The sequence below is a fragment of the Magnolia sinica genome, chromosome 1 (assembly GCF_029962835.1).
Source record: "Magnolia sinica isolate HGM2019 chromosome 1, MsV1, whole genome shotgun sequence".
In the NCBI taxonomy this organism is placed as follows: Eukaryota; Viridiplantae; Streptophyta; class Magnoliopsida; order Magnoliales; family Magnoliaceae; genus Magnolia; species Magnolia sinica.
Genome location: NC_080573.1, coordinates 98,681,810 through 98,825,988, shown reverse-complemented (window position 1 = coordinate 98,825,988; position 144,179 = coordinate 98,681,810). Strand labels below are relative to the sequence as shown.

At 39.5% G+C, this 144,179-nt stretch overlaps 2 protein-coding genes across 4 annotated transcripts; one reads left to right on the top strand and one right to left on the bottom strand.

The window, feature by feature from the left end:
• Positions 1-35,118: 35,118 nt before the first annotated feature.
• On the top strand, positions 35,119-56,937 carry LOC131252135 (small RNA-binding protein 11, chloroplastic-like). Of its 2 annotated transcripts, none has more exons than XM_058253023.1 (5): positions 35,119-35,293; positions 55,366-55,434; positions 55,529-55,635; positions 55,724-55,844; positions 56,513-56,937. In XM_058253023.1, the coding sequence occupies exons 1-4, from the start codon at positions 35,164-35,166 to the stop codon at positions 55,835-55,837; spliced, it is 420 nt and encodes a 139-aa protein (XP_058109006.1). In that variant the 5' UTR covers positions 35,119-35,163; the 3' UTR covers positions 55,838-55,844; positions 56,513-56,937. The 2 variants fall into 2 exon arrangements, with proteins under 2 accessions (XP_058109006.1, XP_058108999.1); XM_058253016.1 differs by having other exon boundaries at positions 56,494-56,937.
• Positions 56,938-60,377: 3,440 nt separating this feature from the next.
• Positions 60,378-135,686, bottom strand: LOC131252116 (uncharacterized). Of its 2 annotated transcripts, none has more exons than XM_058253008.1 (14): positions 135,163-135,686; positions 121,662-121,831; positions 105,505-105,650; positions 96,790-96,856; positions 92,246-92,338; positions 92,005-92,169; positions 91,755-91,895; positions 91,603-91,680; positions 89,747-89,859; positions 89,599-89,659; positions 73,790-73,957; positions 61,304-61,405; positions 60,727-60,816; positions 60,378-60,637 (listed from the first exon to the last, which is right to left on the bottom strand). In XM_058253008.1, the coding sequence occupies exons 1-14, from the start codon at positions 135,443-135,445 to the stop codon at positions 60,575-60,577; spliced, it is 1,740 nt and encodes a 579-aa protein (XP_058108991.1). In that variant the 5' UTR covers positions 135,446-135,686; the 3' UTR covers positions 60,378-60,574. The 2 variants fall into 2 exon arrangements, with proteins under 2 accessions (XP_058108991.1, XP_058108994.1); XM_058253011.1 differs by having other exon boundaries at positions 105,505-105,608; positions 135,163-135,685.
• Positions 135,687-144,179: the final 8,493 nt, after the last annotated feature.

Sequence of the window (144,179 nt, the reverse complement as noted above, 5' to 3'; positions counted from 1 at the left end):
ATTATTCTTTTGCGCATCATTGTCACACACCTTCACCACCCTCTAAGCTTCTATGAGCTTATGCATGATTAATGCGTGTAGGAGATCCTAGGTCGGCGTCGTAGCAGCTGAGCTTGGATAGGAGTTGAGCTGAGGACTGTAGTGTTGCAGATTTCCTTCCTTATTTTGTTACTAGATGTATTTCCTTTCAGCCTTGTATCTAAAGTTCAAATTTATAGTGGATTTTGTGATGTGTGCCTTTGTTATTTCTGAGATTTACTTACTGTGATCTTGGGTATGCTCGCATTGAAATGAATATACGGTTATGGAAATTCTCCTTGTAGGATCACAGGATCGGAACCTACCTCAGGGGCCGAGAATGGGGTACTACGAAGGTTGTTGCAGCCAGAACTGGCTATTAGGTTCCCTGTGAGCCCGGTTACCAAGTCTGGGGCGTGACAGTAACCATATCATCTTCGTTTTCTTTAAAATCAGAATTTACATTAGATTCTTTTGAATTAGATTTAGAAGATTTAAGAGCAATGGACTTGATTTTAGGGGCTTTGAAATTCAGCTCATAAGTTTGAAGAAAACCAACAAAGTCCTCAACTTTCATAGTATATATATCTCTTAATTCCTATATAGCAGTAACCTTTAAATTAAACCTATTGGGAAGTGATCGCAATATTTTTTTGCAAACCTTACTTTCAGGGATTTTATCTCCAAAACCCCACATGGAATTTACTGTAATGCCCTCCATTTTTGTTAATAAAATTTAATTTAAAATTTTTAAATTTTAAATTTTGAGTGGAAAGAAATCCACCGATCTCGTCATCCTTCCTCTTATCTCTTTTTATTTAAAATGTTCCTTGTATCTCGTAGTTACCCAACGAACCCTATTTCTTAAAAAGGAAATGTAAGAGAGTCAGAGTCCTATCAAAACTAAAAGAACTAAAGAAAAACTCGTAGAAAAATAAAATAAAATAAAAAGATGAAAAGGAAAGCGGGAATGAGGATTTTGAAATTCATTATTCCGATTAGTATTTTATTTTTCTTTCTTTGTTTTATTTATACAATAGTTAATTTGGCATAATCAACACATTGGATGGATTAGATCAATCAAACACCTATTGTGTAGGTTTGATTCATTCATGTAAAAAGGTATGCACATGACTTTAAGGATAATGTGAAGAATGTGAGATTTTAAGGTATGAGCATGACTTTAAGGCCAATGTGTACAATATGAAAATTTTTCATGATGAACAGCGATCAGTATGATTTGTACTGTTCATGGGTGTTATAAGACTTAATTATGTAATATTTTTTAAGAATCAGACCAATTCGACCCCTCGATGGACCATACTGATCATAAATCTACCAATTTTCTTCTTTAATCTAACAAAATTGAATAAATACTTGAAGAATAATTCTATACGCAAGATACAACTTGGTATAGAGAATTATACAAAATAATCTGAAATGTGTGATTAAATCATCACCATTCATTAGTTCCTAAAGATTAAAATAAATTAAAATCTTAAATTTTAGACCGATCGGACCGTTGGATGGGCAACATTGATCTGAAGAAGATGATAGATAATGAATCATATGTTTTATTCATTATATGTAATCGTAAGATTAAAGATAATTCTTATTTTTATGGTTTTAGGAAGTCCTAATTCAATTCAAACCGTTGGTTCATGAAATCACCTCCACCGCATCAAGGTGAGTGATCCCAATGTGTTTCTCATCCATCAAGTTAAAATAGATGGATTGTTTAATATGTTGTATGCTCACCCTGATATAATTGACATGTACTCTTAATTAATTTAGATGAATGTGTAGTGATTTCTATATTAATAATGATATGATTTTATTAATGTTTTAGACCATGTTGATTCAAATGTGATAATTGAAATAATTTATGTAATACATGATTCATGATTACTTGGTGCATCTATCAATTACATGTACAACACATGCTGAATTTCTGGGAGACCTCCCTAAATGGTATATCCTGATAGAATCGTTACCAGAAACCCGCTATACTAGTGGAAGCCTACTAAGGAGTAGATGCGGGCCTTGCCTATGCCTATTAAATGGTAGAAGCCTGCCAAGGGGCAAATGCGGGTTGATGGGTTTCCAACTCAATCAAGTGGACGAATTCCCATTTGATGCGTTGATGCATTGCATTTGCATTTTGTTTAAAATTTTATTGTGTATAATTATTGGCATTCTATTATAATTTGATTTAAAAAATCATGTCAGGAATTCTCACTAGGCCTGTCCAGTTTACCCTTTTTATTGATGGAAAAACCGTACAAATGTGAATAAGGGTGAGCAGGTGGCTCAAGAACAGGAATACATACAGTCGAGCCGGAAAAGGACTTAAGGGATACGTGGGCCTACTTGATAAAGGAAGAAGTTGCTGCCTTAGACTAGTCATGATAGTTTTACTTTAATTATATTTGATTTTCTTATATTGTTAATCAATTCTTTTAAGTTGTTGGACATACTTATTTCATGCATTAGATCCTGAATGGGAGGATCCTTAACTATGTTCATAATTGATTATTGGAATGGATGGTGGTTTCTTAATTACGAGATATTGATGAGTATGGATGGAATTTAGATCTACGGTAGAGCCACTAGGTAGATGAATAATTGTATAATGGAATAAAATTAGTACCCTTTGTGTACGAATTACGACTTAAAACTTGGGTCTGAGGGTGCACACACTGTGCACGAATTTCGGGGCATGACACTTACTATGTCATTCAGTTTCCTATAAAAGTTCATAAAAGACTCATTTTCTTCCATCCGAATTTCCTCAAATTTGGTTGTGAGGATTTGAATTTTAGATTTTTTGACAATAGTTGTTCCTTCATGTGTCATTTTAAGAATATCTCATTCTTGTTTAGTTGTATCGTACAAAATGGTACTTTTGAATTCATCCGGTGATAGAGCACAAGTTATTTCATTTAAGGCTTTTGCATTTGCACTGCTTTCACATTTCTGAATAGTAGTCCAAAAATTGTATGTGGTTTCTTTCATTGATATGGTTTCATCATCGGCTACTATTTCCATCATAGGAGGGATCCATTTAGTTACAGTAGCTTGTCACACACTTTCATCAATGGATTTGAGGAAAATCCTCATTTTGGCTTTCCAATATGAATAATTAGATCCATCAAAGGGAGGTGGCCTGGTAATGGATAAGTTTTTAAAATTTGACATCTTGTAGCTCTAGATCTAACTCAAGGAGGTAAATCCAAAAAAAAAAAAAAAAGCAACCCGCTTTGATACCACTTGAAATGGAGAGCTGGCGATGTCCTAGAGAGGGGTTGAATAAGACAATGCCAAATAATCAAAATAAATGTGGTAAATGTAAATATTACTAAATTTTCAATCGCTTGAGTATTGAAACCTTGATTCTAAATAATTCACAGGATAACCTTCACTTAAAATTTTAGGTAAGATAATCTTATTTCATGAATGTCTTTAAAATTAATCTTTTAAACTAGCAAGAGAATGTAAAAAGATTACAACATTCACCACAAGAATAAAATAATAAATAACATCCAATCACTAAAAAAAATAAAGCATTCACCACATGGCTCAATGAGTTATAGTAGTTCAGTGCTTAAAACAACCACACCTTGTCCACTCCCAAAATTACTACCCTCGTAATTTTGGCTTTCACTATAAAAAGGTTTTCACAAGATCACATTAACAACCCGATACAATTCCTTGTGATTTTCACTGGCTATCACAATAAAAATCCTACTGAGATTTTCACAGGCTATCTCAGACAAAACCTTACTGAGATTTTCACAGGCTATCTCAAATAAAACCTTGCTGAGATTTTCACAGGCTATATCAAACAAAACCTTAAAAAGAATTTCAGAAAGTATATTTATCTTCAAATATAGAAGACGTAGCAGAAGCTTGTAGTAGAAGGACTTCTTTCTTGAACGTAGATGTTGTAGTGTTTAATTAGATAGAAAAAGTCTAAGGTTCTATAGATTTTAAAAATGGAAAACCCAAATGCTACTTAATTCAATTCTCTTAGATCTCAAAGAGGAGTGTAAATTACTCTCTTAGATTAAGACTAAAATGATCTTGAGAAAAAGAGAATTGAATAAGCTATAAAACAAAATGTATAAATACCAATAGATAGCTTTATCGAGGACTTGAGCTTCTCTCTCTCTCTCTCTCTCTTGTAGAAGGGTTACAATGATTTTTCGTTGTACTTTAGAATCAGTGAAAGACTCAATTTATAGGCAAAGAAGTTAGAACTTTGGTTAGCATAAGACTGGCTTCGGTTGGCCGAAGTTCACTAGATTTGGTTCAATGGCTATCGGATTACGCGAGATAAGATTTATCAAAAATTTGGCTGGCCCGAGTACAAATTCAGCTGGCCAAATTTTTCACTCAGCTAGTCGAATTCCTGCGAATTCCAAAAGATAGCATTGTTGGAATTTCACCTGAACTTTCTCGAACTAGCCGAATTTCAAGCTTAGGTTAGCCGAACCAAAACTTAGGCTAGCCGAATTTTCAACATAAGTTGTTATTTTGCTTGGGCTTGAAATTGGGCTGGCTGAGGAAGTTAGGTTGGCCAAATCCCAGGGTAAAAACACTTATAAAAATCCAATATAATGAATTTTTGAAAGCATCTATTTCTAAGGTCTTTCTAGGGTTATACCACCTGAGATATAACAAATGTCTAAGTCACCTTGTCTTGAACTTTGTCTTAAACTTTATCTTGAACTATGGGTAATGATTTCTTTGAGAAGATGTGTCGTTCTTGACTTGATCATAAGCCGATCTTGAGTTGATTTTCAAGTTCTACCTTGAAGCACTTTTGTCTTACGAAATTTGACGATTTATGTGTGCTTAACATAATAGCACTTACAGATAATATGCCTGTGGTTGTTTTAGATGTCTTTAGGAGTGCCCTGATAAGTCCTATTTTACTCCCGACACGTAGTAGACTCACGAGTTGTGGTTTGCTCATATAAATGATTTACACTTTTTCAAGATATGTTTAGTAGCATGGTGCATATAGGAGCTATAGGGGATTTGTTATCTCTTCTCCCTTATTGTTGAGCTGGTGCACCATCATATGTATGACATGTCGAAAAGGTTCGTTTCTTAGATATGGGTTGATACTATGTATAAAATGTGTAATCGCCTAATCAAATTAACCATTCTAAAAATAAAAACTCCCCCGCCATGAGCTGGGTTTGGCATTTGGGAAGTTCATTAACCGTTCACCAAGTTCGATGAGTGGTGAGGAAGCTATCGCGACTCAAGTTCGGGACTTGGGAAGTAGTAGGGCCTAGGTTCTGGATTTGGGGTGTGACACTTTGCCACTTCCAGTTTAGCACATAAATATTTGAAATAATCCATCTAAAACCTTCTCATGGAATCTCAGTCCTTAAATCACATATTCTCAAATTTGAATGGATGCATGCCCAATAAGACTCTCGCAATCCCTAACAAAATTCAACATGAAATGAGTATGATGCGAGATGGATGACTGAGAAGCTCCCATAAACTGAGAGTTCTACTCTTTGGAGACTATGAATATTTTAGGGCAGCACACAAATGGTTGCTCTAGATTATTGGATCATTGATGTAAAGCAGGTCACAGACAGTTTCATGGCAAAGATGGACAAGAGAAGGTCTGATTAGAGGCAAAATTGATCCGGATCGTCAGAACCTTAAAACATTCGTATCTTGCAAACTGGAAGTTCCCATAAACTGAGAGTTCTAAGAGTCATGCCCACTATAAAAAGGGCTTAGAAAAAAAAAAGAGAATAATATGTTTAGGCCAAATTAGACACTTACTATTTTTAGCCAAAAACCATGAAGTCTATTAGGAATGATGACCTTCTATAAACTAATTTTAATTTATTTGGTGAATAAATATTTATCTATAATGATTTAGATATGAGTTCTTTTTTAAGAATTTCTTAGAAACATACCATTAACTATGTAGAATCATTAGATTTCCTAAAACTCTCATATCAGCAATAATTATGAAAATGCCATTAACCTAAATGCTTAAATTCTAGATCACATGGTTTTTATGATCCGTTTAATGTGAAATTTTATAAAATACTTATTTAAAATAAATTAACCATATATGTTGAATTTCAGCCCTTAGATCATTATAAAAGTGGCTCCATTGATTAATTAGCCCATTAACCATTGATTTTGGTGTCCATCGAGTGAGGAAAACCTATGAATAGTTGTAGTAGGATATTTCCCTTTATATGAATGACTTGGATTGCCTATCATATGGACTGAGTGTGAAATGTGAGAGCTTTAAATTGGTAGGTTTTTCTTTAGGCGCAAAGTTAGTTGTTTTAGGCTTATCAAATCTTTCTAAATCTAAACCTTCTAATTGACTCACTTTACACTATCATTCACAACTCAAAATTGGACCACACTTTGTCCTCGTATAAATAAGAGATTATATAAAATTTAAACCCCGATTTATAATTCTATACCGTTGAATGTTAATCGCCTTAAAGCCAATTCCTTCATTTTGACACAGTAGGTGAAATTTCATATTTATGCATTTTTCACCATTGATCAACTACTGAATTTTGCCCAATCATTTTCCTATCCTGACTACACATTTCTTCCAAAATGAGGCCCAAATCATCAAGCTTGGACCATTAATTGAGTTCAAGCCCATTTTGGCACCCGTTAAGAGAATTTTCAAGATAGGTCAATCTAAATTTTGGATCACCAAAAAATCATGTGTCCAGAATCTATTAAAAAAATCTGACAACATGGATGAATTATATTTAAAGAAAGATTGCCATAAAAGATAAATTTAAGAAATCTAATTCAAGTGAGATGCAAAACACTCCATCACACGCCCACTCCTTCACAAAAGGGGGCGTGCATCCCTTCTCCACTCAGAAACCCATGCATGCCCACTTTCCTAAATGTCTAAGGAAGAGAGCGAAAGAGAGAGAGAGAGAGAGAGAGAGAGAGAGAGAGAGAGAGAGAGATGTCTAAGCCTAGATGCTCATCCCTTCTCTTTCTTCTCCACACGTGTGGTGTCTCCCTCTTGCTCGAGCGATATCATGGTTCATATAGAAGCCCTCATACATCGATATTTACCTAAAGTTTATATCTAAGGCTAAGATGAGGGATTCCTAAGTTTACACTAATTGAAGTTCAATTTATACATAGTTCTCTTATTTTCGCATTAAAATTGTTTATATTTTAATTTTTTTTCTATAATTTTCATGCTAATAAGTTACAAGAATATTATGAATTATTAATGTATGTTGGAATTATGTTTATTTTATGCTTTTAATATGGTGGAGATAATTTGTGGGTTGGATCACAAAACTATGCTTTAAATCGTGAAACAACACACGTTCAGGTTCCGAACAATGTATAATTTACTCATCCAATGGACTCACTTTTGGAGTAATTTGGACTTATCGGGTGACCCATCTAACCCGAAATCACATTGCTATGCATATGGATTCACTTTGAAGTGTATTGACTATTTTCTACCCTATTGGGGTTTATTTTATTGTAATTTTAGATTAGTTAGTTCATAAAAAGACACCTGGACTTTTTATGAATTCATGATGTGTGATGGATACAAGCCTTATCATTCGCCAACTTTGACAGCGAAGCATGTTTCCACGCTGTATTGAGTTGGCTTTTGCTCCTCTCTTTTATTTTGCTGAGTTAGCCTATTTGTTACTCTTCTTTTTTATGAAGTTGGCTTATTGCTACTTTGTTTCCTTTTATTGGGTTAGGCTTGTGCTACTTTTCTTATTTTATGGCTTGGGCATGTGTCTTGAAATTTCAAAACCCTCATGGTTTGACATATTTCTCATGGTTTGACTTATTTCTCTATTGATGCAAGTGATGTATTGAAAAACTCACAACTAGTGACTTCTATATATATCGTGGACATAATGCACTCTAGGTAGTGACCCTCTTGGTCGATGCATAAATCCTTGAATATAGGTAGTGGTGCACAAATCAATGTAAGTAATCCACAATGTGTATTATATAACCTTTCTGGGATTGGATGTCGTAATTAATCACTCCATGAACAAATTGTATTACGTAATTATTTAATCCATAAGTTGTGTCATCTCAAGGTGTTCATGTAAATCCAGGGTAGTATTGGACACGTCAACGAATCTCCGTAGTTATGGGATGCAGAGTAGCTGGATCGTTATGAATTATATTCCATAATATGATGGTCACTATGTCTGATGAGTTACACATACTATGGTAGGCATGCATTCATGTAGATTGATTACGCATATCAATACCATTCATAGTGGTAGAGTACGAGATGTATCGGATCATTTATGTTATCTTAATTTGAGAAATTACTTGAATTGTTCTAATCTTAAAGGATAACTATCACTATGAGTAGGGCATTGACCCTCTCCAACCATATAAATGATGTAGGTGATGCATAGGTTGGAGATATGGGTGATCCATAATCTCCCTATGAACAACTACGAGTGACATGAGATTATGTTATCAATGCTATCATTTTAGTTTAGTTTTATTTACATTTCATGCTGCGAATTTGGATCTTGGTATTAAGCTCTCACCTAAGTGAGCATTAAATGATTAGTTGAACTTTTATATTTAATTTAGAATAAGATTTATAATATGGTTGGTTTTATTCTTGTTATTGGGTAGCTTTGTGAATGTAAGTGAATGTGATCTAAAAAAAAAAATTTAAGTATTCAATTATTACATTATTAACACTCAGAATTCTCGGGCATGAGTGTAAACTCGGGGCCATGAAAATTAGGGGCATTACAGTTGGTATCAAAGTATGAGAATGAGATTAACTAGGCCTGAGGGCAGGGACCATCATAATATTTACATGACTAGGATATGATCACGAATTAGATACATGTACTTAGGTGAATTTTCAAAGGAAATAGGAAGTTAAAGGATTAGAAACCCACATTCAGGTCTCCCCTCGAAATTATTAAGATAGACATGGAATTTAGAGATCGTAGACCTAGGTAACTTGAGTTCGAATTCTCAAAACCCAAAAGAACTACCCTAGATTAAAATTTTTACTTAAAATGGATTTCTAAATAAGAAAAACAAGTTCCACAAATTAGAATTGGAGTTGGACATTTCGGTGAAAACTAACATGTTAGGAAACCTTCATTGGTTTCAATATGTGGACTTATTGGAAAATTTTAAAACTTTTCTAATATCTCGCTTAGGTCTCTAGAAACCTCCCTTTAAATTTTTATGTCAAATGAATCTACAAAAAATTCTAGAAAAATCCAGCAGTGGAAATATTTTGTAAAACTTATTGCTAGATAACAAGCTTTTTTGCATCTTACAGGGATAAAACACTCACCAAACTATGAAATCTTATTTAAAAAATTAAAAATTTAAAAAAAAATTGTAGTTTTAAGAAAGAGTTAGGAACTGAAATTTTAAATTTCATATCATTCTGATATATGGTTTAGAAATTAAAATTGTATGAGTAATAGGTTGTCAATATAAAATGATTTTGGAAATTTACAGCTTTTCATATAAATGATAACATTAAAGCTTAGGTTCAGTAAGGGATGGACCATTTGGGCATATTCTTTATAAAACCTAAGGTACTTTTATGGTGGAATGAAAAAGTTCATGATATTCCCCAAGGAAATAAAATGATCGGGATCACGAACTTACGGAACCATATTTAATTAGAGTATAAGCGGTTTAATCCAAATACCGAATCATGGACGCTTGCCAACGAACTCAATGCCTTCATCAAGCAGAAGTTCAAAACTCACCCAGAATAGATGATGATACCAAAGAACTCATCGCCCTAGCTAGGCAAGAGTTCAATGTATTAGCCATACTATAATCATTTTCCCCTGTTACTCCGAACAAATTAAATATATAAATAAATAAAATAAATATACACATAAAAGCCATAGCACTAACATTAGAATCCTCCCTTATATGTTAATCATCACCTGAACAAATTTTCACTATTTTGAATTGTAGACTAAACTGAAACATCTCGTAGAACTTATTCATGGAAAAATTATGAGGAATTAAAAGCTTAAGCCTTTAAGATCCTTCCTAAGCATGGAAAGACGTTTTCACCAAGCACCTGCATGTGGAATGGTTGAAAATAAAACTACCCAATTTATCCATGAGTTTTCACTAGTAGGGCTGAACATCAAAGATAGATTAGTGTTCATGATTTAAACCAACAAAATAAAAGTTCAAATAGTTTTTAAATTTTTCTGGAGGTTACATACATACCCTTGGACAACTCCACAAAATTTAAGAGAAATATGATGTTGAATGGATATCGAAATAGAATTTTCAAACTAGCAAGTATTCACAGATATAAACTTAGAATTATGAAAATATATGAGAACTATTAATGATTTTTGGTGGGCTTCCAATTTTATTGGATTATGTTGAGTGTCAAATATTGCATATTTTCCCCTAATTATATCTTGGTTTTATGACATGATACTGCTTAAAGGTATATTCTATACATGTTTGTGTTGCAAGGTGAATCTGAGAGCTTGAAATGTAAAGAATGTTAAAAGCATAAATTTGATGCTCAAGAATCACCAAGGCAAAAGATGGATCTTAGAATGCTAAGATTGAAGAATTCACATGCCAAAGATCTAAGGAAATCAAGTGAAGAATGAAGAGAATTGAAGATTTGAAGTGAAGAAAAGGAAGACGCGTGAAGTTCGACTAGCCCAAGCTCTGCTTCGACTAGCCCAAGTTCTACTTTGACCAGCCCAAGAAACTTCGGCTCGAACTCCAGCAACATTATCTGTCGAATTCATGTGACCTTCGATTAGTCGAAGATTTCACTCGACTAGTCGAAGGTTACACAGATTTTGCGCGGACTGCGTAAATATAAGGTGGTTTCCGGACTTTTCCAACTCGGTACGAAAGTTGAAGTTCCCTAACTATAAATAGGAGTTCTTAAGATGCTCCAAATCATCTTTTAAGGTTTAAGGAGTGGAGCAAAAGGGTGGAGCTACCGCTTTGGAGTTTTTCTTCTTCTACCTTAGTTGGTCTTTATGTTTTGTTTGAGAGTTTTTAGTTCAATCATGTCTATGGTTAGCTAAACCTCTTAGCTAGGGCTAAGAGGTGCCACTTGGGAGTTTGATTGGGATGTTTACTTTATTTTGATTCATGTTTATGTTGAGCTTTATTGAATTCTAGTTGATTTTAAGGAATATTTTCAGTTTTCAATGGCTTATTGTGACTCAAATTACAGTAGACCCTGCGATAGCTTTAAATTTCTTCTTTTCTTATTTGAGATTGTGGGATTGGTAAATCCTATTATTTGCTATCATTTCCTAGGCATGGTTTAGTGATGGAATCCCTTCCAAATCTTCACAATCCTCTTTCATTGAGGCTAGATCAATGAGAAGTTCAAAGATATGAACATCTCTCTTTCCAATTGGATCTCTTGAATCAAGTAAGGTAGCATCTTAATAGCTACAAGTGGATCCTTGTCACCCTAGTTCCCACATTTAAATTCACAAGTTTTAATTTCTTTATTCAAAATCACTCTCTCAAATATTTCAGATTTAGATTTACATCTTTTTCTAGTTCTATTTCTAGTTACTTTAAAAAAACGTATGAGTTTAGTCCTTATGGATTCGACCCTGGTCTTACCGAGTTATTACTATATCGCAACCCTACACTTGGGGTTGTGAACAAGTTTTTGGCTTTGTTGCCGAGCACTATAGCTACGTTTTTCTGAATTTAATTATTATTAGAATTAGGTTAAGATTAGGGTTTTTAGGATTCTTTAGTTTTTAGATTTTGTTTATCGGATTCATCTTATTTTTTTCTTTTCTCTTTCTTCTTCTAACATTGCTAAAATTATTTTCTATTTTGTAGGGTCCTAACATAGAACTCCGATCCAGTAACTTCCTTCTAACTTCTTCCCTCAACTTATTTTCCATATTGTTGTAAGATCTTCTTTTATTTTAGGAATAAAATTAGGATTAAGGTTTCACCATGAGCGAACAAGAGTGGCTAGAGTGGGCACATGAGTATGATAATCTATTTCTAGAAAACGAGAGATTCCGTGAAGAAGTGTTAGATGCTTATGCTTGGAAACAACCTATGTTTCAAAAAAATTCTGAAACCATGATTGAGAATTGACCAGAATATAATGCTTCACCGATTAAGAAGTCTATATGCGATCATATGAGGGAGAATAATTACACCCCACCGATTATGAGAACAATACGTGATTATTGGGGTCATCGTGATTATTGGGGTGATAATGTGTACCAACAACCATCAAACTCTCCCACCTATGACCCGTATGACTATGATCAGTGGAAACATCGAAATTGGAGGGATGAACCAATAATGGATTATAGTAACTATTCTCTTAGATCCCCTATCTTTGAAATCAAAACAGAAACAATTCAAGAGAATTCACTTCAGAATTCCACATGAACTCTAGAGCTCATCCAAGCATTCTAAGAAGTTTCAAAAGCTATGCAAGAGATAAGTGCACGCTCTGTGAGTAGGGAGAATACTGAAATTGAGAATGATAAGTTGGATCTTGTTAATGAGCATACGGTTCAATTTTTCGATGAGTCAATCTCAATGATTGTCCAAAGGAATGATCAAGAGACATGGGTATCTTTCAAATATAATGATGCTGACACACTCCATTCACATGACACATTTGATCTCAATGAGGAAGAGGCTAGTTTATTCGAGCCTCAACCCAATATAGAAACACAATGTGAGGAAAGTGATCCCAACTCACTTGTAAACTGTACTGAATTAGACAATGATGAGAGTGGGATGACAACCATGAGTTTACAGCACAAATTTTTCAAGAATCAATCTCAACTATGGTCCAGGTAAATGATTAAGAAGTACAAGGAATTGTTGACCATAATGATCTACTCCACCTATCTAACATCTTTAATTTAAATGTAGAGGGCAAGTTCCTTCCTAATGAACTGCATGACCCTTTTGAGGTGTGCTCGGCCCACTCCCTGATTTAAATGATGATTTCATTAGGGAGATGAACGACTTGCTAGACATGACTCTGGTATTTGAAACTACCCAATGGAGGCTATCATTGGAACAATCATCCCTTGATGATACAATGCCTCTACTGACCAGTATTAATGAACCAAGTCTTCACATTAAATCTTCACATTCTGATTCTCAATCTGTCGGTGCAGGGCAAGGCGAGATGTATCCGGTGATGATCGACTCTCACCAGATGAAGAGCAAGAGAGCATACTTCACTCTATTTTCAAAGACGATGAAGGAATTCTTGGGCATATCATCACAAACCTCAATGTGGAAAACAGGCCCCTCTCAACTGAATCTCTCAAATCTCTGGATGAATGCTTGACACACTTTGCAGATCCTAATGATAATATAGTGGACACCTTGCACGACAAGACCTCGGTTATTGATATTAACCGAGGGAATCAATTTTTTGAAGAGCTTCCTTCCACAAATCTTGAATGTTTACCATTAGAAGTGGAGGAGCTAGAAATTGAACCGAAGTCTGAAACTTTGGAATGTGTTGAGACTACACCATATACTAAGAGTTTTTTTGAATTTCATCTACTTGTAGTCTTTGATTCACCATGTTATGCTAACATTGAACTTTTTCTATCACATGTGAATCATATATACTTTGTACATCTCATAATATTTAAAAAAATAAAAATCTTTATGCTGAGGTCCATAAATTTCTTTAGACATTCATGTTCCAGGGCATCCAAGCCTATTGCAAAAATGGTATTTAGATGATCTTGTTGAGAAACCTATTGAGAAATTTATCAAGATACTGGCCAAAGGAAGAATCTTGTTGCATGATTGAGTAGATTTCCCTTGCTTTCCTAATTTAAGATTAGAATTTATTACTTTTATACGATTAGGGTAGTTTGCTTCAATTTGTCTACTCTTTATGTTAACCCATCTTCACACTGAGATCCTTAGAATAGTGTAGATTCCAGTTCTTCAAGTACTATCTTTCCATCACTACTCCATTTCTTTTTGTTGCCTCATGTATTGCATGCTTACTTCTTTTATATTGAGGACAATGTAGATTTTAGGTTGGGGGTGTGGATTAGGTAAACTAATCAGTGTTTTCTTAGTCGTTGAGCAAAAAAGTCTGAAAATTTTCAATTTTTCAAAGTAAAAGCCTATTTGGAGATCGATAGTTTGTGCTCTTAAGAATGTTTTGAGTATAATAATAAGATAAAGATTAAATTTTAAATTGTTGGAGTTTGATCAACTAAGTAGTCTATCACTTATAGTTCTTGCACTCAATTGATTTAAAGGAAATTTGAATATCATGTTGATCTAAATCACAAGACACATCCAATTTGCCTTCCGTGATTACGCTAGAATTTCTAATGGTTAGTACATAAATCATTGATAGATGTTGAGAATTGAGTCTGGAGAATTTTATCCACCTTAAAAGATGAAAAAAAACCAGTTAAAAAATAGTGAGATCGACAAAAAAAAGTCATGAATGAGGAAAAGACTGGAAAAAGTTTGAAAAAGAATGAAAATTTATGAAAAGAATGAATAATAATAATATAAAAAAATTGTTGATATAAAATATAAAACTGAAAAAAGAAGGACAAAGGGATAAGTTCAGAATCAATACTTGAGTTTTCAACTAATCTTGATTGGTGAGCATGGTTAACATTGTGAAATGATAATATTCTTATGAGAAGTAAATTGATTTTCACGGAGCACATTGAAAAACTTGATATATGAATTAATGCTCTGATTTAATTGATAAAGAACCTATTTGGTGGATTGCTTATATGATTCAGCTCTAGGTTTTCAAAATCTCACTTTCTCGTCTTAATTCTACTCGTTCATACTTGATTGCACAAAAGATAGTTTTCTGAAAAAGGCTTGAACATTGAAAATTAAGGTTTACTTCATGCATGTTTTGCTTGGGACTAGCAAAATGTTGGTTGTAGAGTGTGTTGAGTGTCAAATATTGCATATTCTCCCCTATTTATATCTTGCTTTTATGAACATGATACTGCTTAAAGGTATATTTTATACATATTTGTGTTGCAAGGTGAATTTGAGAGCTTGGAATGTAAAGAATGCTAAAAGCATGGATTTGATGCTCAAGAATCACCAAGGCAAAAGATGGATCTCAGAAGGCCAATATTGAAGAATTCATATGCCAAAGATCCAAGGAAATCAAGTGAGGAATGAAGAGAATTGAATATTTGAAGTGAAGAAAAGGAATACGTGTGAAGTTCGACTAGCCTAAGCTCTGCCTCGACTAGCCTAAGTTCTGCTTCGACCAACCCAAGAAACTTCAGCTCGAACTCCAGCAACATTATCTATCGAATTCATGTGACCTTCGACCAGTCGAAGGTTATGTAGATTTTGTGCGGGCCGCGTAAATTTAAGGCAGCTTTTGGACTTTTCCAACTCCGTGCAAAAGTTGGAGTTCCTTAACTATAAATAGGAGTTCCTAGGATGCTCTAAAGCATCTTATTGGGTTTAAGGAGTGGAGCAAGAGGATGGAGCCGTTGCTTGAGAGTTTTTCTTCTTCTTCCTTAGTTGGTCTTTATGTTTTGTTTGAGAGTTTTTAGTTCAATCATGTCTATAGTTGGATAAACCTTTTAACTAGGGCTAAGAGGTAAAGCTTGTAGCGTAATTAGGATGTTTACTTTATTTTGATTCATGTTTATGTTGAACTTCATTGAATTCTAGTTGATTTTAAGGAATATTTTTAGTTTTCAATGGCTTATTGCGACTCAAATTATAGTAGACACTGTGATAGCTTTAATATCTTCTTTTCTTATTTGAGATTTTGGGATTGGTAAATCATGTTGTTTGTCATTGTCTCCTGGGCATGGTTTGGTGACAGAATCCTTTCCAAATCTTCACAATCTTCTTCTATTGAGGCTAGATCGATGAGAAGTTTAAAAATTTGATCATCTCTCTTTCCAATTGGATAAGATGGGACTCTAATTCCAATTGGATCTCTTGAATCAAGTAAGGTAGCATCTTAATAGCTACAAGTGCATCCTTCGCACCCTAGTTCCCACCTTTAAATTCACAAGTTTCAATTACCTTATTCAAAATCACTCTCTCAAATATTTTAGATTTAAATTTACATCTTCTTCTAGTTCTATTTCTAGTTACTTTAAAAAATGTACGAGTTTAGTCCCTGTGGATTCGATCTCGGTCTTACCGAGTTATTACTACATTGCAACCCTACACTTGGGGTTGTGAACTGATTACTAAAATAAACTAGAACTAGAATTAGGATTTATTAATTAAAATCTAGAATAGAAGATATCAATGGTGAATAACCATCAATGATAAAGGGAAACTAGAGCACTAAGGATCCACTTGCAGGCATCTTAATGTCATCTTACTTGATTCAATATGGATTACTTAACTGGAATAGAAGTCATAATCTACCAAGTCGGAAGATTTAGCAATTAAATTATAATAAGCATTTAAACTGAATTTAAACATTTATGATATCGGTTACCACATAATCGTCTAATTAAATTGATTGTAGGGAATTCAAAGAATCTACCATGCCCTTAGTCAATGGTAGATTAGAGAATTTTACAGATTAACCAATCACAAAATAGATAAGAACACATTCAAGAAGTTCCCAAGCATCCACCATGCCCGGAGTCAATGATAGATCAAAATAAATTCAAAAATACATATATATTAAAACCATAAAATATGAATTGTTTAACATGAAAATCATAAACTTAAATCAAAGTAAGAAAGACATTAAAATAAACTATAAACTTCACCTCTTAGCTCTAACTAAGAGATTAGCTGTCACGCCCCAAACTCGGAAACCGGGCTCACAAAATTCTCAATCGCCGAATCTGGTGCTGACAACCTCTATAGTACCCCATTCTCGGCTCCTAGCGTGCATGCACCAGATTCTGATCCTGGGATCCTACAAGGAGGATTTTCTAACTTATATTTATCTCATAAGAAGCATAACCACAAGTATACCCAAATCACAAGAACAACATCATCATCACATATCCACTAATATAAAATTTTGAATACAGTGCTGAAAGGTAAATACATATATCAAAAATCACAGCTCCAAAAGTCCACTGCACGCTCCAAGCTCAACGTTGTTGTGACCTAACGCCACCTGCACGCATCTATCGTGCACAAGCTTATAGAAAGCTTAGAGGATGGTGAAAGTGTGTGCACAAGGCAAGTGCCAAGTATGCAACACAGTGCTATAAATCATACAATATCGGAACAAGCAGAAATACTGACAAGTCCATAAAAAAATCATCAACCTCATCCAAGATGTACAATGAAAAGATATAGCAAGCCAATGTCATATACTGAGAAAGTAATGTAAATCGGCTGTGTAATGTGTGAACATAATGAACCAGATATCATATATCGAGGATGCAATGTAATATGCAATTCGAAAAAGCTACGAATACCATTAACCTCATCTAGGTCATATAAATGCAGAAACATAGCAACCCAGAATGTTATATGCCGAGGATATAATGCAATATGCAATATGTGGTGCGAATGAAATGACTAAGCTGTAGTGTGAATTCGGGATGATAGTACATAGTATCACTGGCTATGGGGTCTATCACAAGAGACTTCTATCCAAACTAGTCTCATCTTAATTTGGACAGTCAGACTCAATGTGATAAACTCCTGATCTCAGGTTAGTAGCGCGCCCCAACCGAAATCCTGGCCATTGCGAATGTACACGTAACAAATAGTTGCGCACCACCAGCCCGAGTGGATAGTGAATGAATGAATGAATGAGTATACAACTCCTGCTCCACAAATCAGTACTGTACATCTCTGGAATCATCACCAGGGTCTAGTATACTCCACACCAGCTTGCTGCCCCATCAAGCACACAACTGGGTAAGTGGAAGAGACCTCACTATCGCATACCAATACTGGCTCGGCTCATCGATAGCGAACCCATTCACGAGCTGGTCCGACTCAGCCTAGTTATGCCTACTCCCTCATACGGGTAAGGCCACACCCCTTTCCAACTGACCACGACACAGTGAGAGACATGACCTACTAGTATACGGCCCTCATGCGCTCATATATATTCACTCAATCTCGGCGTTTAGGCGTCCTCTGGTACCAAGAGGGTTTAGGGATTTTCACCCGGGGCCATCTATGGCAACCCGATGCTTAAACCAAATACTTTCGGTGTCCCATCTGGCCATCCATGATATGCCTATGGAGGCTACGGTCCTGATGTCGCTAGGGCGTACAGTAATCATAAAACACAATGTAAGATGCATGAGTCATACAATCCAATCATGCATCAATCCTGCGCATACCGTGCACTCATTTGAGATAACCTCCGCCTATCAAGGAGTCTCATAACAACCTGCCCAATAACATATGCAATGGTCAACCACATCTCATAACAAACATGCAGATGATGTGCATGGGCGTATCATGATGCTATGTTGTTACATGCTCATAATCGGTATGAATAATCGACATCAACATCGGCCTTGACAATGTGGACATTTAACCAACATTGCCCCAAGGAATGGCCCACATAAAGCCTAACATATAGTGGACCCCTCGTTTCGCACAAGGGCTTAATATACAACACCATGGGCCTTACTCAAGAGCTCAATGCACATGATGATGGGCCTCTCACATGGGTCTAAGATACATCACAATGGGCTCCATCGCCTGGCCCTCAAATGCACCACAATGGGCCTCATCACATAGGCTTAATATACATCACATTAGGCCTCAAACAGGGGCTAAATACACATTACAATGGGCCTCAAATACGGACCGCATATACATCGCATTAAGCTTTAACAATCGAAATCGGCCTCAATAATCAGCCTATACAATCGGCCTCGACAATCGGCCTCAACAATCGGAATCGACCTGGATAATCGGCCTCGACTAAAAGAATCGGCCTCGTCAATCGGACTCGGCCTTAAGAATCGAAATTGGCCTTGATAATCGACCTCAATAAACGGAATTGACCTTGTCAATCGAACTCAGTCTCGATAATCGGAATCGGCCTCAACATACGGAATTGGCCTCATCAATCGGACTCGGCCTCGACAATTGGAATCGGCCTCGTCAATCGAATTCAGCCTCAACAACAGGAATCGGCCTCAACATACGGAATCGGCCTTGACATACGGAATTGGCCTCGTCGATCGGACTTGGCCTCAACAATCGCAATCGACGATCGGAATCGACAATCGGAATCAGCCTCGACAAACGGAATCGGCCTCATCGACGAACTCGGCCTCGACAATCGGCCTCAACATATGGAATCAGCCTCGTCAATCAAACTTGACCTTGACAATCAGAATCGATGATCGGAATCGACAATTGGAATCGGCCTCGACATACGGAATCGGTCTCGTCGATCGAACTCAGCCTCGACAATCAGAATTGGCCTCGATATATGAAATCGGTCTTGTCGATTGAACTCAGCCTTGACATTTGGAATCAGCCTCGACAATCAGAATCAGCCTCGTCAATCGGACTCGGCCTTGACAATCGGAATCGACGATCGAAATCCACAATCAAAATTAACCTCGACATACGAAATTGTCTCATCGATCGGACTCGGCCTCGACAATCGGAATCGGCCTCGACGCAAGGCAGGATCCCTGGATGGACAGCCAATGATGGACCAAGTAATATCAATGGGGCCCAATCGTTTGGGGTAACCCACTAGAGAATGACGAGAATGGGCCTAACTAGGCCTAATGAAAGGTCACAATGTGTACATTCAACCATCATTGCCCATCAATGTGGACCTTTAACCAACATTGCTCCCAAGTAGTGGCCCATATAGAGCCAAAAATAAAGTGGGCCCATGGCCTCCCACAAGGGCTGTTATACATCATTATGAGTGTAACGTCTTGAAAAAAATCCATATAAAGACCCGAGTACCACCTCAGGTAGAAATCACACAGGACCAAAACCTTTAGAAATTAGGCGAGAAATAACTAGTGTTAAACTAGATTATCTGTGAAATTAGTACTAATCACTTTTAATACAATCTGCAAGACCTAAAACTCATAGAATCATTGACGCTACCTTACTCTGAAATCTAAAATCAATCTCTAAACCCGGGTGCTCTCGGGAGCACATTAAAAATTTCGTATCGGACCTAGACCGCACGTCGAAAGTCCAATTACCCTGAAACCATACCGAATATTGCCGCCTCATTGGACTCGACAACCATCCCGAAAATCAAGTCCTAATTGTATCTAGAAACGTACAAATTGAGCCCAGAGCGAAGTATGTAAGAAACGTGAATACCTTTAAGAGATAAATCCAAACTTAAGTAAACTGAGTCGTTCACTTGCAGGTCCAAATATAAGGATTCAGACCGTTAGAATCTGACCCAATTACACCCTCGAATCAGGAGAAATGTCCAACACATATCAGTACACTAGTGACTCGATCGAGTACCGGTGACCGTCGAACTAAAACTGGACTGCCACGATCGATCTGTAAATCCGATCAGACCGAAAACTCAGCTTGACCTATATCCAATGTCAGGGAGCTTAGGTCTGACCACACGTAGAAAAGGGGCCTCCAAAAGTACTCCGTTGGACTAAAACAGACGCCCTTTGGATATAACCTAAGTATACCTTGGCCCTAGGGCCATTTCCATCAGACCTGGGCCTATATAAAGGCCTAAACCCACTTCTCTCTCACCACATACGAATTTCCAAACCTTAGGAAGAAAAGAGAGAGAAAAGAGAAGGAGAAAGTGAGGAGAAATGAGTGAGAGTGGGAATTAGTTGTCAGGATCTTTCCCTAACGCTCCACGTGCTTAACCACGATTTCCGTATCGCTATTCCAGCGATTCCGATGCCGTTCTTAGGTAAGAAAAACCTAACCCTAACCTGTTTTAGGGTTTCAAATCGTGTTAGTGATGAAATAGCTAACCTATTTCGTACTGTGGGTTGTCATTGTGCCGTAGACAAAGACTCGGTATACAAACTGAGTTCGATACTTGTTTACCGGCGTAAGGTGCGGACTATAAATGTTTAGGTTATGGTTTTCAAGGCTTTCAATGTCAGTAATGATTTATGACTGGCTTAATTGCTATCACATGTGCTTAGATATAAGGGTTTCCATATAATACACATATATGTGAACTATGTTGATTTTAAATGCATCACATGTGTTTGTTGAAATGTCTGAATAAGTATGGAATTATGATTTATGCTTGCCATGATTTCTGGTTGGGAATACTTGATTGTTGTACGTATGGCAACCCCTATATGAAAGGATTTGCTATAATATGTGTTATAACTAATATATTACATATATGTAATATGTGTAGTTTAAGTGTTTGATAAAATGCCTGAATGAGAAAATGCTTGATGTAATGTATCTAATGAGGGTGTTGAGATAGGATTTTTGATCCCCTTATATGTAGTTATAGTTTCCTGTGTGAAGCATATCTTACTACTATATGATTATAGATGAAATAGTTATGCGTGATAACATGTGTATGATGTGGTTGTTTAAATGCTTAAGTAAGATTTATATTTACACTGGTTTTCACATACTGTTTTAGATTATTATATGTCCGTGTGATTGTTTGGAATGTGAGTGGGGCTACGATGTAGTCCAGGCAATCGGTAACAGATCCTGGGTTGGTGGCTAAGGTTGTTTCACCACACCGGATGTGTTCGACGAATCCGAGTCGTACATCGTTTGATGACAGTAGTTAGGCCACGGGGAATGCTTATGCACTCCATGTTGATCAACTCAACGTGCGCTTGTACCGGTCGAGCTCATCAAGTAACCCGATTGACCCAATGTATGTTCACCATGTATGGACGCTACTGCTTGAATCTAAGGTACCAAACTCACCAGTGAAAACTCATTAAACCGTGGTACCTCGATCCGCTAAGACTCATGAGCCGGGCATGGTGTTATGGGACACCGTAGTCGATTTGTCGGCCTATGCTGGGGTGACGAGCCTCCCCATAGTGACCAGTGAGCAACCCAAACTCGTGAACTGAATACGGTGGTATGGGATACTATATTCGAGCTATTGGCCTACGTCTAGGTGACGAGTCATTCGTAGTGACCTTGAGCATACTCTAAGACTGCGCAGAGACGACGAGTCTTTCCGTAGCAACTAGAGTATAAACTAGGCTTACACTGATCAGGTGACGAGCCTTTTATAGTGACCTAGAACCGAAACATCGTATGAGATTTGTTAGGATTGATGACCCTAGAATGGATCATCATTTGGAAAATAATATAAGGGAGGTACCTTAGCTTCCCAATCCTGCTGTATGAATAAACCTAAGTAAGTAACTTGGCTAATCACGCTCATGCACCGCATTACGTGTGCGTTTGGCGTAGCAAGTCAAGCACTGAGGAAGTGTTTCATGTCACGATCGTGAGATGAAGTCACTGAGGGAGCACAGGCGAGGGCATACATCATTATTTCATATCATTCTTACATTAATAAGAGTACTTAGGACCTGATTGTTGTATTGCGTTATCATTGCTGCTTGACTGAATTAATAACATGTTAACCTTTGCTTTATTATTCCACTGAGTTGATCACTCACTCCCACGTTACGGGACGGTGTTTTAAACACCAAACAGACCCTGTTTAGTTTCAGATGATGGCATAGCCTGCGAGACAGAGCCGGACTTTGAGGATGATGAGGAGGCATTCTCATATATGCAGTATTCAGGCGGGTTTCTATAGACCGTTCTGGTCGACGGGGCTTCAGGGCTTATACTTGTAGTGGACCATCACTTTTAATATTTTGTATTTTGAAACAATACTTGTAACTATTTGACCTGGCAATGCGCTCATACTTTGGGGACCTACAATGATTTATATATTTTATACACTAATCACAGTCTTCCGCTTGCATAAGTTCAACTATCCCTGGAGTATGATTTGTTGATTTAGCTTAATCTCATTCATGTTTTATGTACTTACATGGACAACATCAAATCATCATTATTTATATTGCATAAGTGATGCGTTGGAACTCGGGAGTTGGGTACCTATTCGACCACTGATTTTCAGGGTGTTACAATGAGCCTCACTCAAAGGCTTAATATACATCACAATGGGCCTAATACAAGGGCTACATACATAGCAGGTGGGCCCTACACATGGGCCTCAAATACACAGCAGCGAGCCCTACACATGGGTCTCATATACATCGAATGGGTCACGTATCTGGGCCTCGAATACATCAAGTGGGCCACACATCATGGGCCCAATACATATCACAATGGGCCTTGCCCATAGGCTAGGCGACGAATACATCACAATGGGCCTAATATACATAACAGGTGGGCCGCATCCATGGGCCACATCAATGGACCGCACCAATGGGCCACCATATACATCAAGTGGGCGGCATCAATGGGCCGCACCAATGGTCCATCGTATACATCAAGTGAGCCACATCAATGGGCCGCACCAATGGATCTCATATACAACGCATCGAGCCTCACTCATGGGCCACATATAGATCACATTGGCAAGACCGTGAAGGTGCATGCAATACACTCACATGAATGGCTAAGCTCCTGTGCAGGCATTCAAATAATATTACCAAACCTCAAGCCTCAAATGTGCCTCCCCACCATGGTTTAGCTCATGCGTGGATCAGGTGTGCATCCCATATATGTCACATATGCATTCAATGTAACCCATCACTCATGCATGTATTACTTGCATCCATGCATGTATCACACATAACGTGGTGTCATGCACCTTACTACACACTCATCATACATGTACGCATGCATATAATTATTACAGGTACTAAATAGACATGCATCACATGCGTGCATATACACATGTCATGGATTCAAGTCATACAATGTGCCATGCATGCATGCAATCTTTCACCCATAAATAGCATGGGCCCACTCCACTAATAGATGGGTGCTCTATGGACCCACGCATGTATCTCATCTAAGCGGACGGTGTGGATATAATACATATTTCACAGTAGGTCCCACCTTCTGATGGAAGGCGCACCAAATGATCAGGCCCAACAGCTACTACTACTGGTGGGATGCAAATGTGGATGGTCTGGATGCGACACAGATGGACGGTGGAGAACACATACGTCATGCTGGTCCACAGAACTTGCTAATGTTAAAAGACAGCAGCTATATTGCCCGTGTGGGGTCCACACGTGGGACGATGTAGATACAGCACCTCCATCAAGGTGCGTCCCACGTGTGTGGATGGCACGTACATCACAGTAATCCCCACCGTCCCAAGCATCTGGACGGTGGAGGATATACAATGCATACGACATGGTGCATCCCACGCTGCACCGTCCAGCGATGGACGGTGTGGATACAAAATTCATACATCAAGGTGGGCCCCATCCCACACGTGCTGCACATGTGGGGTGGGTCCCACACCCCAAAAAAATGGACGGTACTGGATATAACTCACATACTGCATGATCAGACCCCTGACGTCAGTACAGCTATATAGCTGGTGAATGTACTCCAGCCAATCGACTTCTATGGCAGTTGGGTCCCACGTGGGTGGAGGCAGCACTTGGACCAGGTGTAGATGGTGGGACCCACCACCACTTGCTGACGTCAGTGGGACCCACAGAGCTTGCTGGCGTCAATACCCAGCTATATAACTAGTGTGAAGTACCCAACCAATCCGTTTCAAGGTGGGGTCCATCTCATGGACGGCATAGATTAAGTGGGCCATACAATCATGATCATCATAAAGAGCGAGAGAGAGAGAGAGAGAGACGGTGAGGAGGGGAGGGACCCCGCCACTATGGGCCCTCCCTATATAATGCATACATCAAGATGGGTCCCACATATGTGGGCCCTAAATCAAAGACCAAAGTGATGAACAACCACCGTTAGATCTCATCTTCCTTCTTCCGCTTATAGGTTCTGGAGCTCCAAGGAAACAATTCTAACGGTTGAGATGGTCTTTGGATGGTGGAGATGGGAGGTAAGAAGGTGGGCCACACTAGCTTCTCCATGAAAGCCATGGACGTTGGGTGCTTGGGTTGTTTGGGATAATGAGAGAGAAATGAGAGAAAGAGGGGTGATGTATGGAGAGAGGGATGGGTGTGTAAGAAGAGGGATGGGTTAAGTTGAATTTTGGGTGAGAGAGGGATGGGTGAAGAGAGAGAGAGAGAGAGAGAGAGTTCACTTTAGGTAAGGGTGGTGTAAGAGGGGGATGGTTGCTTGTACTTGATTTGATTGATGGATTGATGTGACATGTTATAAAGATTCTCTCAAAATTCGCAACGCACAGCGTTTTTCTCGAACTGAACGCGGGCCCAAATCTCCTGGCCTGGGTATCGCCTCAGCGCACAAGGCGAGGCGACGGCGCGGTCGCACTAGTACAAGTCTCGGGCCGAGCCGACTCAGATCGACAGGATGCGACTTAGGGTCACGCGCAAACGCCGATTACAGATCGCGGGTTGCCAGAATTTGACCGGGAGGACTGCGGAGGCATATGGAATGGTACAGGCTAGGATACGGGTCTCACAACTCTCTCCTCCTAATAAAAATTTCATCCTTGAAATTTATAGAACAGACATGGGAAGAGGAAACATCATCAAGTATATAAGTCAAGGTACAATCAATCTACCAAAGGATTAAGATAACGTTATCTAATCTCAACCTTGCCTTCCCAAGACGCATCATCAATACTATAGTGACCCTACTAATCTTCGGATCCCGGATCAGAAATGATCGTAAATGGAATACTATGCAGCCTCACAATTTCAACGGTCGGGAGCTATATCAGAAAATCTCTAAGTTATTCGAACTCAGGGACCTAATCATTATAAGTTCTCAACAATCATAGAGTGAAGGGTAATTATCAGCAGATATGTGATGTTATCCTCAGGTATTCCCAAATTATGCTCTAATACTAACTTTTATCACGCCCTAAACTCGAAAACCGGGCTCACAAAATTCCCGATCGCCGAATCTGGTGCCGACAACCTCTGTAGTACCCCATTCTCGACTCCCAGCGCGCATGCACCAGATTCTGATCCTGAGATCCTACAAGGAGGATTTTCCAATGTATATTTATCTCATAAGAAGTATAACCACAAGTATACCCAAATCACAAGAACAACATCATCATCACATATCCACTAATATAAAATTTTGAATACAGTGCTAAAAGGAAAATACATATATCAAAAATCAAAGCTCCAAAAGTCCGTTACACGCTCCAAGCTCAACGCTATTGCTACCTAACGCCACTTGCACGCATCTATCATGCATAAGCTTATAGAAAGCTTAGAGGGTGGTGAAAGTGTGTGCACAAGGTAAGTGCCAAGTATGTAACACAGTGCTATAAATCATACAATATCGGAATAAGCAAAAATACTGACAAGTCCATAAAAATATCATTAACCTCATCCAGTATGTATGATGAAAAGATATAGCAAGCTAATGTCATATACTGAGAAAGTAATGTAAATCGGTTGTGTAATGCGGAAACATAATGAACCAGATATCAAAAATCGAGGATGCAATGCAATATGCAATTCAAAAAAGCTACGAACACCATCAACCTCATCTGCGATTATGTTTTTGAAATTCGTGGATGCATCAACCAATTTCCACACATTGATTATTTGTTTAAATTGTTTAATAGTGTAGTTGAGAAAATAAGAGAATATTATGTTATCCAAGTTATCATGAACAACACGGCTTCTTATATAACTGTTAATCACCTTCTTATAGAGAAGGGGAATCATTTATTTTAGACCACATGTACAACAAATTGTATATATATAATGTTAGAAGATATATGTAGATTATATCTTAAATTAATTGTTAGGGGTAGATGAATCAATATCTTTATGTACAAACATGTCATTCTTCTCCAACACATGAGAATGCACATTGGGTATAATTTACTTCATCCTGTTATTACCCAATTTACAATAGCTTTTTTAACACTCAAAATGTTGCATTCAAAGAAATCTAAGCTTAGAATCTTTAAAATATTAGACAATTAGAATAATGGGCTTTAATTAAAGAAGTCTTAAAAGGAAGTTAGTCTAGCAAATCATCATTCACAATGATTTGGACAGAAGTGCTAAAGGCACTAAAATCATTGGAGCCCTTAGTAACTGTGTTGCGATTGGTGGATGGTGATGAGAGGCCACCCATGGGCTATATTTACAGTTTGATAAAGAGAGTTAGAACAAAATCATGAACCACTACAGATAGTTGAGCGAGCTTAACATACAACTACGGATAATTGAGCAAAAAGTACATACAACTATGGATAATTGAGCCCTTAGTAACTATGTTGTCATTGCTTATGTAGTGAAAAGTACATACAATTACGGATAATTGAGAGAGGCAAACATGAAATTCAATGAACCTCAAAGGAAATTGAGCGAGGCTAACATGAAATTCAATGAGCCTCAAGGGAAATTGAGCGAGGCAAACATGAAATTCAATGAGCCTCAAAGGAAACTGAGCGAGGCTAACATGAAATTCAACGAGCCTCAAGGAAAATTGAGCAAGGCAAACATAAGATTGATCAAGGCTAACATAAAATTCAACAACCCTTAAAGAAAATTGAGTGAGGCTAACATGAAATTTAACCAGCCTCAAGGGAAATTGAGCAAGGGAAACATGAAATTCAACTAGGCAAACATGAAATTGAGCGAGGCAAACATGAAATTCACCGAGCTTCAAAGGAAATTGAGTGAGGCAAACATGAAATTCAACGAACCTCAAAGGAAACTGAGCAAGGCTAACATGAAATTCAACGAGCCTTAAAGGAAATTGAGCAAGGCTAACATGAAATTCAACGAGCCTAAAAGGAAATTGAACAAGGCTAACATGAAATTCAACAAGCCTCAAGGGAAATTGAGTGAGGAAAACATGAAATTGAGCGAGGCTAACATGAAATTGTGTGGGATCCCAGTCTTTTGCAACACTTCTCGTATGCACATGTGTCCCAATTCACACCGTTAATAGATCATACACTGCACCCTAGTGCACCTAGAAAACTCACCAAAGTGATTTGTTCTGGATGATCTTGAGACTTATATCATGTGGACCATGTCGTCGTTGCGGTCGCAATGGTGAAAACCACACATCAATTTGACGTTCCATTAGTGAGATATGACCCATCGAATGTAAGGCCCAAATTATGTATCTAGTAACACAGGCAACCTTTATTAGGCTAGGCCCATTGGGCTTGAGCCCATGTGGGCCTAAAGCCCACTTTTAGAACATGAAAATTACCAACAAATAGAATAATTACTACATGACAAAATAAGAAGCTAGCAAATATAAGACAAGCACTATAAGATAAAATTAGATTCTCTCCCAAAACCCATCATTAGCTCTCTCCCCTTGCCTTAGAAGCTAACCATGACCCATGTCTACGTCATCTTATACATGCATCCAATGCATGTCTTGATTTGTGTCACATCATTTCAAATAACCAATTGCAACACTCCACTTTATCATCCACTATGCATCACCTACAACCCATAATCCTTATCCATCCATTAGCCAATACATGTCTAGATCTCTTCCACCTTTGCCAATGCATGCTTAGCACCATCCACCTCATCCATCCACTACCCATACCATACATGACATTCCACCTCACTTTTAGCACTAATAAGATCCCATAAACTTGTCATATCATCTTGCCACCTCAACCCCCAATTCCTTATATAAGAGTAGGATCTCTCTTGCACTTACTCTTTTCCTATACTTAGAAAAATTCTGAGATTCCTAAAGAGAGTGAGAGAGAGTGCCAAGGTATGGCCCACCATTGATCAAGAGGGAGTGAACCACACATCATCATCCAACCATCCATCCATTGAGGTGAGTCTACACCTGCCCTTCCATCTTCCTTATCCTCCTCTTTGTTCCTCTTTTTATTTTATTGATATGTGTGGGCCCCACTAGTGTGGAGCATGTCTTTATATTTATCGTGGTTAGCAAAGTGGCCCATGTCAATATGGTCCACCATGATGAGCATCATATCCACACCCTTCATATGTAATCCTGTTTTTTTTCTTGACAGCAAGTTCTAAAAATTATATAAAATCAATCATGCTAAGATCGGAGTTGAAACTTAGGAATTATATGAACCACAATATGATTAACTCTGGGCCAAATTTTGTATCCATCCAACAGTCCAATCATCCGCAACATCAAGTTTACTTGGCTGCTATCCAACAGCGCATATAGGATTTCGATTTGCCTAAAGTAGACCCATTTGAACTCTTTTAATGAATGAATTAAAAATATATTTTTCATTGGATTCGTAGAAAATTGAACTAGCTTTCCGACGGTATACAATAAGCCCCAATCGAAGTTTGGACGGCTGAGATCTTGGCCTTATACGATAGATGTATTTTGGGAGCTTGTTATGACTATTCTTGTTTGGGCCATATCCGTGATTCCAATGGTTAGATGTATTTGATATTTTCTCTTAACTTACTTGAGATAGTTAATAATTATATGTATAATCCCTATGGTTAGATTCTTTCATGATAAGATTTAGAAAATTTTGGACTGATAGATACCTCTGTAAGGACAAATCTTGAATTTCTATGTATGGTCCAGATGGATCCAAGACTCTGTATGGTTGTAAACTTATAAACGGCCTGAATGACTTGTTCTCAAACCATCCATTAGATCAGATCTTCCAACAAAGAATCTAATCATAGAGATTTCATCTATACATATTTCATGTGTTACTAGATGAATATGTTGGATCTATGTTATACATAACAATTATCCTCTCATTGACCCACTTGGGTGTGGGATCACTTGTGATTTATGCATTTTATTAGTTCATCCAATCTGGAAACCCATATATATTTTTGTCTGTCTCTTATCTATGGTTTGCTAGCATGTGGGCCCCACTTGCCATTGGATCTATTTCATTCCCTTTATACTTTCTGTTTGCTAAAAATTTTTCAAGTACTTGACTATATTGTATGTAGGCCTCTTTGACGCCTTGTAGTGGACCCCACACTCTGTAGTTAAGGGTCCCACTTTGGGGGATGTTTAATCTTTATATAAGTTAACTGGGATGTCTCACCTTTTCGTCAGGAATGATCCCTAAGTGTTTGGAAATTTGGCCCTAAGTTGTGACAGACCCCATTTCTGAAAACTGTCTGATTATTTGTGTTTTTGTACCAACTTTGGGCCTTTGTAGTGAACCACATGCTGAAGGTTTGAGTAGGCCACTACTTGGAACCTCTAACCTATACTAATGAATAGATACATAATATTTTAATTGGGCCAAATCAGACCTCACATGATTAGGGAGTGGATCCCAAAATGGGGCCAGGTATGGTTGTGCAGAAAATTAAAGTGCCTATGTTTGGCCCTATACTAAATATTTTGTGTGCACAACCAGTTGGTCCCAACTTATAATTTTTGAAGTGCATTTATAGTACAACCAAGGGCACTTGATGGCACACTGAAAAGTGGTCCCCTGTGATCATGGGACGTACTCAAGATTGAGACAAAACTAATTTTGTACTATGTTTCCTACACAGTTTCTCCAAGTACCAATGAGGCCTGTTTTATAAATTGTAAAGCCCATATATAGAACTACTACGTAGTTATTTTCTTTCACCATATGTAGGCCCCACATGATCATGAATCTGACTCTCAAATGACCCAGAACCAACATTGCACCAAAAATCTGTTTGATGTAAAATTTATGTGGGGCCACGTCGATGGGGTCCACCACCATCCCAAAACATTTAATGTAGCATCTAAACTCTTAAAAATAACTCTCAGATATTGTTGGGCTTGAAAACCTTCTGTACGTCATCTAGTATGGGCTATCTTGTATGGGCCTTACCTTTCATGTAATGAGGTTCACCTGGCATGTTTTGTAAATGGGTGTTGTATAACTTGTAAAATATTTAGTGGACAGATCTTACTGTCCAAATATTCTATTAAGAGATAGGTGGCCTTGGGCCCATCTAAATGATGTAACCCTAAGGCCCAAGTAGGCCCAACACTAGGAGAAATCGTTGGGGAATAAGAAACCCACAAATGTAACCTTCCTTGAGCCCGTTGGGCAGGTCCATTGCTTACTGGGCAACATGTCTTATATACTACCTCTAGTCAAGTAGACCATGCTTAGAGAGACCTATCTTATAATGCATAAACTGGATAATTGGGCTTTTTCTTAGTTTATTATGTATGTGGCTAGTAGGCCCAATATGATATATGACATGAGAGATGTTAGCATGTTATCCTTTGTGTTTGAGATTGTGCATTGTTTCTAGTTGGTGGAATGTGTGGAGCCCACTTACTTATGGAATTAGATCCACACCATTGAAAGCGTTGTGGTTGGACATTTATGCCCTTGGGTTATTGATTTACCAGGTGGGACTTACACTTGACCTATTCGACTTCATGTCTTGCATGTAGTTCAAGTCCAGTGTGGAAGTCACACTAGGTAGGACGCACCTAGTGATGGGTGAGATGATGATACATATATGGTAACATGATAATGATGATTGTGAGTTGTTGGTTGAAATGATAGATATGATTTAATGGATAGTGAATTATAGCATATGCATTGATGATGATGAGTAATTATTTATAATGCTTATGACATTGTTTATGTTAATCGTGAAGTGAAAATGATCCTCATGGTAATGATAATGATATTTTATATATATACCAGGGTAAAAGTCCCCAAACCCTTATGGTACCATGGAAGATGCTCTAATGCCTAAACCGAGTGGATGTATGAGCGCATGAGGGCTGAATACTAAGAGGCCGCGTCTCCCACTGTGTCGTGGTCGGTTAGAAGGGGGTGTGGCCTTACCCGCCTGAGGGTAGGGGTAATTGCTAGGCTGAGTCTGACTAGCACGTAAATGGGTCTACTATCGACGTACCATGTAGATATTGGCAGACTACTAGTCAGGTGAGTAGTGAGGTCTTTTCCACTTGTATGGTTGTACATCCAGTGTAGGGCGGCAATGTGGTGTATAGTGTATTAGACCCCGGTGATTATCCAGAGAGAACTGTACTGATATATGATGCTCCAGAGATGAGCTGGATTGGTATGTTTGAGTTGCATCTTGCATATGACATTGGCTATGTAGGCCTTGCATCGCATCGTATGACCTTGGTGTGACCGATAGTATTCATGCCTTGCATCGCATAGCCTTGGCACGGCAGGTAACATTCATATCTTGCATCGCATAGCCTTGATACGACAGATAACATTCATGTCTAGCATCGCATAGCCTTGGTATAGTTAACAACATTGTACTAGACCCCGGTGATGATCCCGGTGATGTACAGTATTGATATGATGACATCCCGTCACTGTTGCTCACGTGGGCGGGCACACATGGGCGGACACTGATGTGGGCGGGGCCTAAGGGCCTGGGTGAGCTACCAGTGGTTAGCAGATAACTATGCTGATAAGCTACTGTGCAGCAGTTGCATACTCAGTACTTGACTCATTCATTCACTCATCCACTATCCACTCGGGCTGGTGGTGCACAACAAAATCATTGTGTATATTCGTAATGGTCAGAATTTTGGTTGGGGCGTGCGACTAACCTGAGATCAAGAGTTTGCCACATTGAGTCTAGTTATCTAAATTTAGGTATGAGACTGGTTTGGATAGAAGTCCCTTGTGATGAACCCCACATCTTACGATACCACGTACTATCATCCTGACTACATACTACAGCTTGTTAGTTCTTTTGAATTGCATATTGCATTGCATCCTCAGCATATGACATTTGGCTTACCATGACTCCACATGCCAGCTCTGCCATTGCCTTTCCATCGTACGTCATAGAGTAGAAAATGGAATTTGATTATCTTGTTCATAATGATTGGCTATTTTAATGATTCATGGTCTCTTGTTGAGTGACATGTATATTATTGATGTCATGTTCATGATAAATTGTGTAGTTATACGACATGCTTAATTGATAACTTGCTCACATATGATAATATGCTCGGTTGATAACATGCCTATGGTTGTTTTGGATGTCTTTACGGGAGAGCCCTGATAAGACGTGTTTTACTTCCAGCACACAGTAGCCTCACGAGTTGTGGTTTGCTCATACGTATAACTTACTTTTTTAGGATGCATATAAGAGTTGTTGGAGTTTGCTATTGTTTCCTTCGTTACTGTTGAGTTGGTGCACCATATTATGTGTAACATGTTGAACAGGTTCGTCTCTTCGATATGCATTGATACCATGTACAAAATGTGTAATCGCCTAAATAGATTAATCATTAAAAAAATCATAATAAAAATCCTCCTTGTACGATCTCAGGATCGGAATCTAGCATATGGGTGTCGGGAGCCAAGAATGGGATAATACGGAGGCTGTTAACGCTGGATTCGGTGATCGAAAATTCTGTGAGTCTGGTTTCCGAGTTTGGGGCGTGACAAATTGAGTGATGCTAATTTGAAATTGAGCGAGACAAACATGAAATTCAATGAGCCTCAAAGGAAATCGAGCGAGGCTAAAATGAAATTCAACGAACCTCAAGGGAAATTGAGGGAGCCTCAAAGGAAATTGAGTGAGGCTAGCATGAAATTTAATGACCCTCAATGAAAATTGAGCAAGAGAAACATGAAATTCAACTGGCAAACGTGAAATTGAGTGAGGCAAACTTGAAATTCAATAAGCCTCAAAGGAAATTGAGCAAGGCTAGCATGAAATTCAACGAGCCTCAAAGGAAATTGAGCGAGCCAAACATGAAATTGAGCGAGCTTCAAATGAAATTTCATGTTTGCCTCACTGAATTTCTCTTGAGGCTCGTTAAATTTCATGTTAGCCTCGCTCAATTTCCTTTGAGGCTCGTTGAATTTCATGTTAGCCACGCTCAATTTCCTTTAATGCTCATTGAATCTCATGTTTGCCTTGCTTAATTTCCCTTGAGGCTCGTTGAATTTCATGTTAGCCTCACTCATTTTCCGTTGAGGCTCGTTGAATTTCATGTTTGCCTCGCTCAATTTCCCTTGAGGCCCATTGAATTTCATGTTAGCTTCGCTCAATTTCCTTTGAGGCTCGTTAAATTTCATGTTTGCCTTGCTCAATTTTCATTGAGGCTCGTTAAATTTCATGTTTGCCTTACTCAATTTCCCTCGAGGCTCGTTGAATTTCATGTTAGTCTCATTTCCTTTGAGTCTTGTAGAATTTCATGCTTGCCTTGCTCAATTTATCTGTAGTTGTATGTACTTTTCGCTATAGAAGCAATGGCTACGGTTTAGATTTGTAGCCATAGAAATAATGGCTACAATCTACTATGGTACCAATGGCTGCGGTTATAATCCATAGCCATATCTCTTTAACTATGGCCATTGACTCCTTTTCTGGTATTGGACAGTGACACAGTGACATTGTGAACGCAAGGGTATTTTCATTTGCAAATAGTGTGTCCATGCAGAATGGTTTAGCTTTGGAAAGTAAAGTTTGGGAGCGTTCAGAAAAGACGGTGGGTAAAAGGTGGGATTTACGGTCAGAAAAAACTCTCTCTCTTTAATATAGCCCACTAGAGTTTTGGATCCATCTGAAAATTGGGTCATAGAGAGGGGTGCCGCATCACATGGACTGTTCAAATTATATGCCCATGACACATGTGAAAAGGCACTGATGCTCACGTGGCAATGTGGGCAGGTGAGTATTCCTAGATTTATTAGATTACAAAATTAAGTCTCCAACTTAACTATAGTAGAAATATTCCACAGTAGAGATGGTTGATGAACAGGTGCTAAGAACCTGCCATGGGGGGCATAAGTGTAACTAAAATCAAACTGTCCAAATCAGATAGATGGAAGCCTAACTTACATCAAACTATCCAATTTAGATAGATAGGAGTCAACAAACAGATTCCGATTAATCGGATGCGAGGATAGTTTGATGAATCTGATTTCTTGGCTACAATATATCCATTGCGGGTCCTTCAATATGGTCGGTTTAATATGAGTTATATACAGTTTTGGAAAGCCCGAGTATTGACCATCACACTCAGCCAGAGCATTAAATACCTCCCCCTCCTCTCTCTCATGTATAAATCAAAATCATATTTTCAACCCGCAGACGGGAATCAGTTTAAGCTCTCTCACTCTCTCTCATGGCGGCATTTAAAGCAATCTCTCGTCTCGTGTTGGGATGCCGCAACGAAAGCCGTAGCCCTAAAATCCAATCCCTTTCTCACCATCTCATCTTTTCAAGAGGAATCGCTTCCAAGCTCTTCGTTGGAGGTAAAACCCAAAAAAATAAAAATAATCCTTGTGCATTTCTGTCCATAGAAGTTCTATGCAGTTCCCTCCTCGTGGCACGCTTGGCAAACATGGCTCGTGATCGGGTCTGTTGGTCCGGTGGGCCGCTGTGTCGATTGAGTATAGGCTGAAAATTTCAGTGATCGGAAACTCTGACCATCCGGTTTCTGTGATTTTTTGCTGGTTGAATGCGGAAAACTGCAGTAGCCACGCCTTTCGCGGGCTGCTGTTCAGACGGTTGATGCCCCTTGGGTTTTTGGGGTATATGACCTATCCATGTGGGGGCCGGCTGGAAGATCACCAGGCCTGTTTGCTATGCTTACGTGCATATTTTCATGCTTCAATGTTGTAGTTTCTAGAATTTTGGTAACAAGAACAGAACTTGTTGTTGACATTAGGCATATAGTTTGCACAAGCGGGACCCACAATTCAGTGATCCGGACCATTGATATGATGGGCCTTAGTATAGATTGCTCGCTTATGAAAAATCTTCCATGTTGGAAAATCTAACCCGTCAATTCATTGTCAGCAAACAGATGGTTAAGTAACTAGAACAATGGTTTATATTCAATAGAAGAAAAGGCCTAAGATTCCGTTGCTGAAGTTTTCCAATCTTGGAGTTTGTTGGTGCATGGACCATCCATATGCCCATAGTATCAATCATTTGGATCATTGAACCATGGGTGCTGCTTTTATAAACTGAAAATCTGATGATAAATGTCCAATCGATTTGGGTAGGCTACTATAGTAAGTAGGCGGACAGCTATTTGTAGTGACTTCTTCAGTTTTAGGAGAATGGATAGCACCTTTGTTCTATTAGCAGATGAATTCGTTATGGGGAGTCTTCTGGTCTGCAGAAGCGAGGAGTAAAAAACAGGGCCTTGATATGTGTCACGGCCCACGATCCTTCTATCAAGGTGCCACTCCTTCATTGCATCGCTCTTCATACTCCCACCCCCACTCCCACTCCCACTTCCTAGCTTATTTAATACTTGCTAACATTTTAAAACAGTCGATCTCGCACCAGAATTTGTTGTTGCTTCGCTTCATGCTTTGTGCAACCACAGGCTGGATGAAGGCCTAGAAGAAGACGACGAAAAAAAAAAGAAGAAAAAAGAAAGATGAAAACAAGCTTAAACTTTACAATTCTAAACAACAGATCCGCAGATAGACATATGAAGTAGATGTTGTGTGCATATACATCAATTGAGACCTGATAGGTACGTTGAGACAAGGTATTCAATAATGGTAATGGTGGTTGTAGGTACTTGGAGACAAGGTATTCAATAGTGGTAATGTTGGTCGTAACAGCCACCCTTATGAACGTTACGATATGGGCCTTAACGGCCGTTATAGGGGCTGTAACAACCGTTACTGCCCTGTAACAGTCAATTTTTTATTTTATTTTATTTTTTTAAAAGGAAGAAAATGTATTGGCCCCGTATTGGCCTATTATGGACCCTTTTAGAACGGGCGTTACAGCTGTGTTTTTTTTTTTTTTTTTAAAATAAATTGAGAATTAACTGTGATTTTCATTAAAGAACAAAAGAAAACAAGAAGGGGGAAAACCCGCTTAGATAGCAGGCCCACACCTATCAAAAAAGAGAAAAATTACAAGAAGACAGATTAATGACATTCGAGTAGGAGTGTACATGGGTCGGGCCGAGTCGAATTGGGCGCAACCCGACCAGGCCCGTTCAACAGCCGCACCAAGCCCGAACCCGGCCCGGCCCGGTCACCGGGCCAACATCTCCAGCCCGAACCCGGCCCGGCAGCAATCGAGCGAGTTCGGGCCAGTTTTGAACCTTCGAGTTTGGGCCAGTTTCGAAGTTAAGGGTCATGTTTATGTTCTATTTGTAGGGTCAGGTTGTATTTGTTTTTTAGAGTTGTAGAAATCATGCTTATTTGATCAGCTGACATCAGATGGTAGACATCCATTGAGATTTCAAAGAAAACTAACACAAAAGTGAATGTATTATGTTGAAAGAAGATGTAGGTCAAGTGTAATTTCATCTAATGAGATTTCAAAGAAAACTAACACAAAACTCCTAACATCCACTAGTCACAAGATTCATAAACAAAACTAACTATAATGTGATGGCCCTTGCACAAAAAATCTAATAAATGAAAATTTTTAATCATTCATTTATTTGGCTAGCGGATGGACAAGCCTGGTTTTATCTTCATAGTTAAAGCCTATTGTCTAAAGACTTGATGACCTATGGTCTAATTGAAGTTATGGCCTTTGATAGAGTGGAGTGGCAAGAAAGGATTCATGTACCCAAACCCAAGTCGTTGGGATAAGGCTTAGATGATGATGAGTTCAGCCCATTGTCTTCCTGTTTAGGAGAGTTTGATCTGAATTTTGAAATGGTCTGAATTTTGGGGTTCCATTTTCTTGATGGGTACATCTTCTAATAGATTGGATGGTAGATACAAAACATGGTGGTCCCCACACGCAATCAGAAAGGTTTTAGTGATGGTCCTCCCCATCCCAAATGCTCCTATGTTTGGCCCGTTAGATTTTAGATTCACAAAAAAATAGAAATAAAAATAAAAATCTTAATTTCTAGTTGGGACTGTTATATGCAGGATGAAGAATGCTAATACACAGGTTGCACCATAGAAGTGTTAGGCAGCTTCCCCTCCAAATGATACACATTGCAAAACATGTAGTGAATGGGAGTGTTGATCTGGTGGGCCTACATCTGTACATGCTATATCACAAAAATGGAGATCAGACCATGTTAGCCATCCAATCAGTGGCCTGCAAAGGAATGGTCAGAGCAACAATCCACCTTCAACCAACAAAACTAAACAATTTGTTGGCCTAAAGACATCTAAGTGGTGGCCCACCTCATCAACGGTCCTTATCATGATTCATGACTCATGATTGCCACATTTACTGTGAGGAGGGAGCTGTATAGAAGTTCCATGATGCAAGCTGCAATGCATAAAACATTTCTCATGCTGGATTTCTATGTGCACCATGTCATGGAACTGTGTAAGAGAAAACCACGTGCATACAGTTAAAACCATGCCATCTCATGGATTTGTTCTTTTAATAGATGAAAATCAAATAAATGGTCATGATTTTGTCAAGTCTATTGTGAGGAGGGATTTGCATAGATCTCTGAGGACGAGATCTGCATGTTAGCATTTGTGATGACCTCTGGATAATCTCTATGGCAGATAAATAAAAAGATTTAAGAAAAAAAGGAAAAAGATAAATCATTCATTAATTAGGCTTCACCTTGGATTGGTACTCCGGTGGTTGCACGGACGGACGAGCAGAGAGAGGCGGACGGCCTCTGGTGGTTGCACGGACAGACAAGCAGAGAGAGGCGGATGACCTCTGGTGGTTGCACGGACGGACGAGCAGAGAGAGGCGGACGGCCTCTGGTGGTCGCACGGACAGACGAGCAGAGAGAGGCGGACGACCTCTGCTGGTCGGACAAGAGAGAGAGGGTTGTTGGTCGTATGAGAGAGAGACAGATTAGAGAGAGAGAGAGAGAGAGAGAGAGAGAGAGAGAGAGATTTGATGGGGTCGGGTAGGGAGGGAGCGAGTAGGGGAGGAGAGGGTTTGGTGGGGACGGTGGGGTCGGGCGTTTTCAGCAAAAGGGGAAAGTGGAAAGGGACATGGTTTTTTTTTTTAACAGGTTTATATACCTAAAGGCGGGTTGGGCCAAGTCGGGTCGGGTCGAGTCGGGTTTCGGACCGAGTCGGGCCGAACTGGGGCATATCCGAACTCGGCCTGAACTCAGTTTCGGGCTGAGAAAATTGGCCCATCCTGACCCGAACTCAGTTCCGGGTCAGGCCGAGTCGAGCTTTTTCGGGTTGAGTCGAGCGAGCTAACCGGGCTAGCCCGGTTTGTGTACACCCCTACATTTGAGGCCCATTCGAATATAAATTGGTGAACCCTTTTAACTATGACCTCCACCGAATTTGAAACATCTCTAAAACATCTGTTGTTTCTTTCTTCCCAGACTACCCACCAAACGACTAAAAGGGACATTCTCCAAACCACCATAATATCTTTATCTAGGGACACGCCATGCCAGGCTGTGAGCAGACGATCCGTAGAATGCGGAAAGGACCAAGAGACCGCAAACGAAGATAACAGGACTGACCAAACCTGATGGAAGAACGGACGGTGAATGAATAGGTGGTCTGTCGTTTCTTCATTTGTCATGCAACAAAGACAAATGTTTGATATTATCATTCCTCTTTTCCTTAGATTGTCAACAGTAAGGACTTTCCTTCTCCTCACTAACCAACCAAAAATTGAAATCTTGGGAGGCACTTTGTATTTCCACACTTTAGCTGTAATAACCTCATCAGATAACACTGATTTTCTGCCTATGCAAAGATATAGGGATTTCACTGAAAATAGGCCCTTCTTATCCGGGCACCAAACCAACCTATCATTTTAAAGAATATTAGGATGCCAATTGCTGATGCGTTGGAGAAGAGCCGCAAATTCTTCAACTTCCCAATCATGGAAATTCCTTCTACATGGGGGATGCCAAACCACTTCATTGCCATGAAATGAGTCGCAATCAGCAATCGTGATGGAGCAGTTGGGAGCCAAACGATATCTGGAGGGAAAGTCCTCCTTCAGGGCCGAAGCACCAACCCAAATATCTTCCCAAAATCTGGTCTTGTCTCCTTTGCCTATAGAGTGCCCGATCCTATTGCGAACTTCCTTACTAGAGCTTAGCACCCCTCTCCATAGAGAAGAAGCTCTATAGGAGGACTCCTTGGACCACCAGCCATCGGGTGAGCGCCCATATTTACATTTGATTAGCTTGTTCCAAAGTGCCCCTTCTTCAGTCCCAAGTCTCGACCACCACTTGCCTAATAAGGCCCGATTCATATCTTTAAGATTTCTAACACCAGCCCCACCTTCCTGATATTGCTGACACACCTCCTTCCAATCAAGTAAATGAAATTTCTTCTTATCCTCCATCCCGTGCCAAAGAAAGTCCTGTCGTAATCTTTCCAAGGTCACAAGAATCTTAGCCGGACACTTGAAGAGAGACATGAAATATAGGGAAAGGTTAGAAAGAGCCGCTTTTATCAAAGTAAGACGCCTGCCTAAAGATAAGTATCTGCACTTCCACCTACGCCTGCCTAAAGATAAGTATCTGCACTTCCACCTTGCTAAGTAAGATTCAAACCTATCAATAACTTTGTCCCATAAAGCCAACGGGGGTTTACCTACGCATAACAGAAGACCAACGAAGGTTGTCGGAAGCGATCCTATAGCACAACCGAAAAAATTAGCAAACACTTTAGATTCAGCAACATCCAAGTTGACACCAATCATCCTAGACTTTGTCAGATTCACTTTAAGGCCCGAAACCGCTTCGAAACAACGGATAGAGGTGCGAAGATTACTGACTTTATTGAGATCTACCTCACAAAATAAAAGGGTGTCGTCTGCAAATTGGATATGGGAAATGGGGGAATCCATGCCTTTCACCTTGAACCCACCAATAATACCTTCTACCTGACCTTTGCCTAACATGCTTGAGAGGGCCTCACCCACCATAAGGAATAAGAAGGGAGTGAGAGGATCTCCTTGCCGCAAGCACCTTGAACTCTTAAAAAAACCTTTAGGAGACCCGTTTAGAATTATTGAGAAAAAAGCTGACCCAATGCATTCCTTCATCCAAGATATCCACTTGGTCTCGAACCCCAACCTACGAAGCATATATAGGAGAAACTGCCAATCAACGTGATCATAGGCCTTCTCTAAATCAAGTTTGCATAAGAGGCCCTTAGCTCCAGATATATGACTTTAGTGCAGACATTCGGCAGCAATGAGGGCGCTGTCAATGATTTGCCTTCCAGGAATAAACGCACTCTGATTATGGGAGATAATCTTGTCTAACACCCCCTTCAATCGAGAAGCCAAGACTTTGGCCAGAATTTTATAGGGCCCTCCAAGGAGACTAATCGGCTTATAGTCTTACAACGATTCCGCTCCACGAATCTTAGGAATAAGCACAATAAAAGAAGCCCCCATCGATCGGGATAGCCTACCGTTGATGAAGAACTCCTTGAAGAAAGCCATAAGGTCATCCTTTAAAACATCCCAAAAATACTGATAAAATGTAATCGGGAAACCATCAGGCCCGGGAGCCTTATCGCCTCCCAGCGCTTGGACCGCCACCTTAACCTCCTCTATTGTAAAGTCCGATTCAAGAAATGACGCTTCCAACTTAGAGATACGCTGGAACGAAAGAAAATCCAGTGTCAGTCTACACTAACCTTCTGCCTGAAGAAGGTTTCTGAAGAAAGGAATGGCCTTCTCTATAATACGGTTTTTCTCTTCAATCCGCTCACCATTCACCAGCAGACTACTGATCTTATTCTTTCTTGCTCGCGCACTGGCCAAAGAATGAACATATTTAGTATTTTTGTCTCCTTCCTTGATCCACTTACTCCTGGATTTTTGCCTCCACGACATCTCGTCTTCGGACACCCTAGCTGAGAAATCTTGAATTAGCTTGGCTCGTCTAGCCCAAATTGTACTGTCGGTAGGCCTGTCTTCGATCGCAACATCTATGGACTGAATCTCGAGCAGAATGGCCTCAGTTTCTTCCTGCCTTCTACGCAGATCCACCTTCCAAGCTTTTATCTTCTCCTTCAACATATTCAATTTTTTGGTAAATCTGTACCTTGCAAAGCCATCTATCTTGAACCCTTTCCACCACTCCGAGATAATCTACGTGAAGCCCTCAATCTGCAACCAAGAAACATCAAACCTAAATGGTTTCGGACCCCAGTTGTCTTCCTCCATAGAGAGGATAATTGGACTGTTATCTGAAGTCGGACGAGGCAGCGTGGATTGCGAAAACAGAGGGAACTCTTCAATCCATTCCCCTGACAGAAGAAATCTATCCAGGCGCGCCAGAGTTGGGACCGATCTCTGATTAGACCAAGTGAATCTCGAGCAGATCAGAGGAGGATCCACCAAAGCATGAAGCTCGATCCACCGGGAAAAAGCACGCATGGCAGAAGAGACTCTTCCATCCTTTGATTTCTCTTCTGCATATCGCGTGATATTGAAGTCTCCTCCAATGCAACAGGGACCATCAAAGCTTTGCCTAAAAACATTCAATTCATCCCAAAAGGCAGCTCTATGATCTTCTTGGTTAGGGCCATACACCGAGCAAATTAGACAGGAGAGGTCAGAACTGACCTGTTTGAGGATAACCGAAACCGAGACAGAGCCAACCCAACTACGCTCCAAGGACCACTGGGACGACTTCCAAGCTACTAGGACACCACCCGAGCTTCCTATCGCATTTAACGGCACCCACTTCGCATCTGATTCCTTCCATAGAGAACCCATTAGATAACTGTTGAAGGCCTGGACTTTGGTTTCCTGAAGGTAGGTAATTTCTACTCTACTCCTGCCAATGATGTCTTTTATCAGACTTCGCTTCTTCTTTGAACCCACCCCCCTCTAACATTCCAAGAGAGAATTATCATCTAGGAAATAGATCTTCCCCGTCGCCATCCTCCAGACCTGCCCAACGTAATCTCGTTACAGCTAAAAGAGCTGGATAGGAGACTCTATAGTTCTCTATTTCTTCCTGATTTGGGGAATTGAATTCTTGGAGATTTAGAACCTTGAATGGGACGCCCGCAAGTCTCAATACAATGGAACAGGGCAACAAAGTCTTCAGGGTGGTCTCCAAATGAGAGCCCTAAAGATCTCCCAACATGGCCCAAAGCTTCCCTTATCCACCTTTTGTCCTGAATTGATTCAGTGAGCTTCGCCCTCTGCGCTTCCGAAAGAATATCTTCCCCAGAGACTTGTATCGGGGTCCCCATCCTGATCTGAAGTGGCTCTGCTTCGATGATACCTTCCCCATCATGTTCCTGAAAAAGAGCTAGCAGGGCTGAGTTGGATAATATCTCTGATTGGGAGTCCGAGCAGGGCGAAGAGCTGCTCAGCATCTCGACCTACTCTTGGAAGGAAGATTCGGTGTTGTTAGTAGTACTATTTCCGCCCTCCAGCGCTACCAGATGAGAAGAGGAGAAGTCGGGAACGTTGGAGACGTTCGCAATTAGATCTTCATCTCCGTGACGATTAGAAAGAAGTTGCAGCGGGAGCTTACTAAGGAGAAGATTAGCTGCCGAAGGGATGAAGTCCGGACGCGTAGGATCAGATTTGAATTGACGGTCGGCTTTAGGATCTAGCCTTAAGGATAGGTTTAGATTCAAGGAGAGCTGGTTCGAGATTTCCGGAGCCTTGGATTGATGGCAAGCTATGGACTCGAGCCTACGGATGGACAGCCGAGCCTCCCACTGGGTTCCATTTGTCTGAGCATGGCAAGCGATTTCGACGCGTGTCTGTACGGGGCTGCTATGATGAGATAAAGAAGGGGTCGAAATGTGCGAAATTAGAGTCACTTCCCGCCATCCATCTATGCAAGAGAGAGGGATCTCTCCCCTGAAGAACTTGACGCGTGTCTGTAAAAGAGGGAACTATGTCGACATCCTTGCATGTGTCGACATCCTGCTTGCTCAGACCGACTTCCACGTGTCACTCTTCTTCACTGCGATTATGACAAGTGTCCTAAGAAAAATCAGGTGTTCCTACGGCGTAGACTACCTCCCTGTCTCGATGTAACAATGGAACTGCGGAGTACCGGAGGCGTACTCCATCTTCTACTTCCCCGACTGTTACAGCTGCTGACGGCTACTGCAAGCGCTCTTTTGACCTTGAAAGGTCGCCCCATCTCGGAATGGGAGCATCTTTAGCCTCCTGTTGAACTGGAAGGGTTACTACTCTCTGATCGGCTGTAGCTTGGATGAAGAGTGGTAATGGCTTCCCCTTCCTCCTACGAATCCTTGCTCGAATCACACCCACCTCCTCGCCCTTCAGCGTTTTGGGATCCAGCTCGATGAGTCGGCCCAAACTCGCGGCGGCAGACTGAAAGAATTCTTCATACCATAATTCTAGAGGGACCGACCATATCAAGATCCAAACCTCTTCAAACCCAAACATCGAAAATTCTTCCCATCTTTGAACAGCAACAATCGGACCTTCTTTGTGAAGAACTCTTGCCATAATTAGAAGATCCAGGTTGTATTCTGGACTCATCCTAATCCACAGCTCGTTGAATCCGATGGGTTTGATTGTATAGCAGGAAGCCGAAGCTCTACAACAATCATCCAGCCACTGTCGAACTTGAGATAAGGAGGCACCCTCCTTGGTGATGGCTACCACTGAATCCTGAAGTCCTTTTGATTTAGCAAAGGCTGACGGATTGACGGAAATTCCTGTGTTTTCGTTTAAACCCGATTCGTCACTATCCCTGTCCTTCGTCTTTCGAGCTCCATCTGCAGTATTTGGATCTGCCTTGCGAGATGAGGAACTACCTCCATTGTTGAGCAGGATCTCTTTGAAGGAGATAGAACCATGCTAGAACGTTGTACTGTTGTAGCTTTTCCTATTCAAGGTCTAAGGTGAAATAGGCCTCTGGGGCCTTCTTCCTGGTTTAAACCTAAGTTTTGGGCCGAATCTCGCCCTCTAAACTCGCATTTTGTCCCCCCCAAAACTCTCACCATCTAAAGATTGAATCACCTTCCGTAGTTCTGCCTCCGAACTCATTCTAACCAAAATGAAACCCCTATATGATCCATTAGCCTTGTTCCTCGACATTACAACATCCATCACAATACACGCTCTTCCAAATACCCTAGATTAATGGGAAGCCATCTAGCTGGGTAGCCTTTAACGAACAAGGCAGGGTAGTTGTCAACATCTCTTTTCTTCCTAGGGGCCATCTCTTTCCTGTGTTTTTTAACTATAGCCCAGTCTTCCTGTTTTTCTTGTCCAGTCAAGGATACCATGACGCCTTTCCCTTTTTCACTGATTCAGCGCGGTTCGCCTTCGGCCATCATCGCCCTTACCGGATCTGTGTCCTCGTCCACCTCTTATGTTACTTCCCCCTCTTTTGCTATCGGCCCGTCATTATTCGTCGCTCGCCGGTCATTTCTCATCTCGTCGCTCGTCGCACATTGTCGCTCATCGTCGCGCATCGTCTCGCATCTTTCTACATCATAATTGTTTTTGAATACTGTGGTTAGAGAAAGATGAAAAAGTAATTAAAGAGAGGTTTCTACAATATCTCGTCCTTTCGATACAAAATCCACCATTTTACTATGGAAACTGAAGGGTCTATGGCAACCCCGACGAGTTCTGTTCATTAGTGTTATGTTGCAGTTATTCAGCATTCAAAGATCAAGGCTGCATTTAGGTGCACAACTGAGTTGAATTACAATTATTCAATTAATAAAGAGGAGATGGCTGATAACAGTAGTGTTCATATGAATTAAGTAGACCTCAGATTGCAGTGTCCTACCTTTCAAGCCCACATGGAAGTAACATAATTGCATTCTGGTGTTTCAATCATCACATGAATGTTGGGTAGATTACAATGTTGATATGGTAGGCGATAAATTATCTCGTAATTGGTTTTACCAAGTGAGTCAGGCTCATCAAGTTGTATTGAGTGCAAAAGATAAAATTAAGAGAAAAGGAATTAGGAGGAAGGGCATCAAATCCACTAACCTAGATCCACTGAAACTTTTGAGATGTCAAAATTTCATTAGGAGAAAGAAACATCAAGAGCTTGTGAACAACTTGATGATACAGAGCTGAGCAGTTAAAATCTCTCTAGCTGGGTTATCAACAACATCATTAGCTTCTATACCAATATGGATTACCGAAATGTTTCTCCTAGATACAACATCTTGAATTTCCTTAAAATGAAGGATACTTTTGATGGCTTGGAATGCACAATGGGAGCCCAACCAATGACATATTTGAAGAGTCCTCTTCCACAATCAAAGGCCTTGAAAAGTAATGAATGTTCATAACCCTTCTCTAAGGGCTGTGTTATGTGCTTCCGAAAGTCATATGCACTGTACCTTATAGATCTAATGGCGCCACTACTAGTTCAATGACCCAAATTCCCATGAGATGAGCCATTGAATATTAATTTCTTATGGCCAATAGAAGGACACAACACACTTGTTCGTGGATCTCCAAATCTTACTATTTCTAACAAGAATGCCTAAAGTAGACTCTCATTGAAATTCAATTAAGAGCTCATTTGATAAAACTGCTCTTGATGTTACCACCAAGGACTGCATCATAAAAAATAAGAAACTTTTTCCCTTTCCTCTTTTCCCAACATGAGACAAATGGAGCAAATGCCACACAATCTTGCTGAATGGATCTAACCCTAACTTTGGAACACCTCACCAAGTTTCGCTTGAAATGGCCAAGAATTCTTGAAGAGCCTAATAAGGTACACCCAAACATATATTTTCCTTCCGTTCTACACATGAATCACATACCTCATGGCATTATGCTCCCAATGTTGCAGATGGTCAAGAATTGAGATTTTGTTGGCTATGGCAGTCCCTGTAAAAGATACAACTCTTAGGGGAGCCAAGGAATTGAAACTCCCATACTATGAGTCGAGATCCGTCATTGCTTGTAGTATGCTTGTCCTACAACCCCCTTCAGGCATTTGAGAGCTTTACTTTCAGATTTAAACTTAAGAAACACCAAATGACTTATAGCTTCTTAGCTTCACTTAGAACACGTTTCCCATGGAATCTTTAACCTATTTACCCAAAATTGTGAGCATAGTATCACTTGGTTGCACGGTTCTTTAATCAGGTATGCTCCCACCTGGAATTATGCTTCATAGTTGTACTTTTGCTCCTACTTCCTAGCTGTTTATTTATTTTTGGAAGATAACAAAATTTTTATTAGGAAGCGTTGAGATGGTGCAAAAACATACAGCCCTAAAAAGAAAAGGAAAATCCTTTTAAAGCATCTATACAAGAGGTCCAGTCCACGACAGATAACATCACCATATTTAATACATGCTCTGCACTCTAGCTTATGTTACGAAAGCATCTCACATTCCTCTCTTCCCAAATAGCCCAAAGACCAGCATGCAAACATGGTTTCCAAAGAGCCCTTGCTTGCTTCAGAAAAGGCTCACCTGGTGTGGTGCAGTCGACTGATGGGAATGATTCGTCCAAATGTAGGCACCTCCAAGCTAAGTGCAAGAATCACACAGTAGAAACAATAACCAATTTTTTTATTCATTTCCAAGTTACCTTGAGACTATTCATGTAAGGCCCTTAAATAGGCTCATTGATGTATAATGAAGATGGGTTTATAATGTCATTGACAACCATATACTTATTATAAAAATGGAAAGGTAATAAACAAATGCTTAAAAATTTAAGAAGGTTTAACTGATTGATTATTGCAAGCTAGCTGGTTGATTTTGTATAGCTAGCTACCTAATGGGAGTGCCTCTTTATTGATGGGTCAATTGTGGGTATGGTGTGCCATAAAGGCCATTATGTAAAGGTAATGGTGGCAACCGTTACACGTTACAAGGTTGTAATGGCCATTTTATGGAAAAAAAAAATAAAAAAATGATAAATTGTGTTATGATAGGAGGTTTGTGGAAGAGGAAAGACAAACCATCGGGAAGCACCAACTCAAGTACGGGAGCTAATCCTAGTGGGATTAGGATTGCAGCGGGAGGTGATTCAGCATTAGGACAATTGATTGGGGGAGACGAGGATGACGATGGGATTTAGATGACGAAGATTGGGAGCAGGTGAGAAAGAAAAAACCAATCCACGACAGAAAGGTAGGGAACAAAAAATCCATGACTAACTACCCAAATCTCTTCGTTGAGGGTTTCACGCAAGGATGGCTGCCTATCAACTTTTCCAGGGTGTTTGGTAGGGCAGGGACAATGATGGATGTAGTCTTACCAAGGGATAGGCATACAGGGGAAGGCATAGGATTCGTGTTTGTTCGGATGAGTTTCGAGGGGGAGCTTGCCAAAGTGGTGAAGCTGCTGCATGGAGAGAACTTTAGGGGTAAGAAGCTTCTAGTTCAGAGGACAAGATTCGGACCTGAGCGTAACAATAATGCAAGGAAACTGACTCTTGTAGTTGAGATTATGACTGGTGCAAGGAAGGCTGCAGCAAAGGAGACAGAATGGAACTCGAGCCAGCAACCCTTTTTCGAGATAGGTCAAGGGCCCTCTTATAGAGAAGTTGTCTTGGGAAAGAATCACTTGGCTAGATGCTATGGTGGTGATTCATCGATTCCGGGAGAGAAGCAAGTAGCGGAAGAAAAGAGGTTTTTAGTGGAGTGCTTCGAGGATCAATGAGTGGTTCGCTTGAATCAGGAAGTGATGTCTAAAGCCTGGGAAGCGCTGGCTCATTCTGTAACCAAAGATGAGGCGAGTATTCCTCGGATTAAGGAATGGCTTGATGAATCAACAGATTGGGGTTGAATGCATACATAATTAAACCCATTGGCTTCAATGAAGTTTGTATATCCTTGTTTCAGGACATAAAGAGTGGACCTTCTGGTGATGGCAAGCGCGCTTCATACCAATGGCCTCATCCTTTGAATTCGTAGATGGGAGGAATAATCCATATTTGGGTATGAAGAATAGTGGATATTCATCTGGGGGATTCTGATAGAACTTTGTTTTGCAGAATTTTATAAAGTTATTGCTGCTTGTCTGGGCAAAGTGTGATGCTCCTCTAACGAAGAATGGGGAAGAAGTGGGGATGGCTAGAGTTCGGATTGGAAGGAAGAAGAACCAGGTAGTTCTAGACACAGTTTTGGCATTCATCGATTATAGGAAGATAGTGATGTAGGTGTAGCAGGAAAGGTTGGAAGGAACTTAGCTCAGATCCGCGGGGCGCGGATGGGGGTATTGGAAGATGCAATAGGTTGGAAGGGAGATGGGTCGACATGATTTCCGACGTCATGAAGATGAAGGTGCACAATCAAAATGTGTAACTAGAGCACGTGTTCCTTGAGGGGACATGTGTGCCATTAGTATCAAAGGGCAGGCACTCGATCGCCTACGATGGAGACATGCGACAGTGGGTGTGCTGCGGGAGCACGGGTAGAAAGTCTTTTAGTGCAAGAGCAGATTTTTCAAAGAGGCCTGGATCTCGAACCTATTCCAAGCCTGTTGGCTTAGTCCGAGCCTTCAGTTTCTCCTTCCGAATCAGAGGACGAGTGTCGAGGGCAGGACACATGTTGGTTGATTAGGCGGTCGAGTTGTCTAGCTCTTGATGCAGTCAACGGCGAGGCACAAGATTGTGACACGTGGCACAACGTATGTACGCCATCTACCCTTGGAAACGATCAAGCCTCCTACGTGAAACACGCATCCAAGCCTTTAATCGTGGTTAGGTTCTCTTTGATTTATCATCAATGTCTTACACTATGTAGCATAGCTTAGCCTTAACACTACATAGCTCATGAAAATAGCTTAAGTTGCGTGTAGCCTATGCTACATGAAATTTGTTTGCGCTACATAATAATTTGCATATGCTTCCCACAACATAGGCTGTTATACGCTACGTAGCTCGCATTACAACATTAAAATCAATTAATTTTTTCAACAATTTGTTACATTTTTCTATTTTCAATAAAAGTTATTTAATAATTTCAATGCTTTTAGTAAAATAATGTAAGTAATAATATTTAATAAGTTTCGTTGCTTTCTTTACCTTTCTACTTAATCATTGCCCTTTTCAGGTTGTGTTTAATTGCACCAAATATGAAATTTTGTTAAATTTCATTATTAATCAACTTAATTTGGTGTAGAATATCATGAAATTGGTGCAAGCGCAAGCTTGATTCAAAATATGGAAGTAGCTTATAGCTTACGCCTTAGGCAACGTAGGGGTGAACGCTACGCTACACGCTATTCATTATTTAAAACACTGATCATCGTAGCTCGCACCTTGGCCTTCTCGTCTTCTAACGAGATAGCCTCAAAATTATTGTTCCAGTTGCCGAAGGAAATTATCTGGCTCCTTTGTGTCCCTTATTCTGGTGAAGGTCCTATGGTTCGTATTTGCACCTTGGATGCTCCTCAATGTCCATACTTCCATTGGCCATGGCCCTTTTCATAAGGCCTAATCACCTAAGGTATTCCGTAATTGTAATGGTGGTCGTAACTGCCACCACCGTTATTGTTATGATATGGGCTGTCATAGCTGTTATGGTCTTTTTCTTTTTGAAAAACAAAACACCTGTATTAGCCATATAACGACTCATTACGAGTCTGTCACAAGTTGTTTTTCCGTAATGGCCATTGTGGCCTAGCAACGTGCAATGTTTGCTACCATTACCTTCACGTAACCAATGTTTTAAATATCGGCCAATATATCCCACGATATGTCTTGTATCCCACATGTGCAATGCGAAACCCACAGGTAGTGCCAATATATTCCACATCTTCGATCCGGTGACCATTTTCAATTTTTGATCCATTTTTTTGTTAAAATTATGTTAAATCAGTGTCAAATGGTTATAAATCCATTGGTTCTTCATGTTTTGCATGAAAAATCGTGGAGTTGGAGCTTTGATTTTGATATTCATTGGTTCTTCATGTTCTCCATTTTTTTCAAAAATTTTCCTTCAACTAGTTGTCAATTGAGACTAATTTCGAAGTATTTAGGAATATTTGATGAAATGATCATTGCATACACTCTAATTTCGAAATTTGAGTGTAGGTGGTTTGATTTGGGGAAAATTGTGGAAAATTCAAAATATCCCACGATATATCTTGTATCCCACATGTGCGATGTGAAACGCACAGGTAGTGCCAATATATTCCACATCTTCGATCCGGTGAGCATTTTCAATTTTTGATCCATTTTTTTGTTGAAATTATGTTAAATCAGTGTCAAATGGTTATAAATCCATTGGTTCTTCATGTTTTGCATGAAAAATCATGGAGTTGGAGCTTTGATTTTGATATTCATTGGTTCTTCATGTTCTCCATTTTTTTCAAAACTTTTCCTTCAACTAGTTGTCAATTGAGACTAATTTCGAAGTATTTAAGAATATTTGATGAAATGATCATTGCATACACTCTAATTTCGAAATTTGAGTGTAGGTGGTTTGATTTGGGGAAAATTGTGGAAAATTCAAAATATCCCACGATATATCTTGTATCCCACATGTGCGATGTGAAACGCACAGGTAGTGCCAATATATTCCACATCTTCGATCCGGTGAGCATTTTCAATTTTTGATCCATTTTTTTGTTGAAATTATGTTAAATCAGTGTCAAATGGTTATAAATCCATTGGTTCTTCATGTTTTGCATGAAAAATCATGGAGTTGGAGCTTTGATTTTGAGATTCATTGGTTCTTCATGTTCTCCATTTTTTCAAAAATTTTCCTTCAACTAGTTGCCAATTGAGACTAATTTCGAAGTATTTAGGAATATTTGATGAAATGATCATTGCATACACTCTAATTTCGAAATTTGAGTGTAGGTGGTTTGATTTGGGGAAAATTGTGGAAAATTCAAAATTTTCCCAATTTCTCCCAAATTGCTTGCAATGTTATACTCCAGACATGAAATCAAGCACGTATGAGGCTAATCTAATGATTTGTTAAGTCCTTGTCAATTTTTGAAAAATAAAAATCATTTTTTAATTAAAAATTATTATTATTATTATTATTATTATTGTTATTATTATTATTATTTTGAAATTTCCCTTCAGCTAGTTGTCAATTGAGGCTAATTTCGAAGTATTTAGGAGTGTTTGGTGAAATGATTATTACATACACTTTAAATGTTATGCATTCAATTTGAATATAGTTGTATTAGTTCAGTCAGACAATGTATAGTTTAGGACCCTATGCAAAGGAAACCTATTATGTGTACTTATTTTTTGAGATATTATGATTTAAAAGTGTATATTATAGTCTTTTTTTAAACAATCCCTAAAGTTTCATTGAAAAATTCAACCATTTTACCAAAATTTCCCCATGTTTCTCAAAAAGTGCGATAAATTACTTGATACAATCGATATATCCCGTGCTATAACCGATACGTATCTGTATCCTAAGGATGCGTAACATGATACCGATATTTCGAACACTGCATGTAACGGTCGTTATGGCCCTAAAACAGCCGTCACGACACACCATGTAATCGCCTCTCATCTCTTAAATCCACACCTTTACTATGGTGAGGGTCCCCAACAATATAGCTTGGAAGGCCACCCTCTTTTAATGTAGAGTATCGTCTAACGTGCTTAGAGCACCCAACAACTCCCCCTGAATTCCCTCGAGCCCACTCTTGAGGCTTCTATGTTGTTGTCCATCAATTCAAAATGATTGTGCCCATTAGCCACCACAATCTGCAACTGTGGGAGGTTGCTCCTCCATTGCTGCCACCATGTACTTGGACTCGGTGATTTAAATATCAGTATCAATGCACAAATTGCACCCTTGGGATATGGAAACATGTCAATATCACATGGGAAATATCACGGGTATTGGGAAATGCATTATTGTTTGAAGGAAACATGGGAAAATTGATGGAATTTTTCAATGAAACTTCAGGATATGTTGAAAGAGACATGATTTCACGCTTAAAACTCAAAAGATCACAAAAACAACCATGCATAATAAATTTCATTTGTATAGGGTGCTAAACTATGTTTGATAGAAGTGGGATAATTATATCCAAATTGAGTTCATATATTTCACAAGTCATTCAATAAAAGTATGAAAGCAGTTTCCCCTAGATAAATTTGGGAGAAAATGGAGTTTTGTTTCGTTTTTTTTTTTTTTTTTCCACAATTTTTATGTATGGCATGTATCGTCAGCATGGGGGACTTTTTAAAAAGTTTTTTTTTTTCCGGGCAATATCGCAACATGTTGGTGATACACTGCAATATTGTGTGACAAAGGAGAATTTGTTAACTCCCCCTGTACATGTATGGGCCCCATGTGATATCGATAGGATACTATCAATATTTAAATCATTGCCTTCTCCCTTGGCCTGTTGATACCATCTCGTTCTCTCGAACTTGCTCGTCAATCACCTCATATGGCCTTATGTCTCTCTTGTCTAACAAGCATTACGATCCCTTCGTAACCATGCTCTAATGCCACTTGTCATGGCCTAAGTGCTTCCCCAAGTGTAGACTGTGCAATACTCGTACTGACATCTTCATCGTGGATGAGTCAGTCTTCAACCCAAGTGTAGCAAGCTACTTTGAAGAGAAGAAAGCATGCAAGATAGACTTGAAGGCAAGAGAACTTGTATCGTTTTAGAAAAGAATTAATGCAGGGGCATTTTCACATCAGGCTCAAGTGGGGTGGCTTGTGGGATGCAGGGGCACACTCAGGGTGGGCGGCTCGTGTGAGGCGGAACCCATGTGATGTGGGGCCCACGAGGGAGGTTCGGCCGATGACCTAACTCATGGGATGTGGGGCCTGGGCTATGAGATAAAGGGATTGATTCACCACGCTCTATCAGTTCGAGCTTTTAGAGCAAGGGTTAGTTGTCCTGCGTTATGAATCCTTACAACTTCTGAGGTTTTTAAGGTTAGTTACAAATATGAGGTTGTATTCCCTCTATGACTCTTTATGTTTGTTTTGTGGGGATCCCATGTCGATTCTGCATTTAATGTAGGTTCTTGAATGACTTCAGCAAGAAACCCACTTCTCTTATGGAAATACTGTAACTTCTTGTGTGGAAATCCTATAACTTAATGTAGTAGCATCTCTATGTTTGGATACGATTTTGGTAACTGCTTGACGCCTAGAGGTGCACACGAACCGAGCTAGCTCGATTAGCTCGCTCGACTTGACTCGAAAAAGCTCGATTCGACTTGGTTCGAAGCTTAGTTTGAGCCGAGTCGAGCTGATTTTTTTAGGTCGAAAATGAGTTTGAGCCGAGTTTGAGCTGGCCCCAGCTTGACTTGACTCGGATCGAACCTAGCTCGAATTGAACTCGGATCGAACCAGTTCGGTGACTCGGTTACTTTGATATTGATGTTGCTCACCAAGTGTTTGATGAAATGACTCAACAAAGTGTGGTTGGTGGCAAGGAGGGTATGTTTATGAAACCAATACCCTTTTTTTTTCTTGATTTTTATGTTGTGTAGAAGGTGTTTGATAAAATACCTGTAAAACCATTGCTGCTGTCTCAAATACAGTGAGATTTTGAAGGTGCAGTCCAGGTGTTTGTGAAAATGCTGCATAGGCGAACTCAGCTCGATCTTGGCTCGAATTGGCCCGAGCTGCTGACCGAATTGAGCCGAGCTGGCCGGTTAGGCTCGAGGACCGAGCCGAGCCGAGTTCGAGCTGAGGTCAGCTAGTGGCTGAGCCGAGTCGAGCTGAGGCCAGCTCGACTCGGTTTGCCTCGATGTACACCCCTGTTGACACCTTCAAACCAATTCCAAATATGTTTTGTAGCTTTGTGAATCCATTTAGAGGTGTGGTTGGTTTTTAAAAGCTTTCATAAATAGGTCCTTACTAAAAATAAAAAAATAAAAAAAGGAAAGAAAGTTAGAACTCGCCACTTCACTTCAAAGGGTTGTATTTTTTAAGAGGAATTCTATGATCCCTGACTTGAGGATGTGCATAATATATATATATATATATAGCCATGTTTTTGGTTTGTACAAGTGTGGCCCATGGTTTGGTGATCCAAGCTTTGATGTGATGGGCACACCATGGATGGGCAAGGCCCTAGAAAATCTCTCATATCGGGTGATCTTAGCCATCCAATCTGTCGCCATTTTTAGTTGAATTTGGACCTTTTCTGTGTAGCAAGCTATAGGGTTATGATTGTCCCATTGAAGAGACCTCTTTTCGGAGCATGGGCCCATCCATGGCAGAGCCATCATATGTGATTTGGGTTGCTGAACCTTGGGCCCCAATCCCATAAATGTTAACCCAAGGATACTATTTTTGTACATGGATGGATGATTGCACAGATTCTGATTTCTGAAATTCCATCATGGCATTGCTACAATTCTTCCATTTTATGCTCCAATACTCTGCAGCGACCACCTGAATTCTAGAATTCCTATTGGCCAATGCTTCTATACTGTTGCTGTAGATATCTTCTACACTGATTCCTTTATGAAAATTTTAATTCCGGGTTCATATCCTTCCTTACGGATACTTTCAGGGCTGTCATTCTATACAACAGACAAGGCATTATCCGAAGCTTTTTCTCAATTTGGCGAAGTGATCGAAGGTTTCCACTTTTCATTGATGTTTAGAACGTTCACCTTTTCTTTATCCTTGGAACTAATCTGCTGCAGTTCATTTCTAACATGTTCATTTACCAGCTAAAATCGTAATGGACAGAGTCTCTGACAGATCGAAAGGTTTTGGATTCATAACATTTGCCTCAGAAGATGAAGCCCAAAGAGCTCTCAGAGAAATGAATGGGAAGGTGAATTCCAGTCCATTTGCTTTCATTCTTTTTATTTGGTGGTTCCCGTAGATGTGACTTCTAAAATATTTACTAGTAATGAAACCAGGTATTGAGTGGACGCATTATTTTTGTGGACAATGCGAAGGCCAGAGCACGGTTTGATGATGGAGGAGTGCCGATTGCCAGGGGCCCACCTCAACCTGCCCCCAATGAGGATTGATTACTGTGTAAATCTCTCAAGATTTCAGCATCTAAGCTAGGGAATGATAAGGTGCTGGGCATTATACCACAACAGTGGTGGTGAGGTGGCTGTCTACTGTACAGGTGGCATGTTCCTCAATCTGAACCACTCAAATAATGGATCACTGTAGGTTGATCACATCACTCAAATCAAATGACTGGGCCATTTTTTTTATTGAATTTGGACTATATTTATTGTTACTGCCCATTAGATATCAACCAGATTGCCAGTTGAGATCATGCTTCTGGTGTATATTTTTTGTTATGATCCACCAACCAGGGACCCCACTATTTGGCCAATTCAGATTTGAACTAATGCCATGCGTCCAGTAGGCAAGGCAGAAACTGCATTATGTTGTTGGAATAATGTCCCAGCAACCTATGATTTCCGACAGTACTGTATATAACTATATAACGTTCATTGCTCATTAACCATTGTGGTCTGTGTGTGGAAGGATTTAAGAGGTAATTTGCACGCTTGTCAATCACATGTGGGGCCCAGACCACTCATTAGGCAGGGGCACCATGAACATGCTCTATAGCCCAAATATCAACTCCCGGTTATCATTTGGGCCACATATCATGCATTAGTCCGTTTTTCCCCATAAACTAGTGGCCCACCTGATTTTTCAACAGGTCTGATTGTCTCTCGCAGCTGATGAATGGCCAGGATCTGGTGCACACGTGCCACGTTGGCATGTGGACTGCTAACAGCCTTGGCAATTTCCAACTTTGGCCTGTAGGATTGCACAATGTTGATGGTTCATCTGGTGAATCCCACTGGCGATTGCATTTTGTGAAGCTGCACATTAGATGATTGTAAGTGTCATATGGGAGATGTGCGTTCATGCTAATTTCTTTGTGAGCATTGGTTTATGGACTGCCAATTAGATATGATTATAATGGTTCAATGAATATAATGAAGGGTTCTTTTGGGAGTTAAGGTTTCCCAGAAAAAGAAAACGCAGTTTCTACCATTTGACATGAAAAAGTTCCATCCAATGTGTGATACTGGTGAGCCATAGGCAAAAAGAATAATTCTTGGACAATGAAGATTATCTGATTGTTTTGCCTTTTGAATGTGTTCTATGGTTCTCCAGTTAACTGTTGCCTTTTCAGATCATTCACTGACTTATTTTTCTGGGCTATGGGGCCTTATGTGCCACAAAATCAATTGTACCGATGATATGATAGAAATGATTTGGTATGCCTTGTAGCATTATTTGTATTTCTAAACTACCATCATTTCTTCATCATCATCTAATACTCCACATTTGATTGCAAAACATGCAATCCTGAGTTGTTTTGCCCAACATCTGGTTTCAAACAGGTTTCTCGTGTTCCTGAAACATGCTGGGAGCATGGCAATGACTCGGCAATTCATTCTGGTTTGTGGAGGGGCGGGTGTGAGTTTAGTTATTTTAAACTATGTTTTAAAGCCCAAACTTGGCTTGACGGGTGATTTATTTGGGGTCTCTATAGAGGAGCCATTTTGGATTTGGACTACCAAAGCCTGGTCCAACAGTAACACCATTTGAACCTGGCTTTTTGGGTCCAATGGGCGAACCATTCAATCGGAGCTTTTCAGGTGTAACAGTGGAATATAATGCAGAGAACAGAGAGATTCCTGTGAGTAAGCTTTCAAACTGGACTAATTGTGTTGTTCGGGCTCTCGTCTTGAGCTATGAAACTTTTGAGGATGCATCCTTATGGGAGAAAAAGATAAGCAAGAAAGATGTCCGACTAAAGCCTCTCCTACCATGCCTTCCCTCTGTACCCTTCATATTTTTGAGTTCTCTAGAAGTACGATCTCATCGCTGCAGCCAGAAAAACTGGCCGCTGGCAATTTTGCATTACTGGCAGCTAACCTTGCAAAATAGATCGCTTGCACTTCCAATGCTATGATGCATGGATTGATGGATATCATTAGCATTGACCAAAAATTAGATTTTTTTATAAACGTAAATCTTTACTGGTATTGTTGTATAACTACTATCTTTTAAAAACCCGGACCAGTCAGCAAGTAGAGTCATAAGTAATGACCTCATATTTACTGAATCATAATCTTAATTACTCATTATTATTATTATTATTATTTATATATTTATGGGTACTAAGGAAAAGTTCATCAAGTAAACCCACCAAATAGAGGTAGAAGAGTCCAAAAGAAAGAGTGTTTACAATGTACGTTGGTGGTGAGCTCCACCAGTCCCTAACTGTTAGCTGCAGACTTGGTATTTTGACAATTAAGCTTCTGAAGGACCTTGCAGTTGTTGAACTTTTGCAGCCTCCAGCTTGTGATTGAAGAGCCTAATGGACCTAGTGATGAAACAATATTAGATGAATCTCCCTCAATTGTGAAGAGCCTGATACACCTTGATGGCCCGCTTTATGACAAGAATTAGAGTGAGTCACTCAACCGTGTGCAGTCAACAAGTCTAGAAGCAAAAATTGGTCAAGCTGGTTATGTATTAAAACTATGGCCCGTATCTAGCAGGATTGACTGCACCATCAGGGTCTGTTTGGGCGGTGGGATTAGAAGGGATTAGGAGGGATGGGATTCAAAAAACATAATTATTACCCATGGCAGGGATTGTCTCCTAATACCATGGGATAAAATTAATGCCATGCTTTGTTGATAATACGGTGGTATGATGAATGAATATACCCACCATCATTTGAAATTATTGAGAATAACACACGTGTTATATCTAAACCGTTCATTTGTTTTGTAACCTCATTTTATAGCATGGGCCTAAAAATGAGGTAGATCTAAAACTTATGTGGCCCCAAAGAAGTTTTCAACGGTAAGTATTCAATCCCTGTTGCTTTCTATGGTGGGGTCCACTTGAGCTTTAGATTTACCTGATTTTTTGGCCCATGCTTTAAAATAATCTCGATAAATGGGTGGATGGTGTGGATATAGCCCACACATCATGGTGGGACCTACACAACTTTCTAAACATTAAGTGAAATTGGCACGGGACCCAATGCAATTCCATTTAATGTAATTCCAAGCTTTCCCATCCTTCCCAAACATTGAGTGGAATTGGCACAGGACCAGATGAATCCCATCCCACCTAATCCCTTCTAATCCCATCGCCCAAACAGACCCTCAAAGTAAAGCTTAAAAGTTCCAACGGAGGATTTCATTTGATATGAAGGGCTTTGGTTTGGAGAGACCTAATATGACATTGTTTTGATCCCATCCAGTAAGCAACCACAAGTTATCTGCATTACTGGCTATGCTATAGAGATTGTAAAACTTGGCAACTTGCATTGTATTTGGTTGAATGATGGCTTGACAGTTACTCTTCATTCCTGAAGACTAATAATGCATTCCAGCCAATCCAGACGTTCCATATGATAAATGCAAAGAATTTGATCCAAATAATCTTTAAGAGTGAGCTCTACAAATTTGCAGCATTTTTGCCACTGGGGGAGTGCATCTCAAATGCTTGGTAACATAAAGAAAGATTGAAAAGATTGTACCAATGTTGCCAGACGGGAGTAACACAAGGACAATGAAGATGGTGTCTTGACCGGATTCAAGTTTCAAAAAAGGTTGGGTAACAAGCAAGCCCGACTCAGTCGATACTTATCCAAGAACGATCAAATCACAATCCTTGAGTGAGCAGCAAAACAAGTTCAAAATCTGAGTTTAGGAAAAATAAGTCTAGACAGCCATCTGAAAAGGCAACAAGCCACATGCCTTTTTTTTCTTTTTTGTAAATGCCTTGAGGCTTCTGGAGGAATTTCCTTGCCAGGTGCACCATGCTAAGTGGTTAAGATAACCAAACGATGGTCTCACGCAAACGGAAGAAACCATAATATGTTTGGAGGTCAATGTGGTATACTTGTCTTCATTACATCCGCATTCGAACTGTTGCCACTGTCTAAAGGGCACTTGGCCCTTAGATCAAGGTTTAAAAGTCTATAGTTCGAAACAGATGTTCTGATATCTTCCATAATGATGCAACAGTATCAGCACTAAACAGCCCAATACAGAGTGATATGGGGTCCTGAATGATACAATACCTGATACCTGGATTTTAAATCTTGATATGGATGGTTATCTGGGGCCAGATGCACAACAAATCAGCAAAATTCACATTGATGGAATGATTCTGTTTGTGACCTTGCATCATTGATAACAGGTGTTACAGATTGGGATATGACTCCAGCCTCTTGATCTAGGCCGAACATGGGACTGGGTTGCACTTGGCCAAGGTTTGCTTTCACATGCTGAGCTATGGGCAAACCCAAATCCATCTAAAGAACTACCTACTAGCTAAAAACCAAATCCGACTCCACACTTTCCATTATGATGCATACATTCCCTCCGCCTATTAGTTGCTAGAAACCAATCTGGCCCAACATTTTCTGCAATGATGCACACATCTCTGTACTCAGAACCATTAGATTTGCACATTTGCATCCATATTTAAACCATTTGTGCTGCTGCTGCTGATGGTTTTAAACCATTTCCAATGACCATCACACCACACATACTTACTGGCTAAAGGAATTCAAAATTTCTAAGTTCTCTTCATTCTTGGAAGAAAAAATCCATTTTTGTTGATGGACAGATGAAACGTATCAGTGGAGATATGAACCTACAGAGGGGCATTCTAGATATTAACCTACAAAGGGGGCATTCGACAAGATAAATATGATGACACCCCAACAACACTTCTGCCATTGAACTAGCTACCCTCTATGCTGTCTTTAACTTACGAGACGGAGGTCTTCGGAATATACTGATGAGATCATCAAGACCCTGTGGAACAGCAGGCAAATGTTGATATTTGTTAAAACATGCAGAATAGCCACAATAATCACTTCTAGGCACTTGAATTTGGAGAATACCCTTGTTGTGATGACAAGAAAACTGAAGAGGAGAATCAAATAGGATCCCAAAACTAGTAGTAGAAGCAGGTCAAATGTTACACTTGCAACCTGCAATTCCATAGACAATATGCTCCACTTGATCAGTTTTGCAAAAATATGATATGAGAGGCGTGTCTGCTACATTGTAACTCAAGCAAATGTTATGGGCTTGTTTGTTTTGGAAATCCATTTGGATTGTGGTCGGAGACTCATCTTGGCAGATTACTGCATTATCAACTGCCTTGTTGTTTTGTGGAAGGTACTCCCACAAAGACAATAGTTTTCATTTCTATGCCGCTTAAAGTAGAAACACAGAATAACTGGAGAGTTGTTAACATGGCGCCCATTAGATATTATCCCTGATCAGAATCCAAAACCATTTCTCCTATCCAAAGAGGCAGTAAAGAAACGTATGAGGAGAAAGAACGAACCCTTTTTTATTCTTTTCAAAATATAGAAGCTTATTATGATTTACACATGAGAACAGCTCTCCGCAAACAAACAGGAAACAAAAAATATATATACAGAAATGTGGGTCCGTAAAATTGGATGGTACCTGATATATGTTAAGCTTGGCTTTTGTCAAATCATAGAAACTAAACATCCCATCAAGCACCTCATGCTGCATGTTCACCTCTGCGGTATGATCTGATAATTCCTGTCAGACAGAATGCATATGCTTGAATACTTCAGGAAAAGAATAAAGAAAGAAGATGTCATGAACATGTAAAAGCCAGTTTCTTCAGTTTTCATACAAAGATATAGGAGTGTACCAACCAGCATATATATATTTTTTATGAGATACAAAATTTTCATTAAAAAGGCCGCAGCCCAAATGGACAGAAGAACAGAACATACAAAGAGAAACTATTGCCAACCCTTCAGGAATTGGAACAAGAAATTTGAACCTGACACGCACTTTATTACAAAAAATCTAGGCCTCCTAAAAAATTTATGAGATAAAGTAGTTAGAAAAGATTCCTCCCTACAACCAATTATCACTGCAAAATTTAGAATTTCTTCTTTTAAAAGACCAATTCCAAGAATCTCGCTTTTAGTGATGTTCACCTTCAGGCTGGAAACCGCTTCGAAACTAGCAATAATCCCCTGAAGGTTTTGCACTTTAGAAGCATTTGCCTTGCAGGATGTAGCATATCGTTCACATATTCAAGATGCAAAAACTGAGAATTTGATCTATCCACCCCAAATCCTTCAACCAAGTCGATCGCTTCCCCTTTCTCTATCATTTTACCGAGTGCCTCCATAACCGATATGGATAGGTACAGAGAAAGAGGGTTGCCTTGCTGCAACCCTCTCGAAGCTGAGAAGAAACCATTCGGCAAACTATTAACCAGAATCAAATTTAGCTGACCTAATGCACATTTGAATCCAAGCACGCCATTTGATCCCACATCCAATCCTATCCAGCATATAATCTAGAAAAGCCAAGTCCACATGATCACATGCCTTTTCGATATCAAGCTTGCAAACAACACCTTGGTCCCCTCTTCTCTTGCAGGAGTCAATACATTCATTCGCCAACAAGGAAGCATTTATAATTTGCCTACCGTCCACAAAAGCTCCTTGGGAAATCGAGATGACATCTCCCAACACTGCCCGCAATCTAGAAGCCACCACCTTCGCTAAGATCTTGTAAGGAACACCCAATAAACTAATGGGACGAAAGTCTTTTAGACTTTCAGCTCCTTCCTTTATGGGAACCAACACTATAAATGTGGCCCCTAATTCTACCGCAATAAAACACTTTTTGTGGACTTGATTCGTGAATCGTAGCACATCTCCCCTCACCACCCTCCCAAAATTTTTTAAAGAACACTAATGAAAACCATCTGGACCTGAAGCTTTGTCACCGCCCAATATTGAAACTACTTTATTGATTTCTTCCTCCGAGAAAGACTGTTCCAGAGAACCCGCCGCTTCCAAAGAGCCCTCCGAGAAAGATTTTTTTTTTTTTGTAGAAATCCACAATTGCATTTCAAATATTGGCCTTGCCCTTTATCCTTGCTCCCTCTTCTGTCGATGATTTGATCTTGTTTGTGAGCGCTCTAACACTAGCTATAACATGGAAGAACTTGGTGTTTTTATCTCATTTTATCCATGTTGCCTTAGACCTTTGTTGCCATTTAATCTCTTCCTCCCACAATCTAGCATTATATTTCGTACAATAGACCTCCTGCCATGCTCTCTCCTCCTCTAACAATTCCCTCATCTTCTTTTTTATTTTTTAAATCCAACCTTTGCGATTCCTAAAGAAGATTGGATGTTTCCTCCTCCCAGCCTTGTAGATGCACCTTTTTCCAATCGCATATTTTCTTTTTTAGCAATTTTAATTTTTAAAAGAGGGAGAAACCTGCACCCCCATAAACTGAAAAGGATGTCCACCACTATGCTACCTTCTCCACGAAACCTTCCACCTCTAACCAAGCTAACTCAAGTCTGAAAGGGCACGGACCCAATTCTCTTCATCCACTTCGAGCAAAACCAGACAATGATCAAAGAAAGGTCTGGGCATTCTACTCTGATGAATCAATGGAAACTTCTCTACCCATTCTGCAAAAATAAGGAATCTATTTAAGCTAGACTTGGTAGGCTCGGCTCACCCATTCGACCATGTAAATTTAAAATCTCCCACTGGAACTTCCACCACTCAATTTTCAAAATCCGATCAGAGAATGCTTTCATGCTTTTTGTAGTCCGCCCCCCATTTGACTTCTCATGAAGGAATCTAACGACATTGAAGTCCCCTCCCAAACACCATGGTAAGCCCCATCTGCTCAGACATATATCCAATTCCTCCCATAGTTTACCACGGAGATTTGGTTTGCATGGCCCATAAACTGTTGTGAATATCTAAGTGAAACCCGATGCGATCTCTTTCAAAACAGTAGATACAGAGAATTCTCCTAACCAACTGTGCTCGTTGCTCCAAATTGTTGAGTTCCAAATCACTAAGATACCTCCCGTCGATCCCATTGCGTCTGTAGCTATCTGGTCTTTATAATGTCCCCACCATATCGAGTTTATCAACCTTTGATCTACTTCTTTCAATGTAGTTTTCTAAAACGCTGCCAACTGAATTTTGTATCTCTTGCACATATCCTTAATTAGGCCACATTTATGTATGTAGGCCATGCCCCTGACATTCCACGTCATGATCTTCATTGACAAAGCTAGATGGACCCTATAGACACCCTCCAATCCTGTTCTTTGTTCCAATTCCTCCCTGCAAATTATTGTTGTCCAAACGCACCATTTTCGTAAGGCTGGATTGAATTTGTTTTGGAATTAACGACCTCCCCCTTTCCTCTACAAAATCGAAATAGGCTACATAATTCGCTGGTCTATCTCCAAAACTTACCCCCACTAGCCGAACCACCTCCATTGTCACCAACTTCTTTTCATCACTGGCACCATGGAAACCCTTTCATTTTGAAGCTGGCTTAGCTCTTGAATCACAAGGATCGCAGTCTGATTTGTGCGACTCTTACCCACATCAACCACAATTTCTGAATGTCAAGCAATAGCCAAATCAGTCATTATAGCTGGAGTCTCTAGGTCTCCCGCCTCCATAGTCAACCCAACAGACAAGTGATGAGTCCTTGTAAGCACATCTGTTTTGATCAGGCCTGGATCTTCATATGTGATCGTTTGTCGAAGAAGGGAACCATTCTCCATCTCTGCGACTAAAAGCACCTGAAATGCTTTTGCAAATTCCCGACTTAACGAAAACTGTCTACACCAGTTCCCAGTCTTCAATTTGAGATAGAGCTTCACCCGCACTGAAAGGCGAGGTTTGAATGCATTCTCCTTCAAAGCATGGATGTGCACTTCCTATAAATTGTCGACCCACCTTCTCGCAAGATGGAAATGTAAGCATAGGCAGAGAACTTTGAGGTGACATCTTGTTTTCCAACTTCTCCTGACTTGGGCCTCTCTGGAAATCTATTGGGCTTCTTAGAAAGAATAGTTTTTAGGGATCGAAACGACACACATGCCATCATTATTTTTTAGTCCCCATGTGTGACTTTGCTACTTAAAATCACATGTAGCAATTCCAAGTCATGTGGCCAAGTATCGGCTTTGGTGCTCGGCCCTTAATCGAAAATATCCTTTGCTACATTGTTAATAATTACATCTGCGCTGAACTTACATGCATCTCTCTATCATTGAGTGTTTGAACAACATGATGTACGGTTCCCTCCAAACTATCAACGCATGTTGCCACCAAAGCTTCTTTAGCTCCATGCATCAGCGTCTTATCCAATTCAACTGAATCACCTTTTTCATAACCAATGCATTACAATGCCATTTTTCTACCCCATTCAGTGTCTCGCGAGAGCACACCACCGGTAGTCCTTTGACGCAGACAACAGACGCCATTAATGAATCTCCCCCATCCTCTTCCTCAATGAGCTGTTAATTCCTCTGCTCTTGGATCAATGTAGTTTTAACTTTGACCTCATCAACCCTTAAAGAGTAACTTGATTTGAAAATGGGATTAGCTTTTTCTTTTTAATCTTTAATTGCACAAAACACAATTCCTCGCTATCCTCCGTTTGTCTATCAATCTCTGTAATCTCCTTGATGCAAGCTCCTATTTCTTTGAAAATATCGTTGATCCAAAACTCGAGCGATATATTCCATATCTAATACCAATTTTCTTCCCAACCAAATACTGAGTAACTCTCCCATTTTTTAATGTCTACAATCAGGTCATTCAGAGAAGTTACAGCAGCCATAAAGACCTCTCCAACGTGTTCTTCTCTTCCCAGTAATGGCAGCATCATGCCAACTTGTAAGTTTTTAACCACTGTATCTTTTAGAGAGAGACTTTACATTTTTCTATAAACTATTCAACCACCATTGATTCAGCAATCCCCGATTTCACAGTCACAAGGAAAGAAAACTGGAAAGTTTTCAGGGAATCCTCCAGCACTTTGTTGTGGATTCTCACAACTGATCATTCAATGGAAGATTCCCTCCATACCCGCTTTTCTTCTGGGTTTTTCATTTGTTTTGTAATTGTGTGCTATATTTCCATCTTTTGAGAAACTACATCCTTGTAAGATTTCCTTCCCGCACCCGGCAACATTGTTTCCGAACTCGATCCCCCTGATTGATAACCTTTCTCCCCTTTCTTCATTGAGTCCTTCACCATAGATGTAGGCCTCCCGAAGATGAACCCATATTTCTGTTTTCTATTCTTCCTTCTGGACCATACCTAGCTTTCTGAACTTTGAGCTCAATCCCCTCAAAACTCTCCCCATTCAGCAGGTGAACCGCATTGTCCACCTCCTTCGTACTCAGACGGAAAAAAGAAAAACCTCTTAAGGTATTTGAGGCCCTGTTTTTGGGAATCACTACCTCCATAACTACCCCAACACTTCTAAAAACCCGTTTGAAATTGATAGGTGCGCACCCTTTCAGGAAAGATTGAACAAAAAGGGTTGGGTGATCAGACAGCAATTTCTTTCCAATTCTTCTGTTTTCCCAAAATGTCGGCTTCCCTCTAGATACCATTTGCCATCCCTCATGTTCAACAGCATCACCCCCTATCAGCTTCTCCTTGCCTTTTTTTAATCACTTCTCTCCACATCTCACTTTTTTCTTTCCACATCTTAGTGCCATGCATTTGAACTTGTCAAAGAACTCCCCCAACTCACTGCTCCGAACATGAAACACCTGGGCATTGATTGATGATCTTACCAGGTGGGGCATTTTTCAGAAGATGCCATGGACCGAAAAATTAGGTCAGTCTGCTCATCAAGTAGGCCACACATACAAAGAAGAAATGGACAGTAAAAGAAATAGAACAATGCCTCACATTCAATGCCATGTGCCGCCCACTATATGAGAGGACTGGTGATTCTTGGGCCAGTGCAACAAACAGTGGGTCTGCTTGATGAGTGGCTTGGATCTTGCCCAGGCGAACCACATGGCATATGTGGCTGCAAATCCCTTGGAAAGTTCAAATATGAGTCCCCCACCACACCCATCCACTATGAGGTACCAGAAATAACAAATAGGCAAGAAACAAGAATAATCAACCTATATGTACATGGGATCCTTGTTGTGATCATATGACACTGAAGAAGTTCGACATAACTTCCTTTCTGATGCACAAGGAATGATATTATGATGCACACATTTCATGGAGTTGTAAGTCAAAACATCTCCACACTACACAAGGAACATGCGTACAGTGATACAAAGAAACATGGTCCATAGTACCATGTTATAAGGGCCAAGTCAAGAACCTTTGCTCGGGACCATATATACAGTGATGATTGAACTTCTGGCATTCATCAGACCAGCGGGCTATGAATAGGCACAAGCAGTTGAGTGATAAACAACTAACAGTCTGAACTAAATGATCAGATTGTTAGGAAAATCCAATCGCCACAATTTTTGGGCTGTGGCCCACCCACATGATGGCAAGCTAGATCATCAGACCAAAATGCAGCACAGTTCACCATGTATATGGGAGGGCCTGCACTCAATGAAATGTCCATGAAGAGTGCAGCTTAATGGCATTTATCACTGATTGATATATTGCCAAATAGAGTGCAACCTCACCCAATCATTTGCTTCTCTTTCATGACCAATACAAGGATAGACAGACTTGCTGCTAGGCATTCATAATAGAGCAGTTGCACCCTTAATATTTTGCCAAGGCTTTCATATCTGAGCATTTCCACTCTACCACTGCCAACACGTAAGCAGAGTCTTCCTCAATGAGACAGATGTTCAGACTATTTGGAACATCAAGTTTTAGAATGCCAATCATTTAACGCATAGCAGAAAAACAACTTGACAGAAGCAAACCCTAGATATGAACCTTTGATTCACAGGCAAAAACCACTTCAACCTAACACACAAGATCACCACTCTGCATGTATCATGATCTGAACAAATTATTCAGGCCTTTCACTTGGATACATGTCAATTCTAACTGCATGGATTAGGTAAGACCTCACTAGATGACACTCCGGAGAACCATTCAACCAACCTTTGATAATCCCATGCATTTCCAATTTAAAACAGGAGCAGCAGCCATATGCGTATATGAAACCCATCCTCCCGAAGCATGGTAGAATTGGGACACTGCTTGAACTCCAAAAGTACTCATTCCTAGTTGAAGTTGAGGTAGTGGCCATCTTCCAATACGACCATATTCTGAAACACAGGAAGCATGCCAAAGCTCCCCTGAGGATGTCAACAAGTGTTCATGCAGAAAAAGCCCATTCATCCCTCCTATAGGGAAAAAAAAAAAAAAACACCCAACAGATCGGTCAGAAACCCAACCACTAGAGTAACTTGCAAAAATTCCTTACATATTCCCAAACTGTCTTTGAGCCAGCTTCAATGAAACAACCAACAAAGCTGAACCCCCAACACCCATGGATTGTATGTGGAACCCCCTTGAACAAAACATCCAGATAGTCCAGCATGATCCCTGTCTTCTAGAAAATCAATACTGACTGCAACAGCAGCAAGCTCCTAAACAGTTCCATATATCACCATGGAATGCTTACCTCTCTTTTTTTTCCATGTTATGCTTGCTTCAGATGGAAAGTTCGCATCTTTATCTAGCTCTACACCAATGCTTCTTGGGCAGCAGTTTTCCATTAGAGAAACTCATTTCTAATTGCATAAGATTCTATTAAACATGTGTGCACCCAAAAAACAAAAAGGGTGAAAGTTTCTCGTCTTAGTGTGACAAAACAGAAGAACATGCGTGGAAGGTGCTCAGTCAGAGATGTGTTTGGAATCCGATTTCAAGACACCAAGATCATTTAAAATGGCATACTTATCTTTCAATAGGGATAGTATTTTCGAACCTTTTATCCATATCCTTGTGATTTCTGCTGGCATATAAGAAACAACAGAGTGCATGGAAGAGGGTGTAAACCGCAAACCATGTCAAGAGCTCATGATACGGGAAAGTCTGAACTCATGACAACAGCCTCTTTGCTTGGCTAAAACCACTGAAAACCCGACTGGCCCTGGTGAAACATCCTCTTTGGCATAAAAAATAGCTCGCTTCATTCCTTCCAAACTAAAACTTTCTCCCAACCAAACAGCATCTTTAGAAGTTAGAGAGGCAAAATGCAAATGCCCCAAGGTTGGTTGGATGGGAAACTCTTCTGCAAAGATATTTTCGAAATGGTTTATGGAACAGCAGCAAATGTAATCTTTTGTTTGAGAGTTATTACCATCACAAGTAAGAGAGATGCAGCTTATCCATCTACTTGCATCAGCAATGCTGTGGAAAATAAGCTGAGTTCTTGTCACCTTCCTTCTATCCATTTCACTCAAGATTTCCACTTTAATCTCTTCCCATCTTAGAATATCTTCCAAGAAACTGTTGCTACAGTTGGCACTAGAAAGCTCACTATTTCTTCTAATATGTCTATGGAATTTATGTCCTATAACTGCTCTTTTGTAGCTATGATGTCTCCAAAAGTTTCCATGTTCAAGACTTTCAATTTCTCTCTAAGTAATTTCAGCATTCAGGAAAATCTACTACCTGGCTCTACCTTCCACTGAAAACAATGACACCCTTCTCAAACATATTTTAAAAGTGTCAAATGTTCTAACCACATATTTTCAAAGTGGAATGGTCTAGGCCCCTAGAAATCTAATGCCGAAGATAAACAGATTGATTTGTGATCAGAACTAAGCTACATTTTGCCGCAGTTTTTGGATTGCCTCAGGAAAAGATTCTTCTCAACTAGCACTAATAGAAATTTATCCAGCCTGCTCATTGTGGAAATTTCCATTGCTGTTTGACCATGTGAATGCTGCACCTTGGAGCAGGTCAATCAACGCCCATCTATCGACAAATTCAACAAAATCACACATACTCTTCATAACTCAAGAACCCCCACTCTTCTCACTGGTGAACCAGATGACATTAGGATTGCCACCAATGGACCAAATAACATTCTAGTGTTAGAGTTGCCGTCCAACTCTCCCAAAATCAGGTCTTCTGCTAAGATGATCCCACCCATACACAGTCCAAAGAACTAGCACATGCCCTAACAATATGAGAAAGAATAGACATGATTGACATCTACCTTTGACAGAGTACTTGTATTCCACACTACTAGGATATCGCATGATCTTCCAATAGCAATTATGCAGTCCAATTTGCATTGAGTGTCACCCAGCATCTTGAATAGTGTTCCTAGTGTAGCTATAGTGCTACATACCGCATGTTAATAGCATGAGTACCGTGTAGAATATGCTACTTGATGTGTATTGTACGCTATACGATGCATAGCGTGTAGCATAAGTCGCATACGCTGTGTCATTTTCATTTTTAAGCTATAGAATCTTGAGTCAGTTTGTGTGTTTTTAGTTATGCTAGTTCAGTGCCTGTTTATAGATGGTGGTGACTCATCCTCCTCACACGTGGCACTAAACTACACTATCTAGACCATCCAAACTTTAGGTCAAATTGTGGATGGAGCATATCTCTGGAATCGCACCTATAATCACATGTGGCAATAAAATACAGGCATGCCAAGTGTACATTTGTACAGGGGTAGAGGTACAACCATTGTAATGGTGTAAAATTGACACCGGAATCTAGCTTTTATGAAACAAAAGCTATTTGAGAAAGGATTTTGAAAGCACTAACATTCCATTGCAAGACGGCACCACCTCCCAAAATTTGGTAATTTGATTCTCTCAGTTTAGACATCCATTAAAGATGAATTACAAGGGACTAATTGGCCCAATGAGAAGATCCTATTAACAAATTTTCATGGCAATTGGAGCCCAATTAAATGAGAAGTTTGAGATTTCCCCCATTTCACATGCGTACAAAAATGGAGCTCAAGATTTAGATTTTTTATTGATTTAAAGCTTTTAAAAAAAGTTAGGTTTCTTACTGTTAATCTCAATTAATGAGTTTTATTTCATTTTGATTGATTTACGGTATTTTTTGGATGTTCCTTTTTTAAAAAAATATAAACCTTTTCGGGAGGTCAGTTCTTATGCAACATTCTAGAGTAAGCTTGTTCTACAACTGTTTCTTGTGTGGAGCCTACTGTTGTGTTCATATGGCATGGCATAAAACTCATCAAATCCATAATGTGGGCCACCATATTATAGTGGTGCTCTGAGTGGGATGTGAACGGTTTTCTATGGTGTCCTCCACATGATGATTGGAGGTCTTATTTCTTTTTATGGTGGTTGTCCATTGTTTCTATGTTGTGATCTAGTATCCAACCCATATAGTCCAATAGGGTTGATCTAAGCATCATGTGGGCCACCACGCTACAGTTGAGGATGAGAATCCATTGTCCACTATGTTATGGCCCACTTGGTGATTGGATACCCTAATTTTTGCGGCATCCTATCATCACAGCTACGCTCACTTGATGCGCAAGTTGGATGGCATACATAATTACACAAGGTGGGCTCCGTAGGGGGTTGCATAACTTCTACTACATGTTTAGTCATCTAATAATACTTGACTAATCTTTCTTTCACTAAAGATGCAGAAAAGAATTGTTTATATTTGTCAATTTCCATGTGTTGTTATTTTTCGATAAATAAAAATAGATATCTTGTTTTCAGCATGCATTTACTTCAAGAATGAAGCAATACTTGTTTCTACACCTTTGTTTTATTTTTTCCATTATTTATTTATTTATTTTTACTATTTACCATATTTTTCCTATTATTTTAATTAAAAAGTATCATATAGGTTACAGTACACACGATGTTACGATGTAGCTTATTCTACCCTGTAAAGAGGGGTGGACACCATGCCATATGCTACACACTGTTTAAAAAATTGGTGTCACCCCACCAGGGATCTGAACTCTGTTGCACTAATAGCTTCTCCTTTTTGTTTCCTACAAGTTCCCAGTCTGGCTAGGTTTCTATCCCTCATCTTCTTCATTGCAAAATCATCTACGATTCTTAATCAGATCTCCTTCAATCTCTTGCACATTGCTGCTACATTAAAATGGCTTCAGATGCCCTCATTCTTGACTCTTATCTTTCTTAGCTTTTCCATAATCCATCTCAACATCTTCATCTTTGTAGTGCCCGCCCTTTGCTCATGTTGCTTCCTAATTGCCCATATCACAAAGGGGGTCAAATAATTGCCATATAAATTTTTTGCCTAAGTTTTCATTAGTACGAGCCAACCACACAACCCTTTGGGGGCACATCTTCCACAGGAAACACTCAATTTTTTTGAAGGGTCTGGAAACACTCAATTGATCTCTCCATCCTTTTGGATTATGGAGAAAACATAATTTAACTACTATTTCTGACATCTATTGGCCATCAATTTTAATTAGATCCCACCTCTACAACTGTTCCTATTAAAGTTGCATTCCAGATAATCTTGATTTCGACATTCTTTAGACCTTTGTACTTGAAAGCCTTCCTCCAAACCTTCGGTTTAGCAAATCTACTCTCTAGACTCGTTGCCAACACCCAGTTATCTGCAAATGGCGTACACCAAGGGACTTCATCTCGAAAGCTAGTGGTTGATTCATCAGTGACAAGTGCAGAAAGGTAAGGGATTAATGCCAACCCCTGATGAAGACCCATCGCAAGCTGTTCTTGTCTCTTGTCTATCTTACATTTAACATAAGATTCATGGCTCCAGTAAGGACCCAAATAGTATAGTTCCAACTACCATATGATGGGCATGATTATGGTATGGTTCTGCTAAAGTAGCTATATGACTATCAACTCCTCGTTGAATCCATTTCAAAATTACCAAGCATCTTATAATTGAGAAAATGCAATCTTACAATATAAAAAAGAGAACAAAATCTATACAGTAAGGATAAAGGCGATCTGAAGTTAACGCAATGTCAAAGGATGAAAGGATATAGTCTGTTTTTTTTATAAGGATCCATTGTGATAATGAGAAAGATTTCTGTATATCCACCCAAATCGATTGATAATATCAGAATCTGACGAATTGGCCCGGACCAACTTACTAATGGGATGCCCTGGTATGTTACAAATTTTCGCTTTAGCCACTAATTCAATCAGATCAGAGGAATAATTGGGACCAGGGTCTAGTATCAACAACATACCTGACTTGAAAAATAGAAAAATAATAATAATAATAATAATCCATAATGTATATTTTGCTTCGATTTCCAATGAGACTTACAGTTGGGTTCAGGCATTCATCACTAAGGCCATGCTTGGATACATGTATTACAAGGGAAGAGAAAAGAAAATATAATTATTAGGCATTGATTATTTCCATGAGTACTATCAATTTTGTTTTGAAAGATAATGCAATTTATTAAAAGCCAAATGATCAGCAGGAGAAAAAAAGCTAAAAGAAGAAGAAAAGATCAATATAGACACACACACACACCCCACTCAGGGCACCCAATCCTTGATATACAAATCAACCCAGCTGATAACCCCACTTATCAAGCTGCTTCTATTTCGGAAGTAGAGATCGTTCCTTTCCCCCCAAATAGACCAAAGAACAACGAGCAGACCAACCCTCCACCTAGACCTGCCCTTCCCACTGGCCCCGCCGGCATGCTAGGAGCAGAACAGGCCCTCAATAGAAACATGGAACATGGATTTCATTTTCTTGTTTGGATTGCAAGTTGAAATCTGAGACATTGGCAACCTTAGTTTCTTGTGCGAGAGAACCCAAATTATGGAAAAAGTGCAATGATTTCTCTACGGAGTCCTCCCTTTCCTTCACTATGCAAAATCCCAAACTGTCAAATCAAGGGAAAACCTTTTCCATTTCCATTAGTTTCCATGAATTGATGATTGGCCTAAGAGTGATCACTTGCATGTCTGGAGTTCTCTCATCTCCTTACAAGTAGGAACAATTATGTAGGTGAATAAATACACTGATTTTTTTATCTACTGGAACTAGCATATACAAGACTTTTAACGGAGACACTTTTTAAGTGTCAATGCTATAACTAGTTGATTGTGCACACAGAGAGTGGTGAGAACCACCTAGTAAACATAACAAGTTAGAGGTATGTGATAGTAAAACCTTCTTCAATGCAGCAATAAATGGGTCTGTCTTTGACAGAAAGGGTGCAACTCTAGGTGTCCGTGACAAAAGATCCAACCACGAGCGTATGTAAGATGGATTGACGGCCAAGCTACTGTCATCTGAAAAAATCTGAATGTTCCTTCCTTGGTAACCATAAATATGCCTCTGCATGAAAAGGAAAAGAATCCTTCATAATAAAGAAATGCATGATAAGATAACAAATGATTGCAAACTGAGAGAATACGAGCTATAAAGTACAAACAAATACTTGTAGAAAATCTCTATATAAAATTTAAAATAAAAATAAAATAAAACACTTGCGGAATGATTTACACAGTATTATGATTCATGATAATTTATCAACTGATTTCCGTTGCATATCAATTAGCTTTTCTGGTAACCCTTGCGTCAACCAGGATACAGGCTTTCGAGTTAGTTCTTCCAAATTAAATCTGTTGAATGTATTAACTATCAAGCATTGGAGGCAACTTTTTTGTTGATGAAAACAAACTATATTAACCATAAGGGCAACCAAGTTTACAACAAAGGAAAACATATCCCACAAATTATAGGCAATCTGAGGACTCCATTGCGTGCTAAAAGATCTGCCTCAGAGCTCCCCTCTCTAGTAATATAGGAGACTGGATGATTCATGTAGACATCTCATATATCTTACATCTAGTGTTCGAAATATCGGCACCGCGTTACGTATCACACCCTTGGGATACAGATATGTATCGGTTATCACATGCGATATATTGGTTGTATCGCATAAAGTATCGTTGTTGTTGGAAACATGGGGAAACATTGGAAAATTAGTCGAATTTTTCAATGAAACTTCAGTGATTGTTAAAAAAGACATCGAAACACACTTATAAATCAAAACATTACAAAACACAAGTGCACATAATAGGTTTTCTTTATATGGGGTCCTAATCTCTGAGTTGTCTAACTGAATTGATGCAAGTATATTCAAAGTCTATTCGTATAATTTATAAATATAAGAAGACATGTGGAAACACAAGCAATACATTCAAAAGCAAAAGAAGAGTCACTATATCAGGTAACATACATGTTTGATTTAATGTTTGGACACAAAGATTGCAAGCGATTTGTGAGAAATTGGAAATTTTTTATTTTTTTCAATTTTCCGCAACTCCGCCCATCTCCTCCAAATCTCGAAATTGAAGCTCTCAATCCATGATTTTTCATGTTTTGCAAAACATGAAAAATCATAGATTTGTAACAATTTGACACTAATTTAACATGATTTACAGATAAGAAAGATCAAAAAATCGAACATGTGGGATATATCCCACTACTTGTGCATTTTGTATCGTACAGGTGGGATACAAGATATATCGTGTGATATATTGGCCGATTTCGTCAATACTAAACACTGCTTACATCCAATCAGCCAAGCTGCGAGGAATATTCCTTGAAAGAACCAATGCACTGCCGGGCATTGGAGAAATCACCTTGCATCAACAATAACACCGACAATGTGGAGTTCTTTAGGACCTAACCACAGAACTCTCGTCTCCAGCCTCACTAGAATCACACAAACCAACCAAAACCTGAGAAGGCTCTCCACAAATAGCATCAACACCCCCCTCTCCCCAAAACACGCACACACATGCTGCAAAAGGCACAGATACCCTTCAAGATCTTCTCATGTAACAAAACATATTTCCGTACAGCCCAAACTTTTTTAGGAGCAATCAACAGCCCACCCATTAAAACTTTTGTTGTGTTAGCCACCTTTCCAGCACTCGTCCAACTGCCTGAAGGATGAGATTCCATAGGATACACCAGTCTGACCTTCAAAATCCAAATTCCCATGCACCAAAGAGAGGTTCTATGGATTCTGGCATCAGCCAAGCAACTTCAAACAAGTTTAAGAACAAATACACACTGCCACGTGCAAGGGTTGAAGAATGGTCCATCAGTTCTGCTCCTTTTTAGGAACATAACAAAGTAGAGGATGATCATCTGCAAAAATAGTCAATGGACATCCTTCCACCCTGGGTACACTGCCAAGGGCAACCGACAAAGAAAGGGTCTATCTGTTCCACCCTAGCCGCACACCCCATCTCCCATCTGTTTCTCATGATCATGGAGGCTTTATGCAGAAAATTTGTAAAAGCTTCTGAGGCTAGCCTGGTTGCTGGCTTTAGGGTGAGTAGAGAGTTTCCATGTTGCCCGCCTACAATATGCAGACAACACACTCCTCTTTTGTAATGGGACAAAGACAAAGAACGGATTGATAACATGACAAGAATAGTGATATGTTCTATACTGTCTGTCCAGACAATTAAGAAGAGCAAAATGCAGGGTGTTTGCATGAATGAGGAAGGATCCAAATATTGGCCAAGGAATTCAGTTGCAGGACTGGTTCTTTCCCTCCAAAGATCTGATTTATGATCCGAGCAATTGTTGGAAAATGGCTTTGGAGAAATGTATAGAACCCTTTGGAAAGGAATTACTGTTAGCAAGAATAGATTTTTTTAGGGTGTTTCCCTGATTCCTCTCAATATAGGGCCTCATGAATGATCATCATCATCTAAGACTTATCCCAACTTATTGGGGTCAGCTATATGGTGTCATGAATATGGAAGGCAATAATGGAGAAAATTGATGAGTTTCCTCCAGGGATTATGTATGTGTTGGGAGATGGACCATTTATTAGATTCTGGGAAATTCTGTGGTGTGACAATATTCTACTTCAGTAAGTCTATGGATTCTAGTCAGAGTACCATCTGATAAGGGGGGATTCATCTCACAGTGTTTCCCTGTAAGGGGAACTTCACTACATGGTCCCTTCAATTTCACAGGAATCTCCTGGATATGGAAAACGATGAGTTTACTAGCTTGCATTTGTCTCCTCACCCCTGATTCCTTCAAGATTGATTCCTGGTGCTGGAAATTTGAAGCAATGGGGAAGTTTTCAATGCGCTCTTGTACCATATTATTAAATGCAGTATTGCATCAGCGACATAGTGAATTTACCTTTTCATGGCATTTTCTAACTCTCCAAAGATTGGCGGTGTTACCCGGTTAGTGGCAAAGGATAAAATCCTACTATTGACCACCTTCGCAACAGCAATATGATGATCACGAATAGGTGCTAAATGTGCCTAAAGGACATGGAATTCATTATATCCATTTTGAATACATCTGGGCCATCTAGAGCAAGCTACTCTCTTTGGAACTGCTGTGGATTTCTCCAGTAGTTGTTGATACTTACTTTCAAGCATGGAACTGGGGATGAGGGGAAAAAAGAAGCTCATTCATTGGTGCTTGTCCCTTTTGGCGGTGCTTTCGTCAGTTTGGAAAGATCATATTAACAGTACTTTCAACAATGGATTGGAATCTCCCATGGTGGTCTTTTCAAAAGCTAAAGGCCAGGTGATTTATTGGGTTTCAGGTCTTCCCCAATTTAATAAGATGTAAGAGGGAGGATTTCTTGGGATTTTGGGATGTTTTTTATGATCATTGTGTAGACATTGGATGATCACTCATCATCCCTCCTTTTTATTTTCTCCCTCTTTTGAGTGATTTTAATAAAAAATTGTGTTACTATTAAAAAGAATGATTTAATTCCAGTTTTAATCAGATCCGGAAAATTTACATTTATCCTTGCATTTTATTTTAATCAGCCACTTCCTTTTTTGTGAATTATAATCTCAAAGCCTTTCAAAATGCCTGCCATGCATGATAATGGGTTTTCCTCTTATCTTTGGCCGAATTGATGAAGCAAAAGATATTAAGGAACTCACATAATTCACATATCAGTAGCTGATAACAGGTTTTCAACTCATAATTCACATATACAGGTTTTTCTCTTATCTTTGTCCAAATTGATGAAGCAAAAGATATTTAGGAACTCATAATTCACATATCAGTTGTAGCTCCATCCTTCCTAACTGTTTCAGAAACATTCACATTGAAAAACAACTGAGTTGAATCACCAGATTCTTCTAATAGCTATGCAAACATTATCTTCAAGTCACATGTTTCACCAAGGAAAATGCAGCTTGGATATTCGAGTTCAAACTTTTTCCATCAGACTAATAAGAAAAAAGGTGAAATGGAAAAAGGTGAAACAAACAATTCCCTGCTATCTTTATCATGCTCAACACTAATGTAGATTTTTATAACAGCTAAAAACACTCATTTCCATCAATCACATCCTAATACTTTCCCAACTAGGAATAGGATACACTAAGGGACATTTCAGTGCCACCTAAATATGAGTTCAACTCATTTTAGTTAATATTAATAATGTCTAAGATATTTGATAAGAATTTAAAATAGTCCTGATAACCAACTATTTATATAAACAATAATCTCTAATGCATAATGACTATTAACTATATTAACTAAAACTAGTGGTGTGACATGTGCAATGTTCAAAGTATTGGTATCATCACACGCATTGATTACTTGGGATACAGAGATATGAATTGATATTGTCGATAATATCACCGATGCGAAGTATTGTTGTGAGTGAAACATTGGGGAATAGATGAAAATTTTCAGTGCAAATTCAAGAGACGTTAAAAGACATGTTTATGCACTTGGGACTCAAAATATTACAAAAAACCATTATACATAATAGGTTTCCATTGTATAAGGGCCCAAATTACATGGTCTAACAAACATATTTAATTAAAAAACATGATTTTAATGCACTAATTAAAAAACAAACAATAACTTAGCACATACAATGCATTAATTTAAAACTCCCTCCAAATTTAAATTTTTTGGTTTTTTATTTTTTTTATTTTTTGGAATTTCACAGGTATTAATGCTGGTATGTTGATAATATCGATAATATCACATGATATTGACGATACAATGTATTTTTTCATAGGAATCTTGTTGATATATTGCGTATTGTAGATACTTACGATAATAATGGCCAAATTATCGATACTATCAATGATATCTTGCAAATTTCATTTTCCCCCTAGTATTTGTATTACTGACTTAATGATATTGATAATGTTGCCGATATAATTGACAATATCAGCGATAAGAGGAACACTGGGCACATGAGATGCACATAGAACAAGGAGGGGAGAAATGGGAGACAGATTCAGAGGAGAGGAAAAAAAGAGAGAGGTGGAGGGAAGGGTGGGGGCTACATGAAGGTGGGGCTACGTGAAGGGGCGTGCTACACAGAAAGACTGAGGGAAGAGAACAATGCATGACCCATACTCACTATTTCCCTTGTTGTGGCCAACTTGAGTCCCTGATCTGCCTAATTTTTAGGCTGACATCCTGACATGAACTGACTCAACAGACGTCTAGAATGGATGTCACACAGTCATCAAGGTGGGCCCCAAAACCTTGATCGTGTAGTCTCCCTAATCAGGCATTTTGTGCGAGCTATACACAAAGGAGAGGAGAGGTCAGTGCATAATACATGCATTAAAGAAGTGAGATGAAGCAGGTTCAACATATTCATCCTCGTGTGGTAAAATCTCAAGCAAAAACATTTTTAATGACGGCTTTACACTTTAATAACCAAAGTTCTTAAGACTATATACAAGGGCAAAAATGTCCAAAACTATGGGCATTATATTTAATATAGATGAGATGAACTCATTTTTTTAATCAGCACTAAAACATGCTTTAAGGAAAAAAAAAATGGATATACATCTCTTTAGAACAAAAACTATATTCATTGTTATTAGCCCTATCTTCATAGCCTTCACACACCCACCAAATTGATTCCTAGCAACTAGTGGACGGTGGACTCTGATTCTCTATGGCAGGTTCACTTTGGCTTTAATTACTGTGAAAAATAATTGAAAATTAATACTTATTTAGGGCATGTTTCGTGTTGCTATATTAATTGCTTCTATAATTCTTCAAAAAACAATTTTCAAAAATTAAACATGTTTCGTTAGCTTTCCCATGAAAGTCAAAATAACTTTGGCTTTCTTCTATTTCTTAAGAAGCAATTCTGAAAAAAGCGATGTTTTTTCATCCTTAGTTTTGCCTCCTAGCGCTTGTTTATAATACTTTTGTTACCTTTCAAAAAAAAAAAAAAAAAGGCAATGTTTTAGGAAACGGCTTAAGGCATTTTTAGGATAGTTTTCTACCGTAGTGGGAAGATGTGATTTTGAGAGGCACGGAACACATGTCAGATCTCCATATTATATAGCACATATTTGAAAATCCATGCCATTCACTGGATAGGGTGCACTTTAAACATGTTGTATATGAAAATCACATCAGCACACAAATCAAATGAGTCAGGCATGAATCTGGACTGTTGAACTTTTTTTCTCATGGCCCGTTTATCTTATACAAATTGTATTTGTTTGATCAATGGACCAACATTATCTTTGGTACGTAGCATGTTGATGGTGTGCCCTTTATGATGAATGGACTGGATCTCTGACACATTTGCAGTCCTCCCGATTTCATTAGACGTTCCATTTCCACACAAGAATACAATCATGCATATAACTGGATATAGTCTCCCAGTTCCATCGGAAGCTCGTTCCTCTCCAAGTTTCCATAGAATAGCAATTTTACGAGTGTTGCATGTAGGATCCACTGGAATTCATGTATGTAATACATTCCATCCATCAAGGTTGCCTCACCAGGAGTGTTGGCCACCCCAAAAATCAGGCTGATCCAACCATCATGTGGGCCACCTGAATTTGGAAGTTTTTGGATGGTTGTCCATTGTTTTATATGGTGGGCCCACCATGCTGTGTACATGCAATCTAAACCACGCATTACATGCGCTCTTCCATTATTATGGCATTCTCCAATGATGCAGGCTCATAGCTCAGCTAGACCCATGGCTCACTTAGACCCACCTAGGCTCACTATAGGGCCAAACAATGACATAGGCTCACAGCCCACCATAGGGCCCAACATATGCTTATTTTTGGACTGTTTATTTATAGATTTGGGGCCTAAATCAAGGATTACATTTTACTATTTTTGGAAGATGGGGGCAGATTTAAAGATATGATTGGAGATATGAGGCTGGATGTGATTGAAGATATGGGATTGAGTAAGAAATGTAATTATGATTATTTTCTATATTTGCTTTTATTATTATTAAGCTTTTACCATCTTAGACAAATTAGGTCGATTTGAAGTTAACTATGATTGATTTGAGATCAATCTCTTAGCTGGGGGGATTCTCATATATTCAATAAAAAGGATAGCAGGGTAGCAAGCAGGACTCGAAAATTGTCAAGTGTAAGTTTCACAAGTCTTGTAAGAGAAGAAGTTTGATATCAACAAAATTATTTCTTACTCTCTACTCCATTATTCTTGTGAGTGTACTCTTATCCACTTATCACGATTCAAGTGTCGATATCTCGATTGGCTCGATAACTAGGTTGCACCATTTTAGTAATAGAGTAGGTCAGCTTTGGGGATTTTTAACTCTACGTCTTCTCCTAATGGCATCAAAAGGGGTGACTCGGGAAGAGTTTGTACAAGTAGCACAATTGATCCACATACTCATAGGGTGAGTAAATCAACACACGCATACGGTAGGCAATCTCACTAATAAAGTGGGAGAGCTTCAACATGGAGGAAATATGGAAACAGAAGTTGGAGTAGGTGAACACATAAGAAAAGTTCCCATCGAGGTCCTAATCAACAACGGGCAACCGTGGCTTGTAAAGACATCAACTGTTAAATCCTTTGATTGTTGGAACATGAGAAAGAACTAGAGGTGGGCATCGAGTCAAGTCGGACCGGGTTGGGCCCAACTCGACTCGGTCCGAAACTTTCAATGTCTGACCTGAACTCGATCCGATCCGGGACCGAGTCCGGGTCCTCTTACTCGATCCGATCCGTTCCACTGCTGGCCTGACCCAAACCAACTCCGACTTGGTCAGGGAAACCGAGTCGGATTAGGTTAGGTACGGTTCGAATCGAATCTTCTATGACCCCTAAAAGAGTTTCAATGGTAGACATTCAACCCCCCACTGCTTTTTGCAGTGTGGTCCACTTGATCTTTAGATCTGTCTTATTTTTCAGCTCAAGCCTTAAGACGAGCCCGCTAAATGGATGGATGGTTTGGATATAACACATACCTCATGATGGGACCCACAGAACTTGCTGACGTCAATACACCAGGCCAGCTTGGTACACCTACCAATCCGCATCCGACTTTCTTTTCTTGGGACGCGGATTTCCTGCATTTGGATGCTATGTGGGCCCACAATGATATTTGTAAGAAATCCACACCGTTCATCAGTTGTGGGAGCTCATTTAAGGACATGATACCAAAATATAGGTGGATCCAAAGCTCAGGTGGGCCAGACGAGAGGGAAAACCAAGGAAAGAGTTTCCTACCATTGAAACCTTTATGTTATCTACCCTGATATTTATATGCGATCCAAACCGTTCATAAGGTCATTCCCACTTGGATGGAGTGAAAACACCAAAAACTTCTTTTGATATTAAACTTTGTGGCCATGCGAATGTTTCAAACGATGGTCACTGAATCTACATTGTTTCCTCTCGTAAGGACCACTTGAGTTTTGGATACACTTCATTTTTGGCTGGATGTCCTAAAATGAGCTCCCAAAACGGATGGACGATGTGGATTTATAACAAACATTACGGTGGGACCCACTTAGCATCCCACGCAGGAACTTCCTGCGAAAGGCTTTCGCATGAAATCAGCGCCTGTTAGAGCTCGGTGCTCGATGCACCTTGAGCCACGAGTGAGAGGACGGATTGGCTACTCCCCCTACCACCAGCCAATAGTTGGTGGTCGGTGCTCTGTGGACCCCACCATGATGTATTTATTTCATCCATGTCGTCCATCTATTTTTCTAGATCATTTTATGGTATTAAACCAAAAATGAGGTATATCCCAATCTCAAGTGGACAACATTACAGGAAACAGTGTTGAATGAACATCGGATCGAATCGGATCTCGGATCGGATCGGTCCGGATTGGCCACTGATCCGAACTCGACTCGATGTACGATTAAATCTGAGTGGGCCTACTCGATCTGACCCAATCTTGGCCTTCGGTTCGGATCGGATCGAGTCAAATTATGCCCAACTCTACAAAGAACCCAGAACAAAGGTAGACATTTCGGAGTTCCATAATCGGTTGCATGTTGACAACTTCATTATTGGTTAAGCAAGGTAGAAAAGATGCTCACGTACAAGAAAATTGCGGAATCAAAAGGTAAAGTTAGTAGCTATAAAGTTTTCTGGACACGCATTAACAGGGTGGGATGATCTGCAAGTTGAACAAATTTGTCAAGATAAGGAGACAATAAATTCTTGGAAAAGATGAAAAATAAGTTAAAAAAGAAGTTCCTACCCACTACTTATGCCCATGACTTATATCAAAGACATTACAATCTATGTCAAGGCAACAAGTTGGTAAATGGATACACCGAGGAGTTCCATACATTGACATCATGAGCAAGGTTTCATGAGTATGAAGACCAAAAGATTTCAAGATATTTTAATGGTCTTAATCGAGGCGTAAAAAATGAATTGGCTTTCGAAGATGTATTTAAGATGTCTAATGCATATACACTTGCATTGAAAGCCAATGAGATAATTAATTAGTGGCTTGGAAGACAATTTGGTGCTCCACGAGTGCTATCATCGATGACGGGGCAACATACGAACTCCCACATAAGGCAACTACAGGGCCTCCCATAAGCTAAGAGACAATGGGCCAATGTCCAACAATGAAGCCAAGCACCAACTTAGGGGGAGTAATTATGGACGAGGGGCTAGTACACCCAAGATGGGACAAAGCAATACTCCTTTCATGTTCTTTTTAAGTGTGGGCAACCGAAACATCGTTCTTTTCATTGTTAAGAATATCAGTCCATAATTACATTAAATTTGGCTAAAGAAGGAGAATATGCTAACGACACTCCCGACCGCATGCAAATGACAGTTAAAGTAGACATAGAATATGAAGAACATGCATATGAGGATAGGAGCATCTTGGGGAAGGTGTAGCAGATGCGTATAATGATAGGGGAAAGTTGGTTATTCAACGAACTATGCTATCGTCGCCTTGAGTGGTTAATGAGAGGTGATGGTTATGACACAATATCTTCCGCACCATTTGTACTTCTGGTGGAAAAATATGCATAATTATGAAAGACGAAAGGAGTAGTGAGAACATTGTCTCACAAGAAATGGTGGATAAATAAAACTCACATAACATAAGCATCCGCGATCATATCAGATTCATTTGTTCAAGATATGGGGAGAAGTTTCTATTAAATCCAGGTACTTAGTTTCCTTCTCTATTGGATCCAAAGTAACAATGAGGTGTTGTGTGACGCGGTCCCCATGAATACATGCTACATTTTATTAGGGAGATCGTTGTTGTGAGATCAAGCTATAGTGCATTTAACCTGGGCCAACACCCATTCCTTTGTCAAGGATGGTGTTAATATCACATTACACCCAATGAAAAATCTTCCAACACCCAAATCTGATAAAGGGGGTTAAAAATCACTCAATGTACAAAAGTTCGAAGAGAAAAGCAAGGAGACTGGCATCATTCATGTCTTGGTTGCTAAAGAAGACACGAAGCAATAAGATATTTTGCCTCCTATACAAGAGCTCCTTCATGAATGTGAAGATAGGTTGCCCGAAGAACCACCAGTTGCTCTTCCTACTGTGAGGAACATTCAACACCACATTTAGTGTGAATCTTTAGCAACACCGGATGAGTTTAGCTGAACATATCGAGCTCCACCGATAGGTTACTAAGTTGTTATAGAAGGGTTTAATTTGGAAAAGCATGTCACCATGTGTTGTTCTTGCATTATTAACCCCTAAGAAATATGAATCTTTGAGGATGTGCCTGGAGAGTCAAGCGACCAACCGGATTACTATCAAGTACTGATTTCATATTCCTCACTTAGATGATATGTTGGACATGATGCACAGAGCAAAGGTTTTTTCAAAGATCGCCCTAAGGAGTAGAAATCATCGGATACGTATTTGACTCGGGGATGAGTGGAAGACCAAATTTAATACTTGAGACGGGTTGTACGAGTGGCTCACCGTGCCATTCGACCTTTCAAATGCGTCGAGTGCTTTTTATGAGACCCCACCCCCCCCCCCCCCCCCACACACAAACAGAGGAAAGTTCTTAGTTGTTTATTTTGATGATATGCTTGTTTTTAGTCCTGGTTCTTAGTTGTCTATTTTGATGATATGCTTGTTTTTAGTCCTAATTCATCTGTTCACCTTAATTATCAAATGTACTACAGAGGGAGTCATTATTTATCAACTTGGAAAAAATGCTCCTTCCTTGTTGATCGTGTTTTTGGGTAAATTGTGTCTAAAAAAGTTATCAAAGTTAATCACAAGAAAATCAAAGCCATTATAGAGTGGCACACCTCGGAAGTTCGTTCTTTCCATGGCTGGCAACATTTTATTGGAAATTATCCAAAATTTCAGCACCATCATTACACCTGTCACCAATTGCATGTGGGGAGAAAGTTTGAATAGATTAAAATGGCGGATCGAAGGAAAGTCAATTACTTTCTTTAACGAAGCTTAATGATGCTTGAAAGAACTACTCCATGTATGATCTCAAGCTCTATGCCCGGACATTAGAGATGTTACCTGATTCATTGGGAATTCATTATATACTCAGACCATGAGGCATTTAGATATCTCAACTTCCAAAAGAACTCATTATGCAAAGTTGATAGCTTTCCTACAAGAACATACTCTCCTTTTGCATCACAAAGTTGGAAGTCAGAATAAAGAAGCAAATGCTTTGAGTAGGAAAGTAGTTGTGCTAGGAACTCTCGTTGTGGAGGCCATCGGATTCAAAGCAATAAAAGAACAATCCAAAGAGGACCCCATGTTTGCAAAGTATTCGATAAGCTTGTGGATGGTCAATATCCAAAGTGTGAATTAATCTCACACGATGGACATCCATTCAACGTTTTCATCTATGCATTAGCAAAGGATTATTACAAGAGAATCCTACATGGAGGAATGGGCGGACACTTCGAAATAAATAAAACATTAGCCATAGTGGAGGAAAAATATTACTAGCCCCATATGCACTGTGACGTTGAATGGTTCGTAGCACAATGTCGTCGATGCTTAGCCTCCAAAGGTCATGTGCAAAACACAAGCCTCCATACGCCGCTTCCCGTTCTAATCGCACCATAGGTGCACTTCCTATTCTAGTTGCACCTATAGAGAATGCTAGTGTATTGTGTATGTAGTTAGTGGCCCTTTTAGTGTAAGTGCATATGCACACTTTCCTCTTCTCCTGCGGTGTACTATATGCTCTATTATAATAAAATATTATGTGTTAGGGCAAGCTAGCCTAACACAACATCTTTCCCAAACTCTCCTCCTCTCTCAATCTTCTCCTCTTTTATTCACATTATTATCATCAAATCATTCTCTACTGCACCATGGATAGATATTTCTATGGACTTCATTCTAGGTCTTCCTAAGACTTTGGGAGCATATTCGACTTTCATTGTGGTGAATCATTTTTCAAAGATGGCCCACTTCATTCTATGCAAAAGGATGGTGCACGCTATGCATATTGCCAATATATTTTTCACAGCAATTGTGCAACTTCACAAGGTACTAAAAACAATAATTTTGAACCGTGATTCGAAGTTTGTGAGCCACTTCTAGTGCATTTTATAGAATCAGTTGGGGATTTAGCTTCAATTCTTTAGCGCATATTATCCTCAAATAGATGGCCAAACCAAGGTAGTCAACAGGAGCATTAGTAACCTCTTGAAGAGTATCATAGGTGATAACGTATCTTAGCGAGAGTTAACTCTACCCCAAACCAAGTTTGCATACAATAGCTCAGTAAATTGTACCATTGCAAAATCCCCATTTGAAATTGTAAATGGGAGAAATCCACGTCATGTACTCAGTACCATTACCAATACAAAATCAAGTGTGTGAAGATGTTGACGCTTTCACCAAACACAGATCAGTGTTTTAAATAGCATATTGCAGTATAGTGTGGCGTTTGGCCCTCTATAGCGTGTAGCGTAAGCTACACAATCCTTAATATTTTTAATTAAAATAATAGAAAATATGATAAAATTTACAAAATGCATAATTTTTATGAGTTCTTGACTACAACTCTAGATCATTAACCACTTATTTCATGCAAAACCTCTCTCTCTGCCTTTAGACATCTCTAAGTGTGACTTCTTCTTCTTTTATTTATTAAAACACCACAAATTCGTGGTCTATTCATGATATAGACCACAATTTGGATGGTCCGAATTGATCTAAGTGCTCTATCTACAATATGGACCACAATTTGGATGGTCCGGATTAGTTTAATGTAGTGTCATGTGTCATAGGTATAAGTCATTACCATTTTAGAATAGGTGTTAAATTAAAATAGAAAAAACGCTTAAAAAATGAGATTTCAGGCAGCTTATGCTATCCACGCTACACACTACGCTACACTACATGTAGCGTACGCTACCAATGAATTACGCTACTTGCGTACGCTACATAGCGTTTTCTCTATCCTATGCTACGTAGAGTACGCTACACGCTACTAAAAACACTGGCTGAGATGAAGAAGAAGATTGAAGAGAGCAACACCAAGCACCGAGAAGCCGAAATGAATATCAACGAAAAAAGATATATAAAGAATGTGACGTAGTTATGGTTTGTTTGCGCAACGAAAGCTCTCCGTAAGGAAACTTACAACAAGCTCAAGTCTGAAAAGATTGGTCCATACCGAGTCAAGAAGTTGGGTGAATGCCTATGAGATTGAGTTGCCAAATGACTTAGCTCGTCGACTTTCAATGTGGCAGATTTGTTCAAGTATCATCGCATAGTGTTCCATGTGCAAGATGAAGCCTTATCAATATAGAGAAACAACTCCTCCTCCTCCTCCTCCTCCACCCCCCAAAACAAAAAAAAAAAAGGAAGAATTTGAACGAGTGTTGCGAATAAAGACTACTGATACTCGATGGGGCCAATACAGGCAATACTTGGCAAAATGGAAGAGCATACTTTATTCAGAATGCACATGGATCACGAGTGACAAATTGAAAAGATTGGATCCAAATCTCTACTATTTGTATGAAAATTCCAACTCATTGGAGTCAAGTTCTTTCCAACCCAAGGAAAATGATGCAGCTCCACGGCCCACCTAGTCCCACTATAGGGCCTAACAATGATGTAGGCCCCTAACCCAACATAGGGCCCAACATGTGCTTATTTTTAATTATTTATTTATAGATTTGAGGTGTTAAATCAAGGATTGCAATTCACTAGTTTTTAAAAGATGTGGGGGCTAATTTAAAGATTTGATTGGAGACATGAGGGATGTGATTGAAGATATGAGACTGATTTAGAGATGTAATTAGGATTATTTTATAAATTTGTTTTTTACTATTATTAGGCTTTTGCCATTTTAGGTAGATTAGATTGATTTGTAGTCAGCTATAATTGATTTAAAATCAATCTCTTAGTCTGGAGAGCTTCACTTGAGGGTCTATAAAGGGGGGGGGGGGGGGGGGGGGATTATTTCTCCATCTCTTACTCCATTATTCTTGTGGGTGTACTCTTGCCAATTTCTTGCAATTTGGATGTCGAGATCTCAATTTACTCAATAATCAGGTCACACCATCCAACAATTAAGCCCATGTGAACATTTGGTGGGCCACACCATAGATAAGAAGTACAACCATTCAAAACCTCCAAATTCATGTGGTGGCTCACACGATGATTAGATTTGCCTGATTTTCGGCTTGTCCAACTATCATGGTAAAGCAACAATTTTGGACAAGTTGGATGCCCAACACATACTCATGTGGGCCCATGTGCAGCACTTGTACAGAAACTGGCCCCTGAATTGGAGGACTAGGGGGAATGATGATATTTGTTAGAACACATGGTAGTTACCATAAGTTTGAGCTATGTGGGACACTCCTGAATCGTGATGTGTATGTTGATTCCAAGCATAAATTGGGTGAAACTCCTCTTGTGCACGTACATCTAAGGAATCATCCCTATCAAAAATTCAGTTGGGGCATACCACAGGGAGCAACATCCAGTCATGTATAGTAATCAATCCTATATATTCACTTGTTGCCTACCTAAATTTTGGAATGTTTTGAGTTTCAATGTATCCCTGAATCCTGTTGGGGTCACCTGACAAATGGGTTGAATGACATATGACGAACACTATGGACCCCACATTTCATCTGGAAGTTTCTATAGTGGGTGTCCCTCCCCAATACCCCCATTGTTCCCTTTGGTGTGGTCCATGTTTACCTAAGTTATAGATCAGATTTAGAGATCTAGGCCTAACATCATGGGGCACATCTAATGGAAGGTTTGTATGGGTCTCAAACATCACAGTGGGCCCCACAGCTTGTGTATTGGTAATTCACATGCATTCTAAGGCATGTAATCGTTTCCCAGGTAAGAACACATGTGATCATTTCCCGGTAAGGAAGTGTTTAATAGTTTGTGTAGGATACATTAAACAATTTTTTTCCTTACAGACGTTTAACAAACATGTTTACAAGAATCAAATTTGCATAAGCTTTGCACTTTTCTCTCAAAAAAATAAAAAATTTAAAAATTTAAAAATTTAAAAAAAAAATTAATTTAAAAAGGGAAAAGGAAAAAAATTTCAATTTTGCACTTTGCTAGAAGCAATGCCAAACAGGACCTTAATTATTTTCCTTACAAGACCAGTTGTAGAAAATAATGATAAACCAGACCATCTTGCTTAAAATTGAACTGTTTAGCCTCAAACCAGATGGCTGTAACAAAATTAATCTTACCGCGAGACTCTCAGCAACCAATTTGACGCTTTTCAAGACTGCTGTTTCACTCACAAAATGCCTACAAGAAGAACCAAAACATTTAGCAAAGAGCCGTGCAAAACTGTTTTTAGATAAAAGTATGAAGGATCAGAATTCAATCTTTCACCTGCTGTCATATAAACCTCCACTGCTCTCTAATAGTTCAGGTGCAGCAGAAAGTTCAGAAAGAGTGACAGCAGTGACTCTCGACCTTGAAAACTGCTCATGCTCCCAAGCTACCTACAGCAGGCCCAACAGTTTTAGTGCCTTCTCTGGACAGCATCCCCCCCCTCCCCTTTTTTTATCAATGGCACACATCATAAATAATGCCGCAAAAAACATACCACTGTGTTGTTGCACTATGTCATGACAAAAAATATCATAGATTTCATAAACAAGGACATAATAGCTTCTTCACCAGCTTCAGTATAAGTCAATGGTTGAAATGAAGACAACATGTCACGCATTTTATTTTATTTTACTTCTTCAAAGATAATGATTTTGAGGATAATGAATCTAGAAATCACTACGGAATACCAAAATGGCATCTTACAAGAACTAAATGAGTTCCAACAATTACACAGGAAAAAAAGAAGTTCATGACTAAACCTCTCATGGTTGATCAGAAGAAATTTTGGCAAGGCTTTTTTATGTATCTTTTCCCCATTTTAGAGGCGAATGAGATCACTGACTCCCTTGCTAAGGAAGGGATTTTGAGGTCGTCAATTTGAATAGGGAGATCCCTTCCCCTTAACATTGTTTCCTCCATACTTTCTTCTCATCCTCATATAAGACTTATTTCAATTTCCAACTAATTGGGGTTCGCTACATGAATCCTGTTTCTGCCATTCCACCCTACCAAGGACCATATCATCAGTTAATACCATAGGCCTCTGTATTTGCTTCTTTTTCTATCAATATAATCATTAATTATGAAGAGAATGCCCGAAACCAGAGTAAGGAAGCTACTAGCAAATTGAATCACTATCTCAAGTTTCCCATACAAATATAATGTCAGTAACCTTAAAACTTGGACTTCACTATAACATTATTCTGAAGCTAGATCTTCAATGTTTTTATGCTAACCTCTTGAAGAAGACAAGCCATGACCAATGCAACCAGATTGAAAAAAGAATTTGATTCTAATAGGTATTTTTTCTTGAGGATCAAACAAAACTCTTCTACCGTAGCCAACACATGCCAAAAGGGAAGTAAGACATGCTATAACCCAAGAAAATAACTTTTTTATTCCATCATAGTTATACATAAAACAGTTCTTACATATTCACATACTTATTCTCAAAGCAAAGGAAACCCTGATCTAATTTTAACAATCAATTGCTTCTAATCTTAACCATCTATTTTAAAAAAATAATAATAATAATAAAATAAAATGTTAAAATGAACAAAGTACCCTTCAATCCTATCACCAGCATATAGGCCTTATATAAATTGGCCACTCACTTGAACAGTATCGAAATGTTTGAAAGCGAACACAACAGGCTCTCAAACAGGAACAATTACATGTCGTTCTGACACTGTTTAGGAAGTGGCCACCAGATATGTGAAGAAAATGTTACGGGGAAACTGGTTAAACTAATTCTAACAAAAGTAAATGACTACTAACGTTGTCCATAATGCATTCTAAAACTACTGATCTTCCATCAAATCAATCTTGGCCCTCAAAATGATTCAAATCTTCAATTTAGATGGTTGGATGGTCCAGATACTTGATCACAACCTTTGGATAGGCCTGATCTTCGATCGGCCAGCCATGACCCAGATGTATCAGTGACCTAACAATAATTAAGTTGAAAGTCAATGATGATGACGTCTGTAATCTTCCATAACATGCCATAGAACAAACTTTTGTTAATAAATAAAGAAAGAAAGAAAGAAAATAAAAAAATGATTTGAAAGGTGACGAAGCTTTTATTAGAAAACCACCAACAAAAGCAGGAAAGCTCTAGCATATCGGCTTACTCGTGGATTTGAAATATTTATCTTTTTGTGCTTTATTCCAATGTTAACTCCCAATTCTTCAGCAACATTTGAGAAACCCTGAAAAAAAAATCCATATATAATTAGTAAAAAAGTCAACTACGGGCATTTTCTAGCATCCATATTTTACTTACATCAAACAATTGCTTTATATATGCATTCTCTGGAGGCTTAGACACATGAATCCATAATTCATTATTCCATGAACCAATACTATTCAAGCAAATAGCATAGTCAATGCTTTCACGTAGTCGTTGATCAAAACTCCGAAGCCACTGAATGGGAAAAGATAAGAAACACATGAACGACAAAGAATTGGAAGGGGAAAAAAATTTGATTAAGAAGGGTCATTAAGGACCAGTTGCCACTATGACATGCACTGACCTTAAGAGTTCCATTGTAGTTGTAAGGTCCACCAGATGTTAACCCAAAAAGCAAGTTATATCTCCCTCTTGTATTCGGATTCGAATAAAGGCGAGAAAATAGTCTGGCTATCTCTAGAAGTGCCACAACTCCACTCCCATTACTATCACTTCCCACAGATAATGCCTATAAAATGACAAATAGCTATCAAAAAATTAGACGAACAAAAAGAATATTATTTGATTAGGTAATGAGTCCATACTGGTGCAGCACCAAATGTGTCATATGATGCTACTATAGCAATGGTTGGAAGCTGATTGGCATCCCCATCTCCCTTCAGCCCTGGCAACCATCCCTGACAAAAAAAAAAAAAAAAAGGGTAAAAAAGTCTCCTCAACAATTGCGCCAATTTACCAACAATTACAACTCAAAATGCAATACAAGCACTGCTAGCATGAAAAAATAGATGTGTGAAATCCAATGGAAAGCAGTAGAGCCCAAGCAAGTTATATATTGAATGGTGACAGGAACACAATTGAGTTTACTAACAAAGGAAACTGGTCTTCAAACCTAACAATGAATCTACTGGTAGCACATCATTAACAGATTGGCATTGTGTATCTAAGATGATGCCCTTGATTTTCAGCTATACAAGCATGACTTTACAACCCCAATATATCAAGACATGTTCAAAAAGGTGGTATTAACATATGTCTTCATTATTATGTTCAGAATATTCAGGAGCAGTGTTCTAAGTATCAATGGTATTAGCGAAATATGGGCCAGTAACTTGGTTTTCCCAGTATGATATGCTATCTTCCCGGAACACATTTTTAATATCATCAATATAGGCCGATATATCACGATATCTGCAATAGTCATGGTATTTCCCAGAATATATGTGACATTCCATAGTTGGGATAAGTCTTAGATGATGATGATCTGTAATCCTTCCCATGACCATGCTGCGCAGGACCCAAAGTTCAATCCTTCATTCTATAGGAGGGTTGTCATCTATTTATTCCCACAATAGTTCAATTCTTGCGTTTCCATAATTTGGTCGATATCGTCGACACTTGGAACACTGAAATAAACTAGAAGACTGCTCGAAATTAATTCCGGGGCCCTTTAATGGATATTTTCTTCACTATTTCTGGCAATTAGGTGGGGGTGGTGAATCAAAAGTTGGTATGTATACAGTTTCCCTTCAATTTAAGTTCAAAGTTCAATCCTTCATTCTATAAGTGGGTTTTCGTCTTTTCGTTCCCACAATAGTTCAATTCTTGCGTTTCCATATTTTGGCTGATGTCGTCAATACTTGGAACACTGAAATAAACTAGAAGACTGCTCAAAATTAATTCCGGGGTCCTTTAATGGATTTTTTTTTCTCTATTTGTGGCAATTAGGGAGTGGTGAATCAAAAGTTGGTATGTATACATTTTCCCTTCAATTTAAGTTCAATCCCTCTTTTCGCTACATCACAAGCTGACAATGCGATTGGATATAATTGCATCCCTTATGGCAGAGAAGGCATAGTGCTGTCCCCTAGAAAACAGAAAACTATAATCCACACACACACACACACACACACACACATATATACGAGAAATGATCTCCTGCGCACCCTCCTTATACCACGCATGTTGGTGTATATCCCCTTTTGTACCACCGAATTTCTCTCTCGGCATGAGAAACCAAAGTTTTCACGTGTGGAACTTCTGTGGCCCCCACCATTATGGATGTGTTAGATCAACACCGTCATCCATCCATTTTGCCAAATCATTTTAGGGAATGATCCCAAAAACTAGGCAAATCCAAAGCTTAAGTGGAACATTGCAGGAAACTGTGGGAATTGGATTTCTATTGTTGAAAGCTTCTTGGGGCCCAACATGACATTGTTTTTCCATCTAATCTGTTCATAAGGTAACATGGACTTGGATGAAGGGAAAACACAAATACCAGCTTGATCCAAGCCTTCTTTGGCTTGAAGAAGTTTTTAATGGTGAGCGTTCAATCACCACTATTTCCTGTGGTGTGGCCCATTTGAGCTTTAGACCTGCCTAGTCTTTGGGATATTTCCCTAAAATAATCTGGAAAAATAATTTTTTTTTTTTTTTTTTAAAAAAAAATCATTGGATGGTGTGAATCTAACACATACATCATGGAGGGGCCCATGGTAGTTCCACATGTCCAAACTATCCAGTTTTCTTCTTCTCTCCAGAATTGGATTGTGTGCCAACATCACATAAGCAACGAGTGTTGACATTGGAACTTTTGTGGCCCCACCATGATGTATGTGTTAGGTCCACACCGTCCATCAATTTTTCCAGATTATTCCGAGGCATGAGCCCAAAAATGAGGCAAATCCAAAGCTCAAGTGGCCCACATCATAGGAAACAGTGGGGATTGAATGCCTGCTATTGAAAACTTCTTGGGGACCACAGACGTTTTGGATCAAGCTGATATTTGTGTTTTTCTCTTCATCCAGGGTTATGTGACTTTATGAACAGGTTGGATGGCAAAAAACATTGCGGTGGGCCCCCAATAAGTTTTCAATGGTAAGCGTTCAGTCTACACTATTTCGTTTGGTGTTGTCCACTTGAGCTCTGGATCTACCTCATTTTTGGGCTCATGCGCTAAAACAAGCCTAGAGAAATGGATGGGCAGCATGGATAAAACACATATCATGGTGGGGACCACAACTTTGTTACTAGCTTTCAGTGTTGAGTCACCAGCCAAACCGCCCCCCCATTACCTAGCCAAGAAATCCAGGATGCCCCTGTCGTGTACTAAGTAATTTCTATGAGTCCTAGTGTGATATATGTGTCTAATCCACGCCATCCATCCATTTTTCCAAATTATGTTAGGGCATGAGCCCAAAATTGAAATATATCCAAAGTTAAAGTAGACCACACCACAGGAAACGGTTGGAATTGAAAGCCTAGCATTGAAAAAAAAAATGGGCCAAAGAAATTTTGAATAAAGTTGATATTTGTGTTTTCCCTACATCCATGTTTGTGTGACTTGATGAACATGTTAGATGACAAACAAACATCATTGTGGGCTATAGGAAGGTTTCAACGGTGGACAACATTATCCCCACTGTTTTTTGTGGTGTGGTCCACTTGAGCTTTGGATATGTTTCAATTTGGGTTCATGCCCTAACATGACCTGGAAAACCGAGTGGACGGAGTGGATAAGACACATACATTACATGTGGCCCCACAAAGTTTACTCAATACGCTCATAGTCGTACAAGAATACTAAATAACTCAGTATGCAATCCTTGTCCAGAAAACTGGACAGTTCCGACGTGTGAAATTACCGTGGGCCCTGCCATGATGTATGTGCTAGATCCACACCGTCCAACAATTTTTTTAGATCATTCTAGGGCAAGATGCAAAAAATAAGGTAGATTCAAAGCTCAGGTGGACAACACCACAGGAAACAGTAGTGATTGAACGCCCACCATTAAAAACTTCCTTGGGCCATAGAAGGCTCAAATCAAGCTGATATTTGTGTTTCCCTTCATTCAGATCCATGTGACCTTATGAACAGGTTAGAAGGTAAAACAATGTCATCATGGGCCCTAAGAAGTTTTCAACGTTGGGCATCCAATTCCCACTGTTTCCGTTGGTGTGGTCCACTTCAACTTTGGATCTGCCTTGTTTTTTGGGACCAATCTCTAAAATGATCTGGCAAAATGGATGGATGGTGTGGATCTAACACATCCATCATGGTGGGGCCCACAGAAGTTCTACATGTGAAAACATTGCTCTCTCATGCGGAGAGAGAAATTAGATGGTACGAAAGGGGAAATACAACGAGCGTGAGATAGGGAGGGTGTGCAAATAGTCCTTGCACACCAGTGTGCAGGATCTCTCTCTCTCTCTCTCTCTCTCTCTCTCTCTCTCTCTCTCTCTCTCTGTATATATATATATATATATATGTGGGAAAAAAGGCTCTATACGGTCGAGCTCATGGGAACTCCCCATGAGGTCGAGCTGTGTTGGCCCCACCATGATGTATGTCGAACATCTATCCCATCAGTCAGATGCACCATTCCATAGTGGGCCTCAATCTGTGATTTGTGTGGGCCACACAACATACAAAAGTTGAGAGGTGTTACCCTCCATAAAAACATTCATAATCATTTGTTGGGCCCATCGAGATGTGGTTCACAAATCCAGCCCATCCATTATGTGTGTCCCACTTGGATGAGGGGTCAGAGCAAGTTTCAGACGCATCCAAAATTCAGGTGGGCCCCTCCAAGTGCTTTTATATGTTTTAGGCATGTCTTCACATGATTTTAGATGGTATGGCCCACCTAAGTTCTGTATACGGCTGATTTTTGGGATATCCCATAATTTAAAGGGGACCCATCAAATGCACGGTGTTGATGTTTGACATACATCAAGGTGGGGCCCACACAGCTCGACCTCATGGCAGTTCCCATGAGCTCAACCGTATAGAACCTTTTCCCTATATGTGTGTGTGTGTGTGCGCGTGTATATCCACTGAAAAATTCCATCACTTTCCTGAAGTTTCTATTTTATTTCCCATAGGCTGCAAATCTTATACGACATGCAATATTTCGCAATATTTCCCATTTTCAAAATAGTGATACTTTGTTCGATAATGATACTAAAACAGCACCGGTGAGAAAGTAGATGTTTAATGAAAAGCAGATAAGTTTATATGAGATTGAAGCTTATAGAACATGAACATGAACATGAGCTAGAGAGCTAAATATTTTATTACTTGAGATTCAATAAATACTTGTAGTAGAGAAGAGGAGAGTTGGACCTGAATGTTTGTAATGGTTGGAGAGGCAAGCTTCTTCGGTTCTGGTGTGGACACAACAAGCTTGTATCTATTATAAAATTTCACACACAAAGAAGCAATTAAACGAGGCAAATATAGTAACTTCATAAGCATATAAAACTTAATTCCATTCCAACATTTCCATAGACAGCTGAATATAACATCGAACTGAAATTTCATAGGCAGAAGCCATAACAATAGTTTGCAGAATCCATAAACAACAAAGCCATGCAAAAATGTGCTATGACAAAAGCAGCTAAAAGGGTTAAACATTAATTGTAATGTAGAATGATTCCCCTCAAAACATCTTGGTTTGCTTTTGTTCATGGGTTGCTCATCGAAGAGCCTTTGGGATCCAGTTGTTGAACGTATTGAAAGAAGATTATCAGCCTGAAAAAGTACCTGTCTGTCAGCAGTAGATTAACATTGATCAAATCAGCAAACAGAACATGCCAGTTAGCTTAATGTCACTTTACCACTGCCCAGAAACTGCGGTCCAGCATATCGAAACAATTCAAAGAGATTTTTTATGGCAAGGTTGAGAAGAAAAGGGTAACTATCATATGGTTCAGTGGAAAGAAGTTTGCATCCCGAGGAGGAAGGGAGGGCTGGGTATCAGAAGCTTGAAGAAGCTGAATTCAGCACTGTTGGAAAAATAGCTATGGAGAGTCTTCTGAGAGGATAGCCTGTGGAAGCAGGTGCTTATCGAAAAGTATTGGCTGGATCCCAATGGGTAGGACATCAAGAAAGGCCAAACAAACCCATCTCAAATGTTTGGAGGGCAATCCAGCAAATGAAGCATGCATTCAGGAGCAGCACATCAGGTACTTTGTGGGTCGTGGCAACAGAATTTTCTTTTGACAAGATTATGGTGCGGAAACAGTCCGTTATATGTTCAGTTTCATAAAGGGGAGCTGATGCTCAAATGCCACTCTCCAGAATTGGTGGTTGGCAAGTCTGGAATCACTTTAGGGAGTCTCAGGGATGATGAAATTGACCTGTTTGTTCAGTTGCAGTCCCAGTTGCAGAACTTCATCCTTAGACAGGGGGAAGATAGTATCTGGTTTCGAAAAACCAGGGCGGATTTATGGTGAAATCATTCGTTAGTGGATGAAATAGGAGTTTAGCCCAGGTCCCCTTAATTTGGCAGGCCAAATGCCCTTCTCGTGTTGCAGTTTTCTGCTGGATAGTGGGCAAGGACTGTTGGTTTCTAACGGTGATAAACGCAGCAGAAAAGAAGTTTAGAAACCTTTTTACAGATTAATCACCATCCATTGATCAAGCCATGTTTCAAAACATAACACAACCACACAATCATCCCTTAGTGTGGATCAGTCTGCCTGTTTCTGCCACCGGCGACCTCTCAACATAAAGAGTCTCTTCCACATCATAACCTTCCCTCCCTCCCTCTGTAACGCCCGCGAAAAATTGAAATTTTATAATAATAATAATAATAAAAGATTTTTTAAATATTATCTCTAACTTCTCTTTATCTTATCTCGTATCTTATCTCCTATCTTATTTTTATCATTAATCCATCTACCTTATATATACCCCTAACCCTCCCCACATCTCTCAAGTCTTAAACCCTCAAATCATCCTTTCTTTTTAAAAAGTGTATCGTAAAAAGAGTTCTACTCCAACTTAGATATTAACAAAAAAGGGCACTCTGCGACAACTGAGAAAAGGAAAAAGGGAGAGAATTTTAGAGGGCTTAGATCTGGTAAGTTATTGTCTATTCTCTCATTACTTTTTTGTACATTTAATATAATTTTGACTCGATCTATGTAATGAACGGTGTGGCTCGGCCACATGTTCATTCCATTGATATGTGGGTATATCCGATGTAAAGATGATGGAAGTCTAAAATTCTATGCGAAATTTCTAATTGTGATTGGTGTGCATCTAGTCGAATTAGATTAGATATGTATGGATCATATGATCCCTAAGGCCAAAATATACAAGGACCCTAACTCTCATATCAATCTGACCATCGGATGGGCCACATTAGTCAAATCTAGAAGTGTTTAATAAGGAAAGCTTAGATTTTTGCGCAAGTGTTGGTATCACTTGGCATAAAAGGTCGAGATGGACTGTCGGTGTGTGTGTGTGGTTAGATCAACACCATTCATCCAATGCGTAAAGGCAAAATATGTCAAGACCTTAAGAATCTGGATGATCCAGTCATCCAGTGGGCCACCCCTATCAACCATTTTCCATTTAATTCCAGAATCTTAAAAAGAAAATCTAAATTTTAATAATTAAATTTAATGAACATAATATATATGGAATTTTAATTATTTGATCATTTAGGGTTTAACCACCTAGGATGTTAATCAAAGGCAGGCCCCACCATGTAATATAACCAGATGAATAACAATATCGTTGATATAATTGATAGGATCTTTGAATTCAAACCAACTTGATTACCTTGTGGATTATACATTACTAGACTCAGGTGAGTAACCCAACGTGTCTCATGATTCATTGGAATTAAAATAAATTATTTGTGATGGTTTGATTGATTGATGTACTGATTTGAGTGTTTTGTTGCAATATTGAATGATGCGGTAAATTATATGCTAATCTATGCCAAACTGCATGAAATTATAATTGTACGTTGAATTTATTTATCAAGACAAGTATATATGGCAGTTATGAAAATAATACATTCATACATCATCTATCATTCATTGCATTTGCATAATGCATTGTCGATCCTGGGGGCCCTCCCTGGAAGAAATGTCGATCTTAAGGGCCCTCCCTGGACGAAATGTCGTCTTAAATGTCTATCTTGGTAGAGCGTTAACAAATGCGGGCTATGCCCAAGTCTACCAAAGCCTACCCAGCGAGCAGATGCGGGCTGACAACCTCTGCAGATGGACGATCATCCCATCTGATGCATTCATACCTCATTGTATCCATATCATTATACATACTCTGTTTTTATTAAATTTTAATTTCAATAGGCAGGAAACATGCTGGGTTATTTCACTAAGCCTACTCAGCTTACCTTTTTATTAATGGAAAAAATCGTACAAATAAGCAATTGGCTAATGAGTTAGCGCAGGAACAAGAAGTTGTGTCTGAACTGGTGCACGATACACGTGAGACGTGGCCGTATCTGTCAGGAGAGGAATTGACCACATTTGGACCATTCCTAATTAATTAATTAATTAGAATTTCCGTTGTTATGATGATCTGATTTATATATAATGAATGATGGTATTAGTTGTAGGATTTTTAAGTATTTGATTGATTTTATTTAATTAAATTGTTCTATGTCTGTAGCAAGTATCCATTAGTAAGTTATATTGACTGGTGAATGATGCCTAATTTATGCTAATTAAATGTTTATGTATGATGAGAATGGACGGATGTTGGTGCTTAAATCATTTGTGTGAATGATTGTGAATGGACCTAGTTGGAATGTAAAAATAAATATTACTTTTGCCTCTTAATAATCGTATAATGGAATGAAGTTAGCACACTTTGTGTATGAGTTACAACTTGAAACTTGGGTCTAAGGGTGCACACTCTGTACGCCCTCTCTCTCTCTCCCTCTCTTTCTCTCTCTCTCTCAAGGGTGTAGACATCCAAGGGGTTTGGGTGTCCTTAAGGTTCTCTCTCTTTCCCTCCTACGATAAGATCTTATTTAGGAAGTGTTTAGGGTTTCAAGGAAGCATCATGTTATGGTACTCCGCCACCCCACAGAACCTCAATATACCCTACTGTGAAGGAGGCTTATTTACCTTCCTAATCTATGCACCACAACCATTTATTTCCTTCCACTATCCGTGGTGTCCATTCCTGGGTGAATTCCATGCCACCCCAAGGCGTGGACTATCATATCTTAGCCATTGAATGCCCATTAAGCTTCATCTAAAACATACTAAAACTCAAAGTTTAACAGTTGAAAAACCTCGATCAAACAATCAGAAAGCGTAGAGCTGTTGGCTAGCCTTTAAAACATTTGATGGATAGTTCAAACCTTAAGTTCAGCCCACTAACATGAGCTCCCAGGTAAACCAAGTGGATCCCATGTTGGATCGTGTGGTCCTTAATGGACAAGATGAAGATGCCCAGTATCACCCACTTTTAGTGGCCATGCAGTGACCTCGTAAAGTAAACCAAAGTAGCTAATAGCATGCCATCTTGGCTCACACATCCTTAGGTCCAAGGATATAAACAAACTAGTGCAAATTCATAAGTACATTCTAGACTCAACATGATGGGCCTTCCAGTCTAGAAACTTCTAAGCAATCCTTCCAATGTGAGTGACCAAAAGATCCAACCACGCAGATCATCCATGGCTCACATACGCACACTTGTATGGGGTAGGGCAAAGGCTCACCAACACCAAATTGGGCCCAATGGTGGAGATTGTCCATCCTCACACCAAATCAATCCCCTCACATAAGATGACCACCAATTGAAGAACAAAGGTAAGTCGCAGGACCTTTATGGTCATGGCCAAAGCATTGAGATTCATGAACCACATCTCTCCCTTGGTACTTGGCCAATGTGTCCAATCTCTAAGATGCCTAAAGACTAAGAGGTTATTCTCACCATCATGGGGACTTTAGCAATATCCCCAAAGCTTTTAGATTGAGGCGTGGCTTGGCCAATCATCAATCCAACTCTAAACAATCTATTCGAGCACACCATTGGGGGCTAGTCATGGTGCAAAAATCACGTTGATTGGATGATCCTTACCATCACACTAAAGATTGAGGTTAAAAAAAAAAAAGGGTCAAATAATCGTCTTAATACATTTATTCAATTGGTCCAACCATGAATTGCTCATTATTCTAAAGAAGCACTTTGGTTTGATGATGCTAACCAATGGATCTAGAACTCATAAGAAAACAGACAATTGTGACAAAATGGTCCACATTCAGAGAGTTAGGATGATCTAGTCAGCACTCAGCATGATCTTCTCACCATGCACTGGTTCGTAGGGGGATAGGTTTTTCGTTGGGTAATGGTCATCACATTTGTTTTTGGATGACATTTAGTGTGACCACCATGCACTTCAAGATCTCTTTCCTAAAGTGGCTCGTCTTGCTCCCGATCAATTTATCTCTGTGGTGGCCTAATGAGGAGATTGTTTAGTTCGTCGAGTTATTTGATCGCCTCAAGGGTGCTTTCCTTCTATAGAAGTGATTTCGATGGCTTGGATGGGTCATTTGCTCAGGAAGGTTTTCCATTTGTTCCCTCTTTAGCATCATTAGAAAGTCATCTAGCTTATCTCGCCTACTTCATCGTTGAATGGCATGTGTTTTCGGAATGAAAGAGTGCAAGTGGATGAGGTTATTAGGAATATCAAAGGTCATGTATCGAGTTGGGTTGCTATGTAAAGCTTGGCCGCAACTCTTTTTGTTTCTTATTAGTGTTTTGTGGGGGTTGTATTATTTTCCCACTTTTTACAGGTTAAAAGTTGTTCTCTCTCCCTCTCTCAAGATAAAAATAAAAAAGATCTTCTCACCATGGCTTGCCCCCAATGGTATGAATTGAATGAACGGCCCAAATCAATGGTTGGCATCTCCAGTGCCAATAAAAATCTTTTGGGACTTTGCTAACCACCATATGAAAGTGGGAACAAATGCCCTTGTATCTATTGTATGCACAGACGAACGCGCGCACATAAAAATGGGACAATTGTAATAAAATGGTCGATATTCAAAGGGTTACGATCATCCAATCGGTGTGATCTTCTCACCATGGCTCCCCCCAATGGTATGAATTGAATAACGGCCCACACCAATGATTGGCATCACCAGTGTCAATTAAAATCTTTTTAGGACTTTGCTAAACCCATGAAAGTGGGGACAAGCACCCATGTATGCACCTCCAATTCAAAACGATTACATAAAGAGTGTTGTCACAACTCATGTGATTGGACTGCATATGCCATATTCAGTTTTTGGACCTCTAGTGTGTGTGTCTCTCTCTCTCTCTCTCTCTCTCTCTCTCTCTCTCTAGTGTGTGTGTGTGTCTCTCTCTCTCTCTCTCTCTCTCTCTCTCTCTAGTGTGTCTCTCTCTCTCTCTCTCTCTCTCTCTCTCTCTCTCTCTCTCTCTATATATATATATATATATATATATATATTCAATTTCTCTCACTTTTCAACAACCCCCCCCCCCCCCCCAAAAAAAATAATAATAATAATCATCTCCCATTCTCTCTCTCATAAACTCTAATTAATCTCGTTCAAGAATCAATTCAAGACTCCTCATTCTTTCAAGTTTCAAAAATCAAGAATTCAAGACTCTCTCTCTCTCTCTCTCTCTCTCTCTCTCTCTCTCTCTCTCTCTCTCTCTCTCTCTCTTAACCCTCTTGAATTTGTAGTATGTAGTTTCACTAGTTTGTATAATGTGTATTTCTACATCAAATCATCAGTAAAATTTCCATTTTTTTTTTTTCACAATTTTGAGTACATGTATCATTTGAGTACTAATTACTTTGTTAGTTAATTTGTTATAACTTAATAATCTAATAGATGTAATGTAATATAATATAAAAAAATAATCTAACATACAATCTCCCATTCTCTCTCTCATAAACTAATTAATCTCGTTCAAGAATCAATTCAGGACTCCTCATTCTTTCAAGTTTCAAAAATCAAGAATTCAAGTCTCTCTCTCTCTCTCTCTCTCTCTCTCTCTCTCTCTCTCAACCCTCTTGAATTTGTAGTATGTAGTTTCACTAGTTTGTATAATGTGTATTTCTACATCAAATCATCAGTAAAATTTCCATGTTTTTTTTTCACAATTTTGAGTACATGTATCATTTGAGTACTAATTACTTTGTTAGTTAATTTGTTATAACTTAATAATCTAATACATGTAATGTAAATTCAAGACTCCTCATTCTTTCAAGTTTCAAAAATCAAGAATTCAAGACTCTCTCTCTCTCTCTCTCTCTCTCTCTTAACCCTCTTGAATTTGTAGTATGTGGTTTCACTAGTTTGTATAATGTGTATTTCTACATCAAATCATCAGTAAAATTTCCATGTTTTTTTTTTCACAATTTTGAGTACATGTATAATTTGAGTACTAATTACTTTGTTAGTTAATTTGTTATAACTTAATAATCTAATAGATGTAATGTAATATAATACAAAAAAAAAATGAAAATATTAATAAAATAGGTAGAAACATCCCAAATACTTGCAATAATTTTACACAATTTTGTTCTATTTTTTCTTAGTTTTCAGAATTTTTAATTTTTTTTTTTTTTAAAGTTGAAGGGGGTTGTGAGACCAGATATTTGATCACATATGCACACAGCCACCCTAGATCACTCAGGATAGCTTCTATGATTTGACAACATTGGTTACACGTTATGGGGTCATAATGGCCATAGCGGAAAAATGAATCATAACAAAGTTGAAATAGGTTTTTTTTTAAAATAATAATCTAAAAAAAAAAAAAAAAAACCATAACAGCCCTTATCATAACAATAATAGCAGTGGCCACTACCACCATCATTACCGTTATGGAATACTTTTTTGGTGTGTGGAGAAGGGAGGGAGATAGAGTGAGAGAGAGAGCAATGCTCCCCTATGAACTGTAGTGCAATGAAGCTTAACATGCGAACTCTTGAGCATTCCTAGGGTGGCCCACACCATGATGTGCATGTGAATTGTGCTCCGACCATCAGCTCATGTTAGGCCCAAGGCCCAAAGTTCAGAATAATCCATGATTCAGGTGGGCCTCACTGTAGGGAAACACTGAATAGGACAACACCCACCCTTCCAATTGTTTCCCTTAGTGTGGCCCACCTAAATAACAAATGGACCTAAGGCTAATATGTGGTGGCTCATTTGCTGGTTGGAATCGATGCCACATGCATGTCACGGTGGGTCCCATACAAAATCAAGGGTGGGTGTCCCCCTTGGCCCCTCCTAACTGTTTCACTTGTTGTGGCCCACATTAATCATGAATGGGCCTAATTTTGGGGCCTTGGGCCTAACATGGGGTGATGCATCTGATGGTCGAAGTGGATATCACATACACAACATGGTTGGCCTTGAACAAAATCAAGGGTGGTATCCCCCTCTCATCTATGTTCCATGGTGTGGCCTACTTGAATCATGGATCAAGCTGAACTTTAGTCCTAGGACCTAACATGGACTGACACATCTGATGGCCGGAGCGCATTTCACACACACATCATGGTGTGGGCCACCCCAAGAATGCCCGAGAGTTCGCACGTTAAGCTCCCCTTAGCTATAGTTAGCATGGGAAAATTACTCGATACATACATACATACATAACCAAACATGTACCCGGTTCTTCTTTTCTATGATTCATTCATATGGCAAGCTTTACATAATACCATAAGTTATATACCCCTCACAAATACTGTATACACACGAATGCACATTTTGCAGCAACTTAATCACAGTTCCTGCATCACTAAAGAAACTAAAGCTGTATAATAGGAGCCTTTTTACTAAGAACTAGTTCAAATGATTAATGGACTATGATACTAACTAAACAAGAGCTTAAATAGACAAAGTATCGAAGTACTGAATGAACCATCTTTTTATTGCATTGGTAACACAAACCACTATAATAGCCACGTCTTTTCAAAGCACCTGCTTTCTGTGAAATCATAATTTATTCAAAATCATTTAAACATGTGATATACAAAACATGCATGTGAATCAGATGGTTAACAGATCAACTAACCCGCCAGTCGTTGCAGTGGCAGGCTGACCAGTTGCATCATTCCTCTTCACATCAGCTAATACAGCATCAATGTTGTCATCCTCAAAAGCAAAGTACACAGGATACTGCAGCAATAAATAAATATATGTGCCAGTCACAAAAGCACTCTAGTATGAAAGGGCTAGTTTTCATGAGAACAATAAACATGAAGAGCCCTGTAACAAATGCTTCATATCTGAGATTCACATCTATAAATAATATCAGTAGAGCAAGAGAATTAAGGCACCAGGTATACCCACAAACACAAAATTAAATTATAAAGTGATTTTGCTTATCGAAATGAGAGAGAAGTATTCCGAGATTGTGTGTGAACTACTAATATGAATCCTCCACAGCCATGTCAAATCAGTGAACCTGGATTGTTTTTCATGGATAACGAAAATTTATTGAAAGACGAGAGAGAGAGAGAGAGAGAGAGAGAGAGAGAGAGAGAGAGAGAGCGGGAGGGATGGAACGGGAGGCCATTGGACTAGTACAAAACTAAATTAGAGGCAAACTATTGCCCTAACACTAACGAAGGGAGGGTCTTGACATTCTTTCCTTTATGAGATGATCAGCCACTTCATTAGCATCTTTATATACATGGTTAAATAAGATACTTAGGCAAGAAAAGAGTACCCTGAATACCTTAAAGATTAATGAAAGCCTCCAAGGCTCAGACCCCATGGAAGCCCAACCAATAACATTTTCCGAACCCTCCAGCTATAAATTATAATCCTCCCATAACACTGGAGACCACCCTAAGAGTTTTTGCCCTGGCCAATATTAGAATCTCCCTAACCAGCAGAGCCAGAGAAAACTTTGAGAAAGTCACCATTTTCATCTCTCGAAAATCCCGCAATTCCAGTGTTCCCTGGATTAACAACAAAGGATCTACTGAAATTAACTTTCCAACAACCGACTGGGGGTCCCTGCAAAGTTCTTTGCCAAGAACTAGTGTTTTTTATTTTATTTTCTTTTCTTTTTTTCAAGGCATATGCCCCATATCTATCTTGGTTCAAAACAGATGTCTAAGAATGACAGAACAAATCAGAAACTATGTGTGCCATGAAAATAGACCAAAGAAGACCAATAGTCAAACAAGTTCGCCAAGCAGTACATCCTATCAACTCAGCAGAACTAGATCTAGGACCAGTTTCCCCCACCATACCTCCACCAACAGCAGAGGCTTAGCACGTAAAAAAAAGTAAAGGTCCACCCCTTCATATTTGAAAACGCTGTACCTCTTACATCACCAGGTAGACCCAGATGGTCTGGAGTGGGTTCATCATATGAGCTATTGAACCACAGTGAGGTACCAATTCTTTTATTGAAAAGAAATGATAGAAAATATTAGAAGGATCAAAAGATGGGCAACAATGAGCTTAGAAAGAGACCCTCCCATCACAGCATTTTGGCTATTAGAGTAGGCAACCTCATTCATCATCACCACCACCACCACCACCATCAACATAGCCTTGCCCAGGTCCCTCATTGTCCATCACTCCCTCTTAAATACGTGAGAAGGTTAGACGTTTAAACAGCAGCAGATGCTACAAATCTTTACACAATGAAAGAGATTCCATGGATCAGGCTACATGGAAAATGCCAAGCTTATCACATTCCTCAAGTCAACTAGCACAATCCAAGGCGCCTGTTTAAGAAGACAAACTAGAAAGCTCGTGCAAGCCACTCGCACTTCCACTCATTAGAATCTTTGATGACAACTAGCTTGAAAACAAATGGATCTTCCAATTATCATCCACAAGGATGCCTACCAAACAAGATGGAACCAGGTTCCCATAGAAGTTCCATTAAAATTGACACGGATATAACCCAGAAGTTCAACAACGTGATTGATCATCAAAAGTGGTCAAAAACTAGTCAATCTAGTCTTCCAGAAATTAAACACAAATGGCAAAGCAGAAACAACCCATGACAAGACCAGTATCGATTCCAAAGGTGCAAGACAGTTCAAGAAGCTGCAGAACATTGGAAGGTACAAAGTTGACCCTGGTCAGCCATTGGTCAAACCTGATCAACAATGATCAGAAGGTCGAAAATGAAGATGATCAAGGTCAAGGAAGGGCTAAGAGATGAATGCACAAATGAGATTTGTTGATTTTGGAGAAAAAGAAAAAAAGAAAAAAGAGCATAAAAGAAGGAGAAAGAGAAAAACGTGAGAGAAAGAATAGGATGCTCTAGCAGCACCACACGTCCCACCACTTGTTTTATTATATTAGGGCTTTCACTTAAAATTGTAAAATTACATGAATACCCTCAATAGTTAAAAACCACCACCAAAGAGACAAAGGCGTACACATGCCCCCAATAATAAAGACCTAACCTAATGCAGGGGCATTTTCACACCGAGCTCGAGTGGAGTTGCCTGTGGGATGCAAGGGCACACTCGGGGTGGGCGGCCCGTGTGAGGCGGGCTACCCATGAGAGGCAAGTGGCTCGTGTAAGGCAGTACCCATGTGATTTGGGGCCCACAAGGGGGGTTCAGCCGAGATCCTAACCCATAAGATGTGGGGCCTGGGCTATGAGATAAAATGATTGATTCGCCATGCTCTAACAATTCGAGCTTTTAGAGCAAGTGGTTAATTGTCCTGCATCATAACTCAATCAAGATGACCACACATGTGATCACGTCACACGTGTGATCATATTCTAACACTTCCCCTCAAGCAGGAGCATATATATCATAAATGCCCAGCTTGTCAAAAAATCTGTCTAGATGAGCTCGGCTTAAAGCCTTTGTGAACATGTCGGCAACTTGATCTTTAGATTTAATGAATGGGGTTGATATTTCCTTATTTGCGACCTTCTCTCTGATGAAGTGATAGTCCACTTCAATATGCTTGGTCCTCTCATGATAAACTGGATTATTGGCGATATGTGACGCAACCTGGTTATCACAATATAGAATCATAGGAGTATCAACTACAAAACCTAACTCACAAATCAACGTCTTTGGCCACACAAGTTCACGCGTGATATGGGCCATGGCTCTATACTTCGCTTCTGCACTAGAACGAGCAACGACTTGTTGCTTCTTGCTTCTCCAAGTAACAAGATTACCTCCTACAAAGGTACAGTAACCTATGGTGGATCACCTATCTGAAGGGGATCCAACACAGTCTGCATTAGAGAATGCTTCCACTCTAAGATGTCAATTTCGCTTGTAGAGAATTTCACGGCCTAGGTCGCCCTTTAAATATTGAAGTATGCATAACATAGCTTCCATATGAGATATACGAGAGGCATATAAAAACTGACTAACTACACTGACTGGATAAGTAATATCTGGTCGTGTAATTGTTAAATAAATCAATTTACCAACCAGTTGGTGATACTTGCATGGACCATCGAATAGGTCTCCTTCATCTGCACTTAACTTAGAATTTGTGTCCATGGGAGTTGTAACTAGCTTAGCCCCCAGTAAACTTGTTCTTCTAACAAGTCCATAACATATTTCATTCGCAATAAATTAATTCTCAAATTTGAACGAGCTACCTCAATACCCAAAAAGTGTTGAAGCTAACCTATTCATTTGTATAGAAGTGTTGCTGTAAGAATTTCTTCAACTCAAATATGCCTTTACCAGCGATTCCAGTAATGATGATGTTGTCCACATAAACAACAAGAGCTAAAGTGTCAGTCTCACTTTGCCAAACAAAGACTGAGTGATCAACCTGACTGTGTTTCATCCAAAATTGAATTGCCATGTTACTAAATTTGTCAAACCACACACACGAAGACTGCTTTAACCCATAAATTGATTTTCTTAGCTTGCAGACTTTATCAGACTCTCCCTGAGCAACAAAGCCAAGCAGTTGCCCCATGTATACTTCTTCAAGCAAATCACCATGAAGAAACGTGTTCTTCACATTCAATTGATATAGGGGTCAGTCCAAATTTACAATAATAGAGATCACCACATGAATTGAATGAAGCTTGGCCAACGGGGAGAAGGTTTTGGAGTAGTCTACTCCAAAATTTTGAGTACACCCTTTTGCCATCAATCGGGCATTTAAACGATCTACAGTGCCATCAGACTTGTACTTCACCGTGAAAGAAAAAAGACCAAAAAGAAGAAAAATGAGAAAAACGTGAGAGAGCGAAGCAACCCTACACATCCCACCACTTGTTTTATTATATTAGGGCTTTCACTTAAAAATGTGAAAATATAATAATACTCTCAATAGTTAAAAACCACCACTAAAGAACCAAAGGCTCATGTACACATGCCCCTAATACATAAAGACCGAACCCAATCAAGATGACCACATCACACGTTTGGACAAGTCACATGTGTCCACACGTGTGATCATTCTAACAAGAATATTTGGTACTGAAAGGAGAATATGTTGACATCTGACAGATGAATGTGTCCATCAATTCCAGGATGAATAAATTTGTGGTCATTTATCCATCTGGAGCAAGTAAGAGGTCAGTTTAAACGTTTCTGCAAGATCTACGATGATCATTCCCATATCTTTTCTGAGATCGATCGTTTCAAGCCTCATAATCAACCCTAAAAATTACTGACAACTTCATGTTTTTTATGGGTAGTTTCGACATTATGAAATAATTAATGGCCTAGATTTTAAATTCTTTGGTTTTAATAAGGTTTGTGGTTGATATTAGTTGTAGGGTTTAGGTTTTTAACACAAACGTTTCTTTTGAGGTACAACTTTTTGCCCATTTATCCATTTTGAGCAATTAATAACTCATTTGAAAGGTCTCTTCAAGATCCGTCTTTTCTAATGGTAATACAATTTTATTAATACCAGCCAAAGAGGGAGACAGAAGAAAGAATGTACAATACAGAAGGGACGGTGAGGGCTTATCCTACTTCCTCATGCTATAAAGGATTTAGAAAGACATCCCAGAAACCCAAGAACTCTTCTCACTTACCTCCCCTAAATTGGAAAAGACCCAAATCGCCCAAGCATTGACCCTGTGGAAAATCGCTTTGAAGTATTTAGAACTACTATTAAAAGTCATGTTGTTACGTTCATTCCTATTGATTATTGACCATATTGCGGAAGTAGGGAAGATGCTTAAGTAATTTTTTTTTATCTTTTCCTTTTGCCTTGTGCCCCCAAATTCCAAGTTTGGAAGAAGGCATCAATCTACCTTGTTGCAATCCACACTATGCCAAAGGGAGATAAAATCTTCCTCCAAATCGCATAGGCAAACTCATAATGGACAAATAGGTGGCTAACAAACTCTTGATCCTTAGAGCACATAATACAACCATTTGCGATAGTTATCTTTCTATTCTGAAATTGATCGATGGTTAGGATGTGGAGGAAGTCATCAATCTAAGCACGTCAAGACTCAAAATCCAGATAATGATGGTAATTTGGATCCCAAGGTGTTCAATGATTGGCTAAAGTCAATGGAGCAATATTTTCGCCAGTACGAAATGGAAGAAGCTATCAAGTTACGTTTTGCTGCCCTGAAACTTAAGGGCGCAGCTCAAGACTGGCGGTACGCCATCAAAGAAGATTTGCAACAGTGTGGCCTTCTTCTCGTAAGCATTTGGGAGGAAATGAAGGCTAGATTATAGCGAAGGTTTTTGCTGCTAGATTATGAGACTTCTTTCTAAGAGCTCCTCACGCTTCGGCAGGACAATGTAACCATGGGGGAATACACACGACGTTATTATGACTTAGTTATTCGGTGTCGCCTAACAAAAATAGAAAGACAACAAGTGGTGCATTATTGCAATGGGCTACAATTCAAGATTCAAAGGGAACTAGTGACCGTTCGGCTCAACAGTGTAGATGAAGCATATCAAATGGACCGAAAAGAGCGGGAACAAGAGTTGGTGATAAGGCGCGGTATCCCTTAAGGTGGGAGCTATGCTTTCACCCGCACCACTACTAGTGACTCCACTTAGCGTCCATAGACATTTGTGCCCCACACAAACTTGCTTCGTGATTACAAACTTGGCCAAAACTCTGCCTCCAATCCTCTTCCCCGAAATGGCGATACAAAGGGAAAGTGGGCATTTTTCTTGTGCACATGTGGGGAGCATGCACGCATGAGATGTAGACCATTTATTCAAATCTTGATCAATCAGCTTGTGCGGCGATTTGGTTGCATCAATTCTAATTGATGTAATCACCCCACATCCCACTTGTGCACGCTCTCCCCGTGTGTACAAGAAAAGGATTGTTTTCCCGTTTTAGTTCATCACTACTTTCCTTTTCTTTCAAATCTCTACATTAGGAAATTTCCTTTTTCTTTTATATCTTCGTATTAGGCAAGAAGTAATTTTAGATTTTCTTATTTAAGTACTTTCCTATTTAGGTGCTTTTTTAATTACAGTGCTTCCTTATTAAGGTAGTTTCCTATTTTCTCAAATCTTTGCTAGCTAGGAAATTCTATTTTGAGATTCTGTCACTTTTATTGCAGAATGTGTGGATTGATTATAAATAAGGCCTATGGCCTATGTTGATTAATATTTTCTCGAGTAATTCTCATATTTTCTCTATGGTACGTAGTTGTTTAAGACTAGTCCTGCATTCGCGACCCTAGCTTTCGGCTAGAGGAGGGGAGTCTAGTTTAAGACTAGTCCTGCATTCGCGAACCCTAGCTTTCGGCTAGAGGATTGTTGGGTCCTTTCCCACAATCACCTTCTTTTCTTTGATCTATTTGCTTCCCCTTTCAAGGTTTGCAACAAATTGGTATCAGAGCAAATTCTGCTATTAGGGATTTCTCTTCTCTTTTCACTTCTTTTCTCCATCCTCTTTTCCTCAATTTTTGTCTCCATATCCATCTCACCCAAACCATCACCCTAGCTTTGTCCCAAATTCCACTAGCAAACAACCTACACCCTATCCCACACCCAACTTTCTGAAAACCTTTCCCATTCTCTACATCCAAAAAAAAAAAAAAAATGAAAAAAAAGGAGCAAAATAAACCCTTCTCACATGCTTTGCGAAAGCATGTTGTCTTATATACCATACTAGATGAGGGACGAGTTACAATCCTGAGATGGCTACAAAACCTGAAGATGGAACTATCTCAAACTGGCAACAAGTGGTCAATTTGATCACGAAACGGTTGGATGATCTAGAGACCCATTCTACGGCCAGAATGAATGCATTGGAAGGAGTATTACTATTCTTGAAGATGCAAATAAGGGAATCAATCCAAACCGCCAAACCTCTATGGATAGCCTTAAAGGAGAATTGGAGTCCAAGAATGTTCACTCAATGCATCTTGGCCGGAATGGTGATATCCAAGAAAAAAGAATACGAGACTTGCTATGGGGCCTAACAACAATGTTATGCGCAACTAGGAGCCAAAGGGATGAATAACCTCCGATGGAATCATCCAATTTATCAAGGAGGAAGGAATATTCGCACATCAGATCCCTCTAAGCACGTCAAGATTGACATTCTAGATTACGATGGTAATGTGGATCCCAAGGTGTTCAATGACGCGCTAAAGTCAATGGAGTGATATTTTCGTTGTTCAAAATGGAAGAAGCTGTCAATTTACGTTTTGCTGCCCTGAAACTTAAGGGCGTAGCTCAAGACTGGTGGTACGCCATCAAAGAAGATTTGCAACGGTGTGGCCTTCTTCTTGTAAGCAATTAGGAGGAAACGAAGGCTAGATTAAAGCGAAGGTTTTTGCCGCTAAATTATGAGACTTCTTTCCAAGAGCTCCTCACGCTTCAGCAGGACAATCTGACCGTGGGGGAATACACAGCGTTATTTTGACTTAATTATTCGGTGTTGCCTAACAAAAACTGGAAGACAATAAGTGGTGCGTTATTATAATGGGCTACGATTCGAGATCCAAAGAGAACTGGTGACCATTCACCTCAACAGTGTAGACGAAGTGTATTAAGTGGCCCGAAAAGTGCAAGAACAGAAGTTGGTGATAAGGTGCGGTAGCCCTCAAGGTGGGGGCTATGCTTTCACCCACCCCACTACTAGTGGCTCAACTTCGCATAAATTGATGCAACCAAATGGCCACACAAGCTGCTTGATCAAGATTTGAAGAAAAGGCCCACATCTCATGCGTGTACGATGTGCACGTGTGCACAAGAAAATGCCCACTTTCTCTTTTTAGTTCAACTCTACTTTTCATTTTTAGGAAACTCTCTACATTGGAAAATATCATCACTTTCTGTTTCTTTTAAATCTCTACATTAGGAAGTTTCCATTGATATCTTTATATTAGGCAAGAAGTAATCTTAGATTCTTCTTATTTAAGTAGTTTCTTATTTAGGCGGTTTCATATTTTTTAGGTCTTCTCTGAATAGTGATTTTATTTTTAAATTCCATAACTTTTATTACAAATTGTAAGGACTGGTTATAAATAAAGTCTATGGCCTATGGAATAAGACAAGTTGATTGATATTTTCTTTGAGTAAATTTCATATTTCTCTATTGTAGTTGTTGAAAGGGGGACTAGAGGACTATTGAGCTTGCTAACAGTCTTGCATTCATAGTCTTTAGTAATCGGCTAGAGGATTGTTGGGTCCTTTTCTACACTCTCTTTCTTCTTTTCTTTAATCTATTTACTTCCCCTTTCGAGATTTGCATTAAATTGGCATCAGAGCAAGTTCTGCTCTTGGGAAACTTGAAGAAGGTAATTTTCTCATCTCAATCCAACCTTTCATCTTTCCCCTTCTTCAATCCCTCATCTTCCTTTTTCTTTTCCTTCCCCTTTTCCCTTCCCTAAATCAGCCTATTAGTTCAGTCATTCTATCACAAACCATCTTTATTCTCCATCTCACCTAAACCATCACCCTATCTCTACCCCAAATTCCACTAGTAAACAGTCCATACCCTATCCTACACCCAACCTTCCAAAAACCTTTTGCATTTACTACATCCAAAACCGGGGGGGGCGATGTCGTGGATAGGAAGATGTTCATACGCCTTGTACAATTACCCTCATCCAGACTTTCCTACCCGTCCATAACTATCGCATTATTCTTATTTGCCTCATTCTTACTATCACAATCATCATCCTTATCGTCTCGAGTCTCACCCATCTTCATATGGGTTTTCTAGAGATTCCTTTCAATGGCCCTCCAGATGTTATGAGCAACGACAACCACATGTCAGCTACTCAAAAGCATCCCATTGCATAAAAATATATATGATAGCCAAGAATGTTCAAGAGACATGGGAAGAGAATTTGCAAAAGTCAAGAAGGAGATTAGAGCATTCAAGGAAGATATTACAAATGAATTCAACGAACTCAAGGAGTTGGTGAGAACTTGCTTTGATCCCTTGATTGAATAGGAAAAGCTTTATGGGTTTCGATATGTTTTATCTAGCATTCCAGGGAATGATGTAGTTATGCATAGTCTGGCAACCCAAAAGGAATCCTCCTTTTGATTGGTTGATGGATCAATGGTCAGATCGGAGGAAATTCAAGTAAAACCAAAAGATAAGCTTATGGATGACCCAATTGAAGAGACTGTAGGTTTAACAAATATGCACAATCCAATGGTTGAAGTGATGGATACTTTCACGATCACCATAATGCCATCTCAATTCCAATCAAGGCTCACAAATCGAAAGTTAATTGTGAAGAAGGGGCTGCACTTGAAGTTTAAAACGTGGAGGACCAACATGAAGCAAAAGAAAATATGGTGTGTGTTCCAATACCATATTATGCACAAGCTACCCATAAGGTGGGTAGGTCTCCACCATCAATTGCTAGCGAAGCCGAAGAAGACATGCTACAAGCAAGGATCTTCACAGGAGATTATGACTGCCAATTTAAACTCGAGGACGGGTTTTTTTCGAAGCCGGGCGGAATTGATGCAACCAAATGACCACATAACCTGATAGATCAAGATTTGAAGAAAAGGCCCACATCTCATGCATGCACGCTCCGCATTTGTGCACAAGAAAATGCCCACTTTCTCTTTTTAGCTCATCTCTAGTTACCAAATCTCTACATTATAAAATATCCTCACTTTCTATTTCTTTTAAATCTCTACATTAGGAAGTTTCCTTTGATATCTTTACATTAGGCAAGAAGTAATCTTAGATTCTCTTATTTAAGTAGTTTTTTGTTTAGGTAGTTTCCTATTTTTCGGATTTAGGCAAATCTCAACATTAGAAAATATCATCACTTTCTATTTCTTTTAAATATCTACATTAGGAAGTTTCCTTTGATATCTTTATATTAGACAAGAAGTAATCTTTAATTCTTCTTATTTAAGTACTCTCTTATTTAAGTAATTTCTTATTTAGGTAGTTTCCTATTTTTCAGATCTTTGCTAGCTAAAGATTCTATTTTTAGATTCCATAGCTTTTATTACATATTGCAAGGACTGAGAATATAAATAAGGCCTATAGCCTGTGGAATAAGACGAGTTGATTGATATTTTATTTGAGTAATTCTCATATTTCTCTACGATAGTTCTTGATTTGGGGGTGTGGCGTGTTCTCTAGTTTAAGACTAGAGGACTGCTAAGGGTTTTTTTTTTTTTTTTTCCTTACACACCCCCACACACTCACGCCGTAGTGGGATTTCACCACCTATGGATGCTCGAACCCTTGACCGGGTGTTGAAACTCCTGAGAGTCTACCATTGGAGCAAGAGTAAGGATCCAACTCGGCTAGAGGATTATTAGGTCCTTTACCACAATCTCTCTTTTCCTTTTTCTATTTGCTTTCCCTTTCGGGGTTTGCATTAAATGGCCCTTTCAATCTTCTAAAGCTTTTTTCTTCTTTTTCCTTTTTTTTTTTTACACACCCCCACACACTCACGCCGTAGTGGGATTTCACCACCTATGGATGCTCGAACCCTTGACCGGGTGTTGAAACTCTTGAGAGTCTACCACCGGAGCAAGAGTAAGGATCCAGCTCGGCTAGAGGATTATTGGGTCCTTTACCACAATCTCCTTCTTTTCTTTTATCTATTTGCTTTCCCTTTCGGGGTTTGCATTAAATGGCCCTTTCAATCTTCTAGAGGTTCCTGTCGACGACCTTCCAAATGTTATGAGAAACGACAACCACATGTCGGCTACTTAAAAGCATCCCATTGCACAGAAATGTCAATGATGGCTAAGAATCTTCAAGAAACATGGACAAATAGGTGATTGACGAACTCCTCATCCTTAAAGCACATGATAACAACCATTCAAGATCATTATCTTTCTATTTGGAAGGTGATTGATTGTTAGGATTTTACCTTTCGCCACCAACCAACCGAATGCAACTACCTTGGAGCCTAGAGGAGCAAGATTGAGCCAAATATGAGTTGAAGCCATTGCATAACTTCCCTCAACCTTTTTGTTTTCTTTTCTTTTCTTTTCTTTTTCTTTCTTTCTTTTCTTTTGACTTCCCTCAACTTCACTTCTTAGAAATCGATAGAATGTTTTGACTGAGAACTTGCTAGAGGGTTAAACTTGGAATATTGATATCCACATTTTGGGGGATTGGAATAACAGGACAAATGCAGTCTTTCAGTGTGGCAAACTCCTCTCTACACCGGTAAGTTTCCTTTGAAAACAAGGAATCCGAGCAACCATGCACCCACAACAATAAGCATTGGAATATGGTCGTTGCCCCCTTACATGATGCAACGTTATATAGTCTAGAAAAATCTTGATATAGGGGTAAAATACACCCACATGTTTCTTGTATTTGCTGGCAATAAGATGGTTGCATAGATTATCATCTTTGAATCAAAACCTCCAAACCCTCTTACAAGCAACATACGGTTCAGAGATGTCATATCTTGGATGCCCATTCTCCCTTACTCCTAAGGTTTGCACTCCCTGTTCCAACACACAAGTTCTTTTTGTCCATGCCTTTTACAAACAACCTTTGCAGACCTTTGATTCAGTAAATCACACTAGCTGTGCAGTGAAATACAGACATAACAGAGTGGAAAATTAAATGAAGCTGCTTTATCAACATATTACGACCCCCAACCCCTCGCCAATATTTGCCTTTCCAAGCAGAGAACTTTTATTTCCACTCACAATCAAGGTCCCAAAGGCACTCAGCCAGCTTATCAAAAGACAGAAGCACCCCGAGATGTGTTGCAGGAAGACTTCCAACCTTGTAATCAAATTCCCTAGCCATGGCCTAAATTCCCCCCATCATTCATGTAAACACCCACCAAGTTATCTATAACATCTATGATGAATATTCTGCATCCTTTGGGAGCTATGATCCTTTCATGACTCAAAAGTTAATATTTTGTGAGTCGTATGATCCTTTCATGTCTCAAAAGTTAACCCCAAAAATTAATGACAAGTTTGTGATTTCTTCCATCTTTAAACATCGATTAGATATTAAAATTTAAGATTATAAGTTACTAGGTTTAATAAGGTAAATTTTGCGATAAGGTCAAATATTGCGATTTGTTGTAGGTTTTTAAGTTCTCATACAAAACTTTCTTTCGAGGGAGTGTGATGGAATTTTTATCAAGTTGATGAAATTTCCATTGGGTTTGGCTCCATGATACAGAAAGATTGGGATCAACATCCTCCAAACCGCTCATCACCAAGAGGACCATAATAAGGGTCCACGAAGAACCGGATTTTTGCAACTTCGCGTGAGGGTCTTTGTATTCGACCCAAGAGGATAGCAAAGGTCCTCACATGCAAGCACCATGATGATGCAGGCCCATAGCCCATTGTAGGGCCCAATATGTACTGATTTTGGACTGTTTATTTATAGATTTAGGGCCTAAATATCAAGAGTTACAATTTATTATTTGTGGGAGATATGGGAGGATGTGATGGAAGATACGGGGCTGATTTAAACATGTGATCAAGAATGTTATAGATGATATGGAGCAGATTTTAAAATGTGATTGAAGATTTTGAGGATTTGATGGATGACAAGGGGCTTATTTAAAAATGTGATTCAAAATTTTGATTATTATTTCCCAAATTTGCCTCCACTATTATTAGGCCTTTACCATCTTAGGTAGATTAGACTGATTTCAAATCAATTATGATTACTTTGAAATCAATCTCTTAGTTGGAGAGAATTCTCATTAAATATTCATTTAAGGTCTATAGAGGAGTAGGAGGAAGGCATTCCAAAAATTTTAAGCGTGAGTTTCTTAAGTTTTATAAGAGAAGAAGTTTAATATCAATAAAATTATTTCTCCCTCTCTACTCCATTATTCTTGTGGGTGTACTCTTTTCCATTTCTTGAGATTCGGGTGTCGAGATCTCATTGACTTGATAACCAAGTTGCACCATTTTCGTATCAGAGCGGGTCATCTTTGGGGATTTTCAACACTACATTTCCACACCACTTGCACTTCTAGTGAGAAGATATGCACGATTTTGGTACACGGAGGGAGTAGTAAGAACATTGTCTCACAAGAAATTGTGAATAAATTAAAACAATGAATATAAGCATCTACACGCATACAAGATTCGTTGGTTTGAGGAGGGAGAAATTTCATCTGGAATAATGTAAATATTTCAAATATGTATTCATTTTTTGTTTTGAACATGTTTATGGTAGCATAACGGTCTCTTTGGTGAGAGTGTTGTATATAGTTGTTTGATGAATTTATGAACATGGTTATGTGTCTCTAATATTTAGACATCACAATCAAGCATTAGAACTAGAAATTGGAAAAAAAAATATGCATAAATACCAATCTTTTCAATATTTTGAAAAACAAAAAGGGCCCTCAAAGCTTCTATTCGCACAAATTGCTTCAATTTACAATTTTAATCCTAAGAACTAAAGTAAGAGTGGTCAAAATCTGCTGTAGAATAATTTAGATAAGTTTTTGAAATGACAAAAGTAAAAAAATTAGAAGAAAAATGAATTTAAATAGGGGAAAAAAAAAAAAAGTGGTCGTTTTTCGATCGTTATGGGAGTAACAGTTGTTATGCTCCATAATGGTCGTTACGGCCCCCATAACAGCCTATACGCTCTCCAAAAAACAAATTGTCGTGTTTCACCCTCGTATCGCTTAACAGTCATGGTTATTACCTATATGTATCAGCCTTTACAGGCATATCGTAACGGATATAGAACACCTTGGGTGTGACATGGTCCCTATGGTTGTATACCACATTTTGTTAGGGAGACTATGGTTGTGGGACCAGGATATGGAACATTTGACCTGAGCTAACACTTATTGCTTTGTTAAGGATGGTGTTAATATCACATTGCACACAATGAAACATCTTCCAACGCCCAAATCTAATAAAGATGAGAATCAGAAATCGCTCGGTGTAGAAAAATGTGAAGAGGAAAGCAAAGAGATTGGTATCATTTATGCCTTGGATGCCAAGGAAGACACAAAACAGTCAGATGTTCCACCCCTAGACAAGAGCTCCTTCATAAATATGAAGGACTTTGCCCGAAGAACTCTCAGTTGAACTTCCTCCTACGAGGAACATTCAGGACCTCATTGATTAAGTGCCAAGTTTGGGTCAACTAAATCTTGTGCACTGCCAAATGAGTCCAACCAAACATGTCGAGCTTCATAGACAGGGTATTTAGTTGCTATGTAAAGGTTTAATTTTGGAGCGTTGTTCATACATTAACTCCCAAGAAAGATGGATCTTGGAGGATGTGTGGACAGTCATGCGATCAACCAGATTGCTATCAAATATCTGTTTCTATTCCTCGCTTAGACAATATGCTGGACATGCTGCACGGAGCAAAGGTCTTTTCAAAGATTGACTTGAGGTGCAGTTATCCTCAAATACCTATCCAGGGGACAAATGATGGACTAGAATTAAGACTCGAGACAGGTTGTACGAGTGGCTCATCATGTCATTTGGCCTTTCGAATTGCAACCGACACTTTCATGAGGCTAATGACAGAGGTACTCCGCAGTTTTATGAGAAAAGATGTTATTCTTGTTTTTAGTTCTGATTCACCTGTTCACCTTGATCATTTACAATAGATATTTGATGTACTATAAAAGGAGTCACTATTTATTAACTTGAAAAGGTGCTCATTTCTTGCCGATTATGCTTTTGGGGTATATTGTGCCAAAAGGGATCAAGGTTGACGAGGAGAAAATTGATGCCATTTTCGAGTAGCTCATTCCAAGAACCCTTTTGGAAGTTCGCTCTTTCCACAATTTGGCGACATTTTATGAAGATTTAACCGGAATTTCAATACAATTATTGCTCATTTCTTGCCGATTATGCTTTTGGGGTATATTGTACCAAAAGGGATCAAGGTTGACAAGGAGAAAATTGATGCCGTTTTCGAGTAGCTCATTCCACGAACCCTTTTGGAAGTTCACTCTTTCCACGACTTAGCGACATTTTATGAAGATTTATCCGGAATTTCAATACAATTATTGCACATGTTACCGATTACAAGCACGAAGACAAGTTCGAATGGACTAAAGCAGCAGAATGAAGCTTCAGTACCATAAAAAAGATGGCAAATGCTCTAGTTCTCACACTTCTAGCCTTTGAAGTGGAAAGCAATGCTTTAAATATCAACGCTTCAAAAGACATACCCAACCTCGTCTTATCCCCCCCCCCCCCCCCCCAAAAAAAAAAAAAAGAAAGAAAGAAAATACACACTCATGCAGAGGCATGCGCACAAACATATGCCTCAATAGTGACAAAACAAGGGGTCAAAATCCTTGCAAAGGCCACAAGAATAATGGAATGGAGCTTCACCTCACTATAAGTCCCTACTAAACCTAATCTGATATATGACTCCCACAATAACATTTTCCTGGCTCATTTAACACCACATAAACAGATATCCAATGACCAGCCTCTACACCTACCAAAATGCGGGTCTCTCCCAACTCCCATCTTTAGCCGCATTATTCTCCTCCATAGTGCTTCATGTTTTCCCTGAAACACCACAGAGGCACAACATGTTCCTTATTGTTACATTCCCGCCATCCATTTAAGCTTTACAGACCTGTCAATTGAATCAAACAGAATTACGGCAGAGACATCTACCTTCCATTGTTCCATCACAATAACAAAAATAGCATCTAAAAATAAAGCTAATGTATAATAGAAAAGACGACTAGTAAACTCAGCATATCACTAGCCATTAATAAATTTCAGTGCACCAGTAAAGGTGACAATTTCAAGTCAAGCATTGGCAGTCAGAACAGTTGTGGGCTGTACATTGAAGTTTTTAGAAAAACATGTCACTTTCACTCACAGGTATGTTGGCATGTACAAGTAGTTGTTCCAAATCAGCCAATATGCTTTTTATGAGCACTTTTTCATTGATTGGACCACCATCTTTAGTCTCCTCTTGATTTTCATCACCAAATTTTTGAGGAAGCAAAAGTAGCAAGCCCCCCAATGGTTGTCTGTTTGTAATATATTCTGTAATTCATTATTGCAAATGTTAGCAGCCTAATCAGTTCACAGAGAACAGGAGGATCAGAATTCTTTGATTAAACAGGAAAGAGGAATAATCAAGAAAAGGTTGAAGTATGGAATTCATAAGAAGATGCATGGAAGCATGCTTCTGAACACATCAACTGGATAAATCAGATGGGTGAGATAAAGAAAGATATATTGATAATCAGATGCATGCGGCACGACTTGAACATTAAGGCTGCGTCCAGCACAATACGAAAGGCATTAGAATAAAAAATGAAAAGTTAGAAACAGCTGAGCAGAAAATGACATTACATGACCAAACAAAATATACAGAGTGACGGAAATAATTCGAAAAGACCTAAGTCAATGAGCATCTATGACACTACAAGCAATCATACTCTGATCATGCCTATATTATCAATTTGTATCCCACTTGGTTACCATCAAAGTTCTATACAGATAAGCCAATCTGTACACATCTATTCAGCTAAAGCCTGTCTAGATAAGTTGCATGGATAGGCTAATTTCTGTCAAATTGTTGTTTGTAAAACACCTTGTAATAGAGATGAATGGAATAGCACATTTTGCGCTTGCACACATTTGGCACATTTGCACATATGGGCATGTGGGGTGCATGTAGATTGATAGTGGCACATGCCACACGTGGATCACTTGAAGATGTACAGTGACACGTGGCACATGTACACATGGGCACATGTGGGATGCTTGAAGATGGGTGGTCTTACTTGTCGCACATTGGTTGGGAAGCTAATCTACCTTACCGTTGCCCAGCCAGACATTGCATATATGAAGTCGGGATTTTATGTCGGTTTATGCACTCACCACGTGTTCTTCATCTGAAGATGTCCACAGGATTTTGAGGTATCTCAACTCTCGCGTCCTCTCTAGGAAAAGGTCTTCTATATGCATATGAATGTTGAAGTACATACTGATGCAGATTATGCAGGTTGTCAAATTAATAATGTCTACTATCGGCTTTTTTCTTATGAATAATCTACTACCAGCTATTTCACCCTGGTAGGGGATTATCTGGTACTCAAAGAGTTATGAAGCAGCCCGTTTTTGCAAGATATAGTGCATAGGCTAATTATTGACCTATGGCTCATGGTACAAGTGAAGTTATGTGGATTCGCACTTCATGAACTTGGAGTTCATGGCGATCCTCCCAATGGTTTTGTATGGTGACAATGAGGCAACTATTCACATATCAAAAAACGCAGTACCCTAAGTGAGAACTGAGCACATAGAAGTAGAACTGGAATGCATTTCATCAAGGAGAAGGTGACATGCAAATCTAATCCTCTCATGTTCCATCTACAAACCAACTTGCACACATCTCCACTAAAGCAGTTGGACCAAACAGAATTCAAGTAGGCAAGCGAGGAATGATAGTATCTATATACTAACTTGCAGGGGAGTGGGGTCCTTACTCTTGCTCCGGTGGTAGACTCTCAAGAATTTCAACACCCGGTCAAGGGTTCGAGTACCCATAGGTGGTGAAATTCCACTACGGCGTGAGTGTGTGGGGGTGTGTGTGCATGTGTAAAAAAAAAAAAAAGGCTTGCAGGGGAGTGTTGAAATGCATCCTGACTCATGAGTCTTTTGTAATATTGTTTTCACTTAAGGTTGTTTTTTATCTTTTTGTAATAATTCAAGTAGAATATGGACCGGTCTCCACTCTTGGACAACTAAGACCGTTACTTCTTTTTTCCTTTCTTCTTTTCTTATATACTATATCTAAATCCAATCTCATAAGTGAACGTCTACCCAATTCACACCCACTAGACCCCATACAAAGTGGAGGAAAGGAAAAAGGAAGGGAATAAAAGAAAGAGATTGGGCAGACGACAGATCAACTGAGGTTCAATAAGTGTGATGCACTTGGGTAATCAGCCCGTGCATCATGTTTAGCATTGAAGACCTTTTCCTGAACAAAATACCAGCCATAGCTCAATAATCAGCCACTTGTTGCAAGATCTAGTGCATAGGCTGATTATTGAGCCATGGCTAATGGTACGTGTGTAAGTCATGTGGATTCACACATGATCCCACATGATGACACGTGATCTGCAACTGCAACCAAAATAGAAGGGTAAGTGAATGGATTTAACAGAAAATGCTCCGACACATGGGCTGGTTACACAGCCCATACACAGGGTATTTTGGGAAAAATATTGTGAATTGGAATCCTTTTAAAACAACTGCTAAGTTTCCTTTTTGAACTAGAAGACCATGTCCAGTTTTTAAGTGATGCCGTGGCCTCATAGGGACTAAAATAGTGTAGTCCAGATCTATTGGATATCTTCTGGACGTATGCTATAAAAGACCTATATCCTACATGAGATTACCTTTTTCTATGACATTATTATTAAATAAATGTTCTGAATTTATTCCTCTGCATACGGGAGAAGATGGGGGGTTTGTGTGTGCAATTAGTAGCTTCCAGTTGGGTATCTTCTATAGTCTTCTTCTTCATTTTCTGTCGCTTTCTCTTTGTGGCTTCAGATCCAGATCAAGTACTTGCAGCTCCAGTTTTAAACCTGCAGCTGGGTTGCACCAAAGAACACCAGGTCTGGGCATCAATCCTTTGAATGCCCTTAAATGAAACTCAAAAAAGACACGCAGCTAGTCGAAAATTGAAAATTACAAAAATAATAATAATAATAATAAATAAATAAATAATGCATGAAGAAGAAAAGCCAAAAAGGCTTAGCAATGAGGAAACTCTTACAAGCATGGCCTTACCAGGAAAGGGATGCCGAATATCTTTATACAACAAATTTTATCTCCAAAATCACCATAGGAACAAGATTGGAAAGTAGCAATGCCTTCATGACAGTATGCACATAAAAGGATAGATGATGTAATAGCTCTCTATGAGGGGGGCTTGTAATGGCAAAGAATGACAAAGCAAAGAAAATGGCGAAGGACAAAGGTCTGTGGAGAGAGAAGAATGACGGGAGCAAATCAATTTCAGCAACTGCAAGCTTGAACAACAAGGAATCAGGGAAGCAATTGATGAACAACAAGGGGAGGTAGCAGAAGGCGAATGGAGGGAGGTGAGAAGACGGATGAAACTGCAGGATTCCCAATCAAATGGAAAACTGACGGAACTTCCAACTCTGTTCGTCATCAGTTTCCCAGAAGGATGGCTTCAGGTGAACTTCTCAAGAATTCGGCGGAGCGAGTGCAATAATGGAGGTTAGCATTCCGCAAGAAAGGGATTCTTTGGCACCTAGAGGCTTCACGTTTGTCCAAATGAGTTTGGAAAATGAAGCAATCAGGGCAATCAAGATGCTCCATGAGGAAAGCTTCAATGGTAAGAAACTAAAAGTTCAGAAGGACATATTCAGGCCCTAGATTAAAAACTGAGAAGTTGCGAGAATGGCAACCATCAGAGAGAAGCTAGAAGGGGAGATGCAGGGACCCCATCCTCTAGGACAGGGGATGTGGTGAGGCATAAGGAGGTTGGAGCTTCATCCTTCAAAGATATAGTATTGGGGGTCGTTTCTCACCAAAAGGAGCAGGGCGAAAAAGAGAAGGATATCAAGCATCAGAGCAAGGAAGAAATATCACCAAAAGAGAAGAAGTGGATTCAAAGGGAGATGGTTGAAGGCGAGTATGTTGTCTGTATCAATCAGAAGGCCCTTGCGCAAGTATGGGATTCACTTCAATGGTCTCTGGTGGTCGAAACGTCTAAGGGTGCCACTTTACAACAGGTCAGAGATTGGGTTGTCAACTATTGTAATTTGGACATCAGTGATTTCATTATCAAGCCGATAGAGAAGAACGAAGTATGCATTTTGATAACCCCATGGAAGAATCTCGACCAAATTGTGATTGCAAGAGTGCTTCATAGAGACGACCCAGTTCACGATATCAGGAATTGATGTGTGGTTTCTCATATGAGGTATCCCACTGGAACTATGGTTTCCAGAGGTCTTCGCATAAATTGGAGGATGCTTAGGGGAAGTATTGCCCATTAACAAAGCCATAGATAAAGGCGAGGAGGTCGGGGTGGCTAGGGTTTGTGTCAGGAAGAAGAGGACAATGGCATATCGTCCATTAGTCATAGTCTTCGTGTGTGTGTGTGTGTGTGTTGCAGGCCCGAAGAGATAGGGAGAGGTATCGCCTAAGCCAGAGCAGCTCCTAGCAGGCACGACGCAGAAGACAGATCTTGGACAAGGTGCTCTGGAGGATCTACATCTCATTTCAATGCAATGTGGCAGCAAACTATTGGGTATGAGGAAGTAGGTGACAGAAAAGCGAATGAGGAGCCTCCGTGCTTCGCTCCATGTCAGGCGGGAGCATGGGACTCCATTGCTCCTGAGCCGAACCTATTTCAAATCGTATGCTTTGATGTCGAGCCTTCGTCTGAACGTTTCTACAAATCAACCTCTGGTGTTGGCTAGGAGATCACAAGTTCGGTTCAGGCCACATGTAAAGCTAGGGTGGAGAAGGGTGTAGCCTCGCTTCCTTTTATACCTTTCAAGTCTAACGGGCATGAGGCTTCTAGTGACACATGTCAGGGGTGGCAAGCCTTGCAGCGAGTGGAGACATGTAGGGAGAGGGGGGCCCTCCTTTCTTTGGCACCAGTGGAGTCTCCCACTCTTGCAGATTAGGAACCTCTTCCAATACATGTGCTTCATCCCCTCACATGCGACGCCCCTCTTGCCTTCTATCTATCAGAGCCCGTTAGAAGCTTGTCGTTTTCTCCATTTTGAAGAGCTCGACTCACATCGAGAACGGGCAAAGTAGGCTCCTAATGTCAATTTCTTCCCACAACTTCTGGCCACCAGCTCAAGAACTTCGAGGGTACCAAAGATCGAAGGGCCTACTACTCTAGGAATTGGAAATCCTTTTGTTGAAGATCTGAACAAGGCGATGATACCGGTCTTCCGGGAGGAGCCATGGTAGCAAATGGGAATCGCTTGGATTTACAGCATCGTCCTTCACTTGATGCCTTAATGAATGAAGCCTTGGCAGTCAACCCTTTTCGGTCGTCTCACAAATCAGACAAAGGAACTACATGTCTATTAGTGTCAGGGCTTCTTTCAAATGCCTAGGTAATTGTTCAAGAGTATCTTAATGTTTTAGAGGAACAGTTACGCTAGTCCAAAGATATCTTGGAGAGGGTGGGTATTCTATTAGGGATGTCTTTTGGGGCTCATGATGAAGACGTGCATGCTTTCACCCATTTCTTGCAATGCAGGGGGTGGAGCAAAGACTTTGCAATATCCAAGCTCTCGAATCCAAAAGTCCCCAAAGGGTTGGCACGAGTTTCTTAGCTTGGAGTGCTCTATCAACTATAATGCGTAAACCAAATCTAATGGAGGCAAAAGGTTCCGAACAAGTACGTTTGGTTATCGATGATTACTATTCCTTGGAACATTCAAGGTTTGGGGTGTAAGCTCAAAAGGGCTCAGGTTAGGAAGTAAAGCAAGAAGGTGAAAGCCGATATTGTTACACTTTAAGAATCTAAGATGCAAAGCATGGACAGAGCTACTATGGATGCATGTGGGGAGTACAAAACAAGGAATGGCTTACGGTTGATGCGGTGGGATCCGCTGGAGGGATCCTAGTGTCATGGAATTCCGACGTCTAGAAGGCGGGCAATGTGTTGGGCAGGTTTTCTGTGTCAATGATGCTTTGTGAGATCAATTTTAGATGACAATGGTTGTTTACATCTACGTACGATCCTTGTGTTGTTAGTCAGCGCAATCATCTTTGGATGGAACTTTACATTGTTAAGCATGGCAGGTCTCCCCCTTGGTGCATTGGAGGGGACTTTAATGTGTTTTGCTTTTGCTACGAAAAATCCAATGGGGGATGAATTACTAGCAACATGAAGAACTTCTTTGCCTAGGTGGATAAACATGAGATGGTTGACCTTCCATTGCGGGGTGCGTAGTTCGCGTGGTCAAATGCTTAGGAAATCACAACTCTCCCCAAGTTGGATAGGTTCTTAGTCTCCTTAGATTGGCTGGAAAAATTCCCACTCGTGGTTTAACAGGGCCTACCCGAACCCACCTCTAATCACCAATCCATTGTTCTTGGGGTGTCTCATGACAGTTGGAGCGCTAAACCTTTCAGATTTGAGCTTGCCTAGATGGAGGTTGAAGGTTTCTATCAACAAATTAAGGAGTGGTGGGGATCCAGTCAGGTCGCTAGTTACATGGGTTTTCGCTTGCCAAAAAAGCTTAAGCTTTTAAAGGAGAAATTTAAGATTTGGAAGAAAGAGGCGTTGAGCGTCAGGGAGGCGAAGTTTAATGTGATGTTGAATGCATTAATGATCTTGACATCAATGAGGAATTTGGGCAACTTTCTATTGAAGACCGCGAGAGAAGAGATCCGTAATCCTTTATGCAACTTGCATTAAAGAAAAAGAGATTCGATGGAGGTAGCAATCAAGAGTGTTATGGCTCAAAGAAGGGGACAAAAACACTCAGTACTTTCATAGTATAATAACTACCAAAGCTTAGGGAAACCGCATAACTAATTTGGTGATTAATGGCTCTTCTTCCTCAAACAAGGAGGTTATTTGTGAGGTGATTGTGTCTTTTTATAAGAACCTCTTATGTTCAGATGCATGGAATCGGCCACGGTTGGATAGCTTGGAGTTCCCGAAACTATCAAACGAGGCAGCTAGATCTCTTGAATCTCCTATCTTGGAAGAATAAGTTAAAGCAGCTTTGGACCTAATGAGCAGGGATAAGGCGCCATGCCCAGATGGTTTTCCGATGATGTTTTTCAAGTCTTACTGGGATATTGTGAAATCGGACGTCATGGATTTATTTCTGAGTTCTATGCGCAGAGTCGTCTATCTAATGAGCTAGGTACAACTTTCATTGCCCCTATTTCCAAATTGGAAGGTGCGAAGCTAATCAAAGATTTCAAACCCATAAGTTTGATTGGAAGCCCATATAAAACCCTAGCCAAAGTGTTGGCAATCCGATTTTGAAGCATGATGAGCGAGATTATTTCTAAGAATCCAGGAAAATATGGATATTAGATAGCACTTTGATAGCACATGAATGCATTGACTCAAGAAACAGATCTAGGAAAAGTGGGGCAGTTTGGATGCGAGCTTATGTTCAATTAGCTTCCTTGTCTATTCTTATCAATGGTTCTCTAAAGGGGTATTTCAAAGCTTCTAAGGCCATTCGTCAAGGCGATCCTCTTTCCCCCTACTTGTTTGTGGTGGTTGGTGAGGCCCTTAGTAGATTGCTCCACAAAGGGGAGGTTGTCGGCTTAGTCAAGGGGTTCAAGGTTATACATGAAGGAATTCAAATAAGCCACCTCCAATATGTAGACGACGCTATCATGTTTTGTGTCGCAGACATGGAGCCGATGGATAATCTTCGGAAAGTTATTGTATGTTTTAAAGCAGCTTCATGCCTCAGTATTAATATCGCTAAAAGCGAAATGCTTGGTATTCAGGTGAGCAAGGAAGAGCTTTAAAGATTGGCAGAGGAGTGTGGATGCAAATTTGGGTCATTCTCCTCCTTTTACCTTGGCTTGCCTTTGTGCATTGTGAAACATGCCTAGCACCTTTGGGACAAGGTGACTAAGAGAATTAAAAGGAAGTTATCTAGCTAAAAGAGGAGATATTTATCTTTGAGAGGTAAATTAACGCTCATCAAGGCCACCTTCTCTAACATGTCGGTGTATTTCATGTCTCTATTCAAATGCCCGAAGTCGGTTCTTGATAGATTGGACAAGTTAGGACGAGATTTCTAATGGCAAGGTTTGGAAGCCAAAACGAAGTTTCACCTTGTCAATTGGAAAGAGGTTTGCAAACCAGTTGTGGAAGGTGAAGCAAGTATTAAGGAATTAAAATCGATGAATTCGGCTCTTTTTGGGAAATGGCTTTGGAGACTTGGTTATAAAGAAGGAAAACATTGGAGGGAGATAGTTACCTCCAAGTACGGGCTTTGCAGTGATAGTTGGAGAGTGAAATGTGCCTCCTTATACCGGGTTTCTGGTTTGTGGAAGGCAATGTCTTCAATGAAACATTGGTTTCGCAAAGGTATTTTTCTTTCTTCTTGGGGAAAGGAAATCATACTTGATTTTAGGTTGATCCATCGTGTGAAGACCGGCCCCTCTCCCACTCCTTCACTGCCTTAGTTCGCCTCGCCCTGCATAAAGGTGTCTTGATGAAGGATTGTTACTACATTTGCAGCAACGTGGTTGTCTGGTCCCCACCTCATTGGAGGAATTTGTCAAATGACGAGATTGCAGAGATGGCAAGGCTCCTTTGTCTCTTAAAGGATAGAATTCTTGTGGTTGAGGAAGACGTCTCCTTGATATGGGTCAACCATAACTCCGGTTGGCTTTCAGTTAGATCTTTTTATCAGCTAATGCACAAATCAGCTAGTAATCTCTCCTTCCCGTACCATTGTTGGTACTATGGAGCTCTCCCTTGGGTGGCAGCGTTTGGGTGATTAGTAAAAAGTGAGTGCTTACTATCAACAATTTACAAAGAAGATCTATTATTCTTTCCAACATTTGCCTCAAGTGTATAGAAGTAGCGGAGTCGGTCGACCACCTCTTCATTCATTGTTCCTATGCTTGTGAAGTTTGGGAGCATTTCCTCAATCTATTCCAAGTTGCTTGGGTCATGCTGAGTTCGATCGTGGAGCTTACGTGTGCGTGGCACAAGGGAGTGGGGAAAGTTGGCAAGATCCTTTGGAGGGTGCTCCTTTTGGGGGTTTTTTGGGTTATTTGGGGAAATCAGAACGGGAGGGTATTTCAGAACAAAAGCCCTTCAATTTAGGAGGTTATTAGGTAGATTAAGATGATTTTAATGAGTTGGGGCACTTGTATGAAAGATGTTTCATCTATAGATCTCTCCTCTTTCTTTGCTTTGTAGTTTGGTTGTATTCTTTTGCGCACTTGGCGCGCTTTCTTAATAAATTGTTGTGATCTCTCCCCAAAAAAAAAAAAAGAAAAGGGATAGATGATGCAAGTTGGTGAGCGACATTGATGGTTGCAAAAAAAACTTATCGAAGGTGATGGTGTAGAAGTTGAAGACGGATACCAAGAGAATGTCTCAGCCTAATCAAGTAGCATGGTATCCATTTCCATTGATGGAGGGTTTGATGATGAGGTTGGTGAATATGGTGTCGATGGAAGAAGAATTCCTACATGTTTGAAAAGGATAGTGAAATTTTGTGTGCATCCCACGCCAAACATGGTTTTAAACTGCAATTTCATATTACAACTGACTTGGAGAAACCATAACCACTATGACTCACCCCAACTTGTTCCCTATAGGTCTGTTACGGTCTAGTGACCCACTTCATTAACAATCAAAAACAAGACAACTTGGTGACTTTTCAATTTATATATAACAAATGATGCTACGTGAAGGAGCGAGTATGATTTTAGGGTTCATAGTACAAAGATCTAGCCACAAATAATTGAATGATCATCCTCAATGTACAAAGATCACAAAATTCAACAAGGTCAAACCCCTACCAACGAAGAGAACATAATGTAGGCCTAATAATTTCTAGAAGTGAGTTGAAGGTGTGGATCCAAAAGGAAATCGCCGCATGTATTAAGTGTTCATTTGGATGCTTGTAAAATTTTAAGCGGTAAACACTTCACTAAGCAGTTTTCGTAGTATCGATATCGTTACATGTATCATTGGCTGCAGATACGAAAACATGTATCGATATCGCCGATATTATCACTGATACCTAGAAATGTATAGCTGATTGAGGGAAACAATGAGGAAACGCGAGGAAATGGTGAAATTTCTCTATGAAACTTCAAGAGATGCTAAAATAGGCATATTTGTATATTTAGGAATCAAATATTTGCAAAAAAGATGCATACATAATAAGTTTCTCTTTAGTGGGGGTCTAAAAGCATGTAACGCTAACTCAGGAAAATATTAGAGAAACATAGGGAAAATGGTGGAATTTTTTAATGATACTTCAAGAGATGTTAAAATATACACGCTTGGAAATTTAAAAATCAAATAATAGTGAAAAGACACACATTTGCATATTTAGGAATCAAATAATAAGTTCCACTTTAATGGGGCCTAAAAGCATGTATCGTTGAACCAGGGAAACATTGAGTAAACATAAGGAAAATGGTGGATCCATCCATACATCCATGCATGCACATACATACATAGAAACACACATGCATGATCCATCCATGCATGCGTGCATACACACATACACATAAACGCACAGATATGCACGTGTGTGTGTACTAGCATCCATAGCGTAGTGTAGCTATGATGCTTCATAGCATTAGTAAATAGCATACGCTACAGGGGTTGTAGCGTATGCATAGTGTACGCATAGCGTATGTACCGTATGCGTCGCGTATATAGCGTACATTGTGTTTTTATAAATGACAATTGTATTTTGTACTTGATACTCTCAACTTGTGGAATTTTAATTTTTTTTTCATACTTGTGATTAGTGGTTTCAATTAGACATTATTAATTAAAGTGGTTTGCCTATAAAGTTGTTGATGTGATAATGATTTGATTTGGTTTATATTTGTATTGGATTTTGATAAATGATAATTAATAACTTGATTAAACATGCTTATGAAAAAAAGAATCATCTTTTAGGAATTTTTATTCTTTTTTCTTACTATTTATCATATTTTTCCTATTTTTAAATCAAAAAATTAAGTATCATGTACCTTATACTACTACAGAAGGTTGAATGCTACGTAACGCGCTACCGCTATTTAAAACACTGATACACACAAACATAGAGTTACACACACACACAAACATCCATCCATCCATCCATGCATGCATACATATACACACATACAAACATGCATTTCATCATACATCCATGCACCCATAAAAAAAAAAAAAAAAATTGAAATAGAATTTTTTTTTAATCAACAAATTTTTAACGATATCGATACATTGGCAATATATTATCGAAATATTGCCTACACATTGGCGATATAAGCGACACGAGGAACTTACACAATCAAAGATATTAATGATACACTCGCGATATCGATACATTGGCGGTACCTAGCAATATATAGCTAATACCTAGAAATTCTAATACCACCAATGTATCGGCATGGCCGAGCTGGAGATAAAGATAATATCGGGGATATTATCAATAATATCGGAGACATTCCGAACAATGCTTGTAAGAGTTCCACAAGTGAATTTTTTACATTTTGGCATCTTTGGCTTTAAGTGGTAATGTGTTTACACCTAAACAGTTTTATGTGTTTACCAAGTAGAAAGTTAGTATTCACACCAAACAAAGCTTAAAGTAGTAAATCTCGCCAGAATCTTTAAATCACATAAAAGGCTTGATATAATATATGGATGAAGCCTATCTCGATAAATACTTGGGCCAATCCTTATGCTAAACCAATCATCACCCGGAGGCCCACTAATTCAAATGACCTTCGTGTGGGAGAAAAAAGGGGGGGAGGGGGAGGGGGGAGCCATTGAGAGGAGCGTGAATGAGTGTGAGAGAGAGAGAAATGTTGAGAAGGTTGGCTGTGTGCATCTCCTCTTATAGAGGATTTTAATTTATTTATTTATTTTTTTTGTTGGCATATAATCACTTTTGCAAGAGGACATTTGGATTGGTAGAAAACAGAATATCGGAAGGGAAAACAACTTCTTAACAGAAGAAGAGGAAAAGTTGAGATCATCACAAAGGCAAGGAAACACCTTTATGCTTGTTTGTTTTGCGCAACATTTGTTGTGGAAATATAATTTGGTTTCCCTTTTATTTGTTTGGATTGGCATGTGAAAGTGTGGAAATCCAACCCAAAACATTATGGTGCACACAATCGTGGCATACACATACATACCCATGCTATGGTGGTCCACAGCAATCATGTTTATATGCCATCCAATCCATTCATCTATTGCGCCTCTTCAGGATGAGAAAATTACCTAAAATCATAGTTTTCAAAACTCAAGTGGGCCATACCATGTGAATTTAGAAGTTTTAGGCGTATTTTTATGGAGTGGCTCACGTGAGTGTTGAATCAACCTGATTTGTGGGATCAAGGCCGAACAAGGGGTGGCATACCTGGTGGATGGGGTGGATTTCATGCATGTTAAGTTTTCTTCCCCATGTTAGAGAAGTAACCACCTGTAGATAACTAGGTGAGGTACGCAAGCATTTTCCTCTCTACAATTGGAGAGAGAAATGATGTGAAGTTGTTTTCAACCCAAAAGGTGGAAGGGGAAACACCTTTTCATAATAAGCTAACATTTCCAATCAGGTGAAACTGTCCCATCAAGGAAAACCCTTTTCATTTCCTCACAATTCCTTAGGATTCACCCTATCCAAACAAGCCCTAAAGTGAAAAGTAGGATTTTAGATACATATGGAAAAAAAAAAAACAAAGGGTTTTGGTGTAGATACTTTAGGGTTGGTAAACTCCTTAGGATTCACCCTATCCAAACAGGCTCTAAAGGGAAAAGTAGGATTTACGATAACATATGAAAAAAAAAAGAGGGTTTTGGTGTAAATACTTTAGAGTTGGTAAACACTTTACAGCCTCTTTTTTTTCAATCCAAACACTACAAGTGAAGTGTTAAACACTTGAGGAAATTTACAGGCATCAAGACAACCCCTAAACGTGCCTACAATCTTAAAAGGGGTTGATTTACATTCCTTAGGATTTTAGTAGTTCCCTCAATATTTTTGTCTGAAAAAGGTTCACAGAAATATATGCTATGGTAATGCACCACTAGCCGTGCTAAAATCATGTGCTACAGTAAACAGTTCTTTTGTTCTTTAAAGGGGAAGAAAAAAAAAAAAAGCATGGGCTTAGATTAGACAATTTTAAGGGCTGAGATTTTAGGTAGTGTTTGTCTCACTTGGGGTTATATGTGTGCATAGAAGCTACAAGGATGGAAATGAAAAGTAATATGAGGTTTTTTTTTTTTATATATATATATAAAAAAAAAAAAAGAGAGAGAGAAAACATAATCACTTGCAGAGGGAGAAACCCAAATCAATTAGACTACTTAAATATTAGTCCCCAAATCAATTAGACTACTTAAATATTATTAGACTAATATTATCAATGCAATTAGTTAGTGCATCCAAACGCACAGAAGTGACCAGTCAGAAATCCTGATTTCATCCATTTTAAGTTGGAACTTGAAACAAAAGCAATTCCAATATTTTCCTATAAACAGTTAAAAGCTTCCAATTAGGCCAGACCGAAGCCACCATGACAATTCAATACCACTTCATTGCAACCGAATTATCGCAATCTAAGTCAACCATACATCGAAACACAGCCAGGAAAATAGCAAGAAGTCAAAGTACCTCTCAGAGAAGTGAGATTCACTTCTCGGACGGGCACCATGACGACGGTGCGGGAGAGATCGGCGCCCAGGGGGAAGGGCAACGAGCCGGCGTGGTGGTTGAGGCCCGCGAGACGGGACCCAAAGGGGGCTCCGGCGAGATCGTACTGGATCAGGCGGTAGACGTCAACGACGGTAGCAGCATCGCAGAGCTCGACGCAAGCGACGAGGATGAAGACGAGTGCGATGACGGAATAGATGGAATCCAGCATCTCACGATCACGACCCGTCCTCGTTCCAGCCATTGAAGAAAAAGGATTGGGGAAGAGAGCAGCTGCTGCTGCCTCTTCAGAGAGAGAAAGAGAGAGAGAGTAGGGTTAGAGTTTTTGGATCTGATCACCTTCGGTTCCGATCGGAAGGAATCTGTAGAAACTACTTAGACAACAATTTTTATAAGGGTGGTTGATGTCAGAAGATGTAGGGACCCTGTACGTCCTCCCTGGTTTTTAACGAGGATTCTCGGTCTTATATGACAATGGCCCATCGATGGAATTAAGATTTTGGCCTCCCTTGTGTAAACCTTTTTTTAAAAACCCTAATGGCATTTTTTTTTTATTTTTTAAAGACAAAAATACTCTTCTCCCAACTGCCCCCCAAGCCATATAGCTTGTATTATAAGTTAAAAAGCATTTTTCAAAAGTAAGATTATGAGTTCCACTAAACAATGATCCTTGGGAGATCTTATCCATCCATTTTATTCTAGACATCCTGATACATCAAAAGACGTTGATTTCATCTTCATCCACGATATTTGTTGCCCCAAATAGAGATATCGATGGCCTTTCTCTCGTAGTTATTTTCTCTAATGCAATCCATCTCTGTCACGCCCCAAACTCGGAAACCGGGCTCACAAAATTCTTAATCGCTGAATCCGGTGCCGACAGCCTCCGTAGTACCCCATTTTCAGCTATTAACGTCCATACAACAGATTCCGATCCTGGGATCCTACAAGGAGAATTTTCCAACTTACATTTAACTGGTAATAAGCATAACCACAAGTTTATCCAAATCACAAAGGCAACATCATCATCACATATCCACTAATATAAATATTTGAATACAGTATTGAAAGGGAAATACATATGACAAAATCAAAGCTCCAGAGGTCCGCTGCATGCTCCAAGCTTAACGCTGCTGCAACCTAACGCCACTTGCACGCATCTATCATGCATAAGCTTATAAAAAGCTTAGTGGGTGGTGAAAGTGTGTGCACAAGGTAAGTGTCATTTAAGCAATATCAGAGTAATCAGAATAAGCGGAAATACTGATAAGCCCATAATCATACGATATCAGAAATACTGGCAAGATCATAAATCATACGATTTCAGAGTAGTGTGAAAACATGCTAATAAGCCCATAAATACCATCAGCATTATCTAAGTTATGCGATGAAAAAATATAATAAAAACAATATCATATACTGATGAAGCAATGTAGATCAGCTATCAATGTGGGGACAGTAAGCTAAATATCAGATGCTGATGATACAATGCAATATGCGGTGCGAATGAAATGACCAAGCTGGAGTGAAGTCGGGATGATAGTACATAATATCGCAAGCTATGGGGTCCATCACAAAGGACTTCTATCCAAACCAGTCTCATACATAAATTTGGATAGCTAGACTTAATGTAGTAGACTCCTGATCTCAGGTTAGTCGCATGCCCAACCGAAATCCTTGCCATTACGAAGATACACAATAATTAGTTGCACACCACTAACCCGAGTGGATAATGAATGAATGAATATACAACTCTTACTCGATAAGTCCACGTATCAGTACGGTTTCTCTCTGGGATCATTACCGAAGTCTAATACACTCTACATGCAAATCGTTGCCCACTAATGCTCGACCATGCAAGTGGAAACGACCTCACCATTCCCTTGACTAGTAGTCAGCCAATATTTACCCGGCACGTCCATAGCAGACCCATTCACGAGCTGAAAAAACTCATCCTAGCAATGCCCCCTACTCTCGAGTAGGTAAAGCCACACCCCCTCCTAACCGACCACGGCACAGTGGGAGACGCGGCCTACTAGTATACGGCCCTCACGCGCTCATATATCCACTCGGTCTTGACGTTGGGGCGTCTCCTAGCCTCAGAGGTTTAGAGATTTTTACCGAGGGTCATCTATGGTAGCCCGATGCTGGTAACATATTTTCGGTGTCCCATCTGGCCATCCATGATATGCCTGTGGAGGCTACAGCCTTAATGTCGCTAGGGCGTATAGTAATCTCAACACACAATGCAAGATTCATGAGTCATACAATCCAGTCATGTATCAATCCTGTGCATACCGTGCGCTCATGTGAGATAACTTCCGCCTATCAGGGAGTCTCATAACAACCTGCTCAATGACATATGCAATGATCAACCACATCTCATAGAAACATACAGATGATGCGTATGGGCATGTATCATGATGTTATGCTGTCACATACTCATAATCAGTATCAACAACTAGCATCAACAATCGGCCTCGACAATGTGGACATTTAACCAATATTGCCTCCAAGGAATAGCCCACATAGAGCCTAACATATAGTGGATCCTTGGCCTCGCACAAGGGCATAATATACAACACCATGGGTCTTATTTAAGAGCTTAATATACATCACGATGGGCCTCTCACATAGGCCTAATATACAACACCATGGGCTTCATCGCCTAGCCCTCAAATGCACCACAATGGGCCCATCACATAGACCTCATATACATCAAGTGGGCCGTATCACAAGGGCCTCAACAATTGACCTCGATAATTGAAATCGGCCTCGGAATCGGCCTCAACAATCAGAATCGGCCTCGACAATCGGAATCGGTGAAAATGGGTCTAATAAGGCCTAAGGGAAGGTCACAATGTGGACATTCAACCATCATTGCCCATCAATATAGACATTCAACCATCATTACCCAATAATGTGGACATTCAACCAACATTGCTTCCAAGAAGTGTCCCACATAAACATCATTTCATACATTATAGTGAAATCACACATTACATCGGTCCACACATTCATCGCATTGGGCTTCACCCATGGACCTCATGTATATCACAATGGGCCGCAATACATGGGCCCCTATATATATCACTATGGGCCGCATCACATGGCCGAAAATACATCATAGCAGGCCTTACCAAATGGGCCAGAAATACATCATAACGGGCCTCATCATATGAGCCGAAAGTATATCACAATGGGCCTCACTCGTGGGCCTTATATACACAATAGCTGAGCCATGCATATGGGCCTCGAATACACAGCATGTGGGCCCTACACATGGGTCTCATATACAACACATCGGGCCTCACACACATCACAATGGGCCGCATCACGGTGGGCCACATATGTCACAATTGGGCGCATCACGGTGGGCCACATACGTCACAATGGGCCGCATACACATCAAGTGGGCTGCATCAATGAGCCGCACTAATGGGCTACAAATATATCAAGGTGGGCCTCACAGATGGGCCACAAGTATATCAAAGTGGGCCTCTCGAATGGACCACAAAATACATCAAAGTGGGCCTAACAAATGGGCCACAAAATACATCAAGGTGGGCCTGACGGATAGGCCACAAAAATACTTCAAGGTGGGCCTAACGGATGGGCCATAAAAATACTTCAAGGTGGGCCTAACGGATGGGCCACAAAAATACTTCAAGGTGGGCCTCACAGATGGGAGCTTGGATTACATCTAAAATCATTTCAATAGTTGTAGGTGCAACATGTGTATCACTGTACACAATCATTCCATGGGGCACATGGCCCACTAATGATGATCAGCGCTGTCCAAACATTGTCCATGTAAATCAGCACCATCCAAACATTGTCTATGTGAATCAACACCATCCAAACATTGTCCAACACCGTCCAGATGTGTGGGCGGTGTGGATGAAATGCATACCACATGGTGGGGTCCCACAGAACCGTCTAGGCACGAACGGCTTGAAACACAAAACATACATCACGGTGTGGTCCATGTCCATGGACTGGATAGAGTGGGTAAAACATTTATATCATGGTGGACCCACGCCCATCAGCTAGATGAACAGATGGACGGGTGGGATAAACACATACGGTGGGTCCCACAAAAGCTAGTGACGTCACTACAGCAGATATATAGCTGGTGTGAGATGCACTAGCCAATCCCTTCCAAGCAGGTGAGGCCCACCGCATATAATAATAATATATATATTTATGATTATTATTATTATTATTATTATTATATATATATATATATTTTAAAACCACTCTAGCAAATCCGTTTCCAGCTGTGTATCTCAAGGTGGGCCCCACCCCCACATGGATGGCTTGGAGAAAACATGTACATCACGTGGGGCCCATGTACGGACGGTCTAGATAGACCACAAACATCAAGGTGGCCCCACATGAACGGTGTAGATACAACATGATCAGACCCTCTGATCGTGCTAACATCGATATAGCAGCTATTAGCTTTGTAGGTACATCAGCCAATCCACTAACCCAGCAAGTGGGTACCCATTGTCTAGACCTGTTGGACAGCTGAGATATACAACAAATCAAAAAAAAAAGGTGGGCCCCAAGGCCTACTGACGTTACAATAGCAGCTGTAACTGTTGGTCCCAACAGATGAACGGTGTAGATAAAGAAAGCATGCATCAATGTGGGCCACGTCCAAGGATGGATGGCCCGGATAAAACCCATTCAAAGGTGGGGGGTTTTCCACTGTCCATCACGTCCAGCAAGTGGATGGACAGTGTGGATTTTATACATGCATCAAGTGGGTCTCACCGTCCAGATTTGATGGATGGTGTGGATCATATACATCATAGTGGGCTTGTCCACTAGACGGTGTGGATAATACATCTAGATGCGCTCTACCGTGATGGATGGCATGGATATAATGTACGCATCAGGTGGGCCATACATCAAAAACAACAACAACAAAAAAAGAGAAAGGGAGGAAGAGAGAGAAAGAGAGAAAGAGAGGGAGAGACGGATGAAGGAGGGGCCCCGCCACTATGCCCCCCCCCCCCTATACAATACATACATCAAGATGGGTCCCACCATAAGTGGGCCCTAAGAAATGAAATCCAATGGTTGATCACCCACCATTCTTGCTTCTTTTAGACTCCTTGGACCCTTTAGCTCCAAAGCTCCAACATTGATGGAGGATGATGGAGGTTGGACAGTGGAGATGTAAGGTGATGAGGGTAGGAAGGTCGGCTACACCAAGCTCTCTCATGGAGCGTGGACGTGGGTTGCTTGGAGAATGAGGGAGAGAGATGAGAGAGAGAGAGGTGTAAGAGAGAGAGGGATGGGTGAGTGATGGGGTGTGATGGGTGAGAGATGGGTGATGGGTGATGGATGTGTACTTATTGTAAGAGAGAGTTGACTTGAGGGAGGGGTGTTGTATTTAACATTGATGTGTGATGTGTACTTGATTGATGAGATTAATGTGATTGATGGGACATTCTCTTGGGATTGCAAATGCGTGGTGTTTCCTTAAACTTAATGCGGCATCGGAACCGTGGTGACAGCGTGGTCGCTAGGGTACAAATCTTGGGTCGAGCCGACTCTAAAATACGGGATACGACTCGTGGTTATGCGCAAATACTATCTACGCGTCGTGGGTTGCCGGAATTCGACCGGGAGGACCGTGAAAGCTTAAGGAATAGTACGGGCTAGGATACGGGTCTTACATAATGTCTTCTACCCTCATTCTCGAAGTTGTACTCTGAATTTGTTTCACCAAGCTAATAGTTGGAGTGAATTTCACCAAGAAGTCACAATAATCCTCACAAAAGCAATTTGAAAACCTATATGTAGGACCAAACTAAATTTTCTAAGACATTTCATTTTTTTAGAAGTTTTTTTTAAGTGAGGGGACCACCACCTAGAAGGTCATTAGGATCGTTATTTTCACCTCCGTAGGACCCACTACGATAAGCTTTCGACCTGTATCCAGCATTATTCCATTTATTTTAGCAAGCTTCTGAGTGTTTTTCTTTAAGATTTCCTGCCACACTCTTCGACGTAAAAGCTATGGTGATCAAATTTAGGTTTAGGTTATGATAATATTGGCTTTTATTTTTTATCAATGGTGGGAGCTTGTGAAAGGGAGGGTATTGTGGTCCCCCTTTATAGGATTTTTTTTTTTTTTGTACAAATGGTGGGAGTTTATGAAAGATATTGTAATTATTTTTTTAAAAAATATAAATAATGGGAGCCTTTGAAATTGACGAATATTGTAATGGATGACTGTCGTAATGGATGAATGTTGTAATGCATTAATGTTAAAATTGATGAATGTTGTAATGCAAGAATGTTAAAATGGATGAATGTTGTAATTGATGAATGTTGAAATGGATGTATGTTATATTGTGGATCATCAATATTCACTATGGATCATAAATATTCATTGCGGGTCATTGATACTCTGGATCGGCAATATTTATTGTGGGTCACCAATACTCATTGTGGGTCACTAATCCTATAAAAATGGTTAACTCCCTTATTATAGGTTCAACTAGGGTGATCTTATGCTCATTGGAAAAATAATTGATGAACTTTCAACTGACTTTGAAATCATCTCATTTAGACACCATTTAATAGCCCAAAAGTGAGCCTAAAGTTCATTGTGGCATGGATCACACCTTGAAATGAGAGTAAGAGCGATCCCACAAAAATGGTAATAAAGCCCTCGTTACAGGTTTAGTTGGGGTGATCTTATGAATGTTAAAATGATAATTTGATGGATTTTTAAATGGCTTTGGAATTATCTCATTTGGACAACATTTGATAGCTTATAATTGGGCCCGAAGTTCATCATGGCATGGATCACACTTGGAAATGAGAGTGAAAGGAATACCATGAAAACGGCCATAACTCCCTCATTATAAGTTTGATTGTGGTAATCTTATGCTCGTTGGATCTTCGATACTGTTTGTGGATCACCGATATTGTCTCTGGATCTCCAATATTGTCTGTGTATTACCAGTGGATCTCCTATACTGTAGGTGGATCTCTAATGCTATTTGTGAATCTCTAATATTGTTTGTAGATCTCTTATATTATTGTATGAATATCTGATATTGTCTATGGATCGCTGATACTGTTTGTGGATCGCTGATACCATCTATGGATCTTCAATATTATCTGTGAATAGTTGATACTATATGTGGATTGCCGATATTGTTTATGGATCTCCGATATTGTTTGTGGATCATTGATACTATCTGAGGATCTTCGATACTATTCGTGGATGATCGATACTGTCCGTGGATCTCATATACTATCTGTGGATCTCATATACTGTCTGTGGATCTCTAATACTATCTGTGGATCTCTGATACTATTTATGGATCTTTGTTGTGTATTTTCGATAGGACCACCATTGAGCTTAGTCTAAGGATATATGTTGTGCATTTCCAATCGGATCACCTTTTACTAGATGAAGTAAAGGTGCATGAAGTAGTTCGGATTTTCCAGTCATATTAAAGAGAAAAAAGATGGCTTCAAAACCAAGCACAGTGTAACATCCTGAATTTTCACGACTAGAGCATGTACTCGTGCCTGAGGAAATTGGGTGTTAATAATGTACAATTGAATGCTCTGAAATCGCACCCTATTTTTTTTCGTTTGTTTACATCTAAATACATTCATGAAGGTAACATTCACAAGAATAAAATTAACTGTATTGATTATATATCATTAGAGTAAAAGGAATAATCAAGGCCTTTCCAATGGAAGCTTATTACATTCATCGAGTTCGCAGCGGAAGTACAAATCTGATTGAATAATCTAGCTTCGAATTCTTTTAGCATAGTCTTCTACAGGAAGCGGGCCCTCGAAGTCTTTAAACCTATACGTCATCTGTATAATCTGTACGGTTGAGAGAGGGTCAATGCCCTACTCATAGTGAAGGTTATCCTTTAAGATTAAAAATAATTCAAGAGATTTATAAAAGTAAAGTAAGGGTATTGATATGTCTCGTAGTCCACTAATACATGAGATATCAGTATACGCAAACAACCTACATGAGATGCATGCCTAGCATAGTGTGTGTGGCTCATCATACGTAGTGATCATCATAATGTGGAATATAATTCATAGAAAATCCGGTTCGACCCGCATCCCATAACTACAGATATTCGCCGGCATGACCAACGCTAACGTGGATTTACGTAAACATCTCAAGGCAACATAACATGCAGTTAAAGAATTTACGTAACACGATGTATTCATAGAGCGACTATTTGCGATATCCAATTTTGAAAAGTTGATGTAACATGTATGCCGATTTACATATATCGATTGTGCACCATGCCAACCAACCCACGGAATTAAGTGTTGACTAAGAGGGCTGCACTCGTAACGCATTATGTCCATGATAAGATATCTGAATCACTAGTTGTGATACCTCTTAATACATCATTTGTACTTATAAAGAATATAAACTGAATCAAGGAGGTTCTGAAATAGCGAGACACATGCCCAAGCCTTAAAGATGGACGGCACAAGGCTAACATAATAAAGAGAAAAGTGATAAGGGTTAACTCAACAAAAGTGGCAATGACCAATATAATAAGAGAAGAGTGACAATGATTAACTCAACAAAAGAAGAGTGGCAGAGCCAACTCAAATAAAGAGACGAGTAGCAGAGCCAACTCAAATATAGAGACGAGTGGCAGAGCTGTAAGTGCTATAGTTTCTATCCCTATGTGTTGTCAAATTTGTAGTGCCAAAATCACTATTATACTCTGTTATATATAACTTGCATAAGTGAAGCTCTCTCAAGGATCAACATACATGAACAAGCTAAGCTCACATCAAGCAAAGCTCTTAAGTACAAAACTCAAGATCTTGAATGCAAGAGCTGCTCACAAAACAAGACTCAAGCCGAAAAGAAAGTACAAGGCAAGACTCAAGTTGAGACTCAAGCTGAACTCAAGACTCAAGTTGAAAGTCAAGCTGAAATCAAGACT

Excerpts from the sequence above, each read along its gene's own strand:
- LOC131252135 (XM_058253023.1), top strand. The coding sequence starts at position 35,164 with ATGGCGGCATTTAAAGCAATCTCTCGTCTCGTGTTGGGATGCCGCAAC. Across the intron at positions 35,294-55,365 it reads TTCCAAGCTCTTCGTTGGAG|GGCTGTCATTCTATACAACA; the intron begins GTAAAACCCAAA and ends GGATACTTTCAG. Across the intron at positions 55,636-55,723 it reads TCAGAGAAATGAATGGGAAG|GTATTGAGTGGACGCATTAT; the intron begins GTGAATTCCAGT and ends TAATGAAACCAG.
- LOC131252116 (XM_058253008.1), bottom strand. The coding sequence starts at position 135,445 with ATGGCTGGAACGAGGACGGGTCGTGATCGTGAGATGCTGGATTCCATC. Across the intron at positions 105,651-121,661 it reads TTGTACATGCCAACATACCT|AGTGCTTTTGTGACTGGCAC; the intron begins GTGAGTGAAAGT and ends CTTTCATACTAG. Across the intron at positions 91,896-92,004 it reads ACTACAATGGAACTCTTAAG|TGGCTTCGGAGTTTTGATCA; the intron begins GTCAGTGCATGT and ends TTTCCCATTCAG.